This window comes from Gordionus sp. m RMFG-2023, chromosome 3 (assembly GCF_954871325.1).
Source record: "Gordionus sp. m RMFG-2023 chromosome 3, tfGorSpeb1-WG-v2, whole genome shotgun sequence".
NCBI classification, from domain to species: domain Eukaryota; kingdom Metazoa; phylum Nematomorpha; class Gordioida; order Chordodea; family Parachordodidae; genus Gordionus; species Gordionus sp. m RMFG-2023.
Window position 1 is genome coordinate 37,763,234 of NC_088777.1, and position 144,179 is coordinate 37,907,412.

The 144,179-nt window shown below is 26.4% G+C and overlaps 6 protein-coding genes across 9 annotated transcripts in view; 3 read left to right on the plus strand and 3 right to left on the minus strand.

Annotated features, from left to right (window-relative positions):
* LOC135927476 (COP9 signalosome complex subunit 1-like) overlaps positions 1 to 11,862 on the plus strand; it is a 25,227-nt gene extending 13,365 nt beyond the window's left edge. Inside the window, exons 5-14 of one of the 3 annotated variants that reach the window (XM_065463472.1) lie at positions 2,215 to 2,380; positions 2,528 to 2,649; positions 6,015 to 6,298; positions 6,385 to 6,485; positions 8,190 to 8,421; positions 8,911 to 9,016; positions 9,534 to 9,635; positions 10,772 to 10,930; positions 11,410 to 11,545; positions 11,784 to 11,862. In XM_065463472.1, coding sequence (XP_065319544.1) covers positions 2,215 to 2,380; positions 2,528 to 2,649; positions 6,015 to 6,298; positions 6,385 to 6,485; positions 8,190 to 8,421; positions 8,911 to 9,016; positions 9,534 to 9,635; positions 10,772 to 10,930; positions 11,410 to 11,545; positions 11,784 to 11,788 — 1,413 coding nt within the window. In that variant the 3' untranslated portion in view covers positions 11,789 to 11,862. Of the gene's footprint in view, positions 1 to 2,214; positions 2,381 to 2,527; positions 2,650 to 6,014; positions 6,299 to 6,384; positions 6,486 to 8,189; positions 8,422 to 8,910; positions 9,017 to 9,533; positions 9,636 to 10,771; positions 10,931 to 11,409; positions 11,546 to 11,783 lie in introns of those variants that run through there. The other 2 variants (XM_065463473.1, XR_010572099.1) reach the window with 2 other exon arrangements.
* A 13,885-nt stretch (positions 11,863 to 25,747) lies between these two features.
* On the plus strand, positions 25,748 to 42,297 carry LOC135926946 (uncharacterized). Its single transcript, XM_065462879.1, has 7 exons — positions 25,748 to 28,622; positions 39,497 to 39,685; positions 40,177 to 40,326; positions 40,820 to 40,876; positions 40,955 to 41,023; positions 41,494 to 41,627; positions 42,083 to 42,297. The coding sequence occupies exons 1-7, from the start codon at positions 25,748 to 25,750 to the stop codon at positions 42,269 to 42,271; spliced, it is 3,663 nt and encodes a 1,220-aa protein (XP_065318951.1). The 3' UTR covers positions 42,272 to 42,297.
* A 6,478-nt stretch (positions 42,298 to 48,775) lies between these two features.
* LOC135925760 (uncharacterized) lies at positions 48,776 to 55,405 on the minus strand. Its single transcript, XM_065461231.1, has 3 exons — positions 55,312 to 55,405; positions 54,943 to 55,134; positions 48,776 to 49,548 (listed from the first exon to the last, which is right to left on the minus strand). Exons 1-3 carry the CDS (start codon positions 55,403 to 55,405, stop codon positions 48,947 to 48,949), a joined length of 888 nt encoding a protein of 295 aa, XP_065317303.1. The 3' UTR covers positions 48,776 to 48,946.
* Positions 55,406 to 57,097: 1,692 nt separating this feature from the next.
* LOC135926947 (uncharacterized) lies at positions 57,098 to 76,003 on the plus strand. Its single transcript, XM_065462880.1, has 8 exons — positions 57,098 to 57,175; positions 59,479 to 59,568; positions 60,351 to 60,398; positions 69,825 to 69,989; positions 71,034 to 71,207; positions 71,609 to 71,629; positions 73,015 to 73,311; positions 75,873 to 76,003. The coding sequence occupies exons 1-8, from the start codon at positions 57,115 to 57,117 to the stop codon at positions 76,001 to 76,003; spliced, it is 987 nt and encodes a 328-aa protein (XP_065318952.1). The 5' UTR covers positions 57,098 to 57,114.
* Positions 76,004 to 76,433: 430 nt separating this feature from the next.
* Positions 76,434 to 97,749, minus strand: LOC135925966 (probable flavin-containing monoamine oxidase B). 2 transcript variants are annotated; one of them, XM_065461575.1, is made up of 12 exons: positions 97,605 to 97,749; positions 97,474 to 97,564; positions 97,193 to 97,427; positions 97,020 to 97,152; positions 94,106 to 94,290; positions 88,440 to 88,538; positions 85,966 to 86,059; positions 83,084 to 83,190; positions 82,310 to 82,657; positions 81,642 to 81,731; positions 77,204 to 77,304; positions 76,434 to 76,888 (listed from the first exon to the last, which is right to left on the minus strand). In XM_065461575.1, exons 1-12 carry the CDS (start codon positions 97,717 to 97,719, stop codon positions 76,636 to 76,638), a joined length of 1,851 nt encoding a protein of 616 aa, XP_065317647.1. In that variant the 5' UTR covers positions 97,720 to 97,749; the 3' UTR covers positions 76,434 to 76,635. The 2 variants fall into 2 exon arrangements, with proteins under 2 accessions (XP_065317647.1, XP_065317648.1); XM_065461576.1 differs by lacking the exons at positions 76,434 to 76,888; positions 77,204 to 77,304 and adding an exon at positions 81,135 to 81,386.
* Positions 97,750 to 118,099: 20,350 nt separating this feature from the next.
* Positions 118,100 to 119,081, minus strand: LOC135926597 (uncharacterized protein C1orf131-like). Its single transcript, XM_065462523.1, has 4 exons — positions 118,745 to 119,081; positions 118,572 to 118,702; positions 118,352 to 118,528; positions 118,100 to 118,315 (listed from the first exon to the last, which is right to left on the minus strand). Exons 1-3 carry the CDS (start codon positions 119,045 to 119,047, stop codon positions 118,417 to 118,419), a joined length of 546 nt encoding a protein of 181 aa, XP_065318595.1. The 5' UTR covers positions 119,048 to 119,081; the 3' UTR covers positions 118,100 to 118,315; positions 118,352 to 118,416.
* Positions 119,082 to 144,179: the final 25,098 nt, after the last annotated feature.

The window sequence follows — 144,179 nt, forward strand, 5'->3', positions numbered from 1 at the left end:
TAATAAAATAAACAAAAATATTATAATTGATTGATCATTATTTGGAAATTATAATAAAACATTTAGATTTTATATAATCAACAAAATATAATTATAAAACATTAGGATTTTCAATAATCATAATCCATATATTTTTTTCAATATTTTATTTCTGTATATTATTCATTGAAGAGAAATCCTGTTAAAACCTTTAAAATTAACCATTTCGTCCTCCTCTTCTAGTATATTTTTTAAATCATTTTCAATTTCTCTTGTTAATTCTAAAAAATATTCATTTTATTTTCTTTGCTTAGGAATTTGAGTGGGGTTAACCGAAAATAAAATATTATTTTATTAAATATAATTTATTACATTCTCTTTGTCATTGCTTACACTATTTTCTTCACTTAACTTTGAATTGAAATGACAAATTTATATCAGAGACATGCAGGCCCGGCCCTAACCCCGGCTAGACCCAGGCCAGAAAAAATACCCTGGCCGGGCCCTATTTTTTAAAAAAATTTATACAACATGAATTATTATATTCGTCAATTAGATATGATTATATATAGTTATGATTAATATAATGTTTGGTGAAAGTTAACACTAGCTAACACTTATAGTATCTATTACATAATAAAATTATAGTTTTCCTGATATGGAATAAATATGCAAAGGATTAAATACATTATTATATAATATATGTTATATTTTTTATTAATTAACATTTTTATTTTTTTTATAAATACATAGTATATTCTCAAAATATTATTTATACAAATTTTTTATAGTATCACTTTGTAATATATTAAATATCTGTTTAGAATAAAAAAAATAATATGTAATATACTTGCTTATTAAATGATAATACTCGCCTAAAAATATGATAAAATACGAAATAATCAATTTTTTGTATATATACCAGGTCGAATATAATTTTAAAAAATTCCGAGCCTGGCCTAAAAAATTTTTTTTTAAAATCCAGGCCGGGCCCCACAAAATTTTTTTTTATATATCCGGGCGGGGCCTAAAATTTTTGAAAAAAATCCGGGCCGAGCCGAAATTTTTTTAATCTGGGCCGAGCCGGAGGTCTCTGATTTATATTATGCAATTAATTGCCGATTCTTCCAAGGAAGCATCCTCACTATGACTTGAATTTTATATTTATATAATGGAGTATCGTCATTGGTTCAAGGAAAGAAAATGCTTCAAAATAAATCTAATTTTTTTTAAATCCAGAGCTTGAAGCTCTCTTTTTTCTTTCCCTCATTAATGTGTCTTTTAAGCTTTTATATTTTAATTTGGCCTTTAATACTAATAATTCAAATAATCAGTATCTAATTATTAATATAACCTAACCTGACATATTATGCTTTATAGCTATTTCTTGAAATCTTTCCCTCCTAAATTTATTTTTATGCATATCAACACTTTATAAGTTTGAGATTTGTTATATCTTCAATATCAAATTTATCTAAAATTTAAATTAGGAATAAAAATAAAATAAATAGTATTTACCCATCATATAATTTTTTCAAACTAAAAATGCTGCTTAAAATTACGAATTCTCCAAAATGCAATAAATGAATTGGTGAAAGAAAAACGTTTTTTTAATGTGCGTAAAAAAATGCAAGAATATTTGCTAAGACACTCACGTCTGTTTATATTGTTCTCAAATTTTGCAAAAATTAAATACGCGAATATGCTAATTATTAATTGCCTCAGAATTTAAGTTGAATTTTAAAATTAAAAATAGAAAACCACTTTGGAATACTTATTTTTATAATGGAAGTTAGTTAGAGAATATTCTGATTAATTTTTTTTATATAAAATCAAATCCAAAAGCTTAAAATTAAAGCAATAATTTTAATAAGCAATTTTTAAATTAGAATATCCGATCCGTTTTTAGAAAATATTTTTTGATATCGGATCGGATTAGATGAAAAAATTGCGAATCGGACAGCCTAGTTTAAATTACTATATTATATATTTTTAAAAAAAATTCGTTTAGTAATTTTCACTGAATCTCGTATTTTGAGTCAATTGATGTTAAAATAATTTGCAAAAATAAAATCAGATTGATAATAATATGTATTTTCATTTTAATATATAATTGCGAAAAAAATTAAAAAATGGGGCTTACCTCTGAATATGCCAATAACGATATAATAAATTTTAAAATGGCTCTTTTGAAATTATTATTATGTGATAACATCATATTTTTGTTCTATGTAGGTTAGCATATACTTGCGCAATTGGAATCATGTGTTGAACTACGCCATCAGAGCTGAAACTACTATTAACCCTGAACTAGCAGCCTTAACCAGTAATGGTAATAGCTCAGATAATCGAAAAGACGGGGATAAAATTACTGGGAAAACTACAAGTAGAACAAAAACAGGTATTTACCAACTTTCTTTTTTATATATACAATATAAAATATGTCATAAATAAATGTATAAATTAAAAGAGAATAATAAATTTCATTGCACATTTTGAAATTATTAATGACATTCATTTATAAATTTTGGAAAAAAACTTTATCAAGCCACAACCACCAATTTAAACACTGGTACTAGTAATCGTCTTGTTACGACTTCGACTCAAGATACGAGTTCTCAAACTGTTTTGAATGAGGAACAAGGATCTATTGTAAATGATCAATTTATAGTAGTTTTTATATATAATATTTTATATTTCCAAAATAATAATATATAATAATTATATTTACAAATGAATCATAGACAGAAATGTCCTGGTCAAAAAGATCCGGACAATATATCTCAATTTTAGAAATTTGTTTATATGCTTAAAAGGAGGGTAATAAAAATTTCCCCCTTTTTGAGCGTTTAAATTTTTTTTGAAAATTGGGGTATTTTGTCCGTGAGTATTTTTGTCTAGTGTCTTTTTAATCAGGACATTTCTGTTCGTGATTTTTTACAAGTGATGTTTATATTAATATAAAAGAATATATTTTTCTTTTTAAAATGACCTTAGAAATTTTTGAAATTGCAAAAATAATAGAATAAGATTTATTATTGGAATATTCTATCCATTTGAAAAATGAACTAGCTTTATAAATGGGTAGATATTATTGTTATCTATATTTAAACCTAAATTTTAAATATTTGTTTACAATGTTATATTGAATTTTATTTTGTTTAATTTACAAAAAGTTTTATATATTTATATATTTTTTTTAAATTCAATTTTTATTAAAATTCATATATAAATATGATAAAATATAATTATTTAAAAATTAACATTAAAATATAGAGAATATTGTCATATATCATTTTAGGTTAAAAAAAATACAAATGTATATTTTTATAAAAAGAAAAATAAAAAAAACATTTAAAAAAAAGAAATATCAAATGGCGTGGTCGGGCCATGATGTTTTAAATATTTGATAATTAGATCTAACTATAGATACGGCGATTTTCTGCTTGAGTTTGTAAAATGGAGAAAGGTATGATGTTTTTATTGATTTGGATATTGTTTTGATAATACTCATAAAATTTTCGTTGTGGGGGGAAATGATATATCTTTTCTTGAAAAAATTGCATATTTCGATTATATTTTTTTGTTATCTTTTTCTCACACGCAAATAATGTTATGTTCGCCATTTTTAAGATTGGATTCCTGAATAAGCAGGTTAGTAACGAATTATGTAGTATTTTAAGCTATACATAGAATAATTTGTAATAAATGACTGGGTTAAATAAATATTTATTTAACCACAATTTATATAATATTCATACTTTTTTAAAATTTAAAATTCACGTTTAAATCTATATAAAGAGGGGCAAAAATACCGTTTTACAAAGTTTAGCTAGGAACCGAGAATACCCTCCTAGTCTTAAAGGCCCCCCCCCTTCCTTAACTTCTACATTTAATCATTATTATTTACGAGAGATGGATAAAAGGTAGAAGAGACATACTAAATATAAAAATATAAATAAAAATAGGCATTTCTTGTAATATTAAAATTTTACTTATTTTTAGTGTTGTCGAACGCGTTAAGAAGTTACTTTTTTTGAAAAAGTGATGAAGGGCGTTCCTTTTATTTTTGATTTAATTTGAACGTGAACGCGTTCCTTTTATGACGAACGCGTTCGAATTTAACGTTCGTTCAATTTTAAAATATTTTTATTTTTGTTTATTTGAAAAATTTAATATTTCCGAATTTTTTTAAAAAATGTATTATTTATATTTTTTAATCGGCTGTGTATTTCCTTTTCACATTTCAATTTTTTTAACACATAGTTTATTAATTTGAATATTATTGTTTATATTTTAATTTAATTTATTAGTATAAGCATGGATATTATTATTTAATCCTCATCTGATTCTGAAAATTCAAAATCAGATGAATTATCGTTACCATGACCAAATATGATAAATGTTTTACATTAACATCCTATATTGAAGGAACTAATCCAATGCTTGCCAAATGTAGAATGTGGCCAAAAAGTATTATATTGTCAAAATCTTCAGGTTCCAATTTAAAACGACATTTGATTTTAATATTAATTATTTGATTTTATATGATATAACTAAGTTAAATCATTAAATTTGAAGAAATAATGCATTTGGGATATTTGACCCCAACAATGACGATAGTTAAATTAAAAAAATTAGTGGCCTCAAATATGGTCAACCATTGATAGACGCCGTATTAAATGGGATTAATAAAAGGTATTAAACCTATTACTCTCAATTAATTACATATATTTTATTTTTTTAAAGATATGAACCATATATATAAGGATCAATATGTTCTTTCTGCAATTATACATCCAGCATTCAAACTTCAATGGCCATGGATAAAACTTCCACAGAACGAACCTATTAAAAATAAACTTATAGCATCATTGAAAAAAATGCCATGAAAACCCTAGAGAACTGTTAATTTCGAGATATCCTTTTTTTGTCGAGAGTAGAGAGTGAATTGGAGGAGGATAACTTATCTCAATTTTTTGCAAATAAGAAAACAATATGTTTTTAATTAATTCTCCATGTTAAAAGAGCTGTTTATTAAGTATAATACCGCAATCCCCTCATCTGCCCCTGTAGAGCGCATTTTTAGTATAGCTAATGCCGTATTAACTGCCAAGTGTTCCTGTCTATCAGATAAATATTTTGAAAACAATTATTATTAAAATTTAAAAGAAAAATTTTTTATAAATAAAAATATCTTTTTATTCGCTATATTATATTTTATTTATGATTATATTATCAAAATAAACTATATTATTTTTTAACATGACTAAAATATATTGTATTAAAAAATATAAGTTTATTTATATTAAATTAAATTTAAAAAATTTATCATAAAATTTTGAACGGTTTTATGAACGTGAACGCGTTCCTTTTTTTTTGAACACTGAACGTGAACGCGTTCGATTTTTGTCAATGAACGTTGAACGCGAACGCGTTCGATTTTACAGCACTACTTATTTTATATATTTTTTGAGAATTTTCATTGAATTTATAATAAACTTATTAACATTAAATTTTACATTTTAACAATCCTTAAAGTTAATTTGCATTTTAAGGTGTAAAAAACATATGATCCAATCATTTGTTTATTATATTTCCCTCCTCATTATATTAATAACAGTTTATTAGTTTTAATATTGAACTCAAGATTGTATTTCATTTCAAATGTTTATAGCAAAAATCCGGATTGAATTTTATCTCTAACTTCTCATTTTTAATAAAGCCCTTCATTTATTAAACTAATATTTTTTTAAAAAAATAGAATGTCAGATGTTGCCGCCATCAAAAATTATTTTATTTGAGGAATATTGGCTTCGTTTTATGCTTTCAGCCAATGAATATTTTTATGTTTTTAGCCGATGAAAGGCAGTTTTCATGGATATTTTATTTGGCGAAAATGTCTATGTAGGTTTAGTCCCATGATAGAAGTAACTTTCTTCCAAGGGATGAGAATTAAATGAATCAAAATAGGGAGAGGGATATTTGATTTCAATTACTAAAATAATGATCATCATTTATTTATTTTATATCAGATTGCCCCTACCCTTGCTCCAGCTCAAACTTCTTTATCCTCTCACACAACCGTTACTTTAACCACCAGTACATCGGTCTTGACATCTAACCAAATTACCTCATTACCAAACGCCCCATCCACATCAGCTCATTATTTCTACTCTTCGTCCCTCTCCAAGGTGGCCTGGATGGCTGGTTTAGCTGAGATGTGCTCCTCTTCTACTACAAATATCAATAATGGAATTCAAAATGGGAACATGCACCACAATTTTGAGGCGGCCGCCAGACGATTCGCTTCCATAAGGTTTATATGTTTTTCAAAAAAATTAATTTTCATTAGCTTTATTTAGCGACTGAATAACATGTTTTATTAAATACTCCTACGATAAGTAATGTAGATCACGTCACACCTTCTCCATCTTGTTTGTCGTGGCAAATGGCTAGTGGAGGAGATGCTTTGACACAGCAACAACAACAGCCATTGATTATACGTGAGTGTCCGTTTAATGTCATTTTTTATACATATTTTTTTAAATTTAATATAGGGAAGCAAAATAATTTTTAGTTTAGTTTTATCATGTAATTTGTATTATTTTAATTAAGTATAGTTTTTTTTAATATTAGATGTAGTTTTTAATAAAGTTTAAAGAATTCATGGAAATTTCTAGACTAGTGGTTACAATTAATAATAGCAAGAATATTTTTTAAAAAAACCCATGATTGATATTTTTATCAGAGACCTGCAGAGGCACCATTTGCACGTCCTGGCCCGGATAAATTTTTAAAAAATTTTTTACGGCCCGGCCCGGATTTAAAAATTAAAGGCCCGGCCCGGATATTTTTTAAAAAAAAAATTTGAGGCTCGGCTCGGAATTTTTTAAAATTATATTCGACCTGGTATATACAAAAATTCACCTATGAGGTATTTTACCATATTTTTCAGTATTATCGCTTATTATTTAAAAAATACATGAAAAAAGCTAATATTTTGAGAATATTATATTGAATTTATAAAAATTATAAAACTGTTATTTATAAAAATGGATATTTTGAGCATATACTATATTTTTTGCATTTATAAAAATAAAACTAATATTCATAAAAATGGTAATAATATTTTGAGCATATACTATATTTTATATTGCATTTAAAAAAAATAAAACTAATATTTAATTTATATAAATGGAAAATATTTTGAGAATATTATATATTTTATTTAATTTACTATTTAATTTATAAAATAAAAATAAATTGCTATTTAAAAAAATGCATGTATAATAAATAGTATTTTGAAAAATCTAATTGCACAATATTAATATAATTTATTTTATAATTTTTAAATATTTTATATTACATTTATTTATAGGTTGGTTTTTCAGGTGTAAAAATAAATTATTAATTTTCATGGATTTACCATCACATTTATGTCTTTTTAGATGTGATGTACCATGTTTATAATTATAAGATAATATACTTGAACAATTCTTACATTGTACGTAGCCAATGTTTTTTTTATTTTCATCTATGATGATGTTAAATTTAGCCCATATTTCAGATTTTAAATTATTATTTGTATTTCTAAAAGAATAAATATTATTTTTAATTTTATTAATTATATCATTAGTATTTTGTGCCATGATATTCCTTTATTTGATTGTTTTGGTAAATATTCTAAAAATTTAGATATGAATTATAAAAAATATATTATTAATACTTGAATATTGGGGCTTATTTAAGATATTCCTTTATTTGATTGTTTTGGTAAAATATGTTGTAAAAATATAGATATGAATTATAAAAAAATATATTAATACTTTGAATAAATTTGCAGGAAATTAATAATTAGATCGATCTGTGGGTGTTAGGTGTGTTAACCATCACCCAATATTATATTAATCATAACTATAATATAATATAATCTTATAATCTTATAACCATTAACTCATAATGTAAAAATTTTTATAAAAAATATTAAGGCCCAGCTCGGCCCGGGTTTAACAATCTTAGGCCCGGTCCGGCCCGGATATATTTAAGAAAAATTTTTTAGGCCCGGCTCGGATATATTTAAAAAAAATTTTTTTAGGCCCGGCTCGGGTATATTTAAAAAATTTAAAATACGGCCTAGGCCGGGTATAGGGCAGGGCCTGCAGGTCTCTGATTTTTATTAAAGCCTTATATTTTCTTATCACTATTAGGTCCCTTAGATAAACGGCATCCTTATAATAAGCATCCAGTATCTTCTAATCTTCCAACCTACTCAAACTCAGTTTCTTCGTCCACAACACAACCCGCGTTGGTTTTGCCGTTTGAGGACTCTAACGCGTATTACGTGGTGTCCCCCAATAACGTGGCCTGGTATGCTGGTTTATGCGGATTGGCAACTTTTGAGAGAGAAGCCCTCAAGAGACTGTTCCTGAGTGGAAATTGGTAAATAAAATTGTATTAAAAAATAATGAAAGAGTAGGACAAAGTAAATGTATAATCATACATAGGCGTATCCCGGTTTTTCGTAATGTTGGGAACTTTTGGGTGGCTTTTTTTACCATAAATTTTATTGAAATGTTTTAAGGCCCACTTTTTGGACGCTTTTGGCTTGATTATATATTTTTTTAAATTAGTTTTATACATTTTTAATGACATATATATTGATTTTCGTGAGAGAGGGGCTGGGGATGGATTTAGGAGGAATTTTTTATTACCATGAGAAAACTTACACTTTTTAAAAGTTATAAATTTCCGGCCACCCCCCCCTTTCTATAATTACGCAACATTATATTTATAAATTATTTAATTACCAACATCAAGCCCTTTCAAACAATTTTTGGAATTGGAACCATGCTTAAGAGAAATCTATACTCCTTTTACCTCTAAATACGCAACATTATATTTATAAATTATTTAATTACCAACATCAAGCCCTTTCAAACAATTTTTGGAATTGGAACCATGCTTAAGAGAAATCCTATACTCCTTTTACCAATCTAAATATCAAGATTGCTTAAGTTATCTGGATGATGTCAAGGTTCATTTTTTTTAGTTCTCATTTTTTGTACTTAAATAAATGCAAGGTACTATTCTTTTGCTTTTATAAGGTTAGATTATTAAACGTATTGTTCATTTATAAAGGCAATCTCTAAATGTCATGTTTAGTTTTATATTACATTACTTTGTCGACAAGAACTTCTTATAAAATATATTGTTTGAATTAGGCGTTTCATTTTTACTTGATATAAATTATAACCCTACACTGACCTGTCCGATCCGACTAAACTAGGATTGGTCGAACTACAGAAATTCTCTGGATTTGGTTGGCAGCTAAACTTTAATTTTTAAAATTTTATTCGTACTGGGAATTTTAAATTTCTCTTTAATCCTTTTATAAATATTTATTTTGAGAAAAATAGCCAATTTTTTTATGACTGGACCAGAAAAAATAGGTCCGATGCCGGCCTAAAATGTATGAAGCATTCTGTTTAATTGGGGATATATGAGCGTTTTGTTCAAATTATACAATATACATTATTTTATTATTTTAACAGGATCAATTGATGCTAGATCTATACCTTGGTCCTGTATTGGACAATTTGTATGATATGATCAGGACCAGAGCTATAATTCAATACATTACACCTTATTCCAAGGTTACATATTTTTGTTAATAAGATTGCACATTAAATAAATTTTTTAAAATCATTATTGTATTATTATACCCAATATTATGTGCCTTTATGTTGTGTTTTTAGAAATTCTGTTTTAACGGTTCCCTACGTTCTTTTTATACTGTGAGATTTTTGATTTGGCTATCCTAGTATATTATTTTTTTAAAACAGTTGACCAAAAATAATAATTTCAATATGCTAAGCTTCTAGAGGTAATTATAAGTGTATGTTATATATTTACTCAACCCATAAAAAGAAAAACATTTTCTCGACCCCCCCCCTCTACCCGAAATTTTTAAATTCCCGATCAGAACGTAAAATTAATATTTTATTTTCCGTCAACATGACCCGAAAATTTCAAAAAAATACCCTAAGATTTATTTCTTTTCTGGTATGTTATGAGATATTATCTAAAACGAACAAAATTATAAAATATTATGCAATCAAACCATGATTTGATATCACTTGTTTTAAAAATTTCTTTTTAAAATTAACTATTTACTTTTAAAAAGTTACTATTTACTTTCAAATTTAAAAGAAACTCGATTTTAAAAAAACCACGATTTTTGTCAACCATATTAGCATATTTAAAAAGTAATTAGTTCCTTTTATCATTACATTTTTCAAAAGTGTTACCAAATGTAACTCTAAGCTGTTCAACCTGCAAAAAATTGACCCGAATCTTCCCTCTAAAATGAAAATAACCCTAATTTCCAACCCAACCCAGGGTCTGGTCGGTGGGTTGGGCTTTCGAGTTGGATCGGGTTTTACACACCTCTAGTTATAAGTACCTTATTAATTACAAAAGAATATTTCCAAAATTTCGATCATCATTTTTTGAAATGCGTTAATACATTTAAAAATGAACCGGCTAATATAAAAAACCGACTAAATCTAAATAGGGAATATAAGGTCCGGTTACCAGATCCTGGATCCGTTACATCTCTAAAAAATACATATTTTTTTATCACCGATATTATTACTTTAAACATACTCAATAAGGAATTTATCAACAAGTTTACTGATGGTTTTATTACCCACTGATGAATTTTGTTACCCTTTAAAAGTTTTTATTCATAAATGCTAAATATTATTTTTTGATGATTATGCCTATAAAGGTTTGTCTTGAAAGTATGTACAAAATATTTTATCCCTATGAAATTAGCAATCAATCAATAAATAATGTTAATAATGAAGGCTTTACCAAACTAGAATCCGAAATAGGAAATTTGATTCACAAGGAGGTCATAAATGGGAAGATTGATTCTTATAACAAGGTATGCATTTAATTAATGTAGCATTTTATACTCCCCATTATGTTGTGGGGAGGGGGGGGGTGTAGAACTTGTATCTTGTAGGAATAGTATTGGGTTATAAAAAAAATGAAGAATAATTTTACATGCAAAAATTATAAATATAAATGATAATGATAATAGGATAAGTTTATCTTATATATAATGAAAGTAAGGTTTTATGAAATTGGGAATTCGATTTAATATAAAACTTAAATAAATATTTTTTTAGGATCGTTTTTTCCAAATAAATTTAATTCTTATTCACTTATAATATAATAATTAATTTTATTATTGAATAAATATAATATTTAGTCGAGCTATTGTGATCACCTATTTTATATATAAAGTACGTTTTGGATTAGTAAATAAGAACTCATTAGACTTTCTGCCTTATCTTTCTTTACTGCTAATGTTAATCAAAACATATTTAATATTTCATATTTCAAATATGTTTATTTCAGGTTTTATACATCAAAAATCCCGACGACAGAAAACTCCTTTTTTCCAAAACATTAAAATCAGGCGCCTTTTTCCAAAAAAATTGCCGTTCCCTGCTAGTTAGGGCTGCCATTTTGGACTCGAATATAGTAGTTAAAAGTAATTTGTTTTTTAAATGACTATAAGTATAAATTAAACCTTCCAGATAGACTAAATATTATGGAGTTTAAGTCTTTGCTACATTAACCTTATGTAATTAAAATATATTTTAATGTTTTAATATATAAAGCCAAGTATGTTTTTTTTCTAATATTTAATAAAAAAAGATGAGGTTATTAATTAATTTTAACGGATAGCAGATGCTGTTTTACTATACATTCATTAATTATTTTTTTAGAATGACGTGGTCATATGGAATAAAGTAACAAAAGGAGGAAATTTACATTACCAATTTGATAACTTATTTTAATGTTATATTTTTTATTATATTTATTTTTTTTATACTAAATTATCATTTAATTTTTGTATTCGATAATTATAATAAATTAACAAATTGTCAAATCCTTTTATTTATATCAGGGACCTGCAGAGTTATAATTTTACCCAATTTTTTAAAAAATCCCATTTTATCTGGATTTTTAAAATTCTCATTATTTTTACATCCCAGTCAATATTTTTAAAATTTCATCCCAAATAATTTTCGCTGTGTTATTACCTGAAAAGGAAATTTAGAACTTGGAAAGTAAATGACTGTTAAATGATCTATCATGTGGTTACTGATTGATATATTTATCAGTTTGGACTAGATTGTTATTTTTAGGCCCAACTTGGCCAGAATTTATTAAAATCATATTTTAAGGTAGAACCCCCTGTTCAATATAGAAATAATCTTCACTAATACCAAATTATAAAATCGCAACGTTAGACTTTACCATTATTTCTACAAATCTTTATATAAAATTTAACGCTTTTATTAATGATTATTTCAAGTTTGCTTAAAATGGAAATAATATAAGATTATTAATTAAGCGGAAAATAATTCCCTGGAAAAATAATTCTCCGGAATTGATTTTCTCAAAATTTTTTAATATATTATTTGAGGATTTTTATTCCATGGATATATTTATAGGGAATTTTTTCTCCTATTTTATTAATTTAATATCTTAAAAAACGGGGATTTTTTTCCGGGGAATTATTTTCCTAATGTATTTCAAGTTTTTATTTAAAAAAAACTGAAGAATTTAAAATTTATCTTTGCAAACTTATACTATATTTTACTATTTATAATGAAAACGATTATCAATATCGTCAGAGACCTGCTGAGGTATTTTTAATTTCGAATCCTGTATTGTTCCTAATTTCATTTTCAAACCAGGCTCAGAATTTTAAGAAATTAGCAAATTGTTGCTAAGGGAAATTGAAAATATAAATGAATATTAAACAATCAATTATAAGATTTTCTTTCTGATGGATATATGTTTAGGGCTCGAAAAACTAAAAACAACGAGAAATCCAAATTTTATTTTTGATCTTACAATAATCTATTTGTTATGTTTTTAGTTTTATTTGCTTGCTTTCTATGATTTTATTTCAATTATTATTTTCTTTAAATTTTTTTTATTATTTTGTTAAGTGAATACAGCTTTGTTGTGGTGACGGAAATTATGAAGGCAACGGAAGAAATTGGAGTGTAATGGAAAACTTGTTCAATGCGATCTTATGGGAAGAAAACATTCCAGCGGACTGGAAAAAAGTGTAGTTATAACCGATTTACAAGGGAAAAAGTGATCCAATAGATTGTGGCTCATACCGGGCGACCAAGCTCCTGGAGCATGGAATGAAAGTTTTCGAGAGAATTCTAGAGAAGGGAAGAGATCTAATAAAAATCGATGATATGCTCTTTAGTTTTACACCTTGGAAGAGAACTACGGATGCCATTTTCGTGGTAAGACAGATGCAAGAAAAGTATCAGGCCAGGAAAAGCACCTTTGTTTTGTAGAATTAGAGAAGGCGTTTGACAGGGTTCCTCGTGAAGTTACTAAATGGTCTTTGAGAAAATTATATGTAGAGGAATGGTTGGTTATGGCCGAGATGCTGATTTTAATGTACGAGGATGCCCGAACTGTTGTTAGGACACATGGTAGTGAGGGCTTTGAAGTAATGAGGGCTATATCAAAAATCTGTTTTGAGCCCATTATTATTTAGATGGAGATTGATACATGTAAGGAACATGGAGAACTACCCTGGGAACTTCTTGTTGACGATCTTACACTGCTGGCAATAAGTAAAGCAGAGTTAAAGGATAAGATAATCATTTGGTAGACGATTTTTATATCAATATTTTGGTAAGTCAACTGAAACTAGGGGAAATTTTTAATATTATTTTTTTTAATATTTATTTAATTTACTTTTCGTAAAATTATTTTTTTTATTAAAAAATAATAAATATGCGATCGTATGGCGATTGTTGTATTTTATTGTGGCTATTAGTTGGAGATTTTTTGATTAATAAATTTTAATTTAACGTCGAATATTTTTTTAAATTTAACAAATATTTTTTCCCCTTTTAATGGATTACATAAATTTTATCTATATCATAATTTGATATACAAAAACCATGGCTTTTTTAAAGGTCAGAACTTCTTATTAATCACACGTGTTGTTATAATAGCATGAAATTGGAGAAAAATGCAGCATCTTATAGAGTAAGATACTAAACATATTCAAGCAGCTATTCAGGTATTATTTAAATTTAGAAGAAATAAAAGGAAGTTATTTATAGTTTGCGTTAAATATAGATAAAGGGAGCTATATATTTTTTAATAATTATGAAAAGAATTATATAAATGTTAAAAATACGTTGTGTCCTTAAAGCCCTTTTATTTTGTAATATAATTTAGATGTTTTCTTTCATTCCATTTTTTATAATGACTTGTCGGGCCCCAAGTTATAGGGAGGAGAACAGGAAGAAAATATTTTTATTTTCGTAATATTAAACATGTCAAATTTAAGTAAATTAATTAAATTTTTAGATGTTATAAATTTATATTTGTTTTTCCTTAAAATTATAACTATCTATATTATAATTGTTTATATATTATGTTCATTCAAATAAATTGCTTAATTATCTAATATTTAATTTAATAGTCCTAACTTAGTAGCATCCAATTTATTAAAATTTTAAAAAATATATATTTTAGACTATCCTAAATATAAAATAATAGATCTCGAAAATTATGCGAATTCAACGATAAAAAATATATAAGCCATTTTTAATGTAAAATTTAAGAATTATGAAAATTTCACCAAAGTTTTGCAATTCTTAAAACTTTTGAGCAATGAAACTTTGAATTATTATTACATCAAAAAAATTCCACCAATAGCCACACGATATCTCATATAAAAAAATATAATTAAAAAAAATAATATTAAAAATTTTCCTAATTTCAGTGTCTTAGTATTTTTTTTTTATTTGTGGAGATAGAGATACACGTAAAAATATTTCAAAAAATTTCTAAAGTAGTTAATAGCGTTCTACTTAAAAAAAAATAGCCACAGTGATTATCGCACTAATTTTAAAAGTAGCTTTTAATAACACTGTCCCATCCCTGGTTAAGCGCCTATATTTATTCATTTTTTAATTATGAAGCTAACCCTACCACATATATGTGTTTTATTGAAATCAAGCAGATGAGATAAATAATATATATCTTAAAACAAATTAAAATTGTGAAATTAAACCTTATACTTTTAAGTAGTGTTGTTAAACGGCTCTTTTTGAGGCGATTTTTAAAAACTGCTAACTCAATATCCTAGGCAGAAAAATATTGCCTATGCCTCAAGATTTCGATAATATATGTAAGACCTTTGTTCCTTCTATGAGAAAAATCTTCAGGCTTGGGTAATATTTTTCTGGATAAAATATTGAGTTAGCCGTTTTTAAAAATCGGCTCAAAACGAGCCATTTAACAATACTACCTTTAAGGCAAAACCCTCCTATCGCCTATATTATATATAAACCTTATTATCTTACATCAGGCATTGGACTTTATGATTCCTTTTTTATTTTGACCAATTTTAAGCAGTGGTCGCCTTTACTCACTGTGCTCAAAATTAATTTTTTAAAAATTACCTGAATTTTTTTAGCTAATATATTCAAAATTACCTTTTTTAAAGGTATTTTTTTTAAAAAACTAAAAAGTATGTGACTATTTATCGATATGGTATTCGTAACAATAATCTTATATTTACATATCCAAAAAAAGTATGTATAGTTATAGACAGTTAAAGTTTTCCAAAAAGTTACTAGTTACAACAAAATTAATCTTATATTTATTTTAATATCGTCTCAAAATATCTTAGGCAAAGTGCCTAAGATTTTTAGTTGGAAGGAACCTGAGTTGTTAAAATATAATTTTCGGGTGTATCTAGATAATGATCTTAAAATATATTTAGATACAGATACACTTTTAGAAAATGAAACTATAAGATACACATTTTTCCAAGCTACATCTAAGATATAATTTTTTATTATCATGTAAGGTGTTAATGTTAAATATGAGAATATATTGTTAAAACTAAAATATTGAAATGAACCCCACATTGTTTATTCAGTTTGATAAAATAATAATTATAAAATATTGCTAGCTTTTAAAAATAAAACATTCTCAAATTTTATTTTATCAATGAGGCATCTCTATCTTTGAACAACTTAGTCACCATATGATGATGCACTGGAAGATAATGTTGTACTATACTATGAATAACATATTAATATCCTCTTCAAACTTGATAAAATCCTGACACAAATTTGTTATTTTTAAAGAAATCATTCAGTTTAGTGGGTGATCTATTCTTTCTTGCTTTAATTGTGATTTTTATATTAAAAACGCAAAATAAAATTATATTAGAATATATCGAATAAAAGATAGAGCTAAGAATTAAAATATAAATACGCATATATTTTTATAAAATTATAAATATGTTACAGATAGAAAATTTATATATCTAGATATTTTAACAATTCTAAATGGTCTCCCCCGTTTTTTTTTAAACTCATAAATGACATATCTTTTGAATATAACAATAAAAGTAACTACTTATTTTTTTAGTTACTTTTTATAATTCAAACATATATATATATACCTCAATAAATATATATTTAAATATAATTAATTTTTTTTAAATATAATATACAAATATTTATCAACTTATGGAAAAGATTTAAAATTTCACGACAAATTTGTTTGAAGTTCATATGGCAAGTATTATACACAGTCCGCACATTTTTTTTCAAATTTCTCTTCTAATGCCATTTTCAGTTAGTACGTGTTTAAAAGTGGCTAGGCATGCTTCCAGGATTTTTTTTCTTTCTACAGAAAGGATAATAATTTGTCGAATTATTACTTGTATAATATGAAAAAATTTAGAAGTTCAAGGTTCTCAGGCGCTGTTTAATCGTTAAACCACATTTGCTCCGCATTTGGTTAGGTTTGCCCACGGAATATTGTGATTAGTTATTTTTGATATTCCTATATTTAATTATTTAGCTTTTTTTAAATATATAATATTTTTATAACATCTCCTTCAAAGCCGGTGCCTGGAAGAACTAATTTTAGAGTCTATGCCAATACTTTGCGTTTTATTAATGCCTAAATGTGCTTTAAAGTAGCCAGTATAAATGAAAAATATTAGTAACAAAATTTGGCCAACTTACGTCACAAAATTTTATGAATGCTTAGTGCTTAATCGTTTATTATTTAAATCCATTTATTAGATAAAGCAAAAAATAATTTTCATTAGCAAAATAATTAAAAGATGCCAAGATTGGCATCAAGCTAGAATGAAAAATAGAAACTAAAATATATGGTTTGAGCAAATATTTAGTGCCTAAATTGAACTATTATTTATTAATTCCTCAATCACAAGAAACGAGTTCGCAAAATAAGGCAATCTTTTAAAAACTTGAATTCTGGAATTTATATCAAACTAATAAATAGTACTTAATTATTACATTATGGTTTAGGGGGGAGGTAAAATAATAAATTGACATTATCCAGTTAGGAGAATATATAAATTTGAAAGTAGTAAATCTGAAAGTTATATCAGTAATTAGTGCTATTTAATATATTTTTGTGCTTCAACCCATTTGGTAGATAGTTTAAGGAAAAACTCATTATAGACAATATAGGAAAAGATTCCCAAGATTAGCATAATGCCAGTACAAAATAATAGAAGTGCTGAATATGGGTGGAGGAGACCTGGGTTATACTGTCCATAAAAAATTGAATTATAAAAAATAGACGATGCAAATTTTGCAAAATGTTTAAACGTAGTTTTATTCTTTACATATATCTCAACGGTAGAAATTAATATTTAAGAAAAAAATCTGTTAGGTTTTATTACCCTTCATTGCACAGGTGAAAAAAAATCATGCGAGAGACAAAGTGGAGTCCCTCAGACCCCAATTTAGAAACACTATATATTAAAATCAAATTAATTTGTAGCTTTCTTATTTTGGAAATTATTAAATGAACTTTAATTATTTTAACTATTTTTATAATTTAATGTTATTTTATCATTATATAACAGCTTTTGACAAGGGAGTCAAACAAATGACAAATTATTTTAAAATGTCATAATGTGATATAAAAAAACTATATAAATAAAATCGATTATGTAGAAATGTTTATAAAATATAACTTTTAATTAATAATAATGATATATAAAAAAAGTGTTTATTTATGCTTAATATATCAATGCCAAAACAGATGGAAAAAAGTTACACGGATAACAGGTGGGGTCTATGTGATTCTAAGCTCACCCTTTAACTTATGAACTATTGAAAAAATCGAAATTAATTATGCATACATTACTTTATTCAAAAATGTTAAGTTACTAAAAGATTTAGGCAAAAATATCTAAAGAACCCATAGTCCCACATGTGCAATGAATAGTTAATATTTTAAAAAATGAAAATTTAAGAATTAAGAAAAACACCCGGGGTACCTATTATCCTTTCACGTTGAGATTTGTTAAAAAAAATTTATATAAAAATGTTAATTCTACGTTAATAAATGAAAATAAATTGTCAAATATGTTAAATTTACCAGGTTCATCTATATTATATAATATCACCCGGAAGAACTTGTCATTTAAAACTCTTATAATTTGCAAAAAAAAGTCAATCATCTTTATACGTCATTCGTGGGCCTGGACAAAGAATGCCCTTTAATTTCCTTATAAATTTGGCTGAATTTTTTATTAAAAAATCCCTACTTAAAAATGGCTAATATGTACCCCGCCAAAACTTGTCCCAGGTCTTCTCAATATTTTTATACATGATAAAATTGAGTTTATTTTATCATTTAGAATTGATATTTAGTCTGAGTAACATTTTGTAAAAATGTAAAAAATAAAAAGGCTACCTTTGACTTGTTAAAATTTAAATTTGCATTATTTCTCATGAACAATTTTGTGTTAAACATATTTAGACTTATTAAATACCTTATTAAAATACATATTTGTCTTAAATTTCAAATTTATTAGTTTTTAAATTATTTGAGAAGAAATTACCTGCCCATGGATAACACTACCACTCCCCCTCCCCTAATGCCAATATGTAATATCTGATTAGTACTTATTTAATCAATCAGTTATTTTAGTCAATAAACAGAAATTAGTTATAGGCTGATTCTTAAATATCAGATTTTAAATGATCCAGAAATCAATTTGCTCTAAATAAATAATGGTTACATTTTTCCCGATTCAAAATATTTTTGAATCCTCTGATTTTACGGTCTTTATGGGCATTATATTTTGTTTTCGGATTATTTAATAGATATAGGAAGTAAAATAGTTGAAATCTCATTATGAATGCTCAGATTAGACGCAGCACTAAGTATAAAGTTTGCCAAACTTTTGGAAATACAAATTCTATAGCTTAGGCCAATATATAATCTACTCGTATACAGTTTATTTTAATGCTTCAATCCGTTTAGGACAGTATAAACAAAAAAATTATTAGCAAAATAAGAATGTTTTTAAAATTTTGTAAAGATTAAAGATAGAACAAAAATAGAGAAGCACTAAAGCAATTGTAATTTAAAAAAAATGAAATATATAAGAAAATTTACTTTCGTCATAAAAAATCAGATATTTATCGTATTTTAGATATGAGACTCTACGTCTCGCTCTAGCGTTGATCTTATATTAGTAGCTGTAGCATAAACACCCCTTCCCCGTTGCCTACGCCACTGAATTTTATAAATCGCATTTTGTGAAAATTAAAAAATCATGAATTATATAATTTATATTTAATAACTTGCAATGTAACTATAATATTAAATGGATAGATATAGGTAACCATAACTAGTTGCTTTTCTGAAAGTAACACTAGTAAATATTATGCTTTGAAACGAATTTTTATTTGTTTATTTATAATATTCACGTTAAATAATCGTTGGAAATTTTTATGTATAATAAATTTATTGGTATAATTTTTAATCCTGCGTTTCTTAAATTTCTGAATCCACGTTTAATGTAATACTCCTAAAATCAATCGTCTTTTATTCATTACGAACATCATCACATAAAACACATTCAAAATATCCCAAATTAAAAGTCTGTTATTGGCAAAATTTTAAAGCTTGGCCCATTTGAATTTAGTTTTTCAACAGCCGATAAATTTATATATAGTCGGTTCCATTTTTTTTTACTAAGGTTGTCCGTCCAGGTTTTTTTATAATCTATGGATAAATAAACAATAATGATGAAGATTTCAGTTTTATGATTTTCTTTTAGCAATAAAAATAAAATGTAGAAAAAGGAAATCGTAGTCATTTAATTATTAAAATATATTATTTTAACAAAATTCTGCTTTAGAATAATTGTTTTTATATTCTCTATAAACGCGACCAGCCTAAATAAAATTTTTTTTAGACTAAACTGGTTTCATGGACCTGGCCGAGCATTGCGGACTTCTATTCCAAGTAACCTAATAACAATTACAATAACCTAAATAAATTACTATAATATAGAGTTGGTCGTCATATAGCAATTCGCTAAACAGAAATCAAATTGGCTAAACACTAGATTCAAACCCAGGTCGAGGTTTATTCTTCAATCAACCCCTATAATAACTGAGTCATAGGTGCTACTCGGGAACAACAATTATTCTTGTATATAAGGATAAAATTGCGACCGCTATCTAATAGTTTAATAAAACAGATATAAAAAAATTAATAACTTTCGAGTTTATACATTATTACCCAATTTATTTAATTGCCTTTAAAATTAACTATGATTTTATGATTTTTTATATTATTTAAATTTATTTAACCCATGATGATCTTCCATACTTTTAAATGTCCTACTCACTAAAAAAAAATTCTAACATATAAGGATAAATAATATAATTTTCATTGAGGTAGAAAATTTAAAAAATATAACCTTAGGTAAATATCTAGACTAAATATAAATATAAATTTTTATGTAAAAATTACATCCAGCTCCTGAGCGTGATAACTGTTTCAATATGAGATATCTTGTGGTTTTTTTAATATTCAATCCCATTATTTTATATATCTTATTCATAGCATAATATGTTTAAAAAAGTATCATAGACGACATATTTTCTTAACAACCTGTATAAAACGACCAACTTCACAAATTTATATAAAAATGTAGATTTATTTTTTTTTAAAAAAACCAAAATTTAATGGTTATACATATATAGACAATATTTTTTATTTTTACTTATTAACAATAAAAGTTATCTAAAGACTGAATAAAATTATATACCAAAATATTTTCGAATAAATCATTTAAAAAAAATTACTATCTAATATACGCTTGCCCATTTCCTAAATTTTTAACAAAAATAATATATATTAAATAAAATGAAAATTTTAACTTAATAATAAATATATTTTAAAAAAATCTTTTTTATATATAATGTATAATTTTTATTTTATGATATGATGTTCATTTGTCAACCAAAACACACAGTAGGTGGGAAAGATGCATATAATAATATAAATAATACATCTATAATATAAATAATACATCTATAATATAAAAAAAATTATCTTTAGAAAATAAGGAATTTTGAAAATTTTTAAGAGACTAGTTGTCTAGGTAAAAATTGAATGGAGAGAAACAATGTCATTTTATTGTAAGTTATTATCGATATTATAACAAAAACAAGAAAATAAAATTTTGAGGAAAGTAGAAAAGTAAATAAACAGGTAATAACACTTTGAAAACTTTTAAACAATATAATACAATTTATAAATGTATCATTTTTTGCTTATTACAATTTCATTCTATGTAATTTTTTTAAATGGTAAATTACATATTATAATTAACTTGTTTTAATAATAATAAAAAATTAAAATAGTGCTTTGCGCCTTAAATTAAAAATAAGAAATATCAAATTTGGATATTTAGCCTATCCTACATCACCCAACCTCATATATTATTAACTTTAATGATTATGGTCAACGAAAATCTTCCGGGAAACTCTAATTAAACAAATTTGAAGGGGGTAGGGGATTTAGGGAAATATAATTTAAATAAAATTATCAATATTTAAAAAATGGATTTATAAGCATTTAATATAAATAAATGCAGAGTTGCTAAGGAACGGCGCTGCTACACTTTTCAAAAACACCTGGAGCGGGAGATAGCTCCCTTTAAGGATGGAGTGGAGGAGCAAACTCACTGCTCTTTTAAATTTAATGTATAAATTAAATAATTTTTTAAATATTAATAAATCTATTTATTTGTTAATTAAAATTCAATAAAAATGAAATTTCATTTTATTTAAATTTACGCAATATTAAATGTTGAGCCGAGTTTTATATTGGTTTTTCATCTTATCAGTTAAAATATTAAACATCAAGTTTTTCTTTCTTTTTATATTGAAAATTTCTTGGAAAATTTTGTAAGTCATATTAATATTCATTTTATAGATATATGATAAAAAATAGTTTTTGATATTATGGATTCAGACATCATAGAAGAAGAAATCGAAATAAAAAATAAATTATCTATTAAATAACTTTATTGTAGATTTTCAAATGATTATAATGATGAAAATATCATTGCGGCTATTATCCATCCTGCATTCAAATTAAATTGGGAATGGATAAAAATATCAAATATGGAACTAAAATACAAATTAATTAATTTTTTAAGAAAAATAATTCCTGATGCAAAAATAGCTACTAGTTCACGGGAATCCTGCAATGATTTGGAGGATTTTTTTGGATTCCATAAAATTGATCATCAGGAAGATAATATATTGAACAATGGATATCAAAATTAGTATTTATGATAAATTTCCTGAATTAGAAAATATTTTTATAAAATACAATACCCCGATTCCCTCTAGTGTTCCCGTTGAGCGCCTGTTTAGTATTGCTAAACAGGTTTTAGGGGAGAGGTGTGGATGTTTGTTCAAATTTAAACGATTTATTACTTTTAAAAGCTAATAAAAGATTTTAAATATTTGAAGGTATACTTTTAAAAAGGAGCGCTAACAACTCTGATGATTATATAACGAAGTCTTCAAACTGATTTATTTCCTTCTTTTGGTGTAGCATACCAGAACCCTGCACCTAAACTACACTCATATTGACAAGATTATATGCGATAATAAGTGCTTTTTATAAAACCGATTGTATATATCATTTTTTTTATAAAAAAGACTTTGCACTTCATTTTAAAAAACGAGGTTTTTTAATTTTTTATTTTAATTGAATGTTGTCTTATAATTTAAAAAAAAACACTTATTCTTTATAAATATGTAAATGTAATATAAAAATTCAAGTTTCGAACTTTAGAATTTAGAGACGACAGATTTTTTGTCTAATATAATAATATCCAATTATATTTAACTAATTTAAAAGTATTTTAATAAGATTTATATATAAAAAAAATACTATAACTATAAGAATATAAATAAATACCATATCTGTAGGTATACATATGTTCGATTTTCAATTTAATTTTGAATAAGTCTACTTTAGAATAGAAATACAAAAAAATTGGTTAATAAAAATTGAAAAGGGAGGGTTTATTTATTGAAATTTTAAATTTAATATTTTATTTCTTTTATTTTTTGGTTGGTCAATTATAAAAGAATATGTAAAAAAGTTTCAAAATAATTATAATTAACACGCTATCATCTCATCAATGTATTTGTGCGAATGGGGTGATTAGACTCCGAAATTTTTGAAAAGTAATTTACTACTCATATTTTTAGAAATAATTTAAATTATATTAAATTTATAATAATATAAATATTTTTATGATCATAACCGAGGCTTTGGGTAAAAATAAACCCACTTTATTATATTGAAAATTTAGTTAAAATTACAAGAAATATTTGTCCCAACTGTGCTTAAATAAATGATAAATTTTTTCCACTAATTTCCCTTAAAATTGAATTTAAATAATTATAAAAAACAATTTTTCAGTAAAAAATAACAATTTTTATCTGTTACTTCAAACAGGTAAAATTATATAAATAAATAGTATTATATTAAATGTAATAAGATGTCAAACAATGAAAAAAAGATTAATTTGTCAACACAATTTTAAATAAAATTATGACACTTGTCATATTTTAAAATCATTATATCGATATCAATGAAATGATATCCTTTTAAATAATATTTCCGTTTTTATTTTTAAAATAATTCAATTTTAATTTCTAAAATTTATTAATATATTTTTTGCTAATAAATTTTAAAATATACAAAATTATTCAGAATTTTAAAAAAAAATATACTTTATTTTGCATTTTTAATTTATTTATTGATTTATGATGATTAATATTCGAGCATTTTAGTGAAAGGTAAAAATGGTATCTTTTTTAAAAAAAATTATAAACCTTAATGCATATATTCTATAAATCTTGTATGGTAATATGGAATCCATGATTCGAAATCACTCATTGAGAGCTCAAATTTAAAAAGATCTGATTTGACAAGAAATATATTCTAGCATGTATTAAGTACCCACACTAGAAATTACATACCATGATGCCGCGAACTAATGAGTGGCTTTAATTTATATAATAATTTTTATTTAGATTTTCCATAAAAATTTTAGAAAAAATACACAAAGGTTGACGGCAAATATTGTGTGAAATATACGGAGCAGATATTTCAACAAAATATATTTCCTGTTAAATCATATTTTTTAAATTTAAAAATCGGCTTTCAATAAATGATTTAAAGTTGAGATTTTTTTCATGGATATCAAATCCGAAACCCCAACCCCATTTAGGAAGAAAAATATTTTCCTTATTCAACCCGAATTTTAAAACAAAATCTCAACCCCACGTAACCGAATCGAAACGACATAAAAATTAAAACCCGACAGGACCTTCGGGTTAGTGGGTTAGGTTTTTGGGATGGGTCTTTTGTAGACATCGATTATACACAATATTAAAAGAAAAGATCCTCCGTATTATGAACAACCTAAGCGATTTGATTGATGGCGAGGCCTGAAGCCCACGGGCCAAAAAGATCAGGCTGAGTCTTAACACTTGTATTATGGGCTGGGCCGCACAATTTGTACAAAATTATTTTTCTGGCTGGGCTAAAAAAATTACTCCGGACAGAATTCCCTTTTCGAAAAAATTTTAGAGCCTAGTGCACCGACCTCTACCGTTTACTATATTAGAGTAATACGATTAATATGACTGATTTGCAATAAAATGAACTGAAAGAATAGGGACACGAATTCATGAAACTTAATTTTTGATTCCAAAAACAAAATCCATAATATTCTTTTATGATAATTTTTTGAATTTTTTAGTTATGAAGAGCATAAACTATTTTTATCTTATTTATTGGCAACTTTATAATAACAACAAAAAAATGAAACTATAATTCCTATTAATTTAGCCACTTTTATTATAGTTATATTATATAAGATCATTTTAAAATTATTATTTTTTTATTACTTACTATTAATTACCGAATAGAGCATATAATAATTTAGTGAAATTTTAAATATGTAAAAATTAATAATGAATGTTGAGGCTAAATGAGTGCTTATGAAAATTATCTTTGATCTCTTTCAGAAATTAAATCATGAATTGAAGATAAATAGTTAAGAAAAAACTTGTTTAAAAAAAGTTCATATCATCATTTCAAAGCTTTTACACATTTGAAAGGTTATGAAATATGAAAATGTAGAATTGATTAATTTTTTGTTTTAAATAATAATAGATAACTGTGAAATAATGTTTTTCTATAGAATCCCCTTTTTCGCGATCATATAGGGTTATAATATTCTAAAAATAACAATATAAACATCAATGCTTTCAAATATCACATCCCATTAATGGATTTCAAATATGAACTCCCGTTTTCGGATACTGCAATACAACATAAGCTTAATGTTAATAGTAAACGTTTTCCTATGCTAATCGACCTTATTATAAATTGGCAACCTTTAGCGAAATTAGCATCCTTCGTCAATTCCGTAAATTCTTTTTTCGCAATAATTACTATATTAACGGTTTTCAACATTACCCCTACTATTGCGCTTAAACATAATCCCGTCCACACACACCGAGATCATTACAATGATGACCTTTACTATTATTACTTATTTCGACCTGATAAAGAATTAAATCAAAAAAATAATAGTACTAATAATAACCCAGGATTTAATAGTCAATCTAATATTCAAAAGAGTTACAAATATAATCCGAAAAGTTACGGTAATGACGGATACAATATAGAAACCTCTAAAAACCTAGATCCTAAAAAAATTGAAAAAAAATTGACCAAATACGAAGAAATTAACAAATACTACAAAGAGCAAGAAAAAAGCAAGATAATGAGAGAAACTAAACAATCAAAAGGAAAACGAAGGCAGAGTCAAAAATCACCAAAATTTTTACATGATTCAACAAATAATTATGATAAGGAGGTAGCCGACATAAACTACAAAAATTATTATTACGTAGACCCTCATAAAAATAAAGTTTTTCGTCGGCACAGACCGGTAGAGCCACCTTTGACTTTCGACGAGACCAAGTTATTAGAATGGGATAAATACTTTTCGACCGTTAATTCGCGACCTAAACAAGATAACCGGCCTGCGCGACAATTGACATATCGCTCGTTTAATAATAATTATAATGGCAACAATAACCCTTCTTATTCTTATTACCGATCGATTGAGAAGCCTAGAGTTGTGTCATCGCAGCTCTACGATAACTTTAAAAGTGGTGAAAACTTGCCCGCTAGTTTATCACTTCCCACTGACCCCTGTTATGACAATATATCAGGGTTTCCTAAGAGATGCCTACCAGATCTTACAAATGTGGCGTTTGGTAAGAAGTTTTATTCGACTTATTCGTGCGACTCTGATTCTTCATTAAACATAGATATGTTGTATTGTTACTTAAATGCATCTTCCGGTTTTGATAAAAATAAGCTGTCGCTTAAAACGGCTAAAAGGGATTTAGACAGCTATGATGAAAATGATTCAGGATTCGCTGATTCAACCGATGAAGATGGAAAAGATTTATTAGAATCGGGTTCCATTAAAAGAAGGTCACTTAAATTTCTCAAGCCACCCGAAGACTTGAATTCATATTATGCCCTTACTCAATGGCTCATCAAAAGTGATATACAGGTGGCTAATGACGGTAATTCTCAAAATAAACAACACAAAGATCGTAACAATTATTATTACACCTATTATAAAGATTGGGAACACAGAAACACCGACGTTAAACCTAAAGGTTTTGGTGATATATTTGGCAACACAGACATGCATGACAAAGTATGCCATAAATGCCATTCCAATGGAAGAAATATTATAACCCCCGAATCGATTGACTACTTAACCGATTTAAATAATCCCAATAATAGGACTTGCTGGCTTTCAGCTCCTTTGAGGAATAAACATACAGTCCACAATACCGAAAAAGCGAATGACAAAAGTGACGAGAGCGTCAATTTAATACTCTCGTTAAACAAAAAATACGAGCTCACATATGTCAGTATACAATTTTGCGGATTACTCCCAGTTGCTATGGCAATATATAAAAGCACGGATCACCGCAAAAATTGGATACCATTTCAATATTATGCACAGGATTGTGTTAAAACTTTTCAAAAGAACCCAAAATCTCAAGTCACCAAGGCTAATGAACAAGAGGCGCTGTGTTACGAATACCTGAAGACTGATAAAAAATTTAATATTTTACCCCAACCAGCTAAATTATCGAAAAATAGCGTAGCTTTTAAATTAAAAGATAATAATCCATTCTACAGCCCCAATTCATCACATCATCAAACCTCATCTATCCCCCACGTATCTATAGTTGACTCATCCTTATACGAATATGGAATTGATAATAGAATCGCTTTCTCAACTTTAGAAGGTAGGCCTTCAGCTTATGACTTTGATTCGAGTCCCGTTTTACAGGATTGGGTAACAGCCACCGATATAAAAATAGTGCTCTACCCGCTTTCATCTTCGATATTTAACAATAAATCTGTGTTTAAAAACCTCATATCATATAATAAAAATAGTTATGATAATAATAGAATAATATTATTTCCTTCTCCACTCCCACCATTTTTACCAACCCTTCCCTTCCATAATAACTTGACTTCAGATGTCACAACTGCTGATTTGTTTTCCGCTCGATACTTTGCCAAAGAGTCAAATTCTATAGAAAGGCGACACATTTACAATTACGATGCGTACAAGCAAGAGCAGTTTAATGAATTACCTTCTAGAGGGTTGGGAACTGTATCTATTAATCCTGTTTTACCTATTATTAATACTAATCTCTCCGAAAATAATAATCTTATCAGCTCACAAATAAATAATCCCAACGTGTCTATTTTCACACCATCAATCCAATGGTCCCACAACTATGTCTACCGCCCAAATCCTTCTATAAAAGTTATAGAAAATAGTAATATTCAAAAAATCAAAAGTGATCACCTTGAAACAGGTGACCAAATCTATGACTACACTGGTGATTATTTTTTCGGTATATCTGACATATCCGTGGGTGGAAGATGTAAATGCAATGGCCACGGTTCCAAATGCGTTCGCAACTCAGAAAACAGAATGGTTTGCGATTGCAAGCATAACACTGACGGAAACGAGTGCGAAAAATGCAAAAAATTTTACTACGACCGACCATGGGCCAGAGCTACCGATAAGGACGTCAACGAATGCTTACGTAATTATTTTATTCAACATTTTTTCCAACATAGAAGGAATTATAAGTTGTATCTAGAAAATTGCCTTGTTCAATTTTTATTTTATGAGATACTAAAAGATGGAAGTTTTTTATGTAGTTAGATCAATGATGTGTATTATGTTACCAACAACGGGCGTAAGCAGGTATTTAGTGCAATTTTAGTACACAAATTAAAAATAACCCAAAAGTGTATTTACTAAATTTACTTAAATTTTTAGAGTAAGTATTTTACACACACTGGAATATATATTGGGGGGTAAAATTAGATCTTAAATTTAAAAACGCGCTCTGTCTGTTATGAAAATTTAAATCATCTATTTCGTGTTAAAATTTTAAAAATCTGATTTCGTAGATATTACATATCATATTTCCTGCCTGATTTGCACCGCACATTAATGGTAGTAACATATATGTTGCATAAATTATATTTTACCTACCTGCTTATTAATATTAATAAAAGCGACGTGTCATAATTGTTTTAAAGATATTCAAATCGAATTTTTTTTATTTATAATACATGTTTTCTATTATAATATTTAAAAATTTATGCGAATCGAAGCCAATTACAAAATATTAGTTATATAATAATTAATATGATAGCTCTCTTAATTATCTTTCAATATTTATATGGAAATTAGCTTGAATATTTAATTATTCAAAATAATTTCAAACTTTTTTTTATCTTTCGAACCAATATTTTTTAAATTTAAATGATGGCTCCAAAAGGTCTTGCACAAACGAGGTATTATTTAGCTCTCTTAATTAGCTTTCAAAATTTATATGGAAATTAGCTTGAATTTAATTATTCAAAATAATTTCAAACTTTTTTATCTTTCGAACCAATATTTTTTAAATTTAAATGATGGCTCCAAAAGGTCTTGCACAAACGAGGTATTATTTAGCTCTCTTAATTACTTTCAATATTTATATGGAAATTAGCTTGAATTTAATTATTCAAAATAATTTCAAACTTTTTTTATCTTTCGAACCAATATTTTTTAAATTTAAATGATGGCTCCAAAAGGTCTTGCACAAACGAGGTATTATTTAGCTCTCTTAATTAGCTTTCAAAATTTATATGGAAATTAGCTTGAATTTAATTATTCAAAATAATTTCAAACTTTTTTTTATCTTTCGACCAATATTTTTTAAATTTTAATGATGGCTCCAAAAGGTCTTGCACAAACGAGGTATTATTTATTATAAACTATATTTATATTAAATATAAAATATTTTTTAAGGGGGGGGGGGGGGAATCATTATTTTGTATTATGAGTTTTCATTTTTAAAAAATTCATTATTTTTTAAGTTTAAAAAACCCATAAAATTATGGATAATCTTATTAACTTAATTGAAATTTCAGTTTATTATCTACCCACTTAATATATCATATATTATATTAGTTTTTAAATTATAATGATAATTGAAACAAAAGTTATGATATGAAAATTCGAAGGGTTTTCTTCGGGGAAAAAAGAAAGTTGAATAAAAATAAACAAGCAAATAAAATAAATAGAAAATATTTTATCGTTAGGGAGTAGGGACACACTAAGAAGCTTTTTAAAAATAATATTATAATTTAATACAAATACAACTGATAATCTGTGAACTTTTAAGTGGATAGCCTCTTAATATATATTTTTTATAGGTTAAGGAGATTTTTGGAGAATATTATAAGATTTTTAATATATAAGAGTGTTACAGGTGTAAGAGGATTGGGACTAATATAAATATCGGAAAATGTTTTATTACTTATTTATTTATGAAATTTGTTTTTTTTTTGTGTGAAATTAATTCAATTCTAAAATTTAATTTGAATTTAAATATTAATTGCAGTTTATATTGATTTACTTATTGTAAAATGTTGCATCGCAGTTTAAAAATACATTATTTACTCATTCCGCACTTAACAGTACTTTGGCATAACTAGGGAAGGGAGGAAGGGGGCTTAGTAAATTTGCCTGGTATCCTTTACATAATGTAAAGCTAATAAAAAATTACTCTTCAATCCCCCCTTCCTCTTTCCGATTCTTCTTTCCCCCAAAAATGAATATATATGTCAATATCATTTAAACAATGTAAAAAAATTAATAAATACTACATTACATCATATTAAAATTGAAAAAAATTCCACAAATAATTCTTTTTTGAAAACAAAATTAATTAAACTATTCAAAAATGTTGATTTTTTTGATCTTCTTTTAAAAAAAATCTTCAATTTTATGATTTTTAAAATTTTTGGCAAAAGAACAATTTTGATTTAAGCAATTATAATAAATAAAGCATAATTTGTTATGAATAACTGCATTAGGTGATATTAAGCATAATTTAAGTAATATTTATAATTTTTTACATTACCATTGACTTCTTAATACATAAGAATAAAATTGGGCGGCCCATAAATAATTTAATTTTGGCGGTTTAGAACTTCTGCTCCCTCGCCCTTTCGTTTGCATGGTCCTAAATAGAGTAACGAGACAAACAACTTTTCTTATAATTAAGTTAAATTTTAGATAAATACACAGATATATACTTATCAAATATAACTCGTGTCTGCCTCTGCATGAATTGTAAGAAGGAGGGGGGGGGTGCCTATATAACTTAAAAAGGCTTATATACTTTTAATGGGTAGGAGCATATACCTGCATGTTGCCAATCACGACTTTCCCCCTTATTTAGGCGCTGAACTCTACTTTGCCCTGCAATGTATTATTTTCTCAATCTATATCATTTATTAAGTACCTTTTTAAAATTTAAAATATCGAATTTTGCTGGAAACATATTTTAGCTAATGTTGTTACAGCCCACAATTGGACAGCATTTTTTTATTTTTAATTTAGACATTTCCTATTAAAAAAATCAAAATTAATGGTTCGAATTTAAACATAGTTGCGTTTACGTTATTTTTTTGCCTTTGAAATGCTGCGTTGAAACGTTCAATTAGTGCGTACTATTAAACGACAATTAAACCCGATTTTTAAAAACGGTTAACTCAATATTTTAGCCAGAAAAATATTGTCCAAACCTTTATATTTCCCTAATAGATGTCTATACTTTCGTGCCATCTATGAGCAAAATCTTCCGGTTTGCATAATATTTTTCTAGATAAAATATTGAGTTAGACGTTTTTTTTTAAATTAGCTCAAATCTCAACAAAACTAATTTCAGCACGATGTATAAAACACCCTATAAATTTTAAACGATTTTAATCATTTTTAATTTTATATAAAATATTCTTTGAAAGCATATAAATCAGAAATAGTTCATGGCAAAAATTGTCTGAAGTTTATAATGTAGGTATTCTTCATTATGCTGGAATAGAAATCTGATTAAAATTTAAAAAACACATTGAATAATTATTGATAAAATAATACATTGGTGGAGAAAACATATTGATGATAACTAAAAATGTAATATACCGATGCAGGTATTTAGAACGGATTAGAATTTACCTATAATAAGTTGATATCGGTCAGTGTGGAAATGTCTATAGGAAATATAGTTTACCAAAAATATTTTCCAAATTCATAATTCAATATTAATACCCTAATTATTATTCTAAATAATTTTTTATCCCCGATTTTGATAATCGGACAATTTAACAATATTGACCGATAACCGATAAAAAATTGGTTCATTCCTAACACTAATGTATGCATAAATATTAATTCATCTTAGTTCTTTTAAAAAAAGGGCGTTATAATTAGAACATAAAAGTTTTCTCTGCCACAAATATAACTTTAATCATTGTAAAACTTTAAACTTGCTAAAAGATAATAAAAAAATCATGTTTCGTAATCATATCATTTTTATATACAAATATCTGCGTATATATTATTTTCATAACCCAAATCTATCTATCTACGTGCTTTAATATAATGGTGATTTTTTGTTTATTTACTAAGATAAAAAATTTTTTTTCAAAAGTACGAATTATAATAATGATATATAGAGAGATAATAAGTTGAACAATCATAACATTAATATAGATATAGATGCTGTTTTTATAAAAGAAAAATATTTTTCTTTAAAATAAACTTAGCATTAAATAAAACATACATTTCTTTTGTAAATATATCATCTCTCTATACACAATAAAAAAATCCACTTCAAAAAATTAAAAACAACAAATTTTCAAGATTCTAAAATATTTTACCTTTGTTTTGTGTAATAAAAAAGGGAGTAACTTCAAGAGGAGATAGTTTTTTTTATAAGGCTATTTTAATGTTTTAATTCAAATGTAAATTGGCTGATTGATATATTTTTTTATGTTAAAACACTATATCATTATTCTAATCGCTAATTTAATTTTTTTATTTAAATTCTTAGATGTTACGTTATTATAGATTTAGAAAAGGTTTTCGTTTTTCTCGTTACATATAGGAATTCTTAAAAACGAATTATGGCAGTGGTTTGTCATCATTAGGCCATGGCTTACTAAAGTAAGCTCTATGTCAGTGGCATCACTAGTCTTTACTCAAATTGACCTTTTTTAGCTAACATTTTTAAAATGACTTTCACTTTTATTTTCAAGGGGCCCTTCAAATTTTTCAGGAGGCTTGATCCCTTTGCCCCCCCCATTGCTACTGTCATAGGAAAGGTATAGAATGATAGGATGTTCAAGTGTGAAGAGGTTCAGTCCTTGGATGTTTTTATTATCTTAGATATTTGATTTGAACTGAAAGATGCATAATAATTTCTGCCCCAAAATTGTGACTAACCTTAAATTTTTATACTACAATTCTTTTTTTTTTATTTACTACCCTGAACTGAATCAGATCGCTATAAATTTTATTTTCATATCTATTATATTTCAACAGAAAATTTTATAAAGAAAGAATGTGATAAAGTTTTAAATTTATAATGTCTCATAGAGCTTATCATGTCCTATATATTAATTATAAAATCTAAATGATATCGATAATTATTAGAGATATTCAAATTTTTAATAAATAGTATAAATAAATAAATTAAAATAAACACCACTCTAACATTCCTGAATTGATCGCCACAGCATTACTAAAATTCACAATTTTTTTTACAAAAGTTACACAGTTGTATTTTATCATTTTTCATGCTTAATATTTTCATATTTTTTAAAGTTATGTTTTGATTTAATACATGATTGTCCAATTTCTTTGAATAAAAAAAACTCAAATAAGATGGGATGAATTATCATGATAGAAATTTCGGAGATCAATCCAAAAATACTCAATTTAACAATATCAAAGAAAAAAATAAGAAAAATTGTATTACTTACAACCCAACAAGTTTTGAGATATTTGAAAAAAGTTATTGGTGAAAAATAAAATTCATGTTATGAATCATTCTATTAACGTTTGCAGAAAGGTGCTATATCACACATCAAAAATGACCAAATTTTTTTTTTTATCAGACAACGATATTGTTTAAAGAATGGTCTGCTTTCCGATTTGAACTCAATAGATAAATATGTGTGATTTTGTAATAATGATAAGTAAATATAAGCATATAAATAAATACGATCAGTGAAAAGGGTCAAATATTTGTGAAAATTTTTTCCCAAATAGAGATGTGAAACCTTGATCCGAAATCTGTCTAAACGAATTACCGTTCACCATTAACGCGAATTCGCGTCGAAAAATAATAAGATAGCATATTTGTATACTTCGCCGTGAATTAGTGTTGTGAAGAGTAGTTAAGGCTGTCACTAGCACTAAAGGTCAAATTAAATATTTAGAACTAAAATGGTGACCATTTTAGTTTCTCAAGATTAAAACATTTTTTATTTAATTACTACTTTTTAATGTATCTTTCATATCCATATGATTTTTTATTAATATAAAACTAACATTAAAATAATTTAACCATATTAATATATGAAAAAAGTTGAATAAATTAAAAATATCATAATTTGATAAATATATAATTCAAAAATTATTTGCGTGATTTTTCTTTTCAGTTCGGCGTTCTAATATATGATTTTGGGTTGTATCTCTTAAAAATTAATATCCTATGATTTTAAATTTTGTTAATCAGTTATAGATTATACATACAATTCGCAAAAGAATTATATGTATAGTATACTGATGTTTATTTTTACCAACCAAATCTCCAAATCTACATACAATATTCACCGCATTTTAATTACAATTTTTTTATTGAGAGCACGTATTTAATTATTCTTTTAAATAAATACATGAATTTGTAAAAACATGAATTCATCATTTGTGGCAAGCTTTATTGTCATCTTCAACACCTAAGATCTTTAAAAGAATCACCGTTTGTCGGTAAAAAAATTACCACTGATTGTCTTCTATTCTATTTTTTGTATGTAAATGATTTTTTATTTATTGAAAAATTATTTGCTATTAAATTTTTTCTTTTAAAAGAAATTGAAGGGAACCCATCACTATATTTATCGGCAATAAAAAATGGTAATTTCATTTTTTTAAATTTCACATAAATTGATTTTCGATGAATCCAATTTTTAAAATCATATAACTCATGCTATATCTTTTTCTTTGCACATTTATTTGCAACTATATTAAATTCGTTTCGTTTAACCTTGAGTGATTACTTTATAAAGATTGTTATATATCAGAGATTTGCAGACCCGTTCTAAATTCTGACCGGGCCATAAAATAATTTGATTTTTTTAATATAGATTTATTTGAAAATGTTTATATTTTTTTTACTAGACTAGGCCCTGCCAAAAATCAGGCTAGAAAATATTTCTTTAAACTGAATACTGAAATTACCTGTGCAAGCTTCGACTATTACGGTATTAAAGAATTAATAATGATCAAATATAATACAACCCTAATTAATGCATTATCAAAACATCCATTTTTTTTTGTCAAAATGACTTTTGGGGATTTAAAAACAAAAAATTGAAGAAAACTAGAATAAAAAAAATCAAAATCTTATTTATGCCTTACCACGTTTTTGCAACTTGCAAAAAAACATGATAAAAATTTTTGTTAAAATGAATTACACATTTTTTTAATATTATACTATTTCTTAGAAATTTTTTTTATATTTTATTTATACAATTTAGTATATATATTCCTTTGACATCGAACATAATAAGTATATTGGGACATTTGATAAGATAAGAAATTTAAATAAATCTTATTAAAATAAAATTTATATAAACAGAAATTTTTTTGAAAATATGACTTATCACTAGCAGGCTTAGAAAAACAATTAAAATTTACTCATAAGATGGCTTGAATTTGAGTAGTTGAGAAAATAACATTAAAATATATGAAATAAAAGTTACGAGAATTGGGTATTAGCTGAACTGGAAATTCTGTGTAATTATAAAAGTTGTTTACAATCCTGAAAAACTTTTAAGCTAAATGAGTCGATCTTATATTAAGAGTTTAGATTGAATTTTTAACAAATCATTTGACTATTTGCAATATTTTTTACCATTTTCTAGAAATGATATTTTAAAATTACAAATTTATTTTAATAATTTCACGAATATACATTGATCATACTACAATTATTATAGCTAGCATAAAATATATAAATAAATACCCCCTTCCTTACCTTACTCTAAAAATGATAAATTAGATTTGTGATAATATGAAAATAATTTATTATTAAAGACCCCAACTGATTATAATATGCAAATCCCAGTTTTAAAAGACCCCCTTTTTTTACACGCTTAATGAATATTAAAATTGCCATTAATGGCTAAGACTTTATATAATATTATATAATTTATTGGTTCGATATTTTATTAAAAAGAAATTTTATTTATTAAAGCCCGTTACCAACAGTGATTTTTTAAAATAATATATAAATCATTCGATTGATGAACAATTATAAAACCCTTAAAATCTCATATTAATATTATTAATAACCTTTCTTTCAAATTAAATGGGTTGTCATGCTCATGTCAATTAAGCCAATAGATAGTGTATGCCTTTTTACGTCGGTAGAATTTTAATTGAATTATATAAACAACAAAATGATGGGGTTTTTTTAAACAATAATTTTTATATTTTATCTATCTTATTCATTTTAAAAAAATTAAATTTTGTATAAAATGGACTTCTCTAATTTGAACACTATTGTTAAAGCAAAACTTGACTTAATTTTTTTAACCCATTAATGATCAGCATCAACATATATGGTACAATTGTGATTTATAGGTTTTTGAGATCTAATTTTTTGTTGCAAAGTATGCTTTTTATAGTTCGGAGATTCTATTATGCTATAAAAAAATTGGAAAATATTTATTTTTCAGTGCTATAAATGCCATCAAATTTTGTTAAATACTAAATGTTCTAGACTCTCCAGTTGATATAGAACTCATTTCTTTTTAAATGGAATGAATATAAATTTATTCCTTACATATGCCTTAACATATTCTATATAATTTTGGTCCATAATTCTATCTATACTATATAATGTACCATATTTGGAATGTCGATTAAATAGTAGTATAAAATTTTTTTTAATGATTATTTCCTCATGTAATCATAAATTTTTTCTTTTATAAAATTATTTCTACTATTCATGTTGTTTTTATCCTTAGGTTTCGTTAATTAAAAAAATTTTAAATTATCCGTTTTGTAAATATCAATTTAAAATTTTTTTAGAATTAGAATAACTTTATGGAAAAACTATTACTAATAGTCGATGAAAACTAATCCAACCTTCTTTGAGAAATCCTTAGTGTAGTGATGAAACGGAGTTAAATAATCATGCCTCCTATCTAAATGCTTTTGGAAGCTTTTATATTAACTAAAACGCCTTAGATTTTTCATAACTGAAACCTTAAAAAAATTTTTTGGTTCCCCTAGAAACAATTTAAATGATAATTTATTTACATCATTATGCAGAACTCTTACGCCTCCTCCATGCAATGTTTTCACATTCTTCTTAATTTTTTTAAATTCAACCCTTATAAATTTATATAATTCAGAATGGCGTTGATTTGTTCGACATTATAGTGTCAACATATATAATAAATATATAAGATTAAAAAAATGGTGAACTATTTTTTTTTTATTGATGTTGCGATCATAAATTCTTGAAAATTATCAAATAGAACTAATTTTGATAGTTTTTTTAAAATAAAAAAACATTAAAAAATATTATAGTCTATATATATTTGCAATAAAAATAAAAACTATAATAGGAATATTATATTAATCATAAGTGTGTATTAGTAAATTTTAGTGTTTCAACCGGTTTGGTAGATGGTTTAAGGAAAAACGCATTATTAGCAAAATAACAAAAAAATTCAAAATTGGCATCATGTCAGAATGAAAATTATAGAAGTGCTGAATATCTGGGTACGCCTTATTATTATTAAAAAAATATACATAAAAATGGATTTCTATTTTATTTATAAAAATAAATGATTTTAGATTAACATTTTTAAAAATTTTACATTTTATTTTTGTTTACAAGGCCATTTAATATCGGATCGGAAAATTTTATAATATTGACCGATAACCGATATTTTAAAATGGGTGAAATATCGGCCCGATCTGACCCGTTAAAAATATCGGTACATCCCTAATTCCAATGTATTCAATATTAAAATTAGTGATTTGGCACGCCCCCGTTTATTAAGCCCCAGTCTCCCCTATTTGTAATGTAAAATTAAAATTGTATAAAATCAGGGGTGCATTCATAGTTAATGCCACACATGGCTCTCTAGAAGGTCCTTATTCCACTGCGATCCATGAAAACATTAAATTGATAATATTTATATGAATTATTTATTTTTATGTCGGTATACACATAATTGTATTTTATATAATGTTGACATATGACACTTTTGGTAAAGATAAAATTAAATATCATTTTGATACCTTGGAGATGAATAATCTATGAAAGGTATTTTTTTTTATTTAAAAAATAAAACTGTTTAATTTTACATAATAATTTTTAATTAAAAATAATATCATATTTATACATAGAATGTATTATTCTATCATTAATCGATAAAAAAATTTAAAATTTTATGAGAATTTCATAATAAAAAATTTTTTTAAATTAAATTTTATTAATAAATTTATAAAAAATTTGAAAATATTATATTTATTTTGAGACCGGGATAAGCGAATTTCAATATCTTTCAACGAGTAACCCTGCATTTACAGTTAGCACGAATTCACCGCGAAGTATACAAAATATGCGGTATTTTTATATTCTTCGCCGCGAATCTTTAGGGTTTCGAAATATGTATTTTTGTGCACTACATAAATCATAGATTTTTTGAAGGATGGGTCCACTAGCAGATGTAGAGAAATGTGCATTTCTTAAAATGTTAATTTTTGTTATTTTTTTTGTTTTGATCAAAATATGGACAATTGTAAAAGGCTTATTCGTGGGCTCTTTTAAGTGCATCCACTCAAGGCAATTTATACATATACTCCCCCCCCCCTTTTTAATTTCCCCTTTCTCTAAATTCTTAGTCATGTCAAGTCTTTCTTTATCTCATTCTTAGAGGAGAAGAGAAGTAAAGAGAGGCCCTATTACAGGATTACTACTGCTGTATAAAAATGTTAACTTTTCTAGATATGCTTAGGAAAAGTTCACTATATCATTTATAATAAGTGAAACTAATAAGATGAACAATCAAAGGAAGTTTTTGCATAGATTAAAGATATATATTTTGGTTAGGAGACGCCGGATCCACTATATTTATTTGAAAATCACTCTCTGCTCTTACTTTTTAATATCTGTACTTTATCGAGTTAAGGAATTGAGTAAGTCATAATTTTAGGTCTTTAAAATAACAAGCGTAATAAAAATTTTAAAGTAAATGCGATCATAATAAAATATTAGTATTTAAAAATAACAATTTATAATATGGTTAAAAATTAAAAAAATATATTTAGCTTGCAAGTGTAATTTACATGCCAAGAGATGCCAATTTAACATGGAGCTTTACAAATTGTCTGGGGGTAAAAGCGGAGGAGTCTGCATAGGATGTAGGCATAGTACCGCTGGTCGACATTGTCATTACTGCAAAGAAGGTTATTATAGAGATCCAACCAAACACATTACTCATAGAAAAGCTTGTAAAGGTATTAAATATATTTCTTGCTGATTAAGATAATGCACATTAATTTATTGGAGTAAAATGCTCATATATTACCTTACCTTAGTGATATTTTTACAGAGAAAAGTTTTAATATTAATCGTGATGTCTTGGGAATTAACTGGATACTTTAAACGAGAAGGGTAGTCATATTTTTCAGCCCAGAAAATGGCCCTCTCCAATTTTCTCTCAGCCGAAGATTGTCTCATTCATCTCCAGATAAGGTCGAAGGCCGCTTTTCCCAATTCCTCTCTAACACAAGATTTGCTCCCGGGCGAGGACCATCCCTTTTTCTCAAAACCGAAGGCAATCCCCCTCCTCTTAGCCAAATGTCGGCTTATTTTTTTTATCCGGCGGGCAGCGAAGTCCCTATTATAATACATAATTCTTAATATTCCTAATCATTTTATTCTAAAATGAAAATAAATATAGAAATTCTTCAAAATATTTTTAAAAAATATTATTTAATTTTTATAGCTTGCGATTGTCACCCAGTAGGAGCCTCGGGTAAGACATGTAATCAAACCACTGGACAGTGCCCTTGTAAAGATGGGGTAACAGGAATAACTTGCAACAGATGTAGCAAGGGTTATCAACAAAGTCGTTCCCCTATTGCCCCCTGTGTCAGTGAGTGAATATCATTATATGCATTATTTATAAAATATTCTCTTCAAATATTTTACGCATGTAAATATGACAAATATTCTTCATTTATATCATGTTTAAATATTATGAATAAAATTTATTTAAAACTATTGATAAAAATATATATTTAAATTATTCCTAGTTATTATTAGCTTTATTTAATAATTAATGATATAATACTAGTTAGACGTATTACAAAAATATTTCACCCTCACAAAACAAAAATTTGCATGCCCCCTCTCCCTCATATTTCGAAACCTATTAAGGCTTAACAACTTAGCTTGTCACCCTAGGCGGGGTTGTCTTTTATACCTCTATTTTTGATTAATTATTTTATGCAAGTTTTAACACATAAAATAAAAAATAATATTAAATCAAATTTGCTTAATTTATGATAATGTTTATCAAAGAATTATGTTATATACATTTAGCAATTATAAATACCTCTCTAATCAAATATTTGATATTTTTATAGAAATCCCTCAATTTGATTCAAGATACGATAGTGATAGAGATTATAACACTGATTCTTGTAAATACTATTTTTTTAAAAATTTGATTAATATCATTGATTATATATATATATTTTTTTATTAAAACTTAAATAAAGATTCTTGCAAAGAATGCAAGGCTTCCAATATGAAAGTGAATCAAAAGAAATTTTGTCGCAAAGATTTTGGTATTTTATTTATAGATATAAATTCTATAATATATACTTTTTTTAAACGAGACCATAATCGTGATCCAGTCTTATATTGATTGAGAAATCACACCACTTAAGTTTATTATAAAAACCCTTCTTGATGTCTTGAAAATTTAGAAACAATTTTATAAAATCCGCATTTTTTTTAAAACATCTTAATTATAATTTTATAGAATTTTCAATAACATTTTTAATATGTTATCATTAATAGATTATATAGGAAGCCCTAAAAATAAAGAATGTGGAGATGGGGCATCTATGACTCAATTTATTATATTTAAGTTTACATTTACCATCCCTATCGTCAAAAGTTAAATTATTTTGTTGAGACTATTTTTTTTAAAAAAACTTTCATGTTCATGGAAATAGAAAGAAATGAGTATTACTTATACTAATCATATAATATATGCATCTTTTAAAACACTGATTTCTTTTTTAAAAATTAGCAATTCAAGCGAGAATATTATCTAGAGAATCAATAGGTCCTTGGATAAGATACACGGTATATTTGATGAAGATATTCAAAGGAAGGGCTTTTAAGCTTAAACAAAAGGAAGAATATCTTTGGATCAAAGAAAAGGTTTCTAAGTTATTATGATTATTTTAAAATATAAAATCACCGAAATGCGATCACTCCTCAAAGACGATTTTTATATGTCATTCATTTTGTATACTGTATTGAGATTGGTATTTATATTTAATTGGTTTAAACTTGAATGGTCATTTTAGGAAGAGGATGAATATGTTTTGTAGAGTTGAATGACAATCTTTAAAGTACACATATTAGAAAAAAATATTTTTGGAACCAAAATTTTAAATATGATATAAAATTTATTTATTCCGGTAAGGTTTTTTATAATATTAGTTCACTCTTTCCCATAACAGGTCTTTGCCCTTATATAGTTTAAAGTAGTCTAGAACGGTTTGAAGATCTGACCATTATCAATGGTTCTAGGTCTATTGGTAACAGTCTTGAGCCTCTTAACTACAATTTATATCCTATAATATTTAAAAATTCATGAAATAAAATTAAAGCACGTAACTTGCAAGTGTAGGCGTTTAAAGTTAGGAGAAAAATATCTTCTGTTAGGACATGTTTCAAGAAATTCTGAACGTCCTGGACTCGTCATTAACAAGAGAGGTATCGTTATTTTATGGAAAGAAGATTGGAGAACACGCATGCGTCATCTTAAGAGAAGAGAAAGAATTTCTAAAAGTTGCTGAGATTAAATACTATCTAGATTATTGACATGAAGATGAATATATAATTTATTTTGGATATTTAAGTTTGAAACAAAGATACATATTTTGTTTGCATTTGCTGCCATATAAATACTCGTCAAAATCAATCAAATCTAATTATTATAGTGTGATAAATAAAAGTGCCACGTTTTATTTTAACTCTTATTATAAAAAGAACTCCAAATTATCCATTCTGGTTTTCAAATTTTACGCCAATTTGTATTTATATTATAACTGTATTAACGTGCTTATATAATATGTTATGCTGTATTATTATGAATATTTTTTTCAAATAATATCTTTAAAAATTTTTTTTTTCCCCTTCTATTTATTTTTGAAAATCAATTATCTTAACTCAGTCAATTCTTACTCCCTTACACAGTGAATATGTGCAAACAATTTGATCAAGTAATCATATTACATTCATTAAATCGCGTTTAACTTTAAAGCCAAAATTTTAAGTTATTCATTTTACACAATACCTTATGAGGAAAAAATAATATAATATATATATAAGCTGTCTAAGATATCTAATTAGATGTATCTTTAAAAAGGAATCTTTTATTCGTCGTGCTCAATTTTGATATTTATATTCATTAAAATAAATTTATGTACATTTTATTTATTAAATCAAAAAAAATTTAAAATCGTATTTCAATACTCAGATCTGTACAACTCTATTATAGATAAATATTCTTCTCCTTATAATTTTATTTTAAACATTCATCTTCAGCGATACCAAATAATACAATAAAAACTAAATAATATATTAGATATATTTAAAAAAAAGGGAATTAATTCAGTTATTCAAAGAAATTTAATTGGTTGAACCATGAAATTATTTTGCAAGTTCATGGGAATGTATACTCAAAACAAAAAATGGATATAATTTTTTATTGTGCGAGGATTTAAAAACTCAAATTTTAACCTTGTAGTATTTTTAGGGCTATATTAGAAAGATAACGCCTAGTAAGTATTGTTTAAAATAGATGTTTCCTAACTTGCTCAAAAATAAGATTATTTCTAGAATAAATTATTTGTGTTTAAGTTATAAATATAAAACTTCATATAAATATGTCACAATTAACCTTATAAATATTACAGTGTCCTGATTAATCTTATTTTTCGAATTATTTCTGTTTAACCTTGGTCTTAACAGATTTTGAACTGGAACACCCAATTTAGGTTTGTACATTAAATAGATATTATTTTTTATAAATATATCTTTTCCGTGCAAATAAACTATCATATATAAATCTAAGGAGTCTCTTTCTTTTTAAGCTGTTTAGAGGAAGTCATATAGACGGCTAAATGGACGACTGTTTAGAAATAAGACGAACCAGAATACAGCCTATTAAATTATTTATATCCACTAAATTTTTTTCTTTACTTAGTCAAATATAAAAAAAAATTATCAATGACAATGTGAACTAGGGGTGTTGCTAGATTTTTATAAAAAGGGACACTAAAAGATGCTAATTTTTTAAAATAAGTATTTATAAATTTATTTGCTCTATTTATATATTATTTTCTGGGGGGGGGGGGCATTTAACTATAATTAATTATAAACAAGATTCGCTAATCAATATAATATCTAATACAAATGTAGAATCTAACTCAATTGCTTTATACCCTCATAACAATAAAAATAAACCATAATATCCAAAAAAATGAAAAATAACAAGTATGTACTTTAATTTTGTTTTTTCAGAAAAATAAAATTAATTCAAAAATGAAGATTAAATTAATGTGAAAAACCCCAACTTTTTGTAAAATCAGCGCAAAAAATGAATATATAATAAATTTAAACAACCTTAACGTATTCTATGTATTAAGTTTTATTTTATTTTGATGTGTAGGATCATCTTATAAAATAATAATTTTATAAAAAATTATAAAAGAATATATATCTTTCTATATAAGTCATCATCTTAATTAATCCTATAGATTACACATTTAAAAAAAAACACTAAAACATAGAATTTCAATAAAAAAAGATACACCTTTATAAATTTAGTCAGGTTTGAACATTCCATAATAAATAATCACTTTGCTTAGTAAGTACAAAGATGTTTCCATTATAATATGATCTAGTCAGACTAATGTAATCAACGATCAATATATCCACACTACTCTAACAAAATTGATAACATCCGCTATACTGATAAAAATATAAGGGAATTAAAAAAGTTTTTTAAAATATTTATGAAATTTTTTTTAAATATTATATTTAAACAAACATTTAACAATGATAAAATAATTATAATATAATAATAAATTGTGCATAAAAAAGTAACGCGTTTCCTTAATTCTATATTTGCTTCCATCAATAGCTTTGGAACCAACATTACAAACCCGAAATTGATGAAATATTATATTGGTTCTAAAATATAAATTTACCCGATATCATTTATTTCTTTTTTGTTATTAGAATTGGTTTAAATTCAAACTATTAGTAAATTAAAAGAATAGAAATAGTGATTTTAAAACATTAATTGTATCTTTAAATAAACATGGAAAAAATACTATGAAGCTTTATTATTTTAAAAAAAAAACTATTCGAGATTTTTTTAAACAATTTTTTAGATTAGGATTCAAAATCCTGAAAAAACGAGAAGATTAAAAATATTGATTTAATCATAATTTTTTTTATAAATAACCGGATACCAAACCAATCAGATAAAAAAGTAAACATATTAATTTTGAAACTTTTAATTTCATACAAAAATATAACAAAATGTCATAAAATACAGTGCTAAAGATTGATAGTAATTTAATATAAGGAAAATAATTAAATGCGTAAATTTTTAGGCATAGGCAAGCTTGAATAGTATGTTCATCAAGTGAACAACGTTGATCTGTTATATATCAGTAGATTTTAACAAGTATTTAAAATATTGTTTTACTCGATTTTATTTTGTCGAATTTTAGTAAATCTTTTAAAAAGATATTTCCAAGCTATTTAACTCTAACTGGTATTATTGTTGAAGGGAAATAGGGCTTGATTAACTTATGACGGAAGAATTAAGCTCCGTACGCTACGGTAATTTGTTAATACAATCCTTAATGCAATAAAGAAATTTTGGTAAAAGGATACTAGCCTATGAGAAAACTATACGTCCCAAAATATTGAATTCGCCTTTCAATATGGTATAAATCGAAGCTTTTCGTTCATATAATTGGGTAACCTAAATATCCCTATCATTTTTATGACGGAATTTTCTGCCAAAACCTCTCAATTTGGGAAAAGAATACTCTGTACCTTTTTTATATTGAAATAATTGTATAAAGGAAGCTCAAATTATCTCGAGTAGTTGGGAAGTTGTTAAAATCGTTTTTCGAGATTGAATCACAAACTGGCTAGAGGATTAATTTTTAAGTGGCTAACATTCTGTAAATAGGGTTATGACCAGGGATGTGAACCACGACCCGGACCCTCCAGAACCCTCGTATTTTGGCTGAATCCGCACCCGGAACCTTTTAAAAAGTAAAGGGTCCAAGGTTTCAGGTTAAAAAATTTTTATTATAATTTTATTAATTTTTTTTGTGGAATCATTTATTTTATCTTCGCGTTTTTCTTCCTGGACTTCATTTCATTTTATTTAGAGATTGATATTGATACCATAAATTATTTTCTAGTGTAAATAATATTTTATAATGAATAGATAAAAATACAAGCAAAAATAATAAAAGAAACAAAAACAAATTAATTTCATTAAAAATTGATTCCGCCCAAAGATTAGGGAGAAATATTATAGGAATAAATATACAGAATATAAAAGGAAATAATATAATATTAAGAAGTTAGCTATGAAGGAGATTAAAGAGAGTTCAACTTCTGAAAATATAAAAACAATGATATTAGAAACATTAAATAAATTTCATATTCCTATAAGAAACGTTTATATACTACGGATGATGGTGCCAATCTAGTAAAATCAATCATATTATTAGAATGTTCACTGGAAGAAATGGATGATATAGATGATGATAATTATGAGGACATAAGTGAAATTGATTTACTGGAAATAATAAAAGATTTATCCACAAAAATATACTGTATCAGATGTGCAGCCCATACGCTACAATTGGCTATTAATGATTCCCTAAAAAATAATCACTTTAAAACTATTGATAAAGCAAGGGATGTTGTAAAATATTTAAGAACTCCCACAATTGTAAGAATATTAAAATCTATGAAAAGGCAATATTAGATTGCACAACACGTTGGTCCTCTATTTGTTTGATGCTAGAGCTATTAATAAGTTTGAAAGATTTCTGTAATGATTTTATTATAGGAGCATGTGAAGTCATTTTGTCGGAAGATGATTGGAATTAAATAAAAGACCTTACTAGTATGTTGGTTCCTTTAAAAATAACTACATTAAGATTGCAAGCAGAACAGTTATGTTTATCGGATTTTTATGGCATATGGATAAGATTTAGATTAGAGTTAGAAAGATTTACAAGTTCTTTTTCATATGAAGTATTAGAAAATATAAAAATTAGATAGCAACATATGCTTCAATATATTTAGACCCTCGATATCAAGTTTTATTAAGTATTGAGCAAAAAAAAATGGCTATAGACCATCTTGAGGATTTATGGCATACCCAAAACTTATTTACAATACTGGTTGTAGCGATAAATGATAACAATATTGATGATCTGGAAATTTTACTATTAGATAGAGAAAAAAATAATTAAATTATCATTAGATAGAAAGGAGCATAAAATATCTATTGTATCTTTAATAGAAAAGTTCTCAGAAGTTAAGAGAATAAATAGAGATACAAATATTTTAAAATTCTGGGAGGAAAATTCTTCAATATATCCAGAATATACCTTGTCTAGAATAGTCATGGGTGTACCGGCGACACAAGTTTAATAATTTATGTATTATAAAAATGACAATCTATTTTGAGTAGGTGGATTTTCATCGTTGAAATATATATTATCAAATTTACGTGGAAATCTGAAGATGATAGTTTAGAAGATATCATGATTCTGCGATTGAATAAAATATTTAAAATATAATTTATTTCATTTTGAATTATGAATGTGTAATATTGAAATATAATAAAAAATGAATGAAAAAAAAGTTTTATTTTGAGTCATTATTTTTATGTTCACTGAACCCGGACCCTGGACCCGGGTCCTTTTTAAATTTATTACTGGACCCGAACCCGGACCCTTTTTTTTGTCGAAGGGTTCACATCCCTGGTTATGACTAAATATTCATCTGGGTGCCAACTCGAAATTTAAGAAATCATATGAATCGCGTTAATTAGGTTGGTCGCAGTCAATGCACATGGTAGAAAAGACATTGCAATTTAAGTAAAGAGTGATGAATACGCGTAATTGTTAATTAGGTTTAAACTAGGTGTTTTCAGATATTTTAAATGCGATTGATATAGAATATTATTGTTGGGGCTCCCTCTGCTATTAGAAAAGATAAGACAAAAAAATTATGTCATAAATACTGATGTTTGACTTACAATAATAATCGCTAGTGTTCGTTCTCTAAATTAAATGTTATCGACAAATTTTAATGAAATATCTATTTACACAAAAAACTTTTCAATATTAATTTAAACAATTATTAATAAACAGTGTATTTTTTTATAACTTTAAGACGATTTTATTTTAAAACAAAAGATCAAAATTGAAAAATATCTTGGTATGCTAAAGAAAAATTATTTAGGTACTTTTCTAGTTAATTTTAAAATTTGATTATAAATTCTGTTTGAAAACAATCTGCTCCATATCCAAATAAAATGGTGACTTATTTATCAATATCGAACTTATTTTAGTAGGTCCAACCCGGTCTAAAAAAATTCAATTTTTTTAGGGTTCGAGTTCTACAAATCTATCAAATTCCCTAGCATGATCAGCTCAATCCGGCATGAAAATTAAGATTAAGTCCGGCAGGTCGATCGCCCGAATTTTTTTCAATTTGTAAAATGATTTTATTTTATATAAAAACTAACATTAATATTTTTTAAAAAGAGGTAAAAAATTTATTTATTTTGAATCAGCTGATGTAAAAAATATAGCTTTTTCGGCAACGTTAAATAACTTAAATTTACTTAAGTATGTTGGAAAAAGGTGCAAAGTTAATTAGGATAGTTTCTAATAAGCTAAAGGTGCTTTAAAATATAAGACTTTTTTAATAACGAATCGTAAACTCGACTTGAAAATCATATAAACTGCTTAATATTCATAGTAAATAGATTTTATAGTTTATTTGAGCAATATCAGTGGTAGATGGGGTTATAAGTCAAGATATGACATTACAACCTAATTTAATTTTAGAAATTTAATATTTGTAAAAATATTTTTTATGAAGTGCGAAATATTTGAAATTTATTTTCTATAAGCTGTTCTTTCGATAACTTAAATATTAAAAATCAAATATTAATTTTTTTAAATTTACAATATAGGGTTTTATATTAAACTTTTTAATCAGGCATTATCCAAAAAATATTCATATAACTTTAGTATATCTTTACATTTAAAATAAGTTTTTGTGACAATATATTTAATGAAAATATAAAAAATTAATAATAATGTTCGCCAATATAACTGTACAATTTTCATTAATTTACAAGTTTTGCCAAAATGAAAACTAATTTTTTTAAAAAATACATATCAAAGTCAAATGTTTTCTCCAATACAATCAAGAAAATCTTGAGTCATTAAGCTTAATTTCCTTATTTGATTTTCGTTCAAATCTGTTTGATTTATCATTTCAGGCAAAATAACAAATAACCTTAAAAATGGATCCAACTGAAGATAGTTTGATGGCTTAGAATTAATTCCATTTACATTAGGATCATTAGATTTAATATTATCATTTTGTTGAAGGGAGGTCGATTTAAACTTGTTGTAAAGCGCCTTTTCATTTTTGTAGAGCAATTTTTTGTCAAATAACTTGTCAAAATAGATCCTAAGCCCTCTGACAAATTCTAATCTTTCCTGTTCAGCAAGAATAAAATCTTTGATAGCATTTTTTTTTGTAAGAGATTCCTTATCATCCCTCACAATATCCACTTCTAAAGCTTCCGAAATATTAAGAGCTATTTCATCGTCATACAAATTTTGTAGAAACGAATCAAAATCTAGATCATCCATATTAGTAGATATTGGTAAAAGTCCATAAACACTTAAATCGGAGAATAATTTGGTATCCAGATACCATGATAGTATACCCTCTATAGTAAGATCTGTCAATTGTCTGGATTGTTGAGCTTTAGAATCTATGGTTAAATAGAAAATAAATTTGTAAGATCGTTTATATCAATAGGGAGCATAAATTAATTACTAAAAAATTACTTCAAATTTCAATTAATATTAGACCTGTCGATCCTATTAAAAAAAATAACTTCAATACGATTTTGTTACTTTTTAAAAAATTAGCATCATTACATGGATTTTTTACTTTAAAATTACAGAAACCATTACTATTAAGATTGACTAATTTATTCCTATTATGTCATCAATTGATATATCCATTATATAAATCTCCGAAAATAAATTTTTTTTATTAATATAATATTATAATCATTCTGTAAAAATTTTTTTTAAACAATTTTAATGGCCATGCTTGTCAAAATTTCAAGATCTCTATTGCATTTGAACACCGGTATAAGTACTGAGGATGGCAGGGGTTTATTAAAATATAATTTATATACTGTTTTAATATTTGACAGGTCTTCTTTTCTTAAGGTGTTTATCTTTATATAAAAGAAATTTTGATAGGCTACCATCCAATATATTCATCACAAATTTATTATCTTTTGAATGAGTTTGGGCACTAATTTTCTCCCTAAATGTATGATTAGGCGATCGAAAATTTTTCGATTCAAAATTTACAAATATCAAATAAAAAATTTTTGTAAATTTTATATTGAAACAAATGTAAATTTTAGACTATACAATATGCAGGAAAGGAAATAATAGCGTTTATTTTACATTTTGTGAGTGTCTATTTTTATCTATATTAATTACCAAAAAAAATATGACCCTAAAAATTTTTTTTTAAAACTTAAGCCTATTTTTTATAAATTAATTTTCATTCATTCATTCATTACCACGCCAGAAATTGCACGAAGCGCAATTTCATCACCCACCAGGAGTTGTAGCGTGCACCATGTATATTCACTAGTATATAGATCCTATACATGATGTATACCCGTTTTATTATAGTGGACGGTACCACTATGTAGTCAGCTAGCATAGTAAAGAAGAGAGGAGTAAGAAAGAGGGGATCTATTAGTTCCGTTACCGGCAAAATAGTGTTAAGAATTGTAGCTAATATTAATAATAATAATGTACCTGACACCTGGTTAGATTTAAGAGATGGGAAAAAAAAATTTCTTAATGTTTGGTAAGTATATCCTTGGAAGATAACGCAATGTCTATAGAATCCATGTTATTCACTATTATCATTATTATATTGAGCCTGGAGATCGTTATCATTATCAATATTCACGGTTTTAAGATTATCATTGACTTCGTCAAAAATCATAATTCCTATTGCGCCAAAACATAAGTTGTCATTAGACTGGGGATAAGAGATTGGAAATAAGGCAGTGTGAGAAATAGTCTGATACGTCCACGATTCCTGCTCTAGTTTAAACCATATTTAAGCATGTATTGCAGATGTTCCTTTAAATGTTTCTTGTTTTTGCTGAGTGCAAGAAAATCTATAAACGTAAGATTGATCAAGTCCATGTCCTTCAGACATTTTGCCAGCCAATAGTATTTGGGGATTCTTCGCCTTCCATAATCCGGGGTCCACTCCATGGACGAAAATATCATATTATCTCGTGAATGTCTTAAGCAGTGGCCGAGTAATTCTAATCTCCTCAAAGGAATGAGTCTTTTGATAGGTAGGATGTCGCACCTGTTCCAGAGAGTTGTGTTTGGGGTGTTGTATGGATAGTAAGTTTTAGTGATTCTTCTTAAGCACTTGTTTATGAAGGTCTGGGATGTGTTGATGTTGCTTTTAGTGTCCTGCCATGTTTCCAACCCGTATGTTAAGATGGGTAGAATTAGGGATTTAAAGAGTCTTATTTTTAGGTTCGTAGATATCTGGTTGGACGACCATAATTTAGTTAGCTGATGATATCGGGATCTGGCCTTGTTGGTCCTCGACTTAGTATCCAAAATGGTGGTGCCTAATGACATTATTCTGGTTCCTAGGTACTTAAAATCCGAGACCGTATCTACCACATTATCCTCAAAGTTAAAGGGGTCGCTGTTATATAGAGGGATATTGGATACAATTAACTTTGTCTTTGAGTAGTTGACTTTCAGTCCGTATCCAAAGCAATTTTTGACAAACAATGACAGCAAGTTTCTTAAATTGTACTCAGAGTTAGCTAATATGCATACATCATCGGCATAGCATAGAAAATTTAGAGAGTTGTGTATGTTATTATCATATTGTTGATTCAGATATCGAGGGTTAAGAGCATGTTCTTGTTTGAAGGATTTATTCAGAATATCGTTCATTATTACATTAAATAGCATAGGTGATAAAATGCATCCTTGTTTCAGTCCTCTGTTGGCCTTAAATGGTTGTGATTTTAAGTTCAGATGTTGTGGTATCACGTTATGATTATCGTATATTATTTTTATAAGCGAAATCAGATGTTTATCTATTCCTATGTCCTCCAGTAAGGGCCAGATCTTATGCTGTATGATGGAGTCAAAGGCTTGACTTAGATCAATCATTAGGGCAAATATTGAGGACTTATGCATTCTAGCTTTCTCCAGAATAACCTTAAGCGCCATGGTTAGTTCCGTCGTGTTCCTGCCCTTCCTATATGATGTGATGGCGTTTGAGAGGTTTCCATCGATGATTGGTTTAATCCTGACGGCTATAATATACGTGAACATTTTTAGGGTAACTGGGATCAGTGCAATTCCTCTGTACCTTCAGGCTAGTCGGGTTCTTATTTTTAGAGAAATTAAGTATTATCGATGTCATCCATTCCTCTGGGAAATTGCCAGTATTCCATATCTCATTAAAGAGGGGAAGCAGTAGACTAGCACTTAAATCAGCATCTATCTTCCAAAGTTCCGCAAAAATCCCATCGATTCCGGCTGCTTTATGGGTTTTTAGTCTTTTATAATGGCATTGATTATATCTATTCTGTTCAGGTTCCGATTAGGTGGTTGGAAAGGATAGTCACATAATGGTTTAGGCCACCTTGTTCTGTAAAGGTTCATGTAATGGTCTGTCCATATCGCTAATTGTTCCCTGGGGTCCGTTATAATTTTATTATTTTCAATGTGTAATCTTGGTAGAGGATTGGATTTAAAGGTAGTGAGTAACTTAAGAGATTGGAAAGCCTTGTAAATATTATTGTTGTCAAAGCTATATTGTATGGATCTAGATAAGTTGGCAATAAAATATCTTTTATCTGTTCTTATGCAGTGAGTTATGTACCTTCTGTGGTGTTTAGTATATTGGTTATAGGAGATATTTGTTGTTAAGTTTTTAATTATCTGTATTGTTGAAGGGGATAGCCATTCTTTACGCTTAATTCGTGGTCTTAAGCATGAATTCATACAGCTTGATAAACTTAGTTTCATATCCTTCCAAGTTATATTAGGATTGATCATGCCATTTTGGGTGTTTCTCCATGTTGTTAGATTGGTGATGAACTCTTCCTTTATAACCGGATCATTCAGCTGTGCCAAGTCTTTCCTCATTATGAAGTGTGTAGAGTTAAGGTGGCTATGTTGATTTCGGTTTGGAAAAATGGTATTTTTTATCCTTAGCTCGCATCCTAGTGGGTAATGGTCCGTAAATAAGGTGAAGTTCAGTTTGCTGATGACTTTGATGTCCTTCACCCACTTAAATATATTGTTGGAAATTATAAAGAAATCAATTTGTGAGGTAGTGCCAAAAGATGGGCTTTTGTAGGTCATGGTGTGATGGTTAGGATGATTGAAGAAGGTATTTCCTATTTTCAAATTGAAGTGTTCACAGATTTCTATTAGTTTTTTGCCATTAGTGTTCGTACTTTGTACTAGAGTGGCGTTCCCGAGGCAGGTAGAATTGTTAGGCTTCCCAACCGAGGCATTGAAATCGCCAGCTAATATGATACTATCTCGATGAGGTAGTTCTTTTAAGATATTTTCCAGCTCTATGTAAAAAACTTTATTATGATGTGGTGAATAAATATTGAACAGGTGAATTTTCTTGTAACCAATATTTAAGGTAAGACAGCAAATGCGACTGGAAATTGGATTAAAGCTTACATATTTAATTAGTTTGTTATGGATTAAGATTGCTACACCTGCCCAAACATGTTCAGCATTCGAGCTGCAGTATAAGGTAAAATTACAAAATATCACTATTATATTATTAAACGATTATGAATTTTGCAACAAAATATGAGTACTAAATTAAATATCTAAAAAATATGTTTTTCAAATAAAATTTTAATCATTATTCCTCTTATAAATAATACATTGATTTGTATAAAAACAAATAATATTATTCAATTCACACAACTATAACATTATTTGGTTATCACCTATATCAAGGGGTAGTGTTGTTAATAGATAATTAATAGTTATAGTCAAAAAATATGACTGACACTAAATTAGTTGATTATTCGATGACTAAAATTATTAATTTTATTATGGTTTTTGAAAACATAAAAAATCTACCTAATTTTATATTAATAGAATAATAATGTTAAAAAATATTAGATTTAGTACCAGCCAGTTACTAAAAATAAACAAATTCAAAATTAGAATAAAAAAGAAATATAATTATAAGCAAATCCACAAAATTAATCAACTAGTTTAGTTGCTAAATTTTTTAGTTGATTTCCATAGTCGTAATCGGAAGAAGTTGACACAAGGGGTATTATTTTTATTTTTTAATTAAATAATTTTTTAACACTGATATGGGTTAGTTTATAAAAATAAAGTACCCCTTGAAAAATGAGATAACTTATTATTTGATTCATACAAAACAAATACTACATTATTTGACTCAAATTTACAAATACATTGATAAAGATAACTTATCACATAATATTATATTCACTAACATATATAAAACTATATTAATAAAAAATTGTAAATTGTTTTAAACAAATTTTAAGAACATATAGGGGAGGGTCAATAGGTTTTTAAAAAAGCTCATTAAGAAGATAAGAAATTAAAAAGTTGGCTTACAACAGATATTTTGAATTAATTTATATAAATATTAGACCTAAATTTTAAACAATTAATAAAATATTAAGTAATGAGTATGTGTTACTTTTTTGAATATCCCTATATAGATATTATGCTTATAACTCAGAGGCATAAATTAAACAAGGCAGAATTTGTTTTATCACATATTATATAAATAATTTATTTAATTTCATAATTATTTAAAAAACTAAATTTATCATGTGTTATTTTTGAAATTTTATTCATATAAATACAAATTTATTAAAAAATACTATATTTAAACTATAATTCATTATACAGCTCAACTTTGAGCATATTATATCATTTTACTATAATAAATTCTCACTCATTTTTTTAATTCAAATGTACATATTCTTTAAAAAATGTCTTAATTTTTCAAAAAATAAAATTTGTAATTTAGGTTTATTTTATATGAAGAATATTACATTTGGTTGAGTTATTAAAAATATTGAGAGTTTTATCAATATTTATTTGAGTAAATTCTTGAGCCAATCTGTCTTTCAATTTATCTGGTATTGTGTAATGGAAAATAAAATCTTTGTTGCCTTGATTCAAAGCTAAAAAATTATAAGGTGAATTGAGAGGACTATTAGTGACACTAGCATTGTTTGAATAGTCTGTATTATATAAAAAATACATTAATCCATTTAAATGAATAAATTTATTTTGCCTAAATCATTAATAGTTTATTCAGGAAAAATGTCTCAAATTATCGTTATATAAATTTGATTTAGTGTCTAGTAATAAGTATATTATTGTTAAAATTATAAAGTTATTGATAGTTTCAGTCGAACCTCTATCATCCTTATCAAGTTTTGATTTTGAGCTACTTTCGTGAATAGTGGAATTTCTGGTATATTTCCTTTTAGTTACAACCTTTCGATTCATTTTGAATGAAGTGAAAACAGACAGGATGATGACATAATTCCATTGAATGAAATTGTAAAATTATTTCTAATTATAAAAGAAAAAAATCGTTTCAACCAAGGTATTTTAGCATTTTATTTTATTTAAGGAACAATTTTTTAATAAAAACGAATTTAAAATAAAGGTCATATAAGAAACAAATCACAATTATATGATATAGGGCATATACATTAAAAAGTTAAATCTAAAAAAACAGTTAAATTAGGTAATAACAGAGGCGAGACCGGCTTACTACATTGCTATACAGAACATGAATTGCAATGCAATTTCTTTGACAATAACTTGTTTTAATAGAAGGCTTTATTGCGATAGTGACTTATTCAACTTAATTCTTTCACTAATAACGTGATAAATTAAAGGTATTCCTCGCCAAAAACCAAGAGTATTGGTGACAAATGTGAAAAAAATTATTTTGCAATGTCTGAATATTTAATTACAAGATATCTGCCTAACTTATTACTGAGTCATTTCTTTGTAACGTGCCGAATATAATCTCAAGCAACTGGAAGAAAGGTATTAGGCTTATACCATCAGGTTTTCTGTTGTTGCCTGGGCCAAAATGAGTAGGCTCTATAGTATTTGATTTGGGATACTAGCATTTTTTAAGAGCTTTTGAGATTAAGTTATTTATGTTTGCATACCGAGGGAGACAACTTTTGGAATACCTGCAATGTAAATGATAGTGTCCTTTGGATGGTAAGAAACAATTAATACAATTGGAAGGGAGTGATATAGCTATATGGAGTTCTTCATTAGTAAGAAAGGGACCGAGATTTTTGTTTGGATTTGGAATAGCCAACAACCATTAGTAGCCTAATTTCGAATTTAGAATAGCCTATTTGGGTTATTGTTATAATGAATATTATATTAAAAATTGAGAATGAGAGTTAATAAAACAACTAGAAGGTTGATTTAGTGGTCGCGTCTATAATTAAATGCATAAATTTTTATAGTTTTCCAAATATTGATATTTTACAATTATTTTGGCATAATAATATATGTATATATATCTACGATAGTAATAATATACATGAAATTCTTACATGGAAAAAAACAAATTTTTATAAAAATATATAGAATTCCAAAATATCTTGCTGGAGGGGCGAGAAAATCAATTATGCTCATACATATTTACAGCGCTAGCAAATAAGTGTTTGGAATAAAAATCTCAAGCTTAGTACTAATAATAACTTGATGAGATATATGAAAAACTTAAATTTTTACAAAAATCATTGGCAGTTTTTAAACTATCTCTCCCCTTCACTAACTTTGAATTCATTAATTGACATTGTTGATAATTTAGTAATTATATTGAATTTTTATATTCACTGATATACTTAAATACAATCAGAAAAGTAAATATTATTAAAATAGATTTACTATCATGATAAATATTAATATATAATATACTATATTTTACAAATGATATTATAAGATTAAAAATGTTGAAACAAATTTCGATTATAAATAATTGATACCAGAACATCTATTAAAAATTATTTATTATTAAATAATATCATTTTAAACATTTTTTTATATTTGTGTAAAAAGACTTCTCTTATATATTTTTTTATAATTTTATACAAATTTTTATTGCACTAATAAAATATTTTTAAAAATCACTGAAATAAATAATATATAAATTATACTATATTGTGTTAAATAAATATATGTATATAATTAAAAATTTGATTATATTCTTATCTCTGGGATTGTTCACCTACCACTCAAGTAAAATTAATACAATAAATTATAAAATAAGTTAACCATAGAGTTTCTCAGAATGAGAGGAAATCTATTTGTTGATAATTATATTTCAGTATTCTAATTGCTGGAAAGTGTGACTGAGGCAACTTGGTCCTCGAGGTTTGTTAATATCTGTTCAATTTAGAAATATAAGATACTAGCAGACTTTGGAACCAGAGCCAGGGACTTTCGAAACTAGGACAAATCAAGTAACCTGAATCTGACACCCTCTTTTAAAATTTACAAGAGCCAAAATCGAACCTGTTCATTTTAGAATTTTTAGGAACCTGTCTATAATTTATATATATGCACTGTTCAAAATATCGCATATTCATTTTAGAGGGTTTATTTATTTTAAAATTTTTTGATTGATTTAACAAAGCTTGAAACAGAAATCGAAACTTTGAACCACCGTAACCGCGTTAAATTTAAAAATTAGAACCCTTTTTAAAATAGAGGAGCTCGAATCAGAATTTCTTTTGCCAAAATATTTAGAACCGGGGCAAGGATCATTGTAAGTCTCACATATTCTAGATAGTATATTTTATGATAGTCTTAATAAAATTTTTAGTAGTAAATTGCAATAGAACAGAATATTATCAGCCATTTAAAATTTTATAAAAGAAAAGTAAATTTGGTATACGATTTTTCCAAGATAAGATTGCCATCTATATTACATTCGTATAATAATTATTAAAATAGAAGCTCTCTTTTATCAGTTGGGAAAGTTTTATAAATATTTATGCTGTTTATATAATATATAATAAAGATAAGTAAAGTTAGTTATATTAAGGTCTTAATAGCACGCGGAAAATGGTAATTTCAAATTTATATTTATTTCTTTGTTTTGGAATCCTAGATCAAATTTCATAAGATTTTTTTAAAAAAAAGGATTACATAATAGAAGGGGTCATGATTACAATATTTCAAAATTTTAATTGAAATAATAAATTTTTATTTTAACTTATATTAATAGTGGCTCAGTTGTATTATATTGTGTTATCCTGACAACTATTACCAATAGCATTCTCAAATATATATATCTTGTAATCTATTATAAACTAAAATAGCTAATGACTTCACTCTCTCTAACATGGAAGTGAATAATGCAATTAAGATTAAAATTTTAAGAGTGGAGGGACATTATGGGGTACCTTTTTAGTTAACGCACATAATTAAATTGTATCCTTTTATATTTTAATTATAAAGGGGCCTTGCGTCAGTGGCTCAAGGCGGTCTAAAAGCATATGATTTATTTTCATAAAATAGTTTATCAAAGCCCGGGACATGTTGGTTGTTTTCTCAATTAGGATTTAAAAAAAAATTATTATATATAATTAAAGTTATAGGGTTAAGGTATTTTACAAAATATAATATAAGATTAGTTTTATATGCTGCCCTTCCTGATATTTATAATAATATAAGAGTGATAAATAACTTGACAAAATAAGCTTGATTAACCGCTGTCCTCTAATGTTATAATAATTATTTCTAAATCTTATGATTAATTTAATAGTTCCCACACACAGTATATACCACTTGCTAAGTTTTATTATGATAACATACTATTTTTAATGATTTAGCTATCTATGACCAAGAAACTGGTGACCTTTCATAATATATTTTTATTTTATTTTTAGATTTTTTTAAATTAAACAACTAACAATCTGAATAATTAAGTGTTTGTGCAAATTTTATTTCTTAATAAATCATATATTAAATAGGTCATGACTGGATTTTTTTTTAAAGTATTAAAAACTGTATTCATTTTAAATGTTTTAAATTTATTAAAATTGATTTCTATATAATATTAAGTTATTAAGTACAAGATTCATGACTGAGTGAAATTATTGACAATAATTTAAGAGTTAAAAAAATTTTTTAACAATTGAATCCCTGAAAAGAAATTACCAGCATTGAATGCTGCAAGTGTAAATGTTACAAATCCAAAAAAGTGATAAGATAAAAATGAATAAACAAATTGAGATTAATAATTATATTCTTGATACAGACATTAAAAAATTGAAATAGCGAATATCTAAAATATATAGTATTATAGTAAGATAGATAGTAAATCCAAAATGATAATATATTCTACAATGAGTTCATTTAACTTTGTACACATCGAATATTTTTGACAAAAATATGAAATGGTAAAAATATCTCAAGGCAAAAAAAATTTTGCATCTTATAATTTAATAATTAATTGTAACTTTTACTTACTAATATTTGTAGTTCATATTTTAATAAAATATTTTACGATTATTAAATTTATATTTATAATAAAGGCAACGCATTATCTATCAGTTGCAATAACTTGGTGAGCTATCGAAAAATTTGCCTTACCGTCGCTTGCTATAAAAGATTGGGACAAAATGGTTTACATTAATTTTCAATGTGGTCTTAATTATTAAATCCATTTTAAAATTTGGGAGAATATAAATTAGAATGGGTGTCGAACTGTTAAGTATAACGGTTAGTTCTAATCAAGTTCTTATTTTAAAATTTTAAAACGGTTTATTTCAATTCCGGTTATTTTTTAATTAATTTTTATAGGTTCGTTTCGAATTGGCAATTTATATCGGTTCTTTTCCCGTCATTTAAGTTTTTATAAGTTCTGTAATTTCAAATTAATTATAATTTTGTTTGTAAAGCGTAACAATGTAATGAAAGCATTTTAAATAAAAAACAAATTGAAGAAAATTTTTTAATTTTATTGTAAAATATGAAATAAGAGACATAGTGAAATATTGACTATTATAGTAATAAATATAATTTAAAAAAGCGTTATGAAGCGGCTTAAACCAGTTAGGAAGTATATGTAATGAATCGATTATCTCCTTTTATAATTTTCTTATAACGTTTCGGTTATGGCTACGGTTCAGAGAACTATAAATGGCTCATCTTGGTTTTGCGATTAGGTTCGACACCCTAATAATAAGGCACGTAAGAAAATAAAGAATGAAGGTGAGAAATAATTAAATATAAAAATTTTAAATAATTATTAAGGTAAATAAAAAAATTTACATCAGTTTGGGATTCGGATAATGTTTTACTAATTTTTTGAAAAAATGTCATGGATAAAAAAAAATCATGAAAATTAAATTTATTAATAAAAGAATTTAATATTATTTGAAATATACATCTATAACACATATAGCCGACCTTTGTGCTCCGAAGAGACGCCAAACTGTCTTGGATCAATCATGTAATACATTTTAAAATTTTTTGCATAAGTTGCATTCCATATTAAATCAACTGAAGATTCAACCCGACCTTCTTCGATTTTTTTTACATTTTGTATGATGGTAGTATATACAATAACTAGTAAAAATATAAAATTTTAATTCCCAACTCAGCTTACTTCATGAGATATGGTCATTTTTGGAAACGCGGAAATTTCAAAATACGCTATAATATCTCAAAATGTAAATAAGCTAAAACATAATTTAAATTTTATCAAATAGCTCTAGAAAGCCCTTAATATGATATAAAATTTATTTTATTGAAAATAAGTCTAAAAAACAGAAATAGAAAACCGGAAATGGCAAGTAAAAATGCTCCTTTTTTCTTTTAAATTTTTTTTACAGATAGATATTATACTTCCTAATATTTGTAAAAAATCCTAGATTTGGACAACTACTGGGCCATAGGCGTAGCTAGGGGGGGGGAGGCAAGGGGAAATCCCCCCCCTTCAGAAATTTATCACTTTTTGTGAATATCATTTTAAGCTAATAAAAAATATCCCCCTTAGTTCTCCCCCCACTCCCTGACCTGACCCACAAAAATATATTCATATATCTTAAACAATAATTTGAAAGAAAGAATGTAAAAGTTGATAATAATTTATAAAACTATTCTTCATAATTTATACATTTGTGGGAAAAAGCATTTATATATAAAAAAGTGAACCAAAAATGCTTTTTAAGAAATGGAATATAATAAGCCAAAGATAAGTCTTAAGACAAAAGTGAATGTATTATAATTATTAATAATATATCCATAAAATTACTAATATATTTTTTTATAAAGTGAATAATTTTAACTTATTATCTTAAGAAAAAAATATAATTATAAAACTATATAAAATTTTATCATAAATTAAATAAAAAAATTAAAGCACAATACAAACAGTGGAAAATTATATGTCGTAGATTTACAGTATATCTAATTTTATCAATTATCATATGACAATCAAGTAATTTTTACCAATATAGCCAATTATATATTTTACAGAAATCTATAATATATTGATAAGGACATCAGAAAATATAATTTAAAGACATTGTGGGACAAATAATATGAGATTACTTTTAAATATTATTTTTTATTTAAAATAAATAGATGGCGTTAAATAATTAAATGCATATTGTTGCAATATCTATTATCAAGAGCATAGATTAATAAAACTTGTCAAAATATTAACTGTAATATATTCTTTAACTGTCAAATATGTCTGTAAAATTGAAGTTTTACCTAGTATTTTGTAACGAATTCTATATAATAGAGGGATCAACTATATGTCTACTTACTTTTTATAAATAAATTTCTTGGAATTATTACCATGCTTTTATATTAATGTATATACAAGTAATTTATTATATTTTATATAAACTAATAAAAATATATTTCATATTTGTTCCAGGTTTATTTTTTTTATTAAAATTAACCTCCTATATTGTAAAAATATTTTATGACTATATAGAGACTAAGGAAACCCGGCCGAAGGCCGGGCAAAAGCGGGCCGAAGGCCCGCCCTAAATGGGGTCTGGAATTCCACCCCCCCCCCCCCCCTTAAGAAAATCATGGCTATGTACTGGGCCAAGAGTTATTACACTTTAAATATACGTCATATGGCTAAAATCGTTAATAAATATCATTTATATTAGAATATATATTAATTTTTTTAAATTTTCAAAATAAAAAGAAAACTTAAAGTTTGGACATATATTTTTATTTGTTAGTAGAATGATCGTAAACTTAGTTTGTTCAGTTATGTGAAACTCTATTGAAAAAATAATAATTTCTATATAATAAATTCGGACCGGGGACAAATAATTTTTGAGTCTTGCATTTAGGGACAAATAAAAAAAATATTCGTTTGGGATCGGGTCGGATATATTTTTTAAAAAGGTTCCAGGCCGGGTTAGATAACTTAGGTCCTATACAGATCACCAGTAGATATTATGTCATATTTAAAACATAAGTTTGGCTATTTTATTTTAGAAAGAAAATAATTGAATATTTATAACTTGGGAAATTAATATTATAATAAACATATTAATTAAATATCATGCATTAAATAATCAGATGAATTTGAATAAAATTTGACTTTTTTCATTTTTCCTTCCATCGGAATAAATGCAAGATTGTTTCCCTGGAATTGGCCTTTAAAAATCTATTTTCGAGATTGGATTCTTAAATATTCAACGTTGCTAACAAATATATAATTAATATTCGGGGTATTAATGATCGCATGGTGTTAGTATATGATTTTCTTAAGGACGTTGCAGGCTTGCTCTAGCTGCTAACCTCTTAGTAATTCCCCCTAAATTGTAGGGAGTTTTGCCATGTGAGTTGCAAAAAAATATAATGTATGTAGAGGTTTATAACTTTTTTTTATTTTATTCCATGTGGGATGAAGAGATTACTTAGCTCCATAGTTGTTACTTTATTACCTTTTACAAAATCTTATTATTTATTCCTTATAATGCTTCAAAATTAAGGCGTTTTGATAATGTAATAGGGGAGATCGGGATAGTTTGTCCATAAAAAATTGAAGTACTATAAAAAATAGCTAAAGCAATTTTTCTAAAATGTTTTTACACGATTTTATTCTTTACATATATCTCTACGGGAGAAATTGATATTTAGGAAAAAATCATTTAGTTTATAATTAATGCGAAATTTAAAAAAATGAAAATTGAAGTTTTATGAAAAATACCCGGGGTACCTATTTTCCTTTAACGTTACGTGTCATAGCACTTTTTTATTTTTAAATTTTTTTTATATAAAGGTGTTTATTTTAAGTAAATAAATAAAAATAAATTCTCAAATATGTTAAATTTATTAGGGTTCATCTATATCACACATATCACTCGGAAGTACTTGTTGTCACTTAAATCTGTCATATAATTACAAAAAATAAGTCAATCATCTTCATATTGTCATTAGTGGTCCTAGACAAACTAGTGACTTCTAATGTTTTTATAAATTTAGTTATAATCCCTGTTTAAAAATGGCTAATACGCACCCAGCAAAAACATGCCCCAGGTCTTCACAATTAATTAAAATTTAATTTTAAGATATTAAATTACCATAAATTGTGTCAATATTTTTATATATGATAAAATATATATTTCTTTATCATATAGAATTAATATTAAGTCTTAACAACATTTATAAAAAAGTTATTAGTGTAAAATTTTAAAAAGTAACCTTTGGTATGTTAAAATTTAAATTTGCATTTAAAATTTTTCATGAGCAATTTTGTCCGAAACATTTTTGGACCTACTTAAGCACCTTATTAAAATACATATTTGGCTTAAATTTCAAAACTTAAATTTTATTAATTTTTAAATTATTCGAGAAGGAAATACCTACCCCGGGAACACACTATCCCCGTCTCCCCTACTTGGTAAATGTTAATCTGATTTTTTAGGATTTTAGTTTCAATGCTATATTGTCTACTTTTTAAAATATTTAAAGTGTAATAACTCTTGACCCAGTATTTATCCCAATCTAAGATGTTGTGCAAATATTAAGAATTATAATGTCTATCTGTAAAAAAAATTAAGAAAAAAAGACCAATTTTTACTTTATAGCCAATTCAAGTTTTCTATTTCCGGTTATCGGTAATAGACTTATTTTTAATAAAATAAATTTTACATCATATTAAAGGACTATTCTAGAGTTATTTAATAAAATTTAAATTATGTTTTTAGCTCAATTACCTTTTGAGATATTTTAAATTAAATAAAGTGTATTTTAGAATTTCGCGTTTCTAAAGATGTCCGTATCTCATGAAGTAAGCTGGTTTGAAAGGTAAAATTTCACATGTTTATTAGTTAATGTATATACCAGCAACATGCAAAATTTTTAAAAAATTGAAAGGGGTCGCGTTGAGAATCCAGTTTTTTTTGGTTGATTTAATATGGATTACAAATACAACATAATTAGTTAAAGGTGAAAAAATATTTGCATTATTTTTTGTACAACTCTACCACGAATTAGAATATCTACGGGGTCAAAATTTTTCTTTCAACCTATTTTTTTTAACCTTATTTTTTAAATTAAATTTTCCTCAGATTTTTATTGAGTAATTTATTTGATGTTATAACTTATATAAAGAATACATGAGTTATAATAACATTAAAAATATTTAATGTTAATGAAAAATAAAATATTGTCTGATATATGGTCAATTAAAATTTAGTAGGACAAAATATTTACACAAAATCAAATTAATGTAGGCTTTTTATTAATTTATTTTATGAATTTTACTTATATTTTGGGATTCTCATTTATCAATATTTTATACACAAATTTAATAATCTATCTTAGCGAAATATTAATTAATTTTGAATATTTTTGCAATTATTATAACTCTCATGTGTTTCTTCATATCCGCTGTCTAATAAATTACTTATTCAAGAAAATTTTTAGTTAATTTTTTTTAACCTCTATTAGTATAGTAGGGGAGACCGGGGATAGTGTGTTCCCGGGGTAGGTATTTCCTTCTCAAATAATTTAAAAATTAATAAAGTTTAAGATTTGAAATTTAAGCCAAATATGTATTATAATAAGGTGCTTAAGTAGGTCCAAATTGTTTCGGACAAAATTGCTCATGAAAAATTTTAAATGCAAATTTAAGTTTCAACATACCCAAAGTAACTTTTTTAAATTTTACATTTTCACGAATAACTTTTTTTATACAAGTTGTTCAGACTTAATAAAAATTCTAAATGATAAAAAAATCTCCATTTTATCATATATAAAAATATTGACAATCATTATGTTAATTTAATATTCTAAATTTAATTTTTAAATGATCCTGTGGACCTGGGGAAGGTATTAGCGGGGTGCGTCTTTTCCTTTTACATACATACATTAAAATATTGGTTCTGATTTTGTAAAATGGTTCGAACATATATTAGAAAAACTAACAAAGAAAATAATGATAATCAAAAGGTAAGTATTCTTCAAATGCTGAAAGATAAGATACCTTTGACAGTTATAACCATGAATACGAATTTAAGTTATGGGAGGTATATTTATATATTTAAATTAGTATATATTTAAGAAACTAAGCATTAAGAGGTATAATAAATTGTTCAAAAGGAATGAAGATTTTCAAGAGTGATATCTTCACAGATCAGTATTTTCTCCTATTCAAGAAGCTAAATTAACAGATTATTTAATTAAAGGATCAAGATTATTTGCAGGATTATACCCTAAACAAGTATTTTAATCCTTTGTTATATCATATATCTCTGTAAAATGTAATTTTTTATAATCTTTAAATTTATGCCATGGTATTTCTTTAGTTAAATAATAATAAACTTGAGAAAAAATTTTTAAATTATTTACATTATATGTTAATGAAACATCTTTATTAATTTTAAAATACTTTAAAGTAAGAATTTAACATATACATTAGAATGATATTTATTTAAGTGTGCATGATATATATGTAAATAAATTGATGCTGCCATTTATGTATAAAATGATGCTGCCATGTATATATATTAATTTTAAAATGATACTGCCATGTATATATATTAATTTTAAAATGATTTATTCATTGTAGCATTATATATATTATATCATGCATTAAATCATATCTTACCTATATATTAAAGATTTAATTATGTAAGTATGATATATATTTAAAATAAAATGATGCTGCCATGTATATTAATTTTAAAATGATTTATTCATTGATTTAGCATTAAATAATATCATGCATAAAAACATATTTTGGTTCTTACCTATACATTAGAGGTTTAATTATGTATGAATTTTATTATATTAATTATAAAATAAATTCAGAATAAAATTTAAGAATTAGGATTTTAATTAGATTGCCTTAATATATAAATAATTTTTTGTCTTATGTTTAAATTTAGGTTAGAGTTTTAGCTTATCTAATGGGCAAGAGGTATAATTTACAAGTACCAAAATCTTGGGAAATAACTAAATCAGCTGGTGAATGGAGCATTTATTAAAAGAAATCCAACTATTTCTTTGAGAACACCAGAGGCTACAAGTATAGCCAGGGATACCAATTTCAATATGAAAATGGTTGATTTATTTTTTAATAATTATTTGACTGTCACAAGGGAAAATAACTTTCTACCATGTAATATATATAATATGGATGAAACTGGTAAATTAAAATATATATGATAGCAAATCTTTAATATTTTCATAGGATTAACAACAGTTCAACGGCCTAATAAATTTATTGCAAGGAAAGGCGAAAAACAGGTTGGGGCAATTACTACATCAGAACGTGGTACACTTATGACCTTGGCAATTGCTGTCAATGCTCTAGGAAATTCTATTCCACCTATATTTATATATCCCAGGAAAAAATTTAATGATCATTATTTAAGAGATGGCCCTGTAGGATGCATTGGTGTGTCCAATGGTTCTGGATAGATGCTGGCTGAAGATTTTATATATTTTTTAAATCATTTTATAAAATACACTAAGCCTAGTCAAGATAAAAAAGTTTTGCTTATATTAGATAATCATAAATCTCACCAATCTATTTAAGTCATTGAGCTGTGCTCTGACAGTGGTATAGTTCTATTGACTCTCCCTCCCCATTGCATTCACAAACTCCAACCATTGGATAGAAATGTTTTTGGACCTCTAAAAAAATATTACAACAGTGCCTTGGATGCTTGGATGAGAATGCATCCAGGGAAAAGTTTTACTATATATGATATCCCTGGAGTAGTAAAGGATGTCCTTCCAAAAGCCACCTCAGCTTCAAATATCCAAAAGGGTTTTGAATCCTCAGGTATATGGCCCCTAAATCCTTTAATTTTTAATGACAAAAATTCTAATCCTTTATATTATAATATAATAACGATCCTAATGAGAATTTAAATTTATCTGAAATTATTTCGCAACCATCTGTCAGTGATAGTCCTGATCCATCATCTTCTCACGTGGAAAGATTTTTCTCCAGAAATTATTAGTCCCCATCCAACAATATTTAAAAAAACAACACGTAATCAAATGACTTCAGCCATTTTAACCTCTTCACCTTACAAAAAAATAGCCAGATCTAGGGCTAATAATCTGGAAAAAAAAATCAAACCAATAATAAAAAAAGTTTAAATATGAATGCTGGCAAAAAAGAATTCTGTTTAGAGTGCCACAAAAACTATCAAACTCACCACCATAATGAAGATTGGTTCCAATGCCGTAATTGTCATTTATGGGCACATGGATCATGTTGTGATTTTAATCCATTTTTTATATGTAATAAATGTGTTGTATGTTAATATTATATGTTTGTTATGATTTTTGTATGAAAAAAATGAATAAAATGCTTAGAAAATGATAGTCTAAAACATGCCCCACAAAAGGATAATACGTCCCCCGTCTCTTTTTCATGACTCAAAAATTTTCATTTTTTTAAATTTAAATTTAAAAAAATATTATATATTTTTTTATTAGATATTAATTTCTACTGTAGATAATTATATAAAGAATAAAATAACATTAAAATTATTTTGATAAATTATTTCTCCTCCTTTTCACAGGCTCTCAATTTTTTATGGACAATATAACCCCGGTCTCCCCTAGTATATGTTTATAATATAAATATGTTCAATAAATTTACTTAGTAAGATATATAACCAATTAGATATATTTATAATAACCACTTTTCTAATGCTTTTTCTTCTCTACTTCAATTTAAAAATATTTTCGAATACCTTACCCCTCATTAAGCCTTTTTGAGTTTTTATATTATATATATACATCTCTTTAAATCCTTCAATCACTTTTAAAGTTCCTGATTTTTCCCAATCACAATCACATTTCCTGATTAAGATCTATTAGCATTTTAATTACCTATCATCTAACGGCAATATAACTCCATCATTGATAATATATTTCTTTATTTCCATATCTAAAATATATTTTATTTATAGTAAAAAATAAAAATAAATGCAGCCTATACTCACACAAGATAAGATATTTAAATTTTTCTTTAACTCGGTTCACAAAATTTAAATAAATAAATTATAGACTTTACATTAAAATAAAAAAATAGAAGGATTATTATTTTGTAATGATATTTCATTTTTTAGGTTAAAAGTACAAATACTAAATACTTTATAAATTATTTAAAATAATACAAGTATATTCACTATAATGTGCCAAACCATGAATTTTAGATATGCTTTTATATTTTCTTTAGATTTTAATTCTAAGATGATATATTATCAGAGACCTGCAGGCCCGGCCCTAAGCCCAGCCGGGGTACCCAAACCGGACCGTATTTTAATTTTAATTTACCTTGGGCCTGAAAAATTTTTGGGCCGTATATTTTAAAACCAAATATTTGAAATCGCCATTTTTAGCTGTAAAAATCAAAAATAAATAAAATATATTTTAAAAAAATCCGGGCCGGGCCAGAAAATATTTTTAAAAAAAATTGGGGCCGTACAAATGGTATTTCTGCAGGTCTCTGATATATATTATATAGTTATCTTTTAATAATTACGAATCCCTAGTTTTATATTTTTGTTTTAATAATGGTTATTATAGTGCTAAGAGAATAAATTCAGACTTTTATTTAAGGGATTTGTCCTTAAAATTACATTCAGTCGCGATCTATCAATTGCGATAAAATTTGTGCAATATAAATATTGCAATAATTTGGATAATATAATTATGGTTACAAATATAGAATCATAATAAAAAAGATTAGTCAATTTTTATATTTTCTTCGCAAAGTTTGGCATTTAGTATGATAAAGGTTTGGTTTAGATAAATATGATAAATGAGAGATCTTAATGAAGAGCTATAAATTGGGAAAAAATTAAGTTAGAGGCAGAGTTTGAAACCAGGCACTTAGACACCCCCCCCCCTTCCCCGTCTAATTTTAAAAATCTTTTCTCTACCCCTTATCCCATACCTCATGAGAAAAGTAAATCCACTTCAAAGTTAGTAAAAAAAAATATTATCCCCATATATCTTATCCATACTCTTCTTTATTCCACAAATCTCCTTTAATCTCAACGATAGTCATGGTAAAAGTGCCTGGTAACTATCTAAAAAAAAATTTTCAGGAATTGGAATTAGTCTGCCTTTCCTCTTTATCAAGCGAGTTTGGAACCAAAACAAATCCAAAACCTGGAGGGAACCATTTTAATAAATATATATTTAGAACCAGAACCATTTTTTCAATCTCCAAATTTAATATGGGCAGAAAGTCTTGGACCGGAAATTTTATTTGGAATTACAAAGTTCCGAATCAACAAAATTTCTCAAATGGTAGTTTATCTTATAGTGAAAACGCGTAAGAATATTTTTTTATAAATAGGTTTTAATTTTCTAAAAAAGTTTATTTATATATTCATATACTACATTCTCCCCAAAATATAAGGGTTATCCGAATTCTTAAAACACTTTACTCAGAGTGAAAAATGGGTCAAAATCGAAGAATGTGTCAACGGAAAAACCAAGTTAGAAAAACAATGCTTTTTAAACAACATCAAAGTAACGTGTAAAGAGCAAGGCGTTAAATACGAAGAATGCAAAAAGTGTCAAGGTTTTAAAATTAAATAATATTTCAAAATTTTTACTAGTAATATTAAAACTTTTATAAATTCAATATTATATTATAAATATAATTGTAAACAAATACACTCTTAAAATTAGTTGTCCAAAGGTATTTTAAAATGTAACTTTTTCTAAACTGCAGGTGCACCGTGCAATTATGGTTTTAACTTATACTAGAACAAAGTTCAACTAATTTATTTCCTATTTTATTAAATATATTAATACAGAGATGCACCGATATTCCTTTTTAAGGAGAACTGATATAACCGATACTGGACACTAATACTTGAATATTTTTTATTGCCTTCTCCAAAAAATTTTGATTTTCAGATAAACATTTTATAGTAATTTAGAATAAATAGTGTTGTTTAACGGCTCGTTTTGAGCTGATTTTTAAAGCGCTAACTTAATATTTTATCCAGAAAGAAATAATGCAAGACTGAAGATTTTTCTCATATATGGCATAGTTGTTTTTAAAAATCGGTACAAATCAAGCCGCTTAACAACACTTAATAAAAATAAGTATTGCCTAATTTCTAAAAAATTAAAACCTTATAATCATTTGATAATTTCATCGATATTATTGATATTTACATTTTGAAGATTATTTAATAGTGAGTTGTCGCGGTATTGACAATTAATGGTACCCGCTTGTAATCTTGGATATATATATAAATATTTAAATCAAATATGAATATTTTTATGAGATTTTGAAATTATTAACTATTTGAATTTATTATTAACCGGGTTTGGTCTAAGACCTATGTTTAGTTATTATATAAGTTATTAATGATGGTTTAAAACAACGAGCATTTATAGATACTAAATTTTCTTTAAATTATCTCAAATAATTTATTTATTTTAATATCAATACTACTGTTCCTATAGGATGCATGGTTAGCTATGCAAAACTGATTTTCTAAATAATTGCAGTTCTCAAAATAAAATTTATATAAAAATATTAAACATCTTCTTTTTTTTTTAGTACACTCGACTTGAATTGTATTTTAATATATAATTTTTTAAAAATAAGTTATAAATTTAGCATGGAGTGCCTGCAAGCCTGATTGCGGTTTAGGTATCAAGGAAAGAACAAATTTTTGTTTAAAATTAGCCGACTGTCAATGTCCATCTGAGTCAACCGAAAAATCCATTTGTTTTAACAACGAGTGCACAACTAAAGTGGTAACAATGAAGACTGATATAAGTAATTGATAGATATTAAGGATATATATATATATTTATTATATATTACCCAAGATTTAAAATATTCATCCATCCATAATTAAAGAGTGTGGAATACTGTTCTAGCAAAAGAGGTTTTTAAAAATTAAAGAACGCGAGCCATAAATAGTTTAAGTTTTAAAAAAAATTAAAACTCCATATTTGCTAAACTCCTACATTATACTTTCTTTTATTTATATGATATTGAAATTTATTAATTTTTTGAAAAAAAATAACTAAAAATGTAACGTTTACTCCTGATGGATTACTACATTTATTTTATTTTAAAAATTCTTTATAAGATATAATATTTTCCTTAGCTTATTTATAACTAAAAAAGTAATACTATATATTATTATATCTCACTTTGTAAATTTATTTTAGATGGTTTGGATATACTTAAAGGTACATTATAATAATATATACAATTCGCCTAGCGGCATTTTATCATGCGACCTGCGACACTTTATCACGCGATATAATTTAACTATTTTATTTTTTTCACCCTGAATTCATAAGTTTTATTGTACTATAAAATTACTTTGTACAAATAAGAAATTTACAATTATACACAATTATTGGAAAAAATATATATATTAATAAATCATATTTATATAAAGTCATTAATTCTTGCTATCTTTTATTGATTGAGAAGTTCCCTTTTAGCGTTAACATTATAATTGCGAGGAAAATAGCCAAAGTCTATCCTATGCATAGGATGTTCAATTAGGGGGTTTCGGACATTGAGAGAATAAAGCTGAGATAGTTGTATTTTATTATGTTTATAGCTAATCTTTGGCGTAGGTAGAATCCCTCGTTGGAATCCTCGATCCTAGCAGTGATCCGTTTTTCCAGTTCTTTAAAGAACACCAGGACATGGGAGCCGAATCCATTCAATTATTCAAATTATAACTGCGTCCTTTATCATTATATATATTTTTATTATTTTATATTATACAAATTTTGTAGCCACGTACAACACTATTGACTGGCCAGAAAAACAACTTTCACATAACCTCATCTAGCTCATAAACTATTATAGATAGAGCTTTGATTCAGATTTTATTTAACAATATTTAGGCTACACATTGATATAAAATTTGTTTAGCTAAACCCAAACTTGTTTTCAAAAAAAGCAACAACATGGCCATTTATAGCACATTTCCCCTATATATTTTTTTAATGTTTTGACTTAACAGAATAAAAATAAATATATATTTTTTAAAAAAATTTAGAAAATAAGTTTTAAAAGAAATAAATTTAAAAATTGAAATTGAAACAAAAAAGTCAAAAAATCAGATATTATCAAAAACTCAACATTTCAAATAAATAAAATTCAGTGATTAAATAAATCATGATAAAGTGTAGCGTTATCAAATGACTAAGTGATAAAGTGTCGAGTGAAAGTGCCACCAAATCATACAATTAATTATAGTGATATTAATTAATGTATATTGTTATCTCTTATAAGATTTGCTTGTTCTTTATTACATTATTCCATGTTGTATCAACTGATCCAAATTCGCTATTATTGGGTCAATTTTAATATATATTCCTTATTTTTACTGGATTTCTTGACCTAGTGTGCTAGGATTTGTTTGCCTAGTGACACTTTGTGTCACCAAATCGATTTGTGTTTGTGAGATTTTCAGGATCAGTTGTAGGTAAACTTACTTTTTTACGAGATTGACTATTTTAAATATTTTATTTTGGTATAGATGTTTAATAAATTACATGAGATTTATTGATTATATTATATATTGCAATAAAAGTTATCTATTTATCATAAGCTTTCGCATTGATTAATAGTCAAAATATGATTACCAATCCTGGTATAAGTGCTTTATTTCCAACCTCTGCTAATAGTATCGTGCCTTCGTGGGGTCAATGGAGCCCATGGGAAGCCTGTTCGAGCACTAATAACATATGTCAGGAGAATAGAATACGCTGCTGCACTATAGATGGAGTTAATTGCATAGATACTAATCCAAATTTTAGTAACGCTTACAAATGCCCAGAAACTTTGACTAAAGAAATAAGATCTTGCCAAAATGCTATGTCTAAATTTACTTACTATATCAGGTTTAGTATTTTTTTAACATTTAGATTTTCATAAGGTAGAATAATTTTTTAATATTCCAGCCTTAAAGGGTGTTAGAACCGTGTAATTTACCTTTGCTTAGAATTTGGATAATGCCTTAAGAAAGCGCAAAAGAGAAGGGAAAGAGTGATTTTCTCTAATTAAGATGTTTAAATATACTATATTGTAATAATATAACTTTGACGTTAACAAACCCCATCAGAATTATATAGAGCATAGAAATCGAACGTCTAGCCCTTCAGTGCTCTAGGAGGGATCATGGGGCACGAGACATATTAAATTCATATCATAAAAAAATGTAAATTATTATATGGAATCTTTAGTAGCTACATTAAATTTATTTTTAATTTGGTTCAGTAGTTTTAATAAAGTATAATCGTCTTGTGAGTTACCTGGGCATATTAGATCCCAATTTCTATATTGTAATTTATCATTTAAAATGATGATTATCTTAATGAAATTTGCATTTAAACATTACAAAATATATCTGAGAACCTACAGGTCAGGCCCGTAAGAACTTGACCCAAAACTGACCATTAAAATTGCATAATTTCGAATTTTTAGGCGGTAAAAATTATTTAACAGGGCTTTTGACCCTGTCAAGGCCTATTTTTTTGATAAAAAAAATTATCATTTAATCAATTGAAAATCTTAAAAAATCATATAAATTCATGAATCGCTTAATATTGATTTTATATTTTCAATTTCTTTGTAACTAACAAATTTCACCAAAACTTTTTTTTTAAGAAAAAACAAAACCCAAATCGGATTGCAAAATGTAAAATTTTAAAAAAATTCAGGTCTGATTTAAAAATAAAGTAACCCAAACCGGATCAAAATATATTATTTTAAATCCGCAATTCGCGCTGGGCTTTAAAATGGGATTTTTTTAAAAATTTTTAACCTCTCCTAGTCTTTGTAAATATATCAGACCTGTAGGTCCAGCCCGGGTACATGGGTCTGGGCGTATTTTCATTTTAAATATGGCCGGGTCGGGCCTAAGACCAAATACTTTAAATCGCCATTATTAGCTATAAAACTGAAGAATTATTTTTAAAAAAATATCCGGGCTGGGCTTGAAAATATAAAACCTGGGGTGGGACGAACCGAAAATATTTTTTTTAAAAAAATCCAATAGTATATAATATAGCTTGTAATAGGCTTTGTTTAGGAAATTTGGGTACAAGATAAATTATAATAAATAATTTATAACGTCTTGGTTTTATTTTAACGAAATATCAATTTTATAAAAAAATAGAAATGGAGATATACAATTTTAAAATGGGGTCAGGAGAGCATTTGCATCTTTATTCTTACCAGTTTTTTTTATCTTTTGTTAAAAAATTCATTAAGAGAGAATAACAAAATTTCTAGATAATAGCCATAATGAAACAAAATCTTTTTGATTGGACAATTAGATTTATATTTATCTAGTATAAGATTAAACTTTAATTTATGTTTTGTGATTGTTCTGTTGTTTCTTTAGCAGTTTTTCGCCATGAACATTTTAAAATTGCTTTACATAACTGCCTTTTAAATACTATTAATATAAATGGAATAAATTGTGAGATGATTATTATTTATAATACATTGTCTTAATATTTTTTATTCTTAGGAAATGCCCATAGCTTTGATCAAGCTTCCTCAAGAAAAAATAATTTGAATATAAAAAGACACCATGACTAAGATTTATTAATTATTATAAAAATATAAGATTATGTAATTATTTAGTAAACAATATAAGAAATTAATAAAAATTGGATAGAAATGCCAATCATTGTACTTTTGTGATATATTTTCATGTTCATCTATTTAATTTAATTTTTATATTTGTTTACAACAATCAAATTAACCCGAAAAACTTGGATCAGATTTGAATCTCATATTTTTTAACCCAAATTGAACAGATTTTTAATAATCAGTTTAAATTGACTAATGCTAAAAGCCAGTCTTTAAATAAGAAAACACAATTAGCTATCTAAAAATAGGTTTAAAATTTTCCTAATAAAATAAAAATTTGCGGTAAAAAGACTTAATATTTTAGTTTATAAACAAACAATAATTTTACAAAATGCAAATATAATTCAAAAGATATATTATATGGTTAACTTTTATATTTCTAATCCCATTTGTTCGAAAACGGCTAATTTATTAATTTTTTTTTATTTCCATAATATTAGCATAAAGAAGTGTGAATTTTGACTAAACAATATTCATGAAAAATTTGGTTTATGTTTTATGAATATTTTCATAAATAGTAAGTGATTTTCATTAATTATCGGCCTACAACAATTTTTAATATGCTAAAATTTAATCAATAAGAACGTATTTTGAGCTAAAAATTGGTTTCATGTTATTTAATGATAAGAATATGGATTAGTTCAGTTCATTTTTTAACTTCATTAGAAAATCTATTTTTTTAGAGATTTGATAATATCAAATCAATATGTTATACAAATGAAAAATATAAAGATTTTTGAGATATAACACATTTAACAAGGGGTAATCATCAATATCATGTGGATATATTTTAATTTTTTGGAAAAGAAGGGTTAATTTTCAAAACAGTACTAGAACCTGGATCCCTCAGAACCGGGATAAATGCAGGAACAGAAATCAGACTGGAAACCCTCATTAACGAGAAAAATCTAAGAATTGGAACAAACCTCGAACCATAACCCCTCCCTCCATTTAAGATTTATAGGAACGAGAACTATAGTTACATTTTCATAAAAATTTAGGACGAACCAGAATCCCCTTTTAGTCTAGGTAAACTCTAGTGAACATAAACACTATTATTATGATAGATTTATACTGGACTTCATGTGCGTTACACCACTGATGTTAATGCTTACAAGTAATTTTGAATTGAGGTATAGCTAAGCAGAAAAAGAAGCAAAACTACTTCTCAATAGCGTAACATTTAACCAAGGTAATTTTCCTCCAAGGCAATTTTAAAAAAAATTTATTTCGTATAAATAAATTTATATTATATTATCACATTAATTTAATGTTATATAATTCGTGTATTTAAAAAAACGTAAAACTTTGATCATTATAATATTGCAATGTGAATAAGATCAAATAAAAATATAAAATAATCATTTATATCTATCACAGATATCATTATATATATATATCACTTAATTCAGAGATAACAATTTGAATTTTGCGGTCAAAAATATTTGGCATTCATTTTTTTTAATCGCATCTCTTATTTATTAATATAAGGATATTGTTATGTAAGTAATTTTTAAATAGATTATTAAATGATATTCAAAATCCATTTAAATATTTCCATTTTCCCTACTTATAATTTTCCTTTTTTCGATTGCTCGTTTATCGAGTAATTAGATCTAGAAGATACCATCCTTTCATAGCCAAATATATTTTTTTCGGAGCTTAGGTCTTCACGACCTCTCATTGCTCCAATTTCGGACTCGTTAATCACATCGGGCCAATGGTCATTTAAACATGTCACGGCGGACCTCAACCCAGCTTGGACGGCCCCAGACATCGATCCCATATCTATATCCGCCGATTCTGACCCGGCAAAATACAAGCTTTAAGAGGGGATAAAATGAATGATGGAAAGAAAAATAAAATAATTTAAATTTAAGGTTACCTGTAAAGAAAAAATTCTATTTCGACCTATAAACAACCCACTTTTTTAATGATCTTTTAAAAAATATATAATAGGTTTGGGTTAATGACGCCTATTCAATACTAAACTTTCCGTGATGTGTTATTGTATTTATAAATACAAAACATGGGAAATAGTATAAATAAATGCAATACATATATTTTTAAAAGATTTAAAAGCTATTTTCATATCTTTGAAATAATAATCATTTCCATTAATTTAATTAAATATATACCATTTATCGTGAGGTTCTCTGAGGTTCAATAAATACTTGGAATATCCCGTAGATGGAACACCAACTGGGCCCCCATAGCACAAATCTTCTTCGCACCAATTCTTTTGAATTTTAAATTGTTATTCATATTTAAACAATATATTGTTAATTTTAAAATTTTCATAGTGTATTTAATTAATGTATTCCTTCCTATTAAAATCTATACACTTTTAAGATTATATTATGTTAATAGTTAATTTTAAGATGAATTAACAAATTCAGATGTTGTTTAGATTAGTAATGCGTCAAAGTTGTCAAGAGCTTCCAAGGACCCAAAACGAAGATTTTTTTACGTTACTGTTAAATTCTATGTTTTGGAAAGCGTTTCCCTAAAGATATCTTAGATTTAGTTCAATTTATAAATTATTACAAGGGTCGGCAAATTTTTAAAAATCGATTTTTTTGATATAAATCGCGATTTAAACCAAATACTAATATTTCAATAAGAAGTTACAGATATATTGAAAAATATCATACATCATAAATATTTATTATCTTAATATGATATTTCTCTGTAAGTAAAAAGTTACGAAGTTACAGATTTATATTGAAAAATATCATACATCATAAATATTTTTTACCTTAATATGATATTTCTCTGTAAGTAAAAAGTTACTGCTTCAGGAGATCCCGTCAGGAAATTATAGAAAGAATATATATATTGATAAATCATGAGCTAATTGATATTTTGTCAAATGAAAAGCCGACTATGAATCAAATATTCGATAAATGTGCAAAGTGTTTAAAAAATTTATTAAATAGTCGATATCAAGTGGAAAAATCATTCATTTTCTAAAACGAATACGATTATAAATATCCTTAAAAAAACTGTTAAACCAAATTTAAAATTATATTTTTTTGACTAATAAAATAATGGTGGTTTTATTATTTTTAATTTTAGCTACAATTAGGCCTGATATATTCGCCAAATTTAAAATATTCGTATACCCTTAATTCAAAATAATCTAAATTATTATTTTGTGGATCTAATCATTTTAAAGAATATTTGATTATTTGACAAAATTTAAAAAAAAAAATCATATCTAAATTAGGTGTTTATTATTTATTATTATATGGTTGTTTTTATACCCATTATCTTGAAATCAACAATTTAAAACTTTTACCGTATATTATTAGCCATTTAAGCCGATTTTTAGCCGGTTAAAAAATCGGATAAACCAAGTTTTAGCCGAAAACTGGCCTCGGTGACTTTCTTAAATAGATGTCAGCTCAAATTTGAAAGAAAATAATATAAATTAAAACGCCTTAATGTTGATTCTCCGGTAGGCATCTAAAGATTGAGCCGAAATTAGCCGACATTTATCCATTAACCAACTACTAACCTTCAAATATGTTTTAAATTAACAAACAATGAAACCAAAGTGGCAATGGAACTTGGCTAATTTTATATTTTCAACCAATCTCTTAGTCAAACATGGTAAAATTTTAGGCTGCATCTGACCCGTTTAATAAAATTATGTTTTCAGATGAAATAAAAAAAAATGAATATTAGTTAGCAGCACCATTTAATTCATAGCAAAACAATCAATTAGAGTATATTCCTAAATTTAGGAATTGTTTAGGAAAACTAGTTTTTTTTAAACAACTAAATTCAATTACCAATATCGAGTACATGAAAAGTTGCAATGCGCTGTAGCATAAAAAATCGATCTTCTAATTTTATCATCTAGATTTTGGGATATCAATAATTCTCTTATAAAATTTTAAAAAACAAATAGAATATTATTTTTTAAATTGTACTGTATTCTAATTATAATGATAAAATTATTTTTATGGTAAATACTAAAACTAAGTCTTTATTTTTCTGAACTGCAAACCCTGAGCCACCGGGTTCAAGATATTTTACTGAATCAGAACCCTTTGTTAAAAGGAGGGTTCAAAGCAGGGATGTGAACACGAACCCAGACCCTGAACCCTCCTGGTCCCTTGTATTTTGGCTGAACCCGAACCCGGACCCTTTTTAAAAGTGGAGGGTCCAAGGGTTCTAGGTGTCATAAAAAATTTTAAAAATAAAAATATTTTTTTAAAAAATAATAAAAATTTTTTAAAATCTTATTAACTATTTTAGTGGAATCATTTATTTTATCTTCGCGTTTTTCTTTCAATTTTCTTCCTTGACTTCTATTTTATTTAGAGATTGATATCATAATTTTCCAGTGTAATAACATTTTAATATGTAAATTTATTAATATGCTATGTTATAGAAATATGTTGATTATTTTGAAAGTGAATTATTTTGTAGTACAAGTAATAAAATGTTAATTTAAATGATAATTCACAACACGTTGGTCCTCAATTTGTATGATGCTAGAACGATTATTAAGTTTGAAAGATTTCTATGATGATTTTATTATAGGAGCATGTGAAGTCATTTTGTCGGAAGATGATGTGCCAAATAAAGGACCTTACTAGTGTATTAGTTCCTTTAAAAATAACAATATTAAGATTACAATCAGAACAATTATGTTTATTTGATTTTAAGGCATATGGATTAGATGCCGATTAGATTTAGAAAAATTTAGTCCTTTTTATATGAAATATTAGAAAACATGAAAATTCGAGAGCAACAATATTTGCAAAATAGTGTTGTATAAGCTTCTATATATTTAGACCCTCGATATCAAGTTTTATTGAGTATTTAGCAAAAACAAATGGCTAAAGACCATCTTAAGGATTTATGGCATAAGCAAAACTCCTTTATTTACAATATATTGAAAGCTACGACAATACTATTGGTTGTAGTGGTGATAATAATAATGATAGCAACATTGATGATCTTGAAATTTTACTTTTAGATAGAGAAAAAAAAATCAAATTATCATCAGATAGAAATGAGGATCAAAAAATGCCTATTGCATCTTTAATAGTAAAGTTCTCAGAAGTTAAGAGAATAAATAAGGATATAAATATTTTAAAATTCTGGGAAGAAAATTCTTCAATATATCAAGAATTATATATCTTATCTAGAATCTTCATGGCTGTACCGGCGACACAAGTACAATAATTTTATAAAGATAACTATCTATTTTAGGTAAGGATCGTGAATTTTCATCTTTGAAATATACATTGTCTACTTTACGTGGAAATCTCAAGGATGATATTTTAGAAGATATTATGATTGTGCGAGAATAAAACATTTAAAATATAAATTATTTCATTTTTAAATTTTTCATTTGTAAATTATGAATATGTATAGAAGTATAATAATAAATGAATATAAAAAAAATCTTATTTTGAATCATTATTTCTATGTTCCCAGAACCCTGGACCCGGGTCCATTCAAATTTTATTCCTGTACCCGAACCCGGACCCTTTTTTTTGTCGAAGAGTTCACATCCCTGGTTCAAAGCCTTGAATTGAACAAACTAATTTTCTTTAGAATATTAAATAATTTCATTATATTGAGATTAGAATTATATAATTAACAATTAATTATGTCAAAAATAAAAACAATGAAATATCAAATATTTTTTTTTATCTTATACGTTATGCATGATTACTAGTACAGTTTAGTTTTTTCATATAAGAATTATTTAATTCTAAAATAATCTAGGTCTTTGCCTTTCCTTACATTAAGTATTTTGATCAAATTTAGTAAATAGAATTTTATTAAAAATAGTGACTGATTTTTTAAAAAAAATTGGGGTGATTTAAATCAAATTGATTTTTATTGGCCAATCCTTATTATTACATATAAACATCCATTAAAGACATTCTCTAAATATTAACATTAATATAAATTTGAGTTTCGGAAACACTTTTCAACACTCAAAATTATCTATTAACTGTAAAACTTTTATTTATATAGTATATTAATTTTATAACAAAATTATTTTTAAATTTGATTTAAAAGTGTTTTAATAATAAATAATGGGTAGTAAAATTATGTAAGCAAACTGGAATAAAAGAGGAAAAACGAATATTTATGAAATGAACCATTATAAATATTATATAAATATTATGTAATAAATTAAATTTTTATAATATTTCCCCGAATGTTCTAGAACTGTTTCGGGAACATCCCTGAAATCTCATTTCCCGTCCCTGCTCGTTCCATAATTTCCCCAGAACGTTCTGATCTATGTCATTGAGATCTTCTAATTTCCTTGGAACATATCACCGCCTGAGAATTAGGTTAATTTATATTCATTTTTGTCAAAAATGATTTTTTAACATAAATCAATTTTTTATAATTATACTATTCTATTTACATAAAAATCAATATTTATAAAATAAGTTAATTTATAGAATAGGTTATATCATCATATTGAAAATGATATAAACTTAATTTTTAAAACTGATTTCCTGTAAAATTACAAAAGTTGGAGATGGCATATTCAAATTCTTAGGCGACGATATACACAAATATTTTGATAACCTTTTCAAAGTAGTGTAAAGATTCTTTAGCTTTAGTAGTTTGCCACACGAAATTGAGGTAAGAAGTAATTGCTACGAATCGTTCCTTTTGCTAAAACATAATAAATTCATCTATAATTAGCGTTGCAACCAAACGTAGATCTAAAAAATTTGTAACTTTTGTTTCTATTTTTTGGTTTGATTTTGGTTTTAGCGAGAACGAGATATATTATTCTTTAAAAAAATGAATTAATCAATTCCACTTTCCCTATTTCCATTAGAAAAATTATAATTTTATGAGTTTTGATTGAAACGTAAAATAAAAAAATTTAACTAATTGAAAAATTATAATTAAATTCCGAAAAACAACCATATGAAATTATATTCAAATCTTGATCACTATTTATTTAATTTAACAAAAATATTGTATTTATAGATAAAAGCCAAAAAAATATAAATTATACAAATAAGTGCGTTTTTTCATGCAAGCTACATGTTTCTAAATATATTAGGTAAAATTTTCAACCATCATAATTAAGTATTTTAGGAATGAAATGCAAGGTGCCGACCAACCCTGTAAAATATCATCCCCGACCTCCTATGATTGGTATTTAAATACATAATGTTGTAAATGTAATTATATCGTAAACCATATATTCAAACATAAATATATGATATAGTAGATAGTACCGGTTTGTCCTTCCAAAACAGGTAATTATCACCGCCTATGAACCCACTTAGGGACCCATACTTAATTCTTTTTCCCAAAATCTTTTCATCCGTATCGCCCTTTTCTGTTCCATCATCTTCGCCAGGTCCCGAATCAAATACACAATCGAAGGGAGCTACCGGAGTGGCTCCCTTATATCTAAACACCTCCGTTTTACTGCAAAAGTAAGAATATCTCAGATCTAATTCCATTTCCGACTCCTCCAATGGTGTTGTTTCGTCCTCGAGGAAGTTTTTTCCGTAAAAGTAAGGTCTTTCTTTGGGACAGTTAACTACTAGTCCGGAATATTTTAGATCGCGCCAGAAAGGCTATAGCAATGTTTAAAAAAGCGAATAAATGATTTTGTAACATAATGTTGTTGCTTTCAAAATCTAATTGATTTTTAAGGTAAAATAAATAAATTGATAAGATAAGAAACAATATAAATATTTTTTAAAAATCTTAAGAGATTCATAATATTTTGTTCTTATATAAATAATCGGGATAAAATTTTTAATAATTATACTTGTGGTCGGGGCCAGATATTATTTAAAAATATATTAAAAAATAATGCTATATACGTAATATCTAAGAGCTACAAATCAAATCACTACATTAAAATACTATAAAGTGACAATTTGGAAGCTATCTTATAACAACAGCTCCTTAATAAAAATGACATTATGAAGCCAAATCCTTTGATAATCTTAAAACAGGAAAGTTGATATGACATAAAATGAATAAATATAAATAACCGTGGGAAATACGATAACGAATTTTATCACATGACCTGGTTGACAATGTTGGAACAAAGAACTTAGCCCTTTTGATAATGGTGCTATCAGATCAAATTTGATGTCTTCTGATTAAAATAAATATATAGTGCATATGTTCTACTATTCAAACTTAACTAATCTGGCTATAGTTTTGGGAATTTTCCCAGGTATTAACAGACTATATAAAAAAAACTAAAAAGTGCCTTAGAGAGGTTTTGTGTTAAATCTCGATATAAAATTAGGTTATATTTATATATATTATATAAAATTTCATCTAATCTAAGATGAATATTATTTTGAAATTTTATCCAATAATAATACAATCCAGTAAAGTTACTCTACAGACAGACAGTCAAAATTCAATATAAATAAGCATCAAAATTCTAAATTTTTATCTTCTATTTTAAAAATTATTTTAATAAATAAATTAAATAATTTATTATTATCATAAATAAACCATTAAAATTATTTTTAGCTTAAATATTGATTAGTATTGAAATCAAAGTATTTTAAAAATTTCTGGTTTAGTATAATCATAATCAGTGAAATCTCAAAAGACATAATAATTAAGCCATTATGCAATATTTAAGGTGTGGGGCTCATCGTCTAGAGATTTTCCTCCCTTTAATTGTAATACTTATACTATTTTCCCCATTTTTGAGTATTTTATTAAATTCTTTCAACTCATTTTTGCTTATTTACTCAAACTAAAGTTTCCTCTGATTTTCGTTACTTTTAAATTATTTCCCCCATTAAAAATATTTTAGTATATTTGTTAAAAATTTAATAGGATTATTTTACGTTTTCGATTACTTTTATATATTTTCCAATTTTTTTTTTAGTATTTTATAAGGAAGAAAAAAAAAGAGTATTTTCAGAAAAAAACAAAAAATTATTTTTTATTACTAATACAATCTTATGGAAAATTTAATCTACCAATATTTTTTTAGAAATTTTTCATTAAATCATTATATCTCGCTCATTTTGTTAAATTAAGTATATAAGAAAATAAAATCAACTGCCATTTTTTATAAGAAAACTATTTTATGAATTTAATTTTTGAGTGTTTTAAGATTTAGTTTTTTTAATGTATTTTTATATCTCTGGTATTTTATAATTAATTTTAATCTAATTTTGCATATTTCCACCCATTTTTTGGCGAGTATTTAATGATTTCTTAGCCTTTAAGGTATTTTTTAACTTATATTTTGTATTTTTTGTATGTTATACTACGGCATACTAACGAAATCAAAAGTTAGATCTAATAACTAGAATATTTATATATCATAATCCCATTTTTAAGAATACCCTGAGCCATCCCAAGACAATAAAATTCAACTTATTGACTCAAAAATACTGAACATATTTCATGGTCCCCTCTTTTATGAAAAAGATCTGGAACTCAAATTCAAACGGTATTTTCTACTTCCCTAATGATTAAAGCTTGCTAAGAAGTTGCAAGCATTTTCCTCATATTCCCTTTGAATTTGAACTAATTTAAGAGACTTGCGGTACAATCGTTACTATCATTCTCTCCTATTTAACCTTAGGATTCAATTATATTTTTTCATAAACATTTATTTGTAGCGACTTTTATATTGTTTACCACCCAGAAAAAAATATGGCCAGGTTAAAAAATAAAACTAAATGAAAAATAGTTTAAAAAGATGGGAATATAAAAATTGAAAACTAATAAATGAAAAATAGTTTTAAAAGATGGGAATATAAAAGTTGTTTCAATAAGACTCTAATGGCAATTTATTAAGCAACAAGTATCTGGAAGTAGCTAAATTCAAAAGGAATGTGAGTAAAGAAATTGGATTTGTCTCGTGATTTTTCTAAAAATGTTTTTATGAGAAACGTATTCTAGTTATGCGATCCTCGTGGTATGCCGCATCATAGAATTAAGAAAATAAAAATTAAATAATACTTTTAAAATGAAAAATAAAATAATTGGGAGGGGGGTTGGGGGGGGGGGGTAGTGTTATAAGTCAATCAAATGAGAGAAAAAATATCATTAAAAATTTCAAAATTTGAAGATAAGGTAAAAATTAAGGTATATCAGGCTAAAAATGATCAATTACTCACAAAAAAAAATAGATGGAATGCAAAATTAGATAAAAAAAAAATTAAGTTAAAAAAATTTTAAAATACTTTAAAAAAAATAAACGGAAAAAAATATAAAGGTAACCCACACTGAGAAAAATCAGTTTTAACTTTAAAAATATAATGTTCTAAAATGGAAACAAGGGATTCAAAAGCAACGGAAATGAGAGAAAAATCAAAATAATCAAAAATGGGTTGAAATATAAAAGAATATAAAAGTGGGAAAAGGAAATGAGATCAATATTTTATTTAGAAAAATACTCAAAAATAGAAAAAATTTATAAAAATATTGGAAAAATCTATTAAAACTTTTTAAAAAAATCATAAAATACTCTAAAATCTGGAAAAATTCCTAAAATAAAAATTAGCAAAATAGTTTGTATATTAGCTAAGTTTGTATATATTAGTTGTATCACATATATAAAATAATTATGATAAATATTTCAATTCGATAATAAAATAATAAGGAGCTACATCTTTTAAAATAACGAAAAATGGAGCCGGTTAAGAATATTTTCTTTCAAACTTTCCTTTTTTTCTCTCTCTTTATTTATCTTTCTTCATTTCTTTCTTTGGCAATTAATCATCAGACCAGCGGTCTTATCAAAAAATTATCAGAAAAGTTTCTTCATTCTTTTAGAATAATCAAATAATTTTTTTAAAAATCGCTTGCCAAAATAAAATCGTATGAATAAATAAGTAAAGTTCATATTTAAAAAATTTGTCATATATTTGACAAAAAGCACTTCGATTACTTAAGCACACAGGAGGAATAGCCATTATAACTGTTTTGCTTTCAAACACTTCCCCATTCCGACAAGTTATCGTAAAATTTTTGGTATCTTTATCCTTTTAAAATAAAGAGTTTTTCTTTTTATAAATTTAATAAATATTAATCACTTTTTCCTTAAACCTTCAATTCTCTAGATTCATAAATCAAGATCACAAAATATTCTCTAAAGATATTATTAATCAGGGATGTGAACCCGAACCCTCGCATTTTGGCTAAACCCGAACCCTTTTTAAAAGTGGAGGGTTAAAGAGTTCTAGGTGTCATAAAAAATTTTAAAAATAAAAATATTTTTTTAAAAAATAATATAAATTTTATTAACTTGTTTTGTGGAATCATTTATTTTATCTTCGCGTTTTTCTTTCAATTTTCTTCCTGGACTTCCATTTTACTTAGAGAAGATAAATTATTTTCCAGTGTAGTAATATTTTATTATGTAAATTTATTAATATGCTATGTTATAGAAATACGTTGATTATTTTGAAAGTGAATTATTTTATAGTTAGAAGTAATATTTTAATTTAAATGATAATGCACAACACGTTGGTCCTCAATTTGTATGAAGCTAGAACGATTATTAAGTTTGAAATATACTGTAATGATTTTATTATAGAAGCATGTGAAATTATTTTGTCGGAAGATGATTGGTGACAAATAAAGGACCTTACTAGTGTATTAGTTCCTTTAAAAATAACAATATTAAGATTACCAGAACAATTATGTTTATTTGATTTAAGGCATATGGATTAGATGCCGATTAAATTTAGAAAAATTTACAGTCCTTTTTATACGAAATATTAGAAAACATGAAAATTCGAGAGCAACAATATTTGCAAAATAGTGTTGTATACTTCTATATATTTAGACCCTCGATATCAAATTTTATTGAGTATTGAGCAAAAACAAATGGCTATAGACCATCTTAAGGATTTATGGCATAAGCAAAACTCCATTATTTACAATATATTGGAGGCTACGACAATCCCTATTGGTTGTAGTGATTAGCAACATTGATGATCTTGAAATTTTACTTTTAGATAGAAAAAAAAAATCAAATTATCATCAGATAGAAAGGAGGATCAAAAAATACCTATTGCATCTTTAGTAATAAAGTTCTCAGAAGTTAAGAGAATAAATAGGGATATAAATATTTTAAAATTCTTGGAAGAAAATTCTTCAATATATCCAGAATTATATATCTTATCTAGAATCTTCATGGCTGTACCGGCGACACAAGTACAATAATTTTATAAAAATAACCATCTATTTTAGGTATGGGTAGAACGTGAATTTTCATCTTTGAAATATATATTGTCTAGTGGGATTCTCAAGGATGATATTTGAGGATATTATAATTGTGCGAGAATAAAACATTTAAAATATAAATTATTTCATTTTAAAATTTTTCATTTGTAAATTATGAATATGTATATATTTAAGTATAATAATAAATGAATGAAAAAAAATCTTATTTTGAGTCATTCTTTTTATGTTCCCTGAATGCGGACCCTGGACCCGGGTCTTTTCAAATTTTATTCCAGTACCCGAACCCTTTTTGTCGAAGGGTTCACATCCCTGTTATTTATCTCATCTTCAACCTTATCTCGTGAACAATAGATAACTTTAAAGTGATAACTTTCTGTTAAAACTTATGAATTAAAGCTAAATTTTATAGGGTCATTTATATACTTTAAAAAAATACGTTTTCTTAATAAAAATTAAAATTGGATATTTTTATGTATATTTTAGTGTCAATGTGTTTTTGCCGGCAATGGTTATTCTGGAATACATTTCCGGTAAATTTAAAACGCGCTCAAAAAACGATCTAAAGTTGAAAAAAAAAATATGTTGCCGGAAAAAACACATTAACGCTAACATATACATATTTCCGCTGAATTATTTTTTGAGAAAACTTGTTTATTTAAGTTATTGAAATTAATAGTTGCTACCTGTTGTCCTCACATAGAATTTAAGATTTATTACAATTAGGTTTAATTCAAAATATTATGCTATTAAAAAAAATGATATCCATAAATTTATTTTCCTGACAACTTTTTTTTATTACATCCGTTTCATTCATTATTCTCATAGAAATTTTAATGAAACTTCACTATAAAATTGTTAAAAAGCCCGATTTTGGTCGTTTTTTAAAAACGAACCGATTATGATTTCAGCCAAAATAATATTATGTGAGCCAGGAGATTTTGCTCATAGATGGCAGAAAGGTTTAAACTTTGAACCTATTTTACCAAATCTTGAGCTTACTTTATATTAATTTGGCTAAAATCTTGCAAAAATGCATCCAAATTGGGCTTTTTAACAACCATACTTCACGATTCCATTTCTTTTAAATCAAAGAACTAATCATATCTCTCTGAACGTTTTTAAAAAATACAAATAGGAGAGTATTTTATTATCAAATAAAAGAAAAATAAACACCTGATAGATAGATTCAACTCTTTTTTCGTACGAAATTTTTAGGTTCTGTTTAGATGATAATGATTCGACCAATTTGTCACATATTGTATGTGCGCCTTCCTTTTGTTTTTTTTAAAAAAAGGGTTAAATAAAACAACCTTTTTCTAATGTTTAAATGAACTATTTTATCTGAAATCAGTTAGCTAACTCAATATTTTATCCAGAAGACTTTGCTCAGAGTTGGCATAAAGTTTTAGACATAGATTAGCGAAATCTCGAAACTTAGGCAATATTTTTCTGGCTAAAATATTGAGTTAGTCGTTTTTAAAAATTGGCTCAAATCGAGCTGATTAACAACACTCATCTTTTCTATTTGTCAGAGGCGGCGACTAATAAAAATGTCCTGAGAGGCAGAATTTTTTTAAAAATATTTGTTCCAAACTTGAACAAAAAACTATCAAATTTTAATTAATGTAATAAATAATAGCAAAAAAAGACTTGTAATTTTAATTTTGTATAGAAAACCTTATTTTTTATTTCCCTTAAAGTTTTTTTATAATATAATAAATGCTATTAATTTTCAAGGTAAAATGTGTTATTTAAATAAAGTTCTTTTGCTTCTTCTTTTATTAACATTTAAAAAAGCGATATGATTTGGCTGTTTAATCGGTGAAGCATAAACAAAATTTAAGACGTATTAGTCCTGAAAATCATCGTCCTGCAGAACACAAGCACTTGCGCGAATAAAAAAATCGAAATAATTTCTTTCTTATTTTGTTCTTTTAATATATCTCTATAAAGAATTAGACCTTCCATTTCAAAATCATCCCCATAGAATACTGAAACATGATTTACATCAAGTTTTTGAATCCTAAATTTCTCTTAAATTGATTAATGATTCATTGCTGGTTTTTTGAAACGATTTTTATACATGCAAATAGTCTGATCTATTTCATAATAAATTCATCTCTGGCCCAAAATGATGGTATAAATACGAAGAATTCGAGCCTTTTCGTACCTTACAAGGCGTTTCTTTTTGTCTCTTTTAAATGGGCTCCTCTAAACTTAATTCATTTTCCTTCAAATTAACATCTCTTCAAAAACATATCTAAACTATCATCAAATCGTATCGCATCTATAATTTTGATGAGGATTTCTATTTCATATTTAACATTTTGAAAATGTAATGAAGAACTTTGGATATCAGCATTTAAAACTTTTACTTTCTCAATGTTATCATCATCTTAAGAAATAAAAAGTTTTCAAAAAGCGTTATTTAGTTTTTTTTGCTTTTGTAGCAACCTCGCTGCGAAATGGATTGATAATTTCTATTAAAGGTTTTATGATTATTTCATGATCCCTTTCTATCGATTTTAGCGATATTATTCGCATACACCTGCGTGTAGGGCATAATTGCCTTAATGAAGTTGAACCATCATTTCCATTTTGGATGGAACGAAATATCTCAATGCGTTGGTAAACCATTTATTTAATACTATAAAATAGAGAATTTTTGCAATAGTATTAAAATCGTGTATCATAAGATTTAATTAGTGATGTTAAAAGTTACTTTTGAAACATAACTAGTTACAGTTACTAGTTACATTGGCAAAAACATAACTAGTTACAGTTACTAGTTACATTTTTACAAAAGTAATAGTTATTAGTTACAGTTATTTTCAAAAGTAACTAGTTACTTACTTTATACATCATTCATATGCGCATTATTTATTTATTGAATGCATTTATTTAATATAAAAAAATTTAGGATAAACAAAGTATAATCAGTTATTTAAAATAATATACAATTTATTTATATAAAAAAATATCGCAAAATTGAATATTTACATCGAATATAAAAATATATATTTGCATTGAAAAAAAACATTTATTTTTCATAAAAATTAGAATCTAATAAATGTTTATTTGCTTTTAACAACAAATTAATTTCAAAGTTATTATCTAGGAGACGTGCTCGTTTATCTCCAAAAATGAGCTTACCTAAACTGAACAAGCACTCTACGGGAGCACTTGATGTTAGAACAACATTATATTTAATAAAGAGTAATTTTAACTTTGGAAAATCGTTATATAAAGAAAAAGTATTGTTATTAGATTTGATAAAGTTTTCTATATGTTCATTATCCAGAATATTTGGCGCTTTAGGTCAAAAAATCCAACTACATCAAGTGATGTTGGTTTTGAGCATGATTCATTCGTCTGGGATTCACTTTGAGGTATTAAGGTATTTATTAAATTTAAAATTTCCTCCTTTTTTGATTTATTCCTTTCTTGCCTAATCCAAGGCCAGTCAGTTTTAAATAAAGGGTGAAGAATTGCAGCAATGATGTTGTCATTATCATAAAGATTATTAAACCTATAACATGATATTTTTGTTAGACTTGGTTCTTGTAAGTAATGATTAATAATTTAATATTAAATTCTAAAATAATCTGTCTTTGTTTTTCCTTATACTAAATTTAAAATTTTTTTTATTACGTATGATATGAAGTTCCAATGCTTGTTACTTGACGGAAAAAAATATATTGTGCTACATTTGTAAATAAATATAATATTAAAATTTAATTACTTGAATTTGCTTACAAAATTATGAAGCCCAGCAGCAATGTAACAATTTAAGAAAAGAAAATCAATTTGAACGGGAAATTATAACAATCAGACATTTTCACAAAATTTTAAATTAATAAATTTAATTTAAAAAATAAATTTAATTTAAAATTAATTTATCACAACATATTAAAAATAAAATTAATTATTTGAATATATCTTTAAAAGTAACTAGTTACTTTTGGCAGTTACATTTCAAAAATTATAACTAGTTACAGTTACTAGTTACAATTTTAAAAATATAACTAATTACAGTTATTTTTTAAAATGTAACTAGTTACAAGTAACTAGTTATCTTAATATCACTAGATTTAATGTATAACCTGCACACTGTACATAGATTGCTCTAGATTCTTCATTATAAAGTTTAGAGGCTCCATTATAACATTGAACTTCTGCATTTTTGGATGCATAAAGATAATCTAAGTAATATATCTTTAATAACATTTTAAAAAAATTTCAGGATTTTTTTCCGATACTTCATTCATTAGTTATTGATATCATATGATATCAACTTATAGTTACTGTAATTCAACTATTCATTCAATTACAAATTATCTTCGAAAACCATTGTATATTTAAACAAGATTTTTCTAAAAATTAAGTTGTATTAATATTTCATATTACCTGAGTTCTCTACAAAATAAATATTTTGTGAACAAACAATATATTTGATTTATTTCTTCTAAAATTAGCATAATGAGATTTAAAGATTTTATTATGTTTTTTTATATGGGGGGCTCAATGGAGGCGACGCTTCCCTATTAAAGTCGGTGTCAATGTTATTGATTAATTATTTCTAAATTATAAACGAGTGAAACTAAATATGACAGATTTATACAAGAAAAATATTGAATAGTTTATAAATATATAATTAACAGCGTTGTTAAAAAGAATACTGATGGCCACAACTCGAAAATGGTAACGGGATATGATTTAATTTAATTGCATGAATTGTTTAATGGAAAAATAATTTAACAACACTTATAATTGATAATCAAGTAATATTATATAGTAATTTAATTTTATGAAATTATGCATAGTGTAATATTATTGAACCGAGTTGTAGTTTGCATTATTATTTTCATCTTTTTATTAAAATATAATTTTATTAATATTAATAATGCAAATTCATTTAATAATATGGCCAATAAATATCTAAACTTATAAACATTTTTTAAAAAAAATTCAGATTATAGAACCATTGGCTAAAGCATTTAAGATCCTTAAAGGCCTCTCCGAATATTTATAAACTCACTTAGGAATTGAATGATTTTGCGGATTTCGAGTCATGATGTCAACCTCTTGCGCAGTCATTTATGAATTAATAAAATATCATTCTCAAAATCTTTTTGCAAATTTTTATATGTTTACAATAGTATCCTAGTTGCTATGATCTATCCTTCATTGAAATTGGAATAGATAAATGAAGATGAAGATAAGAATACAAAAAATAACTTATTTTATTAGAAAAATAACTACCCAAAAACCTGTATATTTCGATCTAAAAAGTCCTCCAGTAATTTAAACGATTTTAGGGAACTCAATCAAATTGATATTCAAAAAAATAATTTACTAGACAAATTATTTACAATAAAACTATATATATTAAATACTTTCATTTAATACAATGTCACTCTCATCCATGTTCCAATTGAAAGCTTGTTTAGTATTGCTAAACATATGATTCAAATTTTAAAAAGTTGCTAATTTGAAAATAATAATAGGTTAAATCATAAAAGAGGGTAGAACGGCGACTAAACGATAAATGAAGTAAAACGGTAGTCACTAAAAACCTTATCATCTGGTAACAAAATGTAAAATTTTGATAGAATACTATCCAATCATAAATATTTCTGAGCGGCTTGTTTAAAATAAGTTTGGCATTTATGAAATGTCTAAACTATCAGATAAAAGCTTTCATAAACTTCTATTCTATATAGAAACACTTTATAGTTGTTTAAGTGAACTTAGGGGCATTGGGGTAAAGCGCCAATGGCAAGCACTGTTATAACCCCCCCCCCTCCAGTCAATGACGATAATGCCCCCTTCATAAAAATAAGGAAATATAAATAAATATTAGCAAAAAGGGAAATTATAAGAATACCCTTACTCTATTTACATTTTTCACCGGACCCCTTTTATTCTAATGACGATAACATCTTCACAACTCACTCCTTCAATTTCAATGATGATATTTCCAGTGGTAGAAGTACAGAGGTAGCATACTTTTATATACAAAAGTTTTAAAAAGGTGATAAAGGGGTTTGCAATATGCGGATCAAATTATAAAGCCAACAGCTAGCGAGGAATGGTTTAATGGGACAAAATGTATTGAATGGACCTATTTTAAGTGTACAAATAATGAAAGTCATTATATATGTCCATATTACTATGAATAATTATTTTAAATTAATAATATCATTTGCTCACAACAGCTGGCGAGGAATGGGTTAATTGGACAATATGTATTGAATGTGCCTATAGTGCACAAATAATGAAAGTCATCAGATTAATTTTTTTAAATTAATGGTATCATTTGCTCACTATGTTTATATGATAAATACTAAGTAAAATATGAGGTTAAAGTTTCATCATATTTTGTGGTAATGGTTCTACTTGAATCTCTGTGTTTTAAACTGATAATGGGATAAATGAAATAGACAATTTGCCAATATTAATAAAGGTGAGGATAGCTGTAATCTAAAACACATGTCGTTTAGCCTATAAATATGATTTTTTTCTTACACCACATTTATATAATATTAATTAAAATGAAAAGAGAGATTTTTAAACAAAATTTGGAACGGTTTGAGTTTATTTTAAAGGAAAAAAAGAGGAAACTAGCTTTTTTTTAAATGGAGGGTTAACAAATAATTCTGATAATTAAAATATATTGTATTATTTAACATAATCTAATAAAATTATAAGTGTCAGGAATCAAGATATAATCTTACTCACTTTGTTATCTTAAGCAACACATGATATCATATAATATACTTTATTTAATGGTCTCAGTAACCCTTTTAACACCTCTTTTAGCAAAATATAACGATTACCTTAATTCTCATTCTTTTTGGAGCATCTCCCTTTAATTTAGCGGCAAGAAAGGCGTCATATATACCAGATCCCTGATGAGAAGTTAAGGGGAGACTGTAAAGGGCGTAAAACAAAAACGGGACTCGTTTGGACTCAGTACCGAATAGCACCCTATGAGTTACGTTCATTACATCTATCCTTAATTCTAAATAAATATAACATTTTTTTTAAAAAAAAATTTCATCTTATGGATATTTGAAAATTTATGTACAGAAATTTGGCTAAAAATTATTTTCATTCGGACTTTATTGTGTAAGACAATCCTATATGGTAATTTTTTGATTAAAAAAATTAAATAATTTAAAAAAATAAATATACTGGGAGTCATTGCTCAAAGACGTTACAATATATAGTGACGTCTTTAATGCCATTGATATAAATTAATAGATAACCACATATAAATTATCTGGTAAATTATAAATTAGCTTTCTAGTGTCTATTATATAAGAAAAATTCTTCTATTTTATCTATGGATTTTTTTTTATTATTTTGATCCCAATTTGGGTAACGCATTTTAATTTATTTATAATTTTATTATTACAAATCTAAATATCTATTCTAAACGTTATTATATTTTGTTATAAATATCATATTTCAATTTAAGAATATCGATTTATATCTTTAATTTATTTTAAACCTTCAATTACTTTAAATTTTATATTTATTCACCCATAACTTTCCCCTCCTTGAAAATCGTGTTCGAACATTTAAAATAAGCGTAAACTTGAGGCGGAACAGTTAGGTTTAAACTAGGGATGTACCGATATTTTTATCGGATCGGATCGGGTCGATATTTTAACCACTTATAATATCGGTTATCGGCAAATATTATAAAATTTTCCGATCCGATCCGATATAAAATGGCGTCTTTAAAAATGTTATAAAATTTTTAAAAAAAGTTATGTCTATAAAATCATATATTTTTATAAATAAAATCGAAATCCATTATGTATATTTTTTTAATAATAATAATTAATTAATAAACATTCTGCCATATTGTTATTTTTTTGCGCATTCTGTTTATAAAAGTGTGCGATATTCAGAATCTGTTTTTAGTGAAATGGTTATATTGACAGTTACCATCGCCGCAGTCTGACCTCTGATAAATTGGAAATTTTGGTATTTCTAGAAAGAAATCTTCGATATAATATTATTTTAAATATTTATTTCAAATTTTATAATATATTTGTTTGTTACTTTGTATATAGATTAATGTTATTGCTTATTATGTATGTGTGATTTAAAAATAAATTTTTTTATATACTTATAGAATTTGAATTGAATATATACTATAACTAACCATTATAATATATTTAAATGACATAAGTTATGGTATAGTTAAATCATAGATGTGATACTAATAAAAAGTACATATTAAAATTATAACCATTGGTATCTTTACAGAATACAAAATTGATATGATATCGGATCGGTAATCGGCCGATATCAATTTAATACTGGGAATATCGGATCGAATCGGCCTCCAAAAAGTGGTATCGGTACATCCTTAGTTTAAACTATCACAATAGAGGTTTGCAAATCCCGGCCCATTTTGGCCTGTTAAGAATATTTTCGTAAGTTGTTTTATTTGGCCTAATTTACCTGATCTATTATAGTTTTCTAAAAAAAAAATTGGTTAGTCCAACCTGTTATTATTTATTAAAAAATTTGCCTGATCCTAACTTTAAATAATTAAATTAGGCCTGGTCAATTAAATTTTTATGAAAGTCCGCCTAGCCCATTAAATATCTTAATATAAATTTTCTGGCCATCACATTTTTAATATCTATCTATATCTAATTTTTTCCCAATGCCAATTAAGGTTTTATCATATAACTCTTCTCTATTGCTATCTATTTCTACAACCCTTTTATAAATTAATACCTTTTACATCTGTATTGTGCATTGATAATATAATCATATCACAAATAGGCTATTAAATTTTTTTGCAAATTTATTTATTATATTATTTATAGATAAGTATTTTAGTTAGACAATTCTTAAAATACAAAGATATAAGCAGATTGTAATTTATTTTAAAATAGTTTTAATAAAATAAATTCAAGAAAATAATATCAAAATTTTAATTCCCAGTCCAGCCTATTAAAATTTTATTAAAAAACAGGGATTTGTGAGGTCCTGCCTGATATATTATGTATAAATTGTCTGGCCCTAAAAAAATTATGTATTAATTGCTTGTCGATTATATTTTTTGCCCAGCCCAGCTTGTTATAATTTTTTTTTAAAATTTTAGCCCATCTACAGTCTAAGCTTTTGGATAGGCCAAGTTTTGCAGATCTCTAATAATATATAAATATTAATTTTATTTAATATAAATGATAAAAATTTTTAACTTAAAAGCTGATATAAGGGGGATAATGAGATAAAGCTTTAATGTGTAAACTTAGAGACTAGCATGCCCTAGATATTAAGGGCTCAATAAATTATTTGATAATTATTCAAGATATTTAAATAGTAGTAAATGGTATATAAATCAAAAACATACAAGCCTGGAATAGGCCATAAATAGATAAATCTTAAAAATTTAGTCTGGGCTCAAAATTTAAAAAAAAAACATTGTCCTGATGTTGCAATCAATAATGCAATAGTTATTTTTTAGAGAATGTTTAGACAGTATTTCAAACAATATAAATTATTTGCACTTTTGTTAGAAATGGATCATAGGTTCTGGTTCTCTTAAATTTTAAAGGGCTCTAGGTTCTGACTCCTAGATTCACCCCTATTTTAAGAACTCCAGATTTTGGGGTTAAATACTAATTAATTAATAGATGAATTTTAGTATATAATAATAAAAATATGATAAAAAGAAAATAAGCTTTATTTATTGAAAAGTTTAAATTAGGATAAAATTACTTGATAACAATAACCAATTTATAAATTTTCTTGAATAAGATTTCATAGTCATTACATCAAGATTATCAATCATATTATAATTGTATTTTTTATATAAATTCAAATGATTTAAAATCTTTAGAATTAAGTTAACCTAATAATATTATTAAAGTTAATAAAATACCAGATATTACTTTCCATAAGTAAATTTTCCATAAAATATTTGATATGAAATTAAAAAATGTATTTCCATTTCCTTCTATAAATTTTAAAGATTTTCTATCAATGTTTATATTTTTTCCTTGAGATATGATATTTAAATAAGATGGTAGAAAAAATTCAAAATTCCATATGTCCCTTCCAGTATGATTTTGAGTTTTCAAGTCAATTTTTAAGTCAAATAATAACCAATCAATATGAACCTGATCTCTAAAAAATGATCATGGTTAAATAAATATGCAATATATATTAGTACCTTGATATCCATTCCCCTCCTAACTCTAGGTTATTTAAACTTTCACCATATTTAAAGGAAGGTGTTGAACACAAACGTCCTCCACATTTATCTAGAAGGTTTTTAAGCAGCATAATAAAATATTCTAAAACCTTTCCCCTCTAGTATAAGTAAGCTGATTTTATCACTTTTCTTTCTGGTATAATAAGCAGCACTCAATCCTGATAAACCAGCTCCGATGATACAAATATCATATGTTTGAATCATTTTTGTATTTATTATAAAAATTTTGAATCATTTTTGTATTTATTATAAAAATGATTGATGACATTCATATTAGTCATATGTTATTTAGGTCAATAATATATAAAAAACATTGTGATGAGTTATTTATGAAATATGTATAAATAAAAAGATTTGGATATGTAAAAATAAAATGGATTAAATTGGTTCCTGGATCTTCTATCTTGAATAGAGGTAGGGGGAGGTTGGGCAGAAATTTTGACATTTTTAGACGTTAGATGGGCGAGTCCAGCTCCACTCAGACCAGTTTTTAATAACAATGGGAGTCTCAGATTGTGCGCCGACTTTAAAGACACAGTTAACCCAGCGCTTGAAGATTTCAAATACCCCATACCTAGAATTAACGATCTGATTGCCAAGTTAGCTGGAGGAAAAAAAATTTAGTAAAATTGATTTCAAAGATGCCTTCCTGCAAATTCCTATTCACAAAGACTCTAGATATCTGCTAACTATATCCAAGCATAAAGGATACTTATTTACGAGACTTCCGTTCGGACTGAAAACATTTTCAGCCATATTCCAACAGACTATGGAACAGGTTTTCGGAGATTTAAATGATGTATATTCTACATTGACAACTTGTTAATTACAGGTGATAACGATGAGATACATTTGGAGAACATTAAAAAGAAAAGATAATCAAGTATGGATTAGCCCCCAATTTCGACAAGAGTTTATTCATGCAAGATAAAATACGCTTTTTCAGACATGATATAGACAAACATGGTATACATCCCAACGATGATAAAATAATAGCAATTATTGATATGCCGTAACCGAAAAATTCAGAAGAATTATCTACTTTCGTAGGCACGGCGAGCTATTACCGTAAATTTTTAAACAGTTTTGCGGATGCCTCAAGATCCTTACGTAAATCCGAAAGAAATTACACTAACATTGAACGCGAAGCGTTGGCGATTATTTTTGCGATGAAAAGATTTCAAGAATATCTTATCGGAAATTAATTTACAATCATCACCGATCACAAGCCGTTGATTTATATATTTTCCAAAGGTTTAAAAGAAAATTCATCCATCTCGATGAGGTTGCAGAAGTGGAATATTGCAATGGGAGCTTACGATTTCGAAATACGACATAGAGCGGGTAAACACAACACGGTGCCAGATTGTTTGTCCAGATTGCCATTAACACCTTCAGTAGAAGAAATACACATTATGGATGATATAAAAGAAAATAATGATTTATGGGACGTACCAATTAACTTTAAAATGATCGAAAAAGAAACTTCTAACGAGAGAGAATTAATGAAAATAATGAACGACATTAGAAACGGTGACACGATAAAAAATAAATCATATAACAATATGGTGACGGAATTATGTATTATGGGAAATTGTCTATTTAAAGAAAATAAAATCATCGTACCTAAAGTTTTAAGAAATTCAATGCTACAACATTTACACGAAGGACACTTGGGTGCTGGCAAAACCAAACATTTAGCTAAAGAATACCTTTGGTGGCCTGGAATTAACAATGATATTGATAACGAAGTAAAAGAATGCAAATCATGTAACATTTGGGCCGATAATCCTATTAACACAGAGCATCCTTGGATGTTAACGACGAAGCCATTCAAAAGAATACACATTGATTACGCTGGGCCATTTTTTAACAAGTACTGGTTGCTTATAGTAAATGCGTACAGCAAGTTTCCTATAATCGCGCCGGTGAAATTAATAGCCTCGGAATTTACAATAAAAGAATTGATGAAAACAATTAGCTTATTTGGTTTTCCAGAACAAATAGTTTCTGATAATGGCTCAAATTTTACAAGTCAACTGTTCAAAAAATTTTGTAGAGACCATGATATACATCACTTTCAGACTTCAGCTCACCATCAACAGTCAAACGGGCAAGTTGAAAGGATGGTAAGAACCTTTAAATCACATATGAAGAAGTGCATGGAACAAAATAACGTGGACATAGATATCGCTTTGGAGAAATTTTTGTTCAACTACAGAAACATGTCAAACAGTACGACTGGCACCCCACCAAGAAAACTCATGTTCAATCATGATATGAAAACAAATTGGGATTTATTAAAATATAAGAAAGACGACGACAACACTTCGTTCATAGCTTTACCAAAAAATAGAACGGTGAATATTGGAGAAAAAATTTGGTATAGAAATTTTGGAGTAAACAAGTGGGATGAAGGCGTTATAATAAAAAAATAAAGTAACATGTTATTTCAATTCAAACTAAAAATGGTATATTAAGGAGGCACTTAGACCAACTTAAGAAAAGATTTACCACTGAGAAGTATTAATTCATGACCCAAATACTTTATTAACGATTACATTTTACAAGGAGAGAAATGTTACTCAACAAGATAAAGATTGTACAGCCGACATTACGAGGCCTAGCCGGAATAGAACATTACCCGCACGATATCAAGATTATATTTTGAACATAAAATATTCACATATAAGAAGAATTTGAGCGGAGTTTGTTTTTTAAGGGGTGAAATGTTGTGATGTACAAATTGATCTATTAATTTATCGCGATCTGTTAAATAAATTATTGATTTTTTTTTATTCTTTATATTATATTAACTTTAACCTCGCGGACTCGTTTTATAAAATTAACTCAATAATTCGACATAAATTACTTGATAGATTTCGTAAACTATATAAACTTAGAAAATTATTGTACTTATCAGTTTTAAATATATTTTAAAATAAAATTATTAAATAAAATTAAGTATCTTATTTTCTCATTTTTTGGCAACCTTAATAACCAGGAGCCAAAAATAAACAGGTTGAACCAATGTCGTATCTAGGATTTTCCTATAGGAATGGGATCTTATTTTCTTCGTAAAATCTTGTATTCATTTCTTTATTTCTTTCCGCCCTATTTTAAATATATTGACACAAATTCCACCACCATAAAAAAGATATTTTAACCCAGAACTTCATTTTATGCAATTAATAAAATAAAACCAATAATTATACAAAATTAGATTGATATGAAGTATTGGGAAAATGTACAATTATGGAATTTAAGTTGCCCAAATCTCCTGAAAAGATAAGGGAGATAACAAGTGGTAATCAGCTAAATGTTCCATACATAATCAAGTAGAATAACTTATACGAAAGTATGACACGTTTAAAATATACATCGCATTTAATTTATTATTAGAAACAATTGATTGTTTCATTATTAAAAAAGCGGTTGTTTTTATTGAGGAAGGACAAATTACAAGAGCAGCATAGTGCCACTATTTGTGGTTAAAGGGAACTTAGGTAAACTTAAAAATATAAGGTTTCAATATTGTCTGTCTGTATTAAAAATTGAAGATGGTATGGGCAAATGATTTGGGAAATTTTTTCCCATGATGTTGAATATAACGAGGCTTTTGCATCATTATCACATCTCTATTTTGAGAACTTATGAATTGTAGGATGATAAAAAAATTACTTTCAAAATATAATATAAAAGAACACCTAAATGTAGACCAGTTTTATAATCAAGCTCAAACTATAACACCAAACGTTTAAAATCTAATTCAGAAAATGATTATTTCTTTTGATGAAACAAATATTGCTGAGTTCTATAATATAAATAACATTGAGCTGGAGGTTTTAATTATAGTAAGGATACTGGAAATTAGTGTTGTTAAACGGCTAGTTTTGAGCCTATTTTTAAAAACGGCTAACTCATTTTTTTATCCAGAAAAATATTATGCAAGCCTGAAAATTTTGCTAGAAAGAGCAAAGGTCTAGACATATAGTATCGAAATTTCGAGGTTTAGTCAATATTTTTCTGGCGAAAATATTGAGTTAGCCGTTTTTAAAAATCGAACATTACTGGAAATACATTAGAAATGCTTAATTATTATCCTTCCATTATTTTTTCAAAAATATGATACTCAATATCTTAATCAGCTCCAGTTGAAAGGTTATTTAGTTTTGGAATACGCCAAAACGTCAAAGGCTTAATGATACATCAATTGATTGATTATCTTAATAAATAATGATATGATTTAATCTATTAAAAATATTCTTTTGCAAATTAATATTTTAATTCACCTTAAAAATAATAATCTTCCTTTCACTGAATATACTATGAATGAGCTAAAACAATGTGTTACATATATCGGGCTAAAACTATTAATAAAATGCCAGATTATTAAACTCGCCATTGAATATTTTATTAATTATTGCAAATATTCATTCATATAATATACTTATGTTATGTTCTTCACCAATAAACAATAAAATTGTTTATAAACTATTATAAATTGGTTATGGTTATTTTATAAAAGTATCTTCTAATTAAGATTCTCTCATTTGGCAAAAGATACAGTTTATAAGATACCAGTATCTCAATATATAAGATCCATTTTTTTTATATAAAGAATATATTTATATTTTTTTTCGGAGCAACTCTGTTCAACGATAGCTCCATTAAAAAATATAGATATGGTGCACCGTTGGAAATTGACTGTGTTAAATTTCAACTGATGTCATTTTACCAAGGACAATCATTTCACAACAGTCGTAACTGTTGTAAAATGACTGCGGTCATAAATTTATCGCTTCAAAAACATTGGCGGTCATTTTTTTATGGAAATAAATGTTTTGGGATTAAAAGGAATGGGATTAATTATATTATACTGCTAAAAATTAATTACTCGCTTCAAAAGCATAGCAGCCATATTTTCTTTGAAAATCAGTGTTTGAAAATAATTAAAATTATTGTTATTAATATAACTGCTTAAATATTAATTACTTACTTCAAAAATATTGTGGACCATTTTTTCTATGTAAATTGATGTCTTAAAAAAATTGGGATAAAAATTATTATGATTTTTAATATTTTCCACTTAAAAACTTAATAGAATATTATCGGAATTAAAACTACTGCAATTAATGACTGCTAATAATATTAATTTCTCGCTTCTTAAAAATTAGAAGTCAAAAATAATATTTGAAAACCCAGGATCTACATGAGAGGTGGGAGTAGGAACAGTTTACACCAAATTTTTTTTAGGGAGGGGGTGGGGGGTAAGGGTTAGGCATTTAAGGTGGAGGGTAGACTAGGGGTAGGATAAATTTTGGAGATTAAATTTTAAGATGAAATAAGGCAAAATACATTGCTGTAAAAAAAAACTAATACTTTTATTAATTGTTATATAACTATTATAATACAATGATATTACTAAACATCGGCCAAATATATATATTGCACACAATCACATACATTATTTTTCAAATAAATCAATTTCTGAAAAGTAATTTAAATTGTTAGTGATTTCATCAATAAACTCATATTCATGGCAAACAATATACTATGATCATTGTTTGCAAATGTCAATTTTTTAATTGAATTCATGTTCTAAAAAATAACTCTTTCATTCACAATATTTTGATAATTGTTAGTAAAGCAATAATAATTTAAATTATTCTTTTTAAAATTTATGAAGGGATTACTATTATAATTAATAATGTAGAAATATGCAACGAAAGGTTGTAATTTTTTTTTTGGGGGGGGGGGGGTAAGTATTAATAATTGAGGGAAGTTTGCATCTAATGAATATCCTGTCATGTAGACTCTAGAAAACACTTATTTAGCTCATAATTATTTTATCTTTGCTTATGATTTAAAATATGAAAAGCTAAGAATTATTTTTTTTTAAATATAATAATTATTACAATATGCCGATTTTTATGCTTTTCTAAATAATATTTCATCTTAATTTATTGTCGATATGTTTTTCTCTTTTATATGCAAATTTATGGCTTAGGTTTCAGTTATTTTAAAGACCATAATGTGAAAAGATTTAATTGGATTATTGATCACGTTAGATCAACCCGTCTATATCATGAGATGGAGAGGTTCAGAGATGTTATTAATACAATGTCTCTACAAGAATATAAAATCTAAGCTTATAAAAAAAATCTAACTGATCATTATTCTAAGAATTTAGAGAGTCAAGGACTTTTGAAGCTGAAATTTTTAAATTTGAATGTTTATAAAATATTAAGTTTATTTTTAGTCTCTGCCTCAATAAAAGATCCTACTAATTATAGCATATCATTTTTAAATCTGAGCTATTCGGCTTTAATTAATACTAGATACCAATTGATCCTTATTAAAATTAATTGAACACCGCATACTATGATAAATGCTATATAAGATGTTATTATATTTCATACATTTTAAATTACAGTTTATTTGCATTATATCATCATGATTTGAAGCAATAAATATACCTCAAGTAAAATTTGATAATTTTGAAAAATAAAACAATTTTCAAGATTATATTGGATATATAGATGTTTTGGAGAAGAATATTGGTAAATAGGGAAACCAATAAATAAAGTACTATTTACATACATGGGTATTAGTGACAGGGCCGTAGCCACGGGGGGCCGATGGGGGGGCGCGCCCCCCCCCCCAAAAAAAAATTTTTGGCCCCCAAACCTGGCCCCCAGAAAAAATCTTTGGCCCCCAAAAATTTTTCTGCCTCCCCCCCCCCCAAATTTGAAAATTTTTTTTAGAATTGATTATTTTTATATTTTTAATAAAAATATTCAAAAAACATGTCTATTTAGAATTGATTATTTTTATATTTTTAAAATAAATTTTGAATATTTATTCTAACATGTCTAGTTTGTAAATTTTTTTCTATCCAGTTTTATTATTATTTTTATCCAATATTAAATTATCATTCATTCATTTTTTTTTCTTTTTTTTTGTTGTGTATAACATTCTCTATAGGTATCACATTTATATTATAATATATAACCAGTTATTTTATTTTACAGCGTTTATTTTAAAATTATGAAGAAACAATCAGTTATTAACTCTTATTTTAAGTTAAAGTTAAACAAATGTCAAGCAACATCACCTCTACAAACTACTAGTAATACTACATCAGAAATTTCAGAAACTGATTAGACCGATTTACAGAAGATAATTTTAATCTTTTTTTATCTTTTAATACATCCCCCCCCCCTTGACCCTGATTATTTTTTATCAGATAAAATGGCCCCATTAGAAACACTGCATTAGCAAAAGCGGCTCAAAATGAGCCGTTTAACAAAACTAGATCTCAGCAATGCTGATAGATGAATCAGAAATTAAGAATATCTTATGAGGTGTACCTCATTTTCTCCTAAATTTTAATATTTTTATAAAATATATTGATATAAAAAAAACGCATGTGAGATGTAACTTTGTTATTTTCATCACAAATTATAAATTTACAACATAACTCTCTTTCTATTAATTAAACATGAATCTTTATTTTATTTAATTACAATTTTTTTTTGAAAACTTCAATTTCTTCCGAAATTTAAAAAAAAAGAAGAAGAAAAGAAATTTTCATAATTATAACTGTTTTCAACGAGAATGCTGCGATAATACATTAGAGACAGGGCCCATTTAAAAAAAAAAAAATTAGATTCGGGCTGGGTCGAGCCTAATATCTTTTAAAAAAATTTCGGCCAGGTCGGTTGAGCCACGAAATTTTTTTAAATATTTCTAAATTAATCAATTTTATGTTAAATTTTTTATGTAAAATAAAAATATTTGATTATATTTATAGAAACAAGAGACGTCACGCGTTAATATCACATCTATATTTTAGATTTTAAAATCATGTGCAAATATATAATTTAATATTTTTATCACATAAGAAAACATGGTATTTTATTCAAAAAATTAGCTACAGTTACTTAATTTTATTATTAAAAAAACTGAAAATAAAAATTATTTTAATTAGGTATATTATGAAATATTCGTCCTCTAGTTGATGAAATTAAACAAATCCCAGTTCGTATCTAATTCTAACTAGAATCAGAATGGTATATCTGGAAATAATCTCTCAGATAACTTACATAATAATTCATTTTAATCCTATTTGGTGTTTATAAGCCCTAAGTGGTCCCGATTAAAATTTTTTTAACCATAAGCTGAATTGCTTGCAGGATTTTACTATCTAAGTTCGATATTATAGATAAATATTTTTTATTTGAAATATTTGAAACAAAATTATTCATCTGGACCCCGGGTCTAAACATCGGGTCTGTGCTCAAGGTTCGTGCTCAGAGCTTGTTTGGCCGATATTTGACTCAAACCCCGGGTCTGGCTTTTACACAACCAACCAATTAACAACACTTCCATTAAGAGACCAAGAGTGATTACTGTTATTTTAGTAGAAAAATATTTTAATTGGTTTCTATTTTAGTCATATTAATATTTTGTGTTGATAAAAAATTTCCTGGCCCTCCAAGACCTAGAGCCCATTTAGAGTTTAATTATTATTACAATAAAAAATATTTTAGTAACCTATTATTTAATGCTCATATTTAAAAAAATATTTTTTTTACCCTTCAAAATATATTTAAAATACCTTTTATTTGATTCCTATATCAATATTTTGTGTTTATATAATATTCCTGACTAACTACATCCCGCCTACTTAGAGTATAATTATTACAATCAAGAGATATTTATACTAGCTTTTATTTGGTACCCACATCGATATTTTGTGTTGATAAAAATATTCTGACCCCCTAGACCCGCCCTCTATGAGTGATTATTATTATTACAATAAAAAAATAATTTAATTATCTTTTATTTGATACCCATATCAAAAAAAACTATTTTTTAGACCCCCCCCCCAGAAGTCATACCCATCAAGACAAAAAATGAACACTTTCAATCTAAAGATATTTAAATTAGATTTTATTTGATACCCATATCAAAAAAAATTATTTTTTAGACCCCCCCCCCCATCCACCCCAGACCAAGTCATACCCATCAAGACAAAAAAAGAATACTTTCAATCTAAGGATATTTAAATTAGATTTTATTTGATACCCATATCGATATTTTGTGTTGATAAAAATATTCCTGACCCCCCAAGACCTAGACCCGCCCTCTATGAGTGATTATTATTATTACAATAAAAAAAATATTTCATTTACTTTTTATTTGATACCCATATCAAAAAAAATTATTTTTTACACCCCTCCACCCCCCCCCCTTCCCCAGACCAAGTCATACCCATCAAGACAAAAAATGAATACTTTCATCTAAAGGGATTTAAATTAGATTTTATTTGATACCCATATCCATATCACCACTGGTCTGGACCCCGGGTCAGCCTGAGCACATAAAAGGGTAGTACTACTCACACCTCATTTCAATGCTTTGCATCAAGGGTAACATGTTACAATTGCCAAAAGGTAGGGCACTTTGCAAAATACTGCAAGGGACGTATGTTATATGCTATGTATCAAGAAGATAATTATTCATCAGATTTAATTAACAACATCTCCCAAATTGGTAAAAACAAGACTAAGATATCCATTAGGATAAACGGAATACCCATTGAATTTGATTATGATATGGGCGCACAGGTATCAGTAATTGTAAGACAATATTGGGATGAAACTGGCAGACCAAAACTTGGACCAACAAAACCATTATCAGTTTACGACAAATAATAGCTTTCTTGGTTGAAACTATTATAAGAGTGCAACTTGAAAATATAGGCCGTTCATTAACACAGATGACATACCACTGTTTGGACTACTTGTGATACTAGCATTTAATAAGTTTATTTCACGTCAAGTTACAATACCTAGTATACAGTATTAATATGATTTGTTGTAACACATTTTCATAATGTGAAAAAACATTTTTATATAACTTTCCATAATTATTGTAAAAAACATTTTGATATAAATTAAATTTTTTTTTAAATTTTTAAAAGTTTTTAAACTTTAATGAAGACTAACATCAAAGTTATGAATCAAATAGTTTTTTTTGGACACAAGTTTAAGTGGAAAAATGTTAATTCAAAAAAATTTTTAGAGTTCTTAAACTTTAATGAAGACTAACGTCAAAGTTATGAATCGAATATAGTTTTTTTTGGACACAAGTTTAAGTGGAAAAATAAGAATTTTAAAAGATATTATATAAAAAAAAATTTCTAAAATTTTTACAATACCTTTTTTAAATTTAAAGAATTATTCCAATATTTTAATTTTACTTTTAGCTATCCATAGAATGGAAATCAGGATAAGAAATTCGAATAATTTCTTTAATAAACATAAGTGAAAACTCGAATTTAGGGTTGTCAGTGTTATAAATCCGAACTTAACTCAGGGTGTTTAATCAGTAGTGGGAGAGCAATTAAGAATCCAAGTTTGTTAAATCTTTCTTTATTAAAATAAAAGATTAATTCTAATAATAATGATGTTTAATTACTTACCCTTGAGTACCTAAAATATATAATAATAATTCTAATTTATCAAATTGTATATTTACCTTTTCTTTATTAACTCTTTCCTTTTTTATTAATTTTATTTTCAAAATATCATCAATCAATAAAATAATAAAATAATTTTCGAAGAATCCAAATTATCCAAAACTGAACTTCGAAGAATTAAAAATATATATATATATATAAAAAATTAAACAATTTTCGAAGAATCAACTATATAAAAATTAAAATCTCATTATTCAAATATGTAAATCTTAAATCTAGTACAAATATTACCAATTTTCGAAGAATAAACATATAAATATTAAACTATTATTATTCAAATATAAAAATCTTAAATTTCGTACAATGTTAAATATACATAATAACAAAATTATAAAAATGTTAAATTTCGTACCATCTTAAATTTACATAATACTACATCTCCCCCTTTAATTCTCCCTTAACTCCATCGAGTTTGCCGCGGTTACCATGTTCCTCCCTGGTGCATTCGCATTACTATTCGTTGTCAACTCTATACTTGGGCAAAACCTAAGTTTGTGTTCACCCCCGCAAGCCCAGCATTCCACTCTCCTTCTTGTGGTATACGGCGCTATTCTGCGACCCCCTCTCGTTGGCGTTTCTTGTAGCCAATCTCCGTATCTTTGTTTCGCTTCGTTACCCATCTGTTGGATTCTTCTGAACCATCAACCTCTCTTATCTCTATCTTCATTACCTTGTTACCCACTCTAACATAGGAGGCCATCTAAATAAAATACTTTATACACATATATATATATATATTCTTCGACTCTTATTTCTCTATACTAGGTTAGATTTTCTTCTCTAACTCTTTATAAAATATAACTCTCCTAATTAAGTCTAACATCCCTTTTATTTCCTACAACGTATGATTCTCCTACTATGTCTATCATCACGTTATTCCTTTCCAAATTATGATTCTCCTACTATGTCTATCATCACGTTATTCCTTTCCAAATTATGATTCTCCTACTATGTCTATCATCAATTTATTCCTTTCTAAATTATGATTCTCCTACTATGTCTATCATCAATTTATTCTTTTCTAATTCTTCGTATAATTCTCATTTCTCTCTAAGGCCTTAAGTTTCTACACCTTACTTGCTTCAGGTGCCTTGTAAAGGTTCCTTCTTGTCCTTCAATCTTTACTTCTACTTTTTTCCTTCCTATATTTTTGCTTATTACACCCTTCCCCCATTTAATAGGCCCATCAAACAACAATACCCACACCAAACTTCCTACTGGAAATCTTTCACTATCTGCTTGTTCTCTCCTTATCACTTTTTCCTTTAAAAAATCTAATTCTGATCTCGTCTTTCTTCCTAAAAATATTTCAGCTGGTGACTTTCCTTTTGCTGTTTCCGTACTGTTGTATGCTAACAATGATAACCACCATTGACCTTCTCCATATTTTGCCTTTTTCAACCAACTCTTTACTAGCGCTACCATTCGTTCAGCTTGTCCATTGCTTCTTGGGTAATAAGGTGGTGATAATAAATGTCTAATATTCCACCTATCACAAAATTTATCAAATGCTCTACCTTTAAACGCTGGACCTCCATCTGATACTATCGTCTTCATCAAACCATATTTGCCTACAAAATCCTTTATCTTGTCTAAAGCTACTCTTGTTGATAAACCTGAAACTTGCTGACAATCTATCCATTTTGAACCTGCATCTACCATGATAAAAAATCTTTTCTTCTCATATTCTAAAAAATCTACATGTATTCTTTCGCATGGAATGTCTGTCTTTGGCCATTTATCTTCCTTATTCTTTGCTGGAACATTAGCCCACATGTTACAGGTTTCACAGCTCCTTGCTAACTCTTCTATTTCCTTATTCATCTTAGGCCACCACATATATTCTCTTGCTTTATTTTTCATTCTTTCTATGCCTTGATGACCTGAATGTATTACATTTAAGGTTTCCTTTCTTAATTTATTCGGTATCACTAATCTATATCCTCTCAATAAACAATTGTCTTCTATATTTAATTCACTCTTAACTTTTTTAAACGCTTTATCTTCATTTTTCCATTCTATATCTCCTTTTAAACAAGCTTTAATTCTTATAAATTCTTCATCTTTTTGGGATATCTTATCTACTATATCAAATGTTATAGGTTTTTCTCTTGTATCTATTCTCACCGCTCTTATAATATTACAATTTACATTTTCTTCTTCTTCTATATATTCTAAACTATTGATTACTGGTTCTTTGTCTTCAATGTCTTTATTAAACAATCTTGATAAAATGTCCGGTAAGCAATTCTGTTTACCTTCTATTTCAAAATCGAAATTACCAACTAAAATTAGCCATTTTTGCAACCTGGGTGAAATCATAATTTCCTTATTCTCTTTTTTAAATAAATCTACCAACGGCTTATGGTCCGTATACAATAAAAACCTTTTTCCTATCAGATATTCCTTACATTTCGTAAGCCCGAATTTCACTGCTAGAGCCTCTCTTTCTATCGTTGAGTAATTTTTCTCAGTGCTATTAAATCGTCTCGATAAAAATAAAACAGGTTTCTCCACATTATCTATCATCTGTAACAAAACTCCTCCTATACCTTCATTAGAAGCATCTACTGCTAAAATAATATTTAATTTCTCATTAAAACAACTTAAAATCGGCTTCTCTACCATCTTTATTTTCAACTTTTCGAAACTTTTCTCCTGTGCTTCTCCCCATTCAAACTTTTTATTTTTCTTTAATAAATCATACAACGGTGTAGCAATTTCTGCAAAATTTTGAATAAACCGATGATAATAATTTGTTGCTCCTAAAAACGCTTGTACCTCCGCTTTATTATTCGGGGCTCTCATATTCATGATCTTATCTATATTCTTTCCAATGGGCGTAATCTCATTTCCCTTTATAACATGTCCTAAATACTTTATTTCTTTTACTCCAAAAACGCTCTTCTTCAAATTAGCTTTTAAACCATTTTCTAATATAATATCTAACACTTTAACTAATCTCGAATTGTGTTCTTCTGTTCTACCAGATATCAAAACATCATCTAAATAATACATTATTCCTTTTATTCCTTGAAATAACGCCGTCATCGTTCTTTGAAATATTGGCGCTGATATTTTCAAACCAAAAGGTAATCGGCAGAATGCAAACAAACCTCTATGAGTTGTAATCGTTAGTATCTTACTTGTCTTTTCACTCACCTTAATTTGCAAATAAGCATTCGAAAAATCAATCTTTGAAAACAGGGTGTCTCCTCTTAAATTCGCTAGCAATTGTTCTATTCTAGGTAGTGGATACTTTTCATTTATTACGCACTTATTAACTGTTACTCTATAGTCTATACACAATCTTAAACTGTTATCTGGTTTTCTTATGGGCACTAAAGGTGTTGCCCATTCACTATGCACTATTGGTTTTATTATTCCGTCTTTTAACCATTTATCTAATTCTTTATCTATCTCTTCTATCCAAGAAAACGGTAATCTTCTTATGCCACAAAACTTAGGCCTATAATTTTCTTCTAATCGTATATCTACTTCAAAATTTTTCAGAGTACCTAATTCTTCTTTAAAGACTTCATTATACCTATTCAAAATAATCTTTATTTCTTTGTCAACAATTTCTTCAACAACATTCTGGTCTACCATATTATTAATTTCTTGTTTAATTTCGACTGAATTTACCTCTATTGTCTTTGTATCTCTTGTTTTCTTATTTTCTTCTAAGTTGCTTCTATATTTAATCAAAAATTCTGGTGTTCGATTTCTAAGTTTATCGAGAACTAATTCTTGTTTATCCTCTATAATAGGTAACTTAAATCTATCGAAATCTATCCTTTCACTATTTTCATCATTACTTACAGGGATAGTATCGAAAAATTTCCACCAATTATAAACTGGACCTAACGTTCTTATATCATCCCATCCTAAAATCGGTTCAATCTTCAACGTCGTTATCCACAAATTTATACTTTTATTAACTCTTGGTAACCTTACCCTATAATACCCTAAAATTTTCACCATGCTACCATCCAATTGTTTGGCTCTTATCTTTTTAGTAACAAACTCTTTCTCTGGCCAAAATCTCATAAAATCCTTTATACTTATTAAACTAATTTCTGCTCCTGTATCTAATAAAAAACAAATTTCTGCTTCCTCCATGTTTATCTTTACTCTAGGTCATCTATTTTTCATTAAAAAATTCTCTAATTCCATCTTTAGTACGTCTACCCTAGTTGCCTTTTTAATTCTATATATTTCAAAATCTCTACTTTTTATCTTTATATCACTTCTATTAATATCGCTTGAATTATAATTATCAACGTTAAAGCACTTTTTATCATCGCAAAATTTCTCGTTCTTATTACCATAATTATTCTTACTTGCACTAGCATTATCAACATTATCCAAATTATCATTATTAAAATTAAAATCTTTATTCTTATTTTCTACTAAATTATCAACGTTAAAAAAATTATTATCATTACCAAATTTATCATTATAATTAAAATATTTATTCTTACCTGAACTAGAATTATCAACCTTAGAAAAATTATTATCATTACAAAATTTATCATTAAAATTAAAATATTTATTCTTACCTGAATTAAAATTATCAACATTAGAAAAATTATTATCATTACAAAATTTATCATTAAAATTAAAATATTTATTCTTACCTGAATTAAAACTATTAACATTAGAAAAATTATTATCATTACAAAATTTATCATTAAAATTAAAATATTTCTCTCTTAGTCATTTATTGCAATTTTCTTGTGTGTGTCCTTCTTGGGCACAATTATTGCACCTTACAATTGAATTGTTTACTCTGCAACTTATAGCCACATGGCCATTCTTGCCACACCTCGCGCATCTTAGATTCTTCGTTATCTCACACTGGCGCGACATGTGGCCCGGCTGACCACAACTATAGCAAATTATCTGTCTGTAATTATCCGTTCGTATGAAGTTGTTTATATTTCTTTTCTTATCTTCCTCTCTTAATATATTCTTAATATTTTCTAACTCTTTAATCTCTATCTTAACGTAAGTCGTATTTCTTCCTATAATTAAACCTAACGTGAAACTTAAAATTAGCACCAAAAATATAATTATACTTATATTTTCAAGTATTAAACTTAATAAATTTATTTGCGTAATATACATTAAAGTGTACTCAATAACCACTTGATTAAAATAATTTTAAATAATTTAAAAAAATTGTATAAATATAAAATTACTACTATAATAAATAAAAGTAATAATAATTTACATAACATAAAATAGATTTGTTTTTACCTTTGAATTCCTACGTGAATATCTAACAGGCCCTGATTTACTTCGGTCCAAATTGTTATAAATCCGAACTTAACTCAGGGTGTTTAATCAGTAGTGGGAGAGCAATTAAGAATCCAAGTTTGTTAAATCTTTCTTTATTAAAATAAAAGATTAATTCTAATAATAATGATGTTTAATTACTTACCCTTGAGTACCTAAAATATATAATAATAATTCTAATTTATCAAATTGTATATTTACCTTTTCTTTATTAACTCTTTCCTTTTTTATTAATTTTATTTTCAAAATATTTTCAATCAATAAAATAATAAAATAATTTTCGAAGAATCCAAATTATCCAAAACTGAACTTCGAAGAATTAAAAATATATATATATATATAAAAAATTAAACAATTTTCGAAGAATCAACTATATAAAAATTAAAATCTCATTATTCAAATATGTAAATCTTAAATCTAGTACAAATATTACCAATTGTCGAAGAATAAACATATAAATATTAAACTATTATTATTCAAATATAAAAATCTTAAATTTCGTACAATGTTAAATATACATAATAACAAAATTATAAAAATGTTAAATTTCGTACCATCTTAAATTTACATAATACTACAGTCAGATAATTCTTATTTATTTAGAATTTTTTATGATCAATTCGAAACACCGGGATAGGTTCTAAATCGATAAAACAAAAATCGCTAAAAATTGGGAACCTGGCTTATATCTCCTAGAAAATTTTTGTAAATTTGAAATTAATATTAATAGATACTAGGGGACTAAACACTTGTATTTAAATTTAAATACAAGTATTTAATCCCCTAGTATCTAAATATTAATTTCAAATTTACTTTAAAAATTTTCTAGGCGATATAAGCCATGTTCCCAATTTTTAGCGATTTAGAACGGGAACCAAAATAATTGCCTAAAATACTCGTAACAATTGAAATAACTTCATTTCGGTTATTGGGTTTAGGAGAATTTGATCTATATTGATTTTTAATTACTCCGAAAAATTTTTCTATCGGATTTAATTGCGGCGAATAGGGTGGTAAAAATATGATATTTGGATAATTCTCACTAATTACCCTCGCTCGATGTATAGGAGCATTATCCATTATAAGTAATGAATTTGATGGTAAAAGTGCGAATAATTCATCCAGGTATACCTTGAATTTTATCGCAGTAAAAGCCCCATCTATTATTGTGAATTTTTTCAATCCACTTATTCCTATTGTGCATAGGTTACCAGAAGTTTTTAAAAATATAATGTTTTTCTCAAAATTTTCTTTCAAGTTTTTAAAAGTTTTTTTAAAAAAGGATGTATTTTTCTCAACAAGTTTTTACAATAATTACGGAAAGTTAAATTGAAGTGTAGGGGCTTCCGTTATGGGTAGAATGGTTGGTGGCACATCACGATGATTTTTGGTATGCGTCATTTTAGGTTAATAAAAGCAACTATAACAATTAAATTTTAAATTTTATTTAATTTTAAAACCAAAAAAAAATATTAAAAAAATAGGAATTATCTGAAAACCCTAAATTTGAATTTTCTTTCACTTATGTTTATTAAGAAATTATCAAATATCCTATCCTGATTTCCATTCTTTAGATAACTAAAAGTAACATTAATATATTGTAATAATACTTTAAATTTAAAAAAAATTTACAATGCATTTAAAAAAAAAATTGTTCTAAAAATCTTAGAAATTTTTTATTTTCATTTTCTCACTTAAACTTGGGTCCAAAACATAAAAAAATTATATTCGATTCATAACTTTGACGTTAATCTTCATTAATAAAAACTCTTATTATTAAAAAAATTATATCAAAAATTTTTAAAAATTTTAGCAAAATGTTTTTACAATAATTATGGAAAGTTATTTAACTATATAAGAATGTTTTTTCACATTGTGAAAATGTGTTACAACAAATCATATTATTACTGTATAACAGGTAAAGATATTATAACAATTGATAAACAAATTTTGTTGCCATGACTACAGAATTTGTCAGTTTAAGCCAGAACTAGTTAATGATTTTGAAGCTAGCATACATCTTAGTGAAACAGCAAGGCCGAAATCACACCCAGAACGTAGGGTTCCTTTTCCATTACGAAAACCAATTGAAATGGAACTTAATAAATTGATGAAATCGGGAATTTTGAAGGTGATTGACTCAACAAAAACGTGTATGACGTGTGCTACTCTAAATGTAAACGTGCACAAAACAAATGGAGAAATAAGGATTTGTGTTGATTTTAAGGTCACATTAAACCCATATGTCTTATATGATTACCATATAATACCAACTGTGGGTGATCTATTGACCAAATTATAAGGGGGTTTGAAATTTAATATCATAGATTTAAAAGATGCTTATTTGCAGCTAACAATAAAAGAGAGCTCAAAGGAATACCTAACTATATAAACCCATATTGAATATTTTCGATATCAATATAAACCTTTTGGCCCTTATAGTGTGCCGATTATTTTCCCATGATATATGGATAATCTATTAAAAGACTGCAAGATGACAGGAGTATACCTGGATGCAGGGTTGGGCAAATTTTCAGAAAATTGTATTCGGATACAGATACTTTATAAAATTTTGTATTTAAGATACAAGATACTAGATACTTTAGAAAAATTTCAATAAGATATAAGATACAAGATACTTGTATTTTTTTTAAAAAAAAGTATCTAAGATACAAGATACTTTTTTTAAAAACTTTAAATAGTCAAAATCAAAATGTATAAAGCTTTATTTTCTTATCTATAATATAAATTTATAAAAAAATATTTAAAATAAATTGTAGAAAATAACAAATTTATTATAAAAGATAATGCGATATTCCATTTAATAATTATATAATTAGTAAATAATAATAAATCAGCATCATAAATCACCATTATTTTTTAAAATTATTAATTTAAATGATTTATCGTTCAATCTTTGACGATTTGGTCTATTAACCATATTATCAAAGCTAAATAACCTTTCAACGGGGGCTGAGGAGGGTAATATTGTGTTATATTTAATAAATATTTCTTTTATATATTTATAACTATTTAACATATTTATACTCCGCCTGTCATCTTTCATATAATTTAGGACCTCTATTTCAATATCATTTATTGAATTATTAGAATTGGATGTGGTACTTTTAAAGCAAAATTAATCATCTTCATCAATTGAAGATTTTGTTGAAGTATTAATTTTAATATTATTTTTAAAAACAATTAAAACTTCATGTAATAACAAATCCTGAAGGTATTTTTTTCTTTTTCACCATCAATCCAACGATTTTTAAAATAGGGATGAGAAATAGTTGCCAAAAATGCACTTTTAAAATTGTTATCAAAATCATATATATTTTTAAATCTTTTATTTAAATAATTTTCTATGGCGATAGCTAATGGTTTGCAAAATTGTAGATTAGTTTGAATAAAATTTGTAATTTTTTTTTAACGACATTTAAAATTGGAGCTGATTCTCCATAATAGCAGTTGATTTCACTCTGTATTTTGTCAATCGCTATAGCCAATGGGGCCATTATATTGCAATATTCTTATAAATATTGAATTTCAATATCTCTTAATTTAGGAAATTCTAATTTTTGACATAATTTAGGAATCGCCTTTAAATTTTAATAAACTATGAAGACTATCATACAAACTATTTCATCTAGTGCAACAAGGTGTAACTAATTGTTTTCCGAAAACTGCTTTGATAAGTTCTGCAGTTTTAGGCCTATTATTTGCATTCCATAGCTTAGTACATTTAGCTATTGCAGGATGATGAATTTTAGAAATGTTAGGAGAATACTTAATAGCTCTCTCGACATCTGTTGTGGCAATTAGACTTATCGTATGGCACAAACACGAATGTGTTGAGGCAGGCAATGTTATTGAGGCTTCTTTAGACCCTTAAATTAACAAATAAATAATTTTATTTGAATAAAATTTTTTACTAAATTTACAATATCATAATAAATTTTAAAGAAGTATTAAATAATACTTTCAATGATTTCGAATTCTATACATTCATTATCATTGATGTCAAAGTAGCTTCCATAGAATATCCAAACTCCTTGAAAGCTTTCTTAAAGTTAGAGCCATTATCGTAACAGTTGCTATAACTTTTTCGTCAATACCAAAGTCACGATGAATTTCTTTATTATGGTCATCTTGAAGTACTTCAAAAAATTTGCCATTAAGTATGATTAGTTTAAATTTATTGTTATAATTTTCAGTTGAAGAATCATCTGAAGACGAAGATAAACATATTATTCTATTTTCTTCTTCCATAATTTTAAAATAGACAGATATAAAACGATTCAAATATGGTAGTTCTAATTGTTAGCAAATTGCTATATGATGACCAACGTCATATATTAAAAATTATCTTAAAATATCTAAATTTTGATTAAATTTTTTATTTAAATCTTAAAACAATATCATTTTGAATTTTAGTACTATTTAAATTAACCAATATAAATTTTTTTTAAAGTATCTGTATCTTTTTGAATACAAAATTGATTAAGATACAAATACCTTTAAATAATATGTATCTTAGATACTGGATACAAGATACTTTCCAAAATTTTAAAGATACAAATATCTGCGATACTGCCCAGCCCTGCCTGGATGTATAACATTAGAACAATGTAAATAGAGTACTAATGAAATTAAAACATCGCATAAGAATGAAAACGTTTTATGAAATCTTCCTTCTTTTCAATTTTTTTTTCTTCTATATTTACGTTAAAATAAAATGCCGATGGAATTGTTTATTCAAAGATTTTTTCACGCATTTTTGAAATACAATATAAATTTTTGAGATGATTTTATAAAAATAAAAAATTTAAGGGGGGGGGGGGTATCAAAAAAGTTTTACAAAAATGCATAATTTAATCAAATGAAATTTTTCATGGAACAAAAAATAATTTCTTAATCAACCTAAGATTAATTACAAAAACAGATTTTGCAGACCTCTAGGTTAAAAAGAGGTATTTTTATTACATATTAATACAAAAATCCAATAAAGAATATGTAGTAAATAAAAATTATAATTGCCAATCATATATTTATGATTTAAATATGGATTTAAGATCATCTTTAGATAGTCTTTGTATACCATTTGAATATTTACCAATTTGGCCATCATCTTTGTTCTTAGACACAATTTTCTTGTTAATCCTTTGTTTAAAAAATAATACCATATAATATTCTATATTAATACCTCTTGTTTTTCTTTTTATTTAATGTGATTTTAATAAAACTATCTAAAAATTCAGTGTTTTTGTTATCTTCCACTAATTGTAGCTTTTTACATTTCAATTCTTTGTAATTTATATATTCATTTTTTGGAGCCTAAATAAATATTTCAAAATGGATTAAACAGAAATATTATACTTTGGCACCAAGTTTAATAAGCATATTCTGAGTAGCTTTACGTTTGGCATCTCCTTTCATATTTTTTATATTAAAACTCCTAATTTCATGGTATAATTCATTAAGACTATGCCTATTGATTAAATTTTTAAATTGATCTGGTATATAATCATGTGTTTGAGGTTTTAGGCTGTGAGTCTTATTAAGATATTCTGAAAATATGGGTTCCTCTAAGGTATCTTCAAAATGTATAATTTCAGCTTCTCTATGCGGTTTAATAGGAGGAGCGAATTTAGGATTACATATTTTAATTTTGGATCTCATAAAAAATACTGAAGTCTTGTTAGAAATCCATGCCTATGACTTGACGTCTAAAATGTGACAGGCAATGCGAGAACACCTAATAGGAGAATTAGATAATCAGTGATTAATTGTTTAAAAATTTAGTGGGAGGTGGAGGGCTATAATTATTTATAAATATTATTAAAATATGATATATATTCGACATTTATATGGCCATTATTTATTTACAATCATACCTGTCTAAGGACACCTGTGGACAATGAACTTTCCCATTAGATAGTTGCCCTATCCATCAAGACTTTTTAGTTTTTTAAAGAAAACATTTTACCATCTTATATTTATAGCCTAACAAAAACCATTTTCAAATAATATATTTTTTTTTAATTAATCAAAAATGCGAGTTATACAAAATAAGAATGTAAACATATATAAATTATTATAATATGGTTGTATACAATAAAAATGACATTTAATTATGTCTTATTTGGATTTGTGAATATCTAAAACAGTTCCTTTAGAAATATTAAATCTTCTATCACATGCTCTTTAGATGATAATTTATTTTAATTAACGTTAACTCTTTATATTAATTTTATTTATTAATTTTGTTTTTTGACATAAATAGTGTTGTTAAAAAGCATGATTGGATCGATTTTAAATAACAAAATAACTATATGCAAGTCTAAAAATTTTGCTCATAGCGGGCAGAACTGCTTGGACATCTATTGACAAATCTCGATGCTAACATAACTTAATTTTAGTTAAAATTTTAATCAGTTCGTTTTGAAAAATCGACCCAAATTAGGCTTTTTAACAACACTAGAATATGTTTTAGATTAATATAAATAAATGAATACAACAAAAAATAACAAATACCCACTTTTTAAAGTAGACAGTTCTTAAATTTATTAAGGCATTTTTTTAATAGTAGTTTATATGAATTAGATTGCAATTTATAATTTTATAAATTAAGGGCTTGAAATACCAGGAACCAAAAATAAACAGGTTTGACCACCAGAATTTTCTTATGAGAAAGGGGGGGGGGATAAATTTTTTTGGAAACGAAGCCCCCAAACCCCTCTTAGCTGGTCCGTTGGCCATGTTTGAGTATTATCAATAAAATTATAAGCCTACCATCCAGGTTTATATAGAGCACACATTAATACATTATTTCTATTCCAGAGATATTTGTTGTCTCATCAGCCAAGATTGAAAAGTAGGGTGATTTGTTGTTATTTGTAATAATTTTCTACATTACTAATTCATTTCAGGCATTGATGATTTCATTCTGTACTATTGGGCTCAAATAGGTGGCATTTTTAGAAGAATTTAATAAATTATCTTTGAGTATAAGATCTCTAAAAGATCTATTTCGAAGAATAGCTCTAAGGTTTTCATCAATACTGTTATTATCATTATCAAGAAGGGCGATACCTTGGATTCCATACATCAGGATAGCGTCAATTATTGGCATTACTCTGTATTATATTCTTCAAGGCAAGTCCTTGTTTTCTCTATATAAGTTTTTCGAGTAATATCCATAGATTCTCCACCTATTACAGATCTCAAGGAATATATCTTGTTGTGAATCAATATGATACATATTATTTTGATGGTTGTTGAAAATTTCAGTAGCGTCTTTTCATTTAGTAAATGGTGTTATTACTATGGTTTTTAATTTTTGTTGGACTCAACCAGTTGGACCAAATAACGCAATTCTTGCACAATGCACCATTAATGGTAATAGAAAATGCTGGTCAACTTGAGCCAACCATATAGAAACCTTAGTTTTTTTGTTGTAGTTTAATAAATGGGAAAGTTATGTCTGGTGATCATGTAATGTATATTTTCCAAAATTTTTAATTTTTTCAGTAGTTTTATCATTCTTTAAGAAATTATATATATCCCATTGATGAAACCACAATATAATAATTTGTATAAATTTATTCTTCATTCTCATAAGAATAATTTGGCAAATCTAATCTCATAAATGTATAAAATACTATGGATAAAACATTATTAAAATTATATTTTTAAATGGTTGTTTTATCAATAAAAATATTGTAAAAATCTGAAAAAAAATTTGTACTAATATTAAATATATTATATTTTTAAAAAAAGGTCATAACATAGAGGAGATGTGGCATAAATGGTGTTTGAAGACTGACCACCTCTCTTTAACTTTTTGTCTACTGAACTAATATCTTCAAATTGATCAAAATGTTTATATTTATGATATTTACCTTAACTAATTTTTACGTGATACGTGATAAAAGCGTTTTCGCCCTCTGGTTGTGGATACAACAGAGCTACGCTAGGTTTTCCTCAAAAATCCATCAAACTGGATAGTTAATTAAGGGGAGAAAATGAGGAGCTCTTCACACGTATGTGGGCAAGCCGGGAGTACTTGTACGCGCAACAGTCCGAGAACTGTTGTTTAAATGTATATAGGCTAAAAAGAATTGGGCAAAACAAAAGCCTATATCCAAGAACTGCAAAAATAATTTAATTACTTTAAGGGTGGGTGGTGGCTAATTTTAAGTTTAACATCTTAAGCCGTAATAATTACTATCAATAATTGAGAATGTGTTCATATCAATTGAAAATCGAATTTATTCATGAAAATAAGAAAAAACTAATGGGTTTACCGCAAATAGTTTAAATAGGTGAATTCCAGTGAATAGGCAAAAACTAGTCAGTAATAGGTTTATGACAATCCAGCAACGAACACCTCACAACGAAGGTTTTTTTCCCCAGAAAAACAAAATACTCTACAAAGTGATAGATAGATTATATAGCGAAAAAGGTCTTTGATATTGATAAAGATATGAGAGAAATGAACTATGACGCAGAAATAGGAACCAGCTCCGTAAGTTTTAGGAAATAGAAAAGTGATTGTTGATCAGGATTAACAAAAGGCATTATGGCTTGATTGTTATAATATAGTCTATCACTCACGGAAAAACTCTATCAACAAACATAATTACAAACCTCGCCCCCCCCCCTGTCGAATAATTTATCCATAAATGAAATAACAAGTGGTCAAAAACTAAGGAAAAACAAAGCTCAGGGGCTAGATAATATCACAGCAGAAAATCCAAAAAATTACACCTACAACAATATCTCGCTACCTATTTGCCCTCTTTCAATAAAATATGGGAGAGCGGAACTACTGCAGTGGGATTAGTGTTGTTAATTAAACGGCTCTTTTGAGCCGATTTTTAAAAACGGCTAACTCTATATTCTATCCTTAAAAATATTACGCAAGCCTGAAGATTTTGCTCATAGAAGGAACAGAGGTTTAGACATATATTACCGAAATCTTGAAGCTTAGGCATAATATTTCTGGCTAAAGCCGATTTTTTAAAACGGCTAACTCAATACTTCTAGAAAAATATTACGCAAGCCTGAAGATTTTGCTCATTGAAGGAACAAAGGTCCATACATATATTATCGAAATCTTAAGGCTTAGGCTAAATTTTTCTGGCTAAAATAATGAGTTAGCCGTTTTTAAAAATCGGCTCAAAACGAGCCGTTTAACAACATTAAGTGGGATGGAACAAATCCTACCTAAGTAACTACCCAAAAAAACTAAGACCCAGAAATTAAAGGGTTACTGAGCTATAACCATCACATCCTGTAGCATGGAAAAAACTTATTTTTTTTTGGTTCACTCAAAAAACCACAAGCATATCACCTACACCGAATCTTTTCCCCCAAAAAATACATAAGTCTATACAGGCCAAAAAAAAATATATACTGGAGCCAAAATTAGTTCAGAAAAATAATCATGCAGAAAAGTAAGTACAAACGCCCTTCTACTTCACATTTGTAAATTATAGCAGAGCTATTGATAAAGTTAACCATGCAGCTTCGTTGTCAGAAAAAGGGAAGACCCCAACATTTTCCAGATCCAGAAAACTACTAATACATGTTTGGATACTTCGAAATCAATGACGAAGAATATCCCCTACCTCCAAGGTAAAAAAGGGTAAATCAAGGCTAAACTCTTGCCACTCCTAAATAATAACATAAAAGTAAAAACAAAAGAGAAACACTGGGAACGACCGATGTATTATATGTAGACTCAATTAAGATGTAATGTTTTGAAAAAGAAAAAAGTTAAAGACTTTAAATCTAGTTAACTATCAATAATAAAGAAAAATAATAAAATGAATAAAAAAACAGTTTTCCTCCTTATTTTTCCCAAGAAAACATGTAACCACTTCAAAAACTTATAGTTAGAACGAGGTAAATGTAGTCGCAATGTACGTAGGGAACATACTTAATAATAAAAGTAGTTGCAAATAAGAAGAAAAATAAGAATACAAAGGCGAGTGGAAACTTTTAAACGTATATAAAAAGTATGGAAGATAAGAGAGAAATCGGTATTTTCTAGATTGAGGGCACATCCACAATTCATATATTAGTCTATGGAGGGGACGGACATGTTAGAGAGACCAAAAAAACTGGGGAAGAAAAAAAATAAAATAAATAGAAATAGAAATAGATGACAATAAACAAATGTCTCATAAACAAAAGAGGATATCTCTAAAAACATTTCGAACTCAAAAACTATGGAAAAATACAAAACATACCCAAAACTAACTATTAAAAAGAGCCGAAGATTAATTCTAGCCCACACAAGGAACACAAATCACAAACTATTTCCCAAATGCCATTAATATATCTTAACACATATAATGGGAAAAGTATAGAAGTACAACAACACCTAAGACATTGTATATGTAATGTATGTAATTAAAAATATGGGATGGACCGATTTAAATTAGTACATTAAGTCAATAAGATAAATAAAAGCTAATGTCAGTGAAGCAAGTGATTCACAGAAAAGGTGAAAGACAAAGTGAGGAAGTAAATTGAGAAATGAAGAGATTAAATAACATGAAATCCAGAAATTAAAAAATAAAAAAAAAAATTATGAGAGATTTAGGTAGTTCGATTTAATTTTTTGTAATTTCTTTATAGATTTTTTGTTTTTATTTAGCCTTAGGAACTCTTTCAAATTTAAGTTTAGATCCATTATGTCCTTCAAGGCTCTGTAGAACCATAATGTCTTATATTTGCAATATGTTTTCCCATTAAAGGAGTATAACTAATTAATGGCATCAATAACGAGGCTATTGTTACTATGGTTTCTCAAAATATGGGCAAAGAAAGTAAGACGCTTCTTTTTTAAAGACAAGTGAACTTGCTGATGGTTAGACATCTTCCAAAGGTTTTCATTCGAGATAATATTAGGGTAGAAAATTCCATTTATAATTCTTAGACATTTATTTACAAACGTTTGTAATTTCCTAGTTTCGGTCTTGGTAATCTCCCATGTATCACCGGCATAAAAGAGAATCGGGATGATGGTTGAGTTGAAAATACGGAGTCTTGTGAAAACGGATATCTCTCTAGCTTTCCACAGTTTAAAAAATTTATAAAAAGCCGCCCTAACATTTTGTATACGGATTTTTAGTTCCTCTTTACAACGACCTTTATTGTCAATGGTTACACCTAGATTTTTAAAGGATTTCACCACCTTAACCAACTTTCCCCCAACCACCAAGTTATTCAGAAGAGGCGCCTGAGACGAGGGCATTATCACTGTTTTATCAAAGTTTATATCCAAGCCAAAGACTAAAGGAGTTCAATATAAAGATCAAATTTTGGGTTTCTTCCAAACTTTTTGTTAATCAGATACTATGTCATCAGTCATAACATATAACCCTATTTTCTAAGAAGCACGACTGACTGGACCTTAATTCTAAGAGATTCGCAGTAGCAAGCGTATCTACTAGGATTTTATTTATGAGTATATTAAACAATAGCGGGGAAAGAACACACCCTTGTTTTACCCCTTTTTTGTCCTAAAAGATGGAGAAACCTTATTATTGATTTTTAAGGAGGCAAAAAGACTACTATGTGTTTTAAGGATCCTTATAATATTAGAGTCAATGCCACATTCGGTTAAAATCTTCCATAGCGCATCATGGTTAACATTATCAAAAGCACGTTTAAAGTCGATAAAAATAAAGTAAAAAGGCAATTTATACTTCTCACATTTCTGCATTATAATCTTTAAAGCTTTTATTGGTTCGTTTATATTTCTACTTGGACGGTAAGCACAAATGTATATAGATAAAAGGTTTGGTGTAGAGGAAAGAATGCGGTTTTTTAAAAGAACCATAACAACTTTTGATACAATAGGCGTGAGAGCGATGGCTCTATAATCCTTGAATTTAGATGGATTTGGAATTTTCGGGAAGTTGCAAAAGATAGTCCTATTCCAATCCGCCGGCATCATTCCAATAAACCATATCTTGTTAAACAAAGGCAGTTAGAACCGAGAGATTGCTAAGGGAGCTGCTTTCAGATGTTCTCCTATAATGTTATCCGTACCCGGAGATTTAATATTCCTAAGCTTCTTAATAGCTGTCACAATTTCAGCCAATGAAAAGTTTGCGTCCAATTGTCCAACACTTTGACTAGTGGATGGGATTAAGGTAGGCTTCCTAGAATCAAAGACTCCCATATAGTGATACAGCCATAACGCCATCTGTTCGTCGGGGTCAGTAATTAACTTATTATTATCCAGCCATATAGTTGGAAGTGTCTTGAACACTTTGGCTTTACAAAAGTAATTTAGTTTCTTGTAGGCATCGAAAGTTCTATTCTCCCTCAAAGGCTTTTTTAGCAATAAAAATCCTTCTATCTCTCCTTAGGAGTCTATGAATTTAGGTTCATAAGTGACCATCGCGCTCCCTTGTAGCTTGAGTTGAGCTATCATACGAATGGTGTCATCTGATAGCCATTCCTGTCTTGGTGGAGAATTGTTGATGTTAGGGAGATGGTTGCAGGCATCAAACAGGTTGTTTTTGAAAGACGCCCAACATTCCTAAACAGACTGAGACTCCGATGAGGATAGGAAAGTTGCCTCCCTATCATTTAAGATTAGATCCAGCTGTAGCTTGACTGCAGGACGTTGCAGGTGTGTTGCATTCCTTTTCCGGGAAAGGTATCTAGGCTGGGGTTGGAGAGAAGGACGCCGAGAGTTTCCCTATAAATTTCTCACAGTAATACTAGCTCTGATTAAGTTATGATCAGAAATATTAATATTAGGTATTGCTTTTACATCAAAGAACCAGCTATGAATGTTAGAGATGATAAAATCGATCTGAGATTTGGTATTATTTCTTCTGAAGGTTAGGGTGTTAGATTCGCTGTTGGAAAAGAAAGTATTTTCAACCTTGATATACTCCTGCACATCTCCAATATCTTCCTACTGTCATCACTGTTTAATTGAGAGAGAGCTGCATTCCCAATTACCCCATCTCTAATAAAGGAGTCATCTTTTCCGATCATAGTATTCAAGTCCCCAAGGATTATCAAATTACGACTCCTAGGAAGAGAGTTAACAATGTTTTCGAGGTCATCAAAGAATGGGAGACGTTCGTTTCTTCTAGGCGAGGCTTAAACATTAATTAAGATTGTTTGTCTGAAGAAGGTATTCAGGTATAGCAAACCGCATCTCTCTGAAATGGGCACAAATTTATCCACGTAGCATAATCTTTTGCTGATAAAGAAAGCAACCTCCGACCAATTATTGGAAGTGGGGCCAGAACTATACATTACAAAGTTATCAAATGTGGCCATATTATTATCTTTTAAGTGGGTCTCCTGTATCGCGATCACATCCATTTTTTCGTCGGCCATGAGTCTTAGAAAATTACTCATTAAACCATTAATATTAAGCGGGGACATGAGAAAATTTCCTTTCAAACCGGGCGCTAACAGATATCAGATATATACACAAATATATATACAAATATTATATAACATGATTTATTACAAGTGGTCATAATGCAGATATTATACTTACTGTTCTGTTTAAATTGAAAAAGGAAGAAAAAAATTGACAAGGATGTCTAACCCATCCTGGAAGAGAAAGAGTAGAAACAGGGTGAGGTAATTCAAAAGCAATGCTGATGCAAGGAGGAAAAAAGTGATTGTGGGTTTATCAGTTTTAAAGCAAGGATTCTTATTTACCTTAAAAAGAAAAAGAATAGTGTAAAGGAAATTTCTTAGAGCCAATCGAAAAAAAATAAATAAATAAAATTATGAAAGAGTTTCCTAGGACTAATTTAATATAAAAGAAACCTACATTTTGGAAGAAAAGATGAGGCCACCTAAAAAACTTCAAAAATAGAGAAAAACAAATAAAAACGAAATGAAAAGATAAAGATAATTTAATAAAGAAAAATAAAATAAAATAAAATAAAATTTAAAACTGTATAGAGAAATATTTACCTCCATATCTCTGTGCACACTTGGAAACCGAGTTGACATAGACATTATAATGGAAAAAAATTTAAAAGACAAAATAAATAGACAAAATAAATAAGTAAAATAAAATAAAAGAAAAAATAAAAAGATCAGTATGGCTGCCAGTAAAACGAAAAAGGGCTATTATGGAAATTATATATTATTACTATTGTTCTTTGGAGACTAACAGTAAAGGAATTAACTAAGATTTAGGAGAGGGGCATTATTAAAAGAAAGAGTAGGCCACGGAGAAAAGAGACTTACTAAGAACTATGTTTGAAACCTAGTAGGATGTGATTTATCGTCAATAGAAATAGGAACCATATACGGGGAAGTTTAGGAACCATATACGGGGAAAATATGGCAAGTACAGAATAGATATATCTTTTATACTACTAGAAACATTTGGGCGGGAGTCATAAAAATTTTAGCGAGTGGGAAAAAAGCTTATAGCGATTACAGGAAACTACTAGAAACATATTTGGGAGGGAGTCATAAAAATATTAGCGAGTAGGAGAAAAGCTAATGGCAATTATAGGAAAATATTTGTTGGGGAAATAGGCCTTTTATGGGACATTTTACAATGACTACTTTGAATATATTATATCAACTGTGAAATAACAAGCACATAAGGATTTGGTTTAAATAATTAGTCATATATCATTTATGCTAGTAAGATAAAAGTAGATCAAAAAGGTAAAAAGCAGTAAAATTTAAATAAGATAGATGAAAGCAAAAAGTCGTATTTTACAAATCTTCTGTAAGTTACCAAGTTCTGTAGAAATGATTTAATAATTTTCAAAAAAAATTGGCTCATACTATAAATTACCAAGTGCTATATAATTGATTTGATAATTTTCAAAATAATTGGCTTCTGAAAACCTTTCAATGCAATAAAAATAGTTAATTTCTAAAAACTTTACAATAACATAAGATAAAAGTAGATTTCAAAACTAATGATAAGCATAATTAGTATATTACATATGATCTACCTTGTGTATATGTAAATCGCGTTTATCTACCAAATGTATAGTGAAAGGAAGTCACCTCGTACTTTGCTTCATGAAGCTAGAGGGCAGAGGAAAAATAATGATGTACAATAAAACCAAACGCAAGGGATATATAATACAAAGGATGTGGTCAAAAGTAAAATATCGATCATACACTATAATATTTAGGACAGAGTGCAAATCAACCTTACACGATGATATAGATAGCCGGCTATAAGGCAATATATTATATGAAGGGTAGTAGAAGGGTAATTTCATGTGTAGGAAAGTCTATATTACTACCCCAAACAATAATACAAATTATATTTGGTTACTTAATGGTATAAAAATAATGGCATAAAAATACGATATATGGATGGCTAGAGGCCTTAAATTGGGGTTGCTAAAATAAAGATCCGGTATCAGCAAGTGAAACATTTGTGGACAAGAAATAATAGACGATGAAAATAAAATAAAAGAATTTTTCCAATAATGTAAAATTTACTTCCATATCGGTGTACTTGCTTGAGTGTTAGATTTGGCGTGATAAGGAAATTTTAAAAATTAACAAACTACTACAAGAATATAAGGATAAAATAATGACCACACGCGTATTTACAATTTAAATTAGAGAATTTAGAGAAAAAGAATTACTAAGTAAAAAATCGAAATGAAAAATTGATTATTTATTAAAGCTAATAACATGACGAAATGAAAAGTGATAACTAGAGAAAAAGAACTAGGTGGGATTTCTTAAAAAGAAAGGAAAGACTACAAGAAACAAAACTATAATATTTATTATAAGAAAAATACGGAAACAAGAAAAGGAACATAATAAAACGAGAAAGAGATAAAAAGATAAAGGAAAAAAAAATGAAAAGGAACATAATCAGACAAGAGATAAGAAATATATATTACATAACAAAGCAAGGAGGAACAAAATGAGACAAGGAGTAAAAGATGAAAGGAAATATATACTTTTCATAAACAGAAAAACATAAATCAAATATAAATCACCGGTTGCTTAAAAAAAAGAGAAGATTTTGAAGGAAAACATAGTCGTCAAAAAGAAATTAAAAAATAAAGATTTTGAAGGAAAACATAGGCGTCAAAAGAAAGTAAAGAACTTTATTACAAAAAGTCAAGAAAAGATATAAAGTTAGGTGATAGCTATAATTAGAAGAATCTATGTAATTGTTTAAAAAAAATAAAATAATAATATTCGTGATAGCTGAAAGAATATTAATATTATCTAAAATGCTGAAAGTATTAAAAATATAAAAGGAAAAATGTTATACACTGGCATTTATTTATGTATAATAATAATTTTTGAGAAGGAGTTTAATTTCTATTAGAGTTGGTATATTCAAGAACTTATCTAGAAGAAATTTTTTTTTTAAATTACTAATAAATCGATAATAATTTTATCTAGGAGAAGATGGAATAAAATTCACTCTAAGAGTTGGTATATTCCAGACATTATCTAGAGGAACTAAAGTTTAAAATAAACCCTTTCATTAACACAAAAACTTATCAAGGGAAATTAAAATTAAGCGTTAAACTAATATATATGTAATATATATGTAATATATATGTAATATATATGTAATATAAAATAATATATACATAATATAATGTTCGCGTTGTGTTAGAGATCTAATATGTATATATAATCTAATGGACATGATGTTAGAAACCAACCTAATATATGCATACTATGGAATATACACATAATATATACTATGAATATATACTTAAATAATGTAGTATAATGTAATATAATATTTGCGTTAATCTAAATAAATCCAAATAAAATGTAAAATAATGTTACAATGTGCTAGAAATATTTAAAACTATAGAATTTCAAAATTGAGTTAAATTTAACTAAGTGAGCCAAAAACTTACAAAACTAAAAAAACTTTCAAAACTTACAAAAACTTGTAAAATATCAAATTTAACTAATCCAATTTTAATTAATATACTTATAGGACGAAAAAGTTCTTTAATTTAGAAAAGTCGAATCATAAATGTTAATGCCAACAAGATGAGCTACTTTTTGGAAATAAGAAATAAATAAGATAAATGAAAGCAAAGAGCTACAACATAATTACTGTAATAATGTATATTTACGAAAACTACATACAATACGAAGTTTAAAAATACCTAAGAATTAATAAAAGAGGCACCACTCTTAATAACAAAGTATTATGAAGAAAGGAAATGAAAAACATTTTAGTCCTAAAGAGAAATATTCAGTCAACTTAATATATTTTGTGAAGCTAACGTATTAAAAAAATAAAAACTAATAAACTATTTAATTTTAGCTAAATAAAATATCTTAAGTAACTAGAAAATTAACCCATGTGAAACTAAAACCTTTAATATTTAATAAAATAAAATGCCTAACTTTATCTAATATGTATATAATGTAATATATTAATGTTGAGAAGTCAAAAAATTTTACTAATTTAGACTAATATTTATAAAATGTAATTTATATATATATTGAGAAGTCAAAACATCAATTATTTTGTTTAAGAACTAATAAAATCTCTAAAATCTACTAAATTTAACAAATGTGAAGCTAAAAACATTTAATAAGTTATTTAATAAAATCTCTAAAATCTTCTAAATTTGACAAATATGAAGCTAAAAACATTTAAAATGTTATAATATATACTAATCCATTGTATTAATTTTCAGAATTGTTAAAAAATACTTTTTAAATGGATCTAGATATATACACATTGTCTAAAAATTTATCTAGATACAGATACAGCTTCTAAAAAGTTATCTTAATACAGATACAATTTAAAATGTATCTATATACAGATACATTTTTTATTAGACTCTTAGATAAGGTTTGAATAAACCTAAATTAGGATTCTATTGTGAAAATTTATGAAATGATCTAAAAAATTTATTGATTCGATATCACATTTATCAAAATATAACTAAAATAATGATTTTTTATTAATATAATATATGATTAATATAAATAATTATTATATATCATTAATAAAATAATATAATATAGGATTATAAATAATTATTAGATTTCAGTAACAACCACTGTCTGTCGGCAAATTATATTTTTTTGTGGAGCTAATGTTTTGATCATTTTTATAAATGAAAGATTTATAACAATTGAAAATGGCTGAATGCTATCTCTAATAAAATAAGTTATTAAATCATCTAAAGTGGTTTGGGTTAAAGTCTGAGGTCTCCAAGGAACGATGAGCCTGTCCAATATTTTCTTTAATAGATTTTTTCTCCTTTCCCTTTTTTATTTGGATTAAGAGTGTTTGATGTTTTCTCCTTAAAGGTTTTACAATGATGCAAGTTGAGGTAATGATAACTGCATATTTTTGGGTAGACATGGCAAACATTTTACTAACAGAGATTTGTTTTTTTTATTTTGAGATATTATTTTAAAATATGATCTATAAATTGGCCATGGAAGAATGTCGTCATTTTCGTCATCAATATTAATCAATTAGTATCTACAAGTTTTATTTAACAAGCATACATTTAATAATAATAGACAGGTATTGCCTGGCCAAAATTATTACATTCACACATACACATTGAAATGAAAATGTACAAATTTAATTGGCTTATGATATGATCATTAATCCATCAAATTTAATATACTTATAACAACTTTAAGAAGATCAATACAAAAAGACTTTGCAATATCCCCATATGGAATGGTATTCATATAGATTAATATTCACCAAACCTCAGAAGCATTATAAGTAAAAAAGAATATTCAAAGAGCAAGTAACCACATCTCCACTAAACTACAAACATTATAAATAAAATAGTTTTAATTTAATAAAAAATTTATAACTAATGCCTAACCTGATCTTCATAAAATATATGCTACCTACCTTTACCATTTTTTTTCTTCAATTTGTATTTGTTCATTTTTTTTCATGATGCCTTATTTAAATTTTGCATTTAAATTTCTTCTGTTCTACAAATGGAAGCAAGAATGAACAATTTTTAAAAAATTCTAAATATTTATTAATAACTAAAATATTATAATAAAAATAATTCCTAACTCACTAATAATTTTGAATTTGATAAAATAAGCATAATAGATATAACTAGAAATAAACATAATGATAAAATAAATTACTTTTTATTTCTATCTTTTTAATTAAAATTTTTTCCATTTTATTAATATTTTTGAATAATGTTAATATACTCACAAAATAAAATTTATTTTTAAAAAATATGTTTTATGTTGGATAATTGATATTATAATATTTGTAAAATTTTAGATTTTGAAAGGGAGGGGGGGGGGGTAAAATTATTTTTATTAGCTTAAAATGATATTTATAAAAACGGTCAAATTTGCGAATTGGTTACGCGCCTGGGTTTGACTGTATATTTTATATTTTATAAATAATGTCAAAAATTTAATACTATCGATAGCTAATCAAAATAAAAAAATATATAAATATGAATTAAATTTTTCAAAATAAATCATTACTTTGTTTTCTCTGAGCTGTGATTTTTTTCGAAAAGATTTTATCGGCCATACGATGATTCCTTTTCCATATATCGATATATGAATCGGGAATACTCCTCCTATATCGAAAGTCCATTTATATTTATGAATATTAAATGTGGCAAATTATATACTCTTTAATTCTTTCTATTATCTACTATGATCAGATTTATAAGATGAAATCCCCTAAAGTTTTAATTAAGCAATAAATGTTAGAATCAAATAAATAAAGGCGGATATTAAGGAGCTAACCAAAAAATGATAAGTGGTATAAATAATCATAAATAATATTAATTTGAATCATACGCAATGCCAGGGGATTGGGGAGAGTCAAATTATATACAATATATCTCGAGAAAAAGGAATTTGAAAATGTAAAAGTTAATAACTTTTTTAAATAACGACTATAATTCAAAATTTTTAGAAGAGGGGATTTTTATTAAAAAAGTGAAAACCCTACCTAATAGCCCCTCCCATCCCCTTAGAAAAATCTGAGCTATGCCTATGCCAGCCTTCGACCGGGTTTCCTTTTAATATGGTTTATTCATCCTTGGATCAAAAACATTCTTTAATGTAAAATAAAAGGTTTAATGATATTATAATTTTTAAAGGGGAGGAGGGGGTATGGATGTAAAATTCTTATATATAAATATTTGCGTTTTCATGGCAAAATGGAAAAATCTTGTCTCATTTCACTTATTATAATACACAAAATTTGATGAAAGACATTCTTATAAAATTTTTGTTTGATGAGAAAAATTAGTAGAAAATTAAAATTGGTGGAACGTAATTTCGTTTTTTTTATTTGGGATTTTTATATTTTAAATTAGATCCTATTTTAGACATTCTACCCGGATTTATGATTTTCCCTTAAATTGAGGATCGTGATAGAGATCATTTTGTTTAATATTCGATCCTTTTAAAAATTTATTATCTTGCAAAAAGTATATAAATATAAAACTTAAATTATTTAATTAAAATTTTAATATTATTTTAAAAAAATATATCTCCATCATAATTAGCATCCTCTGCCATATTTTATTCTCATAAATTTTATCGAGACGACATTTAAGAATTAAAAATTTGATATACAACTTACAAGTTTTATTTATTGAATTAAAAATAAAATAAATTGTTTTTAATTTTTATTAATGTCTATTATAGCTCTATGAGCGAATACACATACAGTTATGGAAGTGACAGATATAAATGACCTCAACTCAGTATAATAATGTTAATCATTTCTTAATATAGATTTCCATCTCTGTTTGAGGACATTAGCATATTAATAGCAATAATTCACCCAAAATTAAAGCTTAATTAGCTTTTAACAAACTGCGGCAAAATCTGTTTGTAAAAGTAAGGTTAATTACTTATTTGGAAAGCCTGCAGGATCAACCATATGAAGATACTTATTCAATTGATTGTATGGATTTATTACTCTCTTTGAAAAAAATTCTTTGCAACATGTGTTTTCCCTTAATAATTTTTTTTATTCAAATAATGATTCAATTAATATATTTAATACTTATGTAATTAACAAAAAATTTTATTGAATATTACATACCTTTGCCAACAAGCCCTTGGAGTGCTTGTTTGGAAACCTAGACATGTTCTTAATGATCTGAATGTTTGAATGTTGATAATTTAATATTTTTTTATTATTAAAGGCTAATCTTGTAGATAAATATATTATTATTGTTATACAGTGATATTTTTTTAAAAAAAAGAAGTCTATCTTGGATTTCGATCCTTTTTTGAAAGGATCGAGATTCTACTATACTTTTGAATCGATTAACAAGATTACAATATATGATACAACAACAGCTAATGCTGTTAATATGTCTGAATCTGATTTTTCCAAAAAATTAGAAATATTGTCAAATATAAACGTACAAATAGTTTTATCAATGCCTTGGCCTTTGTTTTAATTCTTGAATTCATTTTGGAAGATTCATTTAAATTTAGTGGTAAATTTATTAACAAGTTGATTACGATTTGAAAGAAAATTTAATACTCGGTTCAGCTCACATATAAGTCACAATATCAAATTGGATTTTTATCTTCTTTTTAATTAATAAATGATTAAATTTATTTAATTAGCAATATATTAAATTTCTAAAAAAAAAATATCAAATTATAGTAAAACAAATCGTTCAGGGGTCTATTTTCCAGGGGGTGCCTTCTCCCCCCCCCCCACATCCCTTTGGAATTTATTTTAACCTATTAAGATTTTAAAAAATTTAGGCCCGCCAGGCCGGGTACGGGCTGGGCCTACTTTTGCAGATCTCTAGTTAGTATATAAAAAATTCTTGTGATATAATTATTATTTTTAGAATAAAAAATGACTTATTGTAATTATCCAGATATAGGAGTTAAAAATGTGCATTTTTGTCTCCAAAAAAATGTTTATTCCTTGAAAAAGCATTCAATAAAAATGCTAGAAACTGTGCAGAAATATAGTTTCACTGAAATTAAGAAGTTACTGAAAAGTACTAAATCAAAATATTAATAGATTTTTTGTAATAACTATTAAAAAATTTCTGGGATGTTATTTTCTTGAGTGATATATTGATATTAGGATTTTTATAAAAATATATTTAAATGATTTTTTAAAACTACCATAAATGATTTTTTAAAACTACCATAAATGATTTTTTAAAACTACCATAAATGATTTTTTAAAACTACCATAAATGATTTTTTAAAAATGATTTTTTAATTACTTAAAACGATTTTTTTAATGAAACTATTTAAAACAATATTAAAATAAGAAAGATCGCTCAATTAAATTAATCGCTTATATTTACAAGAGAAAAAAAAATGGGTATCTTGCTTGAACCCTCAAGAATTCAAGAATTGGCTCAAACTGACTCAAAAACAAGACTCAAGCCGACTCAAAAAATGGTTTGAGAAAAATCTATCTTTTTGAGAGGGCTTAAGTCTGAACTCCTTTTTACGACTTCGAACTCGAATCGGACATATTTCATAATCTATATGATGATTTCCCAAATTTAAAATTATTATTTAATAAATATCAGAGACTTGCAGAGGTACAATTTGCACAGTTCAGCCCGATTTTTTTTAAAAAAAGCGCTTCTGTATAACATTTGCCAATTTATAGAATTCTTTTTGGGAGAAGAACAGTACACCTTCGGACATAAATTTGAAAATACACGCCTTTGGATATAAATTTGAAAATACACACCTTTATAAATTTGAAAATAGTTTACTGTTAAAGTCAAATTATAATTTATTATGCTCAAATCTATATGAAAATAAATATTATATTGCGCTAATTATATTAGAGGTCTGCAATGAGTGGGTTTATAACCCGAACGTCCGCTCATCCACTCGCAAAAGGTTTTTTAAACTAACCCACCCACCTATTTATCTAAAAAAATTGTTTATCCCGCCCGCGAATGTTTAAAAATTATTTTATTGGCTTGTTTGTCTCTTTATTTAATTATATAATTATACATTTTTACTTAAACTTATAAAATATGCAATATTATGAAATACAAAAATAATTTTTAATGAATAACTCTGTTCATTTCGCCAGAAAAATATTCCAAATTCACCTGCTGCATATTGTTTTATAAATATTTTTAACCAGTCCGCTTTTCCATCCATTTAAAATTTTTAATTGCCCGCCCATGCTCCCCTCTAATTTATATAATGATATTTTTTTCAATGCAAATAATTATGTGGTAAATTATTTTTTATAGTGCAATTATTTTTTATTTCATGTTTTCATTTAATTTCCTTTGATTTGTACAAATTTTATATAATAAAGATATATTAAAATTAATGGATTATATAAATTATTTATAAAGTAACTTACAATGCAACTAGTTATTTTTGAATTAATGTACCGAGTAACTGTAATTACTTACTGTTCAAAAGTAACTAATAACATTATTAATAAAATAGAAATAAAATCTAGAGTTTTTCCGTGAACGGGAACTCAAAAAGCCCTATTTCAAATGATCATATACATTTAATGCTTTAGATCAAAACGTAAAACATTGTTGTATAAAATAATAGCAGTTAAATAATCTGGTTTAGTATTTTTTTTTTAAATTTAGTTTATAAGTTTTTTTAAAAAAGAACAATTATAATATCAAACGAGCATAATCAAAAAGTATTATATAGTCGTTAACCTTATTTATAATCAAATATATTTAAATTAAATTTTTTTACCTTAAATATCCTGCAAAATTAATTAATTCATCTATTTGAAACGTTTATTTTTATAGATAAATATAAAACAATATGAACCCGGAAAAATAAATTGTTAAATGATGTGACTCTAGATTAGCATCAATTAATAAGATAATTTTTTTGAAAGTTTTTACTTTTCAAAATAGTATATTCTAATATAAATCATTTGTGATTTTTTTTTTTTAATTTATAAAAATATTATGTTCGGTTACAAAAAACTGTTTAACATATCTATTCTATTGATAAGTAATATACTTATATAATTTAAGATATGTAACAATTTCTTCTGAATTTTTTATATATTTTAGAAATTAAATGTGATATATATTATTTTAAAGGTATATTATACCTCATCTCTCATAACGGAGCTCATTGCAGGGGGGGAAAAAAACTAAAAAAATTGAAAGAACTGAAAAGGATAATAGAGAGGAAAATAAAGGCTGCAGAAAAACGTACAACACAAGGTTAGTTTACAATTGCATATACTTTCATTATAAACATAACCATTTGTACAGGATCATTTCTAATTAGTAAAGTAACATTTAAAATTTAAAGGAAAGTTTTATATAATACACTTAATTGATATGCTCAAAGTTTGGATTGATTATTTTGTGACGTAAAATGGTAAATTATTTTATTAATATGAAATCTGTTAGATACAACTTCACTTTCATCAACTTCATTAGGCTCTTCGTCTTCTACATATTTATCCACGACTGATGATTATACCTCAACTATGGACGACAAAACAAAACATTCATATGAAACTACGTGGTCAACTATTTTTAAATATTATACTTTGCCTCGTGCTGCAATTATTAAGCCTCAAGTCTTCAATTTTGACCAGAAGGCAGTGTCCAAGATTTCTTCAGTTACAACGAATACTATAATTAAGGAACAAATTTTTGACTTTAAAAAGATAAATATAACAACGAATAGTTCATCAAACATCACTGTTTTAAATAGTTCAAATAGTATAAATATAGTAGGAGCTGATTTAGATTTCGAACAAAATGGGTCAGCTGACCTAAATATTTATAATATCGCTAATGAGACAAACAAGATAGAAAATTTTGAACAAGATGGGTCAGATGACGTAAATATTAATAATATCGCTAATGAGACAAACAAGGTAGAAATTGGCAAATTTACTCTGCTCGGCAACAATGATGATCACGAGTCAAATTCACGGACTAAGGAAATAGTTTTAAAATTTGACCAAAAATATACAATAGCTAATGATTTGGAGAATTTGAAAAGTCAGAACAATGGAGACATGAAAGATTCCAAGCTTGTAATATCGTTTGGCAGGGATAAAAAGATAGAAAAGGGTCTAATAATAAGCAGAAAGGGTAGAAGTCCTTCTAAATATGATGAATGTGACAGTGATGCCTTAATGGAATGCGCTACAAAATTCGTGAACAATGTAAACCGGTCCAAGTCTACTAGAACCCAATTTTGCACGTATGCTCAATATATTATAATCAATTAACAATTTTAAAAAAATATGTTTTTCGTTAAAGGGGTTATGATAAATTCAAATCATGCATGGCTGGAGAGATAACAAAATGCGGACCGACAGTCATCAAAATCTTTAACTCCAAAATTGAAGAAAAATCACATTATGATTATGAATGCGCCACCTACAACGCTGGGAAAAGGTAGTATTGCTAAAACAATATTTATAGGATTTAATTTAAGCCTAATTTGTCCCGGTCCGAGCTAAGCCTGGGATATCATTATGGGGTAGCGTCCAATTCAGATCTCACGCTAAAATTAGGGATAGCCGACAAAATTTATAAAAAATATAAATATTTTGAGATTTTTAGAAACCTCCTCCAAAATATTAGAATATATTTTTCTCCAAATAAAACCAATTAATGCATAAAATTTTAAAAACAATTCTGTGAGCCGAGTTTGAAAACAATTAAGCTTATTATATATTATTTTAAAGTACTTGAGGAAAAAAACGAATATTAGGTATATATTAAGATTCAAAAAATATATTTACAATAATCAGAAAATAATGGAATATATCGCCAGCCAGATCACATTGCAATTGAAAAAGTAAATCTTTGGGGTAATTCCTTTACTTATATAATAAATTATAATTCAGTCAATTGATTAATACTAGAATCCCTTCTATCTATTATACCGGATAAGTGGTAAAGCTAAAAGAAAATGATTATTGTAAGAAATATAAAAAAATATCCGTTTCTTTTGATGGGGTATGAACTACATGGCTGTTCATCATTTATCACCAAAATCAAATTATAGCCTCAGTTGGAAATTTAAATACGAGTTTCATAACTTCACAAATTAACGAATCTGGTAATTTCTTATTATGTAATTATAATGGATGATACCCGTTATATCACATTTTTTGAGTAATTGAGGATTTGGATGTGATACTACTAATACTATTATAAAACCTTCCAACATATTTCAATTAAAGGGACATGCGTAGCACAATCCCACGACAGCATGGGATTGATGAAGGATAATGTTTTTGGAGTATGGGAACGGCGTAGGGGTTATTAGCATGAAAGGCAATTAATAATATTTTGGGCCAGTCAACCCAGGAATAGCGTTGAGTGGCAACATACCCTGGGTTCATTGGTCATATTTTTTTTTATCATGAAGCATTTAACCATAACATGAATGGTAACAATATTGAATCAGCTTATGGAGCTGTATGGTCTAATAAAATGCATAACAAACTTATAAAAATTTAAAATCTCATTAATTGGAAAAATTTGATAATGATCTTAAATTTAGACAAATTCACATAATTGATAAATTTAAAAAATCATTTAGAGATCTGCAAAGTTAGGGCCCGGCCCGTACCCGGCCCGAGTCCGGCCCGGCCAGAAGGGGCTTCGGGCCGGGCCTAATATTTTTAAAAAATTTGGGCCGGATGTCGGGTTGGACTTTGGAATTTTTTTTAAATATATCTAAATTTATCAATTATATATTGATTTTTTTATGTAAAATAAAAATTTTATTTATTGAAACTAAACGCCATATAACATATGTCTTTTATTTTGAGTAATTATAAAAATTAATTTCTATATTTAAATAAATTCGGGCCGGGCCGGCAAAACTTTTTTAAAAAAAATTTCGGGCCGGGCCGGGCTTGAAAAATTAGGCCCGATGCAGATAACATAAATATAGTCATTCATAACCCTCAAGAACCTGCAACACATTTTTATAATAAGATAAATTTAATTATCTTACACTTAATAAAAAACTTTATATTCACATAATCGACAAATTTAAATATCATTTAAAATTTGATCATAACTCTCAACCAATGGATAACAACTTTACACGTAAACAAATTTATATTCAGATAATTGATTAAATTTAAAAATATATTGATTTAAATTTTATCCAAACTTTCAAGCTCAACTGTAAACACAATTTAATAGAAAGTTTATAATTGATATATTTTATTCATATAGGATAAATATTTTAATATAATTCTCAACACAATTATGGTTTTAAACTTTATTTGTACCCTGAAATAAATAAATGTATGTTAATATATGTTAATTAAGGTAAGGTAACTATTAATCTCAACTAAACTCATTTTTAATAAGATTGCAATTGATAACAGTCAAATTTTTTAGATAAAGGGCTTCAAACGATTCTAAACACAATTTTATTGTTTTATAATTTATTTGTATCGTAACATAAATTAATATATGATAATTAAGGTAAATATCAAACTTAACCTTAAACATATTTTTATATGATTAATTGATAACTTTAACTCAAATTTTCAATCTGATTCTGAACGCAATTTTATTTAAACTTTAATTGTAACCTAATATAAATCAATATATGCTAATTAAGATAACTTTCAAGCCCAGCTTTAAACACATTTTTACGAAAAGATTGTAATTAATAACTTTAACACAAATTTAAGGATAAAGGTTTCAATCTGATTCTGAACAGATTTTATTGTTTTAAACTTTATTTGTATTATATTATAAATTATATGGTAACTATCAAGCTTAATCTTAAACATATTTTTTGAATAAGATTATAATCAGTTCTGTAGTCTTAAAATTTGTGGAGGAGGCAAATTCCCTAAAAAAATAGGCAGGTTTGGAAATATTAAGTAAACATTCATTTAGAAATTATAGAACGGAAACTGCTAATTCTAAATTTTGATTTATAATACCAAGGTATAATCTTTAAATCTAGTGTCCAAAGGAGCGTTGTCACACCATATTTTTTATAGTATGGCAGTAGAGTCATCGATAACGAAAGAAATTATTTTTTTTGTAAAAAATATTTAGAAAAATGGGTGGATATGATCTGTAATTATTTTCATTTTATAGTCAACATCAGGGCTGGGAGTCAAACATAAGCCCCAAGATTAATGAAATATTTTATCGGTATTGGTTCTAAAATATTGGCATTGATTTACCCAATATTTTTATTTCTTGATTTGATATAGGTATTGGTTATATTGGCTATATTGGTATAGTTTTAAATTAAAATTATTAATAAATTAAAAGAATATAAATAGTGTTTTAAAAAAACCTTAATTGTATTTTTAATAAAATGGGAAAAAATTTTATGATTTAAAAAAGACAGGAATAGTCACAAATTACACATTTTGACCAATTTTGAGACATATTAATTCAATATATATTAAGTTATGGGATTACGACCCCTCAACCCCTATAGCGCTTATCCCCAGTCTCCCCTACTAAATATGTTTAAATAGGTGATAGCAGAAGCTATATATGGCTTTTTTAAAGTAATTTTCAGAGACATGGTGATATTTAAAAAAAAACATCATCAAAAGACACTTTATGATTAAAAAAGATATAAACAAGTCACTTAAAAATATATAGCAATTTACCTATTCATCATTTCAAACTTGTAAGGTATCATTTTAAATCTACATAAAGTATTATTAAAAATTTATTTTATATAATTTAAAATGATTAGTTTGCCAATTTGAAATGATACTGTAGGAGGTAAAATGCTGTATAGTTTATAAATTTTGAAAATTTAAACTATCATGTGGGATTACTGAAAATTTTATAAACAGAATTAATCAGTTAAAATGCGCAGAAACAATTTAAAATAAAATTATCTACCGTTAACTGTTCGAAAAAAAATCCCAATAGAGACTAAACTTAACTTAACCCATATTGACACCAGGCTTAGAAAATTCAATAGAAACGGAGAATGGGAAATCAATAGATATACGAAATTTTTGAATCAGTTTAACTCAACATAAAATAATTTACAATTTGCTTATTTTAAAATCAAATCTTGATATTCAAATTTATCCTATAATATGTCGCCACTTTCATTTCTTAATATAGAAACAGGAACATACTTAGGAAATTATATTTTTAAAATATACTTATTTATTGGACGAATAATATTTAAAATTTGAAGTCTGAGGTTAATTAAATAATTATGTATGGATAGGAATTTTGTTTGTTTTCCGAGTTATGTGACAAAATTATAAAAATAGAAAGAATAGATTTTATCATGTTGTCGCAGATCAATTTTTTGATGTTTGCGATGATATGCCACCCATGTTTGCCTCGTCATTTTTTAAATTTATGAAAATTATCTATATTATGCAGGGATTCAAATCCGAAATGTCACCTATCAGCGATATTTTGCAGCTATCGCTTCTATTTGCACAATTATATCAAATCTTTCCTGTTTTGGGAACTCGAACCGATAACATGCGCGTAAGAAAATTATTTGGATGATTATTTTTTTAACTTATAAGTTATATGTAATTGAGAAGATTATTAAGTCAACTGTTATGGATTAAATTATAAATATTGCCAAGATACTCAATAAGACAACGACAAGTTATATTGTAAAAGAATATCTTAAAGAAACATCTTTTTATTATTATTTTCTATTTTAAAAAAATCCGAAGATATAAAGATTACATTTTTTTCTAATTTTTGTTAAATATGATTTATAAATTTTAATACAGAGCTTGGACGAATTATGCCAGGTGTCTTAAACATATGTCTAAAACATTTTGCAATGATAGAGGGTTACCTGTATTTGCGCTCTACTCGAAAAAAGCCAAAAAGAAGGTATTTTAGATTAATAACTAAATATTTTAATTATCTACCAAGGCTAAATATCATTAAAAAAATAATAATTCTGACCATCTAGTTTATGATATTGAAAGTAGAGTCCTACGAAAGACAAATTTTTTCGACCCCACCCATCCAGTATGAATAAAAATATTTTCCCAACCTAACCCAACTCGAATATAAAATTAATTCCTCATTCCCGATCTCGCCCAATCCGAAAGTCAAAATATAAAAATAATTTACCTTAAAATTTAATGTTATAATTATTAGTCGAAAAAATGAACATAATTGTAAAATAATATGCAAACAACCCCATATATATTGATATCAGTATCACTGATTAAATTTTTTTTTTTATTGTTAATTTGATACTTTTTATTTATTTAAAAAAATGATAAAACACTAAAATATTAAAACAAGTATATAAAAATATGTAAAATTACTAAATAAAAATAAATATATATATTATAAGTATCGAAGGCTCTAAAAAGAGCTTAATATAATAATGAATATGTACCTAAAAAACTAGTATAATTGTGTTTAAAAATTTATAGTTGAAGTTTTTGTTTAAGAAATAAGGATTCACGATTTTCGTTTGTTATGTTAAAAATTTTTAGTGATAAAGTTTTTTAAAAAATATATGTAGACTGAAAAATTGCCGTTAGTTGATATGACTATTGGCTGAAATATAAAGTTATTTAATTTGGAATAAAAAATATTTTTAAACTAGACTTAGCCCAACCTACCTAAAAAAAATCCCATACCAAATAGAAATGACTTTTATTATTTCTTCTTTTCCGATTAGTAAAATTAACAACATTATAAATATATGAGCGATTTATTAATTAATAATCTTTTTTTTTGTATATATCATTTTTATATCAGTCAAAGAGGGAATGTTCTATCATCAACAGAAAAAAACGTTCATATGACGGTGGTTCATTTTATGATGCAGTGAATGCTTTTACTAACAATCGCTAAATTTTTAATGC

What these genes read in the sequence shown, in the direction of transcription:
- LOC135926947 (XM_065462880.1), top strand. Translation starts at nt 57,115, where the DNA reads ATGTATATAATTAAAAATTTGATTATATTCTTATCTCTGGGATTGTTC. An exon ending in AACAATGAAGACTGATATAA is followed by an intron (nt 71,208 to 71,608) that starts GTAATTGATAGA and finishes AATTTATTTTAG; the next exon opens with ATGGTTTGGATATACTTAAA. An exon ending in TGGTTTGGATATACTTAAAG is followed by an intron (nt 71,630 to 73,014) that starts GTACATTATAAT and finishes ATTTATCATAAG; the next exon opens with CTTTCGCATTGATTAATAGT.
- LOC135925760 (XM_065461231.1), bottom strand. Translation starts at nt 55,405, where the DNA reads ATGAATCGAAAGGTTGTAACTAAAAGGAAATATACCAGAAATTCCACT. An exon ending in ACTTGATAAGGATGATAGAG is followed by an intron (nt 55,135 to 55,311) that starts GTTCGACTGAAA and finishes TATATAATACAG; the next exon opens with ACTATTCAAACAATGCTAGT. An exon ending in TTTTAATAACTCAACCAAAT is followed by an intron (nt 49,549 to 54,942) that starts GTAATATTCTTC and finishes ATTTAACCATAG; the next exon opens with ATTCTAAAGCTCAACAATCC.
- LOC135926597 (XM_065462523.1), bottom strand. Translation starts at nt 119,047, where the DNA reads ATGAGATCCAAAATTAAAATATGTAATCCTAAATTCGCTCCTCCTATT. An exon ending in TTATTAAACTTGGTGCCAAA is followed by an intron (nt 118,703 to 118,744) that starts GTATAATATTTC and finishes ATATTTATTTAG; the next exon opens with GCTCCAAAAAATGAATATAT. An exon ending in AATAAAAAGAAAAACAAGAG is followed by an intron (nt 118,529 to 118,571) that starts GTATTAATATAG and finishes TTTTAAACAAAG; the next exon opens with GATTAACAAGAAAATTGTGT.
- LOC135926946 (XM_065462879.1), top strand. Translation starts at nt 25,748, where the DNA reads ATGGATTTCAAATATGAACTCCCGTTTTCGGATACTGCAATACAACAT. An exon ending in GGACGTCAACGAATGCTTAC is followed by an intron (nt 28,623 to 39,496) that starts GTAATTATTTTA and finishes AAATATATTTAG; the next exon opens with CTTGCAAGTGTAATTTACAT. An exon ending in TCATAGAAAAGCTTGTAAAG is followed by an intron (nt 39,686 to 40,176) that starts GTATTAAATATA and finishes TAATTTTTATAG; the next exon opens with CTTGCGATTGTCACCCAGTA.
- LOC135925966 (XM_065461575.1), bottom strand. Translation starts at nt 97,719, where the DNA reads ATGATTCAAACATATGATATTTGTATCATCGGAGCTGGTTTATCAGGA. An exon ending in TCGTTATCGTATTTCCCACG is followed by an intron (nt 82,658 to 83,083) that starts GTTATTTATATT and finishes ACATTGCTATAG; the next exon opens with CCTTTCTGGCGCGATCTAAA. An exon ending in CTTTACACTACTTTGAAAAG is followed by an intron (nt 77,305 to 81,641) that starts GTTATCAAAATA and finishes AAAATTCAAAAG; the next exon opens with AATTGGTGCGAAGAAGATTT.